General features: G+C 47.0%; 4 protein-coding genes across 4 annotated transcripts; 2 read left to right on the top strand and 2 right to left on the bottom strand.

The window, feature by feature from the left end:
- The first annotated feature begins 966 nt into the window (after positions 1 to 966).
- Positions 967 to 29004, top strand: TMOD1 (tropomodulin 1). The gene is made up of 10 exons (XM_075447274.1): positions 967 to 1074; positions 11819 to 11982; positions 13939 to 14095; positions 17123 to 17242; positions 20567 to 20656; positions 21156 to 21286; positions 22898 to 23005; positions 24575 to 24718; positions 25460 to 25604; positions 28098 to 29004. Exons 2-10 carry the CDS (start codon positions 11863 to 11865, stop codon positions 28160 to 28162), a joined length of 1080 nt encoding a protein of 359 aa, XP_075303389.1. The 5' UTR covers positions 967 to 1074; positions 11819 to 11862; the 3' UTR covers positions 28163 to 29004.
- Positions 28514 to 45961, bottom strand: TSTD2 (thiosulfate sulfurtransferase like domain containing 2). Its single transcript, XM_075447273.1, has 9 exons — positions 45815 to 45961; positions 45407 to 45720; positions 43817 to 43925; positions 40873 to 40998; positions 38239 to 38344; positions 36445 to 36563; positions 35639 to 35797; positions 34560 to 34698; positions 28514 to 33222 (listed from the first exon to the last, which is right to left on the bottom strand). Exons 1-9 carry the CDS (start codon positions 45911 to 45913, stop codon positions 32963 to 32965), a joined length of 1431 nt encoding a protein of 476 aa, XP_075303388.1. The 5' UTR covers positions 45914 to 45961; the 3' UTR covers positions 28514 to 32962.
- A 117-nt stretch (positions 45962 to 46078) lies between these two features.
- NCBP1 (nuclear cap binding protein subunit 1) lies at positions 46079 to 80104 on the top strand. The gene is made up of 23 exons (XM_075411108.1): positions 46079 to 46197; positions 46360 to 46445; positions 47166 to 47266; positions 48572 to 48728; positions 50668 to 50775; positions 51294 to 51415; positions 51902 to 51971; positions 53516 to 53731; positions 54757 to 54854; positions 56307 to 56370; positions 61722 to 61832; positions 63125 to 63189; positions 63944 to 64006; positions 65301 to 65375; positions 66469 to 66572; positions 67420 to 67542; positions 68767 to 68869; positions 70217 to 70310; positions 72819 to 72922; positions 73593 to 73707; positions 76153 to 76296; positions 76708 to 76821; positions 77687 to 80104. Exons 1-23 carry the CDS (start codon positions 46164 to 46166, stop codon positions 77798 to 77800), a joined length of 2385 nt encoding a protein of 794 aa, XP_075267223.1. The 5' UTR covers positions 46079 to 46163; the 3' UTR covers positions 77801 to 80104.
- A 983-nt stretch (positions 80105 to 81087) lies between these two features.
- XPA (XPA, DNA damage recognition and repair factor) lies at positions 81088 to 87751 on the bottom strand. Its single transcript, XM_075411240.1, has 6 exons — positions 87488 to 87751; positions 87034 to 87150; positions 84832 to 84937; positions 83097 to 83262; positions 82299 to 82416; positions 81088 to 81319 (listed from the first exon to the last, which is right to left on the bottom strand). Exons 1-6 carry the CDS (start codon positions 87663 to 87665, stop codon positions 81171 to 81173), a joined length of 834 nt encoding a protein of 277 aa, XP_075267355.1. The 5' UTR covers positions 87666 to 87751; the 3' UTR covers positions 81088 to 81170.
- Positions 87752 to 118486: the final 30735 nt, after the last annotated feature.

Below are 118486 nucleotides of genomic sequence, written 5' to 3'. Positions count from 1 at the left end.
GCCAGATGGGATAAAAATTAGGTGGTTCGTGTGTATTCAAGAGTGCAAAGCCAACGCAGGCTTGTAGGGAAGCTTGGTAGTGCCAGTGGATCCCTCCCTGAGCTGCTCACAGCTTCCATACCCTTGAGAAAAACAGCTGGTAGATACTACCTTCGGGGTTTCTCTGGTCCGGTACACATTAGGCTTCTTCAGCCTGAAGAAATTCGGGCATTTGGGGTAGTCCATGGATGAACTGGGTGGTTCCAAGTGCCCTTTTCACTCCTGCCAGCAGCTGGGGTGACGCCAGTGGCTTGGGCCATACTCAGTCCTGCTTGTCTCTGGAAGGCACATGCCGAATCCCATGCTCGGCAGGGTCCCCACCGCTGTCCTTCTTTGGGCCTAGCTGTGAGCAGCACGTCCACAGCTAACTGCAGATCCTTCTCCAGACACCATGGGACACAGAACCTCAGCGTCGGCCAGGTCGGGTCTATGACAAGCCATGGAAAGCAGGGTGGGTACCGTCTCATGGAGACTGGGGGCATTTCCAGATGACGGGCGTTGCTGGGCCTGGGAAGCGTGGGTCTGGAGAAGGGTTCCGATGGACCACCCTTCTCTGACACACCTGGGGCCCTCTCCTCGCTTGGCTGCTGGTGGCGGCCGCACAGCAGAGATAAGGAGGAGCTTAGGGCTGGTACTTTGCGGGAGATTTGTTAAAAAATATTCTAGGAGCGGTCCGCGGGGCTCCACGGCGACTCAGAGGTGAGGCAGGGGAGAGGATGCTTGGCAGCAGCGTGCTTAAAGCTGCTGCTCTTAAAGCTGTGGAGGCCGCGAGGCTGGCAGGCGGCTCTCCGTGCCGATGGCGGGCTTGGAGCTGCGCCCAGGAGGCGGCTGCCGCTGGGTGCGCGGGGCAGGCTGGCGGCGGGTGAGAGGACAGACGGAATCGGCAGGCGCGGCGGCACGGAAGGCGCAGCTGTTCCCGGCCGGGAGGGGCGGCGGGGCCGGGGCTGCGGGCCGGACCCCCGCCCCGCGCAGCGGTGGAGCCGGCGCGGGCGGGACGCGCCGCCCGAGCTCGGCTCGGCTCGGCTCGGCTGACGGGTAAGCGGCTGGCGGGTCCGGCCCGGCCCTTCTCCGGGCAGAATATCTCCCCGGCACCGGCTGGGCGGCCGCCTCCTCGCTGCCTCCCTCCCTCCGTGCATGTCTGCCGGGGGCCGTGCCCGGGTGCCGGGGCTGCCGGGGGCAGGCGCTGGGCTGGCGGACGGAGCGCCCACGCGTGTCCGCGGCGGGGGGGGGGGGGGTGTCTGGCCGTGCCGGTTCGCTGCGCTCTGTCGTGCTGGCGAGCGGTGGGGTGGGTCGGTGGAGAGCCGCGCTGCTTCTGCACGGGGAAGGTGGAAATCGGCGGGGGGGCAAGGGTCCCTCGGGTCCCCCCGGGGGTTGCTTCCCGTGGGCGCGCTGTCTCCGGGTTGGATCGGTCACTGCCCGTCTCAGAGATGACTTCCCTTCGCTCGGCTGGGCGCAGCTTCTGCCCCCCGCCCGCTCAGGTTGCCGTCCCGATGGGCTCGCCTGGCCACTGCTGTTTTTGGGGTGGGCCTGGAGGGTCTGCTGGGCAGAACCCCCTGCCTGGGCTGGCTGCCCTACCCCAAGCCAGCGACCCGCTCTCCGGTTGCTTTGCCTCTGTCCTTGGGTGTCGGGCCTTGGGCTGGGAAGGTGCTCAGCCGCGTGGCTGAGGTTATTTTTAAGTGCAGACAAAATCCCCTCCTCGTGTGTGACCCACCAGCTTGCACGGGAGTTAAGAACAAACTCCTCGTTTCTCATCAAGGAGACCAGATTCATGCCAAGAGGTGGCACCTTCCCTCAGACAAGCTGACAGAGCAGATGCTGGACAAGCTTTTAAGCTTGCAAGCCCTCCTTTGCGCCCTTCATCTTTTGTCCCTTTGGAAGGAGGAGCTGGGCTACAACATTGAAGCCAAGCGCTGTCTTGCTGGCACGGTGGTGCCCGGAGCCGAACACCTTTTGCAGCAGTTGAGGAGAGCCAGCACTGCTGCCTCGTGACCTGTTGCCCTCATGTGCATGCATTTGGGTCCTCCAGCAAGCACGCTGCATCGTCTGCTCACTGCTGCTCATTTCAAGGTCTCCGTTTGCCTTCTATCAGGGCTCTTTTTTTTTTTTTTACCCCCCACCTTCAGCAATGCTTTGTTTTCCAGCCTGACTCGTCTTGTTCTTTTCTCTGCACATTTCTCAGCTGTGATGGTCTGCTGGCTTTTCTCCAGGTAATACGTTAATGCACAATACTGAGCGTATGTTGCTGCCTCCTCTCCCGCTTGGTGTATTTGGGGAAGTCAAAGAGGTGTGGAGGCAGCCTGATCTGATTTCCTTGGCCCATGTTTTACTTTCATTCACCCAAAGGACAATTTAACTGATCTTTCCAAGTCATCCTGAATGACCCTTTTGTAAGAAGCATCCATCTTCTGTTGGTAGATCCGTAACTGCATCCCCCAGACCTATGTGCTACTGAATGCAGGGTTTGCAGATGAGTTGTTTTACTTTTCTGCTTGCTGCTCCACTGTTTTCCAGGCACATGCAGTGTTTGCAAAAGCCCAGCACCGCTCAAGGAAAGGAGGCTGGAGTCTGCTTTCTGATTTTTTCCCACTGTAGTTGACAGCCATTTGCAAATCATGAGCTTGGAGGATTCTGTCTTCACTTCTCTAGTCCAGGCGGGGACTTGTAGTCAAAACGTGTCTACTTTGTAAAATTACCAGACTCTTGGAAGAAACAGCAGACAAAAATTGTGTTCCATGGCTCCATGTTGCTAAATGGCCAAATGGATTTTGTCACAGGACCCCAGCACCGCTTGTAGTTCAGCGGTTCCCTAGTCCATCCTCAGCTCGCAGCAGATCTCCTCAGCCAGGGAGGCCGTGGCTTCGTATAGCCTGTGCCTAGAAACCACCTAAAGAAGGAGACCTCACCTCACTGGTGCCCTGTCTCAGAGCTGCATTGCCCTTCTGGGAGGTAGTTCTTCCTGTTCGTTCCTGGTGAATGAGGTAGCCTCTGATAGGTGTGTATCCTTGGTCAGACCAAAGTCTGTCCAGCCCAGGATGCTCTGGCTGGCAGCAACCAGTTGCAAAAGCCCTGGGAGAAGTATGGAGGCAAGGCTACAGTGATGCTTCCCAGAACTCTGCCCCGTTCCAGCACTGTGTGGTTTATTAGCTCTCCCAGCTAAAGATGGAATCTTCATTTCTTCAGGCCTTGGAGGAGCGTGTGAGGATCCCACCTGTGTTAAACGTCTCATTCAGATTCGGTACACAGCGTACACCATATGCTCATTGCTGCTGGAACAGTACTCATTCTGCTTCGTGTTCGTTAAGCATCAGCCTGCCTAGGGCTTATTAGCTGCACCTTGATGGAGCTTTTCACTTTGACTTCTTCCTTCAGCCGATCTAGTAGTGGGGTAGGATTGGGAACATACAGACTTAGGCGTGATGCTAACAGCTTGCTGTGCTTCACTCCAGGCAGTCTGGCGGGGCCTCTGTCGTGCAGGACATCGCCATTGCCTGTCGAAGGGTCCAAGGCACTGCTCGGTGCAAGACAGGAACCTTTCTGCTCCTCTGTTCACATGGCATCCATCCGGTTCAGCTGCTCCCTGGTACTGGAGTGTGCCAGGGGAGGCAGGAATCCATCTGAGGATGCAAGAAACCCAGGATCGCTTTTCAGAGGAGATTGTGCTGGCCGTCAGGTTTCCAAGTGGAAGGGTTCGAGTTACAGAGCAGGAGCTGAGTGCCCAGTGTCTCTAATGACTCAAGTGTGCCCACATGTTTTTCACAGAGATTAGTGATTAAGCAATTAAGTACATGCCAGGTGCATGAGAGAACCTCACCCCAAATAGAACACATAACTGTGTTTCCAAGTGTGTGCCTTAAAGATATGCAGAGGGGAGATACAGCTGGGATGATTTGTGTTCAGCCTTTGGCAAGAGTTTGACCCTGTTATATGTTGCCTGGTCACCAAGGCATCCAGGCCCTGATAAGAAAGACCAGTTGGTAGGAGCCTGTATTTAGCTGTGTGGCTCACAAGGTGCAGGAGTGCTGAGGAAGGGAAGGCCGGGAGATACAGGTGGTTTCTGAGTGTTGGGTTAGGAACTGGGTGAGCTGCACCTCCTGGCACTCAAGGAGAGAGGAAGGTCCAGGAGAGCGTGACTGGTGTGAGACTAACCTCAGCTGCAGTGGGCGAAGGGAGAGGTCAGTTTGGTCAAGGACAGGGAGCTTTCCCTAGTGTGTGCAAGACCTTGAACAACAAGCCGTTTGCTGTGCAGCTGTTAAGTGCATGGGTGGGAATGTCGGCTCCAGCACAAGGATCCCCATGGGAATGAAGCAGCATCATCGGTAAGTGTTGTCTATGGAGTATTGAACTTAGTTGCTGTAGGGTTCTGGGTGGTGAAGGTAACTCCAAATAGTGTTAAATGTAACATGTAAGTGTTACATGTAATGAGGCGATGAGTGTGTGCTGAGCTCTGCTTTCTGCAGATCTTCTCACTCTCTGGAGCATCCCATGTCTTGTCTCTGTCCACTCTTCTCATCCAAGGCAGGAGTGTGCTGGCACTGCCCAGCTCTGCTGTGGAAAGGCTAAGGGGTGAAGATGCACCTGATGGGCACTACTCGCTGAGCAGGGTCTGAGGACATCAGCTGCCTTGTGTGCTCTGTTTTATTGAGCCTTGTTCAAGGTGACGCTTGGCTACTCTTCAAGCTGCACGAGGGCTTCTCAGCGTGAGAAAGCAAGATACTGTAATGGTCTCCTGGAGACTGAAGGACTCACTCTTGTGCTGCAAAAGCAAGGGGCTTAGCCAGGGTGACCTTCAACCATGTCTGAGCTCGTGGTGGTTTGAACAGTTTGTTGCAGGCAAGGCAGCTGGACCCTCTTATGTTGAGCTGGAATTCAAGCTTGAATCACAGCACTGAGGACTTTGCTTCAGCTGGATAAATTGAGTGAGTGCAGAAAACGACAAATTTTTGTGAAGTGTAGGGGATCGGCTTGGAGCCCAGTTCCCCTCCTGTGTAATCTCCTGGTGTTCAGAGGAGGAACCTGGGCAGTTGGACAGACCTGTGCATTCTTCTGAGACCAAGTCACAGAAAGTTTAGATGGGAAGGAACTTCTGGAAGTTCCCAGTCCAGTGTCCTCCTCTGAGCACGCCTAGCCCCGGAGCTAGATCAGGTTGCCCACGGCCTCATCCAGTTAAGCATCGAATATCCAAGGATGGAGATCACACCGCCTCTCTGGTCCAGGGCTGCACCACTGTTGCGGCAAGGTGTTTTCCCCCGATGTCCAGTCAGAATTTCTCCTGTCTCAACTTGTTCCTGTTGCCCCTCGTCCTTCCCCTACGCACCTCTGAGGAAAGCCTGGTTGTGTCTTCTCTAGAAATCCTTTCCCTTTAGGCAGCAGATCACTGAATGTAGTTAGATACTGCTGCAGCCTTCTCCTCTCCAGGTGAAGAAGTCCGGTTTCCTCCGCTCCTCCTCGCATCTTTCTTATCCCAGCCTCCTGCCCATCCCGGTGGCCCTGCACTGGAGTCTCTTCAGCTTGTCAAGACCTGTCTTTTACTGGGCGGCATTGAACTGGATGCTGCATCCAGCTGCACCATCAGTGGTGCTAAGCAGAGGGGAACACACACCTCTGTGGACCTCCTGGCTAGGTGCTTTCTAGTGCAGCCTGGACTGCAAGTCCAGTCCAGAGTCTGTAGGAAGTCTGTTGTAGAGGCTTCAACAACTTGTACATTTGAGGTGGTGATGCAGAGCCCAAGCAGACCAACAGCACTTGACACTGCAGGCTGGGTCTGTGCTTATGGCTAGCTGGAAAGGTGCTTTCCTCTGTGGCTGAGAAGATGAGATGATCAGCCTAAAAAAGAATCTACAAAACACGTGCAGGAGACCATTCCCTTAAAAGGACTGGGTTTAGATATTTATCTTCCTTTCTTTTTTTCCCAGCCAAAGACGTGATGTTTAGCAAGAATAAAGTATGTTCATTTGAAAAGGGGCAAACATCTCACTGCCTGTACCGCGGGTATGGGGCACGTGGTCACCCGCAGGGTCACTGCTGGGCTCTGGTTGTGTCTGCTGGAGAAAGGATCGCTGGCTCCAGGTGTGACATGTGTACCTGTGCACTGGAAGGAGAGTGTTCCTGTAGCAGAACACCTGCATTTACTTCTCTCGTGAGCAGGGTAACTAGCGACAGCAGGCACCCAGCTGTTGAGACTTTGGATGTGTAAGGCTGTGTGATGACACTGGAGACAGTTCCAGCTCCTCCTGTGCTCTGCTCTGATTTCCTACTGGGTTTTGCAAGATTTGCATAGACTCACCTTTTTAGGTGTGGTCTCTGGAGGAGCTGGTGTGCATCTTTCCCTCTGTTGTTACGGGAGCTGGACGTAATTTGTTGATCCCTTCTTGAAACTCCTGGGAACTGGTGATGTTGGGGTGCTCAGTGACTCAAACAGCAGGGCGGCTGTGGAGTCAGGCTCTTGCACACCAGCACCCAGGTATGCTGGGATGCAAGCCAGGGTTTGCAAGCTGTCCCATGAGCTGTGGGACCAGCAGAGACTCACTTTTTGGTGGATCGATGTCCTTCATCGCTGCATCCCCGCTGTCTGCCCCAGCTCTACCACCTGTGACAGCTCCCCCTTCTCTAAGGCCTCCCTGAAAAAGTCCCAGTGCTCTCCTTCGTTCCCTGGCTGTCAGCTGAAGGAGATGCCTAGGCTTGCTCCACGTTACACCTGTGCTCATAGACCCTTTGCACACATGTGCAGCTTGACAAGAAATTAGGGTTTGAGTCCAGTGTGAGATTTCCTTGGAGTTAGCTAATGGCTTTAAGGTTTGTCAGAGGACTGAGAAGCCAGGTGAAAATACAGTCTTTATTTAGGAAATCAACCGAAGCTGATGTCCTCCTCTCATCTGCACAGCATGCACCTTGGATTTACAGCTGGGTGATTCATTGATGTCGAAGTGTATACACGGAAAGTACTTAACTTCTCTTAAGTTTATAGGAAACGGCCACTTGAGGTACGTATATTTTCTCAAACAAAGCCCTGATGCTTATCTGTAAAATTATGCTAAAAGTCAAAGAAAAGAAAAAAGAAATTGTAGCAACTTCAGAGGGGTTGGTTGACATTGGTTTGTTATTTTTATACTGTAAAAATAATAGCTCTGAACTTTGACTCAGGTTTATACTTAAGCTATGAAAAAAACTCATTAATCAAAACCCTGCATGAGTCAAATAGGAACTGTTCTCAAGCCAGGCTATCCCTCACAAGGTTAACTCTGGCCTCCGGTGCTTGCTTAAAAACAGCTTCAATCCTGAATAGCGTTCTGCCTTCAAACCTGGCAGTTCTCCATGAATCATCGATCTATGCTGGTGATGCTTGTTGGCCGCCTCCTTACCTCAGAAACCAAGCCTGAGGTCTACTTTCTTGTTCCAACGCACCGGAGGAGTTTCCTGCTAGATCTGAGGGTTGTCTGGAGCGGAGGGTTTCTCAGCCATGGCTCTCATCGGGGGGGCAGAGCACACAGAGCTCCCCTCCTCTGCCTGTCGCCGGCGATGTGGTGTGGCCGGTGACTTGGGATGCGCTAAGCCCTGCGGCATTCCTCAGCCTGCCACGGAGCACCAAAATTGGGGCTGGCTTGGGCTGGTAGCAGAATTTATCGCTGAAAAGCCCTGTGTCTTTGCTGAGGTTAGTTGCTCTTTCTCCCTGTGTGCGTACAAAAAGAAAAGGGCTTTCCGTAGCTTCGCGCTGCTGGCACGGCAGCGCATGTGGGGCGGTTGTGCGGCCGGAGGCTGGGCTTCCCAGCACCAGCCTGCGCAAGGGGCACGGCGGTACGCAGCACCCGGGGCACGTCGGTCCCTGCATTTTCTCTATGGCGTTCCTGTGCTTTCTTGGAATGTGTCTTGCTCGCTGCTGTTTCTGTCGCTTTACCCAGCTCTGCTTTTTCATTTGTTGTTTTTCCTGGGGTTGTCAGAACATTTGAGGGACGATCCTGCCGACCCTCCGACTCGGCAGTACCGGTGCTGCTCCGCAGCCTCCCCGCGCAGCCTGTTGCAGCCTGAGCCCACTGCTGCCCTGCTCCCGACCTCTGCTCGCCGACTGGAGGAGCATGAACACGTCCCCATGCCTGCTCCCCACCGTGCATGGGACACAGTGGTCCCATGCGGGCTACCTTCCCCGGGTCTCTGCTGGCTCCCTGCCCGAGGTTGATGCTGCTCTCCGGTCTTCGGTGCCTCAGAAAGGGCACGGTGCTGCGGAGCAGCCGTGCTGGCCCGGAGCAACAAAAGGAGGATTTCCAGTGTCGTATGGGATGCTTTTCATTTTCACTTGTTCTACAGCATCCATTTGTTTGTTCAGCAGTTTTCAGGAAGAAACTGTTCCCTCCTTCTCATGATCACAAATGCTGCCATTATGTTTTGTTTTCCTGTGTTCACGGTGGGAACAGTCTTCTCTGTAGATGACCTAAGGTGTATGTTTATCTCCCCTCCAATTTAATTTTTCTCCTTGAACCTTTTTATTTGCCTTCATGCATACCAGATTGTCTGCTCTTCAGACTTACCAGGTGCGAGTGTTTGGCTGTCTTCTGATGTGTCTGATGAATACTTTGGACAGTGAGAACCAATATATTGCTGTCTTGGCAGTCAATATGAATTTCAATTTTTTGAGGACTTAATGTTGTAAATTGTGTTGTTCCTGTGCAGCTTCTCTGTATTACGTATATATTTTGTTGTGATGCTTCCTTCACTGATTGAATGAAAAGTGTATTGGTAGATTTAGAGAAAAATAGCAAGAAATTAAGACTGCCATCTTGGGAAGGCACTGAGAGTAGATTTGATATAGCAGATTTTTGATGAATTAGGGATAACTCTTTCCTGAGTGTCCAGAAGCATGTGGATGTAAAATGTGAACATAATACTGCATTGTATTGGAGGATCTTGTTATTTTTTTTAGATTGAGGGGGGAGGGGGGAACCCTGTGTTAAGCCATGCTTGAACCGTCACAGAGGTCTGGGAGAGCTATTTGTGGAGGTGGGTGTTGCAGCATGTTGTAAGAAGTATGCTTAGGCAGCGTTTACCTGCTCTCTTACTTTTGGCCGTACAAAGCCCTCTTGCCATTTACGGCAGACGGGCTGATTGCTTTTTCTCCCAGCCGTTCATTAGCGCGATAGGGTAGGAGAGGCCTGGGCGGTGGAGATAAGGGCGAGCCAGCGAGCGTGCCGGTGGCGGAGGCTGTGCTGGAGGACGTGCCGCTGAGCCAGCGCAGCCCGTTCGGTGGGACAGGGAGCTCCCGGCGCAGTCTCCATCGGCGCCGCCCGGCCGCACCGGTGAGGCTGTGAGGCCACCATCCCCTCCCGGCAGCTCAGCCTGGGGTACGTAGCGAACAAAGCTCTCCCTGCGGGGATTTCAGCTGTGTTTCAGCAGGCTTGGCGCCTCTCCCCAGCCCTTGAGGCCTTTGCTGTGTGCAGCCCCGGCTTCGGATCTCCGCAAGCTGCTCTGGGACCTGGAGCGCTTTCCAGAAGCGCTGCCTGTGCATGCTGACGTCCGAGGTCCCTCCTGCCTTCGGCCGCTCAGTGCTGATGGTCTCCGTCCTTCCGGCCGCGGGCGACAAGGTCAGCCCCGCGGAGCCTACGCTCTGATCCCAGCGAGCCCCCGCTCTCAGACCACCCCGACTGCTCGAGGGGCTGCAGCTGACGCGGGGAGCAGTCGGCCCCACGTAGCCAAGGCGGAGATCGCATGGTAGGTGTGGGTATTTTAAGCTGTTAAAGGGGATTTAGTGGGTTATGCTCCGCCTGCTCTTAGCTCCAGCTTGTTCTGCAGCAGAGCAGTCAAAAATAAAAGTTGAATATGAAATATAGACTAGTTACAGTTGATGCCCTTCAATCTAAAGTCGCAGCAGCAGAGCACATCTCCAGATCTGGGACCAGGCTGCTTTTCTATCATCTCCCGCATCAGAGTCATAACAATTTCTGTAGCGTCAAGTGTTTGTTCATGGGCAATTGCGGTAAAGGCTCTGCTTTTCCACCCTTCGACCAGAAGGGCAGCCTTGCTGGGGCTGTGCCGCTGGACGTGTCTCCTGGCCTGGCCGGTGCACGGTTGTGTGGCTGCCGCTTGCCGGTCTTGCGGCTTAGGGTGCCTCGCGTGACTGCTGCCGAAGTGCTGGGGTCCCCGCTGCCTCACTCGGCCAAGCCCGCTGAGCCCGGTGGCCGTGCGTACTCCTCCACCCTCCCGCCACCGTCAGCCCCCGCCAGTTGACTTGTCGCCTGATGAAACGCTGGTTTTCACCCTCTCAGCCCCTGCGGTGGGAGCCTGGGGGGCTGCTGCTCCTGTCTGCCGGCGCTCCACCTCCCGAGTGCCGACTGGCAGGAATGCGAGCGATGCAGGAGTTGCCATCGCGCCAGCGGGAAACTGAACGTTTGACCAGATGACGGCTCTAAATTTAAGGGCTTGCTCTCGACCTGTGTGTGTGATAATGTGCCCTTCTGTGACCAAGATAAAGATAATTTTCCTATCTGGAACAGCAGCTGCGTTGTAAGTCGTATAAAGGCACTTCTCCGCTAATGAAGAGCGATCATAAGAGCACGATCTGCTCTAAGAGAATGATCAAAGCTGGAGAGATGTGACTCTGGGTAGGGCTCTGATGCACCACAGAAGCTGGAAAGAGGCCATTTATAGAAACTCAAAAGATGTTTGGCTCCTTGAAAAATGCACAGGCCTCGCTGTTATTTTAATGTAAATACCACTTGGGAGAACAGCAAAACTTTTTTGAAACTGCGGGAAAAGTCACTTTAAATTTTCTGGAGTTCAAATTCTCTGCAAAAATTGAGCCAAAAAAGTATAAATGCACAGACAGTGCTATGGAACAGAAGAAATCTTTCAGCAGAAAAGCAGAGCTGGATACACTCTTGTGTGTTGTGGTGAGTGTATTTTTAACCCACCTGCATATTTTAGAGAAGATGACCTTCGCAGAAGGTCTGCTACAGTCTTTTAGAGCTGGCAGAGGTCCAGTTATGTGCATGTGATTGTGTATGGCATTTTATATTAGCAGACATAGGACAAACCCCTGGGTCAGCAAGGATTATCCGGATAGGTCGTTTAGTACGTTCCTCCCACTTCTCCTCTTGAAGGGTTGCTTCAGACGTGCAGTAACGCTCCGCTCGGCTTCTTAGCTTGCAGCAGTGCAAACACGTGTTATCTCAGGGAAGATGGGTCACTAAACAGCACGTTTAACTGGCAGCCTCCTGAACACGAGTGGATAATGCTTCCTGATCTCCTTGTGGCTTTAAAACACGGGAAGGAGTGCTGTGCACTGTAGCCTCGTGGAGGTTTGCAGGGCTCAGAGGTACTCGGGGATGTTACAAATCTGTTTTCCCACCTGGTGACAATGTCATCCAGGGTGCTGTGTGCAGGGAGGTGTTACTGAGGGCTTCTAAGGGCATGAGGGCTACTGACTTCATGATTTGTGATTTATTGTCCTTCAAGCAAATAAAAGCCTAGGGCACTGTGTTAGCATCTATCATTGCTTGGAGAAAGACATATCTAGCAGCCATGGTCCTGTAGAAAGCACTTCATCAGTGCTGCCCTGCCAGTCTGTGATGCGGCAATGTGCTGCTGGAGCTGTGCTGCTCTCATGACCATGGGCCATTACTTGCATGTAGGATATGGACAGGGCGGGCCCTGAGCAATCTGACCGGGCTTTGAAGTCAGCCATGCTTTAAGCATAAATCTTCTACAACTCTGTGGTATTCGGCATTCCCAAACCAGCCGGGCTGCAGTGTCGTGTTTCATGCGTTCAGTGTTATGCTTCTTGTCTTCATTTCAGGTCCTGTTTCGGCGTAAAAGTGAGAGTCTCAAGGCTCCTCTAAGATGTCTTACAGAAAGGAGCTAGAAAAATACCGAGACCTGGATGAAGACAAGATTCTTGGAGCTCTGACAGAGGAGGAGCTGAGGAAGTTAGAGAATGAACTGGAAGAGCTGGATCCCGATGTAAGTAATTTTTACATGAGATTTGCTAGGTGGTAAATCTCAGCAGTAGGGGGGGAATGGGCTGCGCTAGTAACCTGTGTTTAAGTGGGAACCTTTGCAGAGCCTGTACTCAGTGCAAGGATGGAAGAGACTGTCTGCAGGTGAGCAGAAACAGTTTTGCCATCACAGGCATGGGCTACACGTATGAGTTTGTGTCTATGATACTCCCCTGCCCTTGCCCTGGCGTGCACGCTCCAGTGTGATGAACACTGTAATTTGCAGGACTGATGTGAGCCAGAGCTGGTGCAGGGCATTAAACCTGCGGAAACTGGATCTCTGCTTCTCATCAGGCCACCTTGAAGGGGATGTTTTGGGTTTTGTGCGTTGTTTGGGGTTTTTTTCATAGGAAACTTCATACAGTCTGTATTTTCCTCCCTTTAGTCAGAAATCCAAATCCCATAGTTTTGAAAAATGGGACAATTGCTTTTCAGCAACCTCCCAACAACAGTAGGAGCTACGCATATGCAAACACTGGGCCTGCTGGTGCCAAGCAGTGAAAGCTTTTTGGAGGCAGCATTGTCCTGTGGCCCTAGCAGGGGATGTGCAGAGCCAACTGGCAGGCCTCAGGGTTACGGCAACTTTAGGTGATGAGTCTGGGCACTGCCAAGTGAGAAATTGTTCCTGCAACATCCAGTTAGTGTTTCTGGGGGAAATGATGGGCAGCGTAGATTGCATCATCAGTATTTTTAATTACAACACAAGAAAATGACTAAGAGGTGGCAGGCTAGCTCCCAGGATTAAGCCTGTGGGCTGATGGGTTGGTTACAGCTGCCTCGGAAGATGCGGAGTCAGGCAGCATTCCGTGAAAGATGCAGAAAGGTAAAATAATGGCGAACATCTGTCAGTGCAGCTGTAGCCTGAGTACAGGGGTCAGAGCATGAAGATTGCATGGTCACCTCTCACAGCATGAAGCCTGAGGAAGCAAACTGTTTCCTGTGCCTTCCTGCTTGTGCATTAGCACAGTTCTCCTCTGTTGCCCTCCAAGGCTGCCTGAGTCTAATTGCTTCCTATTAGCCATTTTCCTTCACAGGCTTTTCACTGACACAGATTTAGATTGTAATGGACTGCTTTTATTGGGCGGGCACAGAAAAATCAGCGTGTTGTTCGAAATCACCTTGGAAGTCTTAAAAAGTAAATGTTGGCTTCTATCCAGCAAAGCTTTAAAGAACATGCTTAGTATCAAATCTGGGAATAGTCTTACTTACTGCATTAAGGCTGTTCTATATTTAAATATAAGCAGGTGCTTACGTGCCATATGTGTCAGGCACAAAGCAACTTCCCATGGTGGCTAATGTGACTGAACAACCAGGAGGAAGTTAGAAAAAGGGCTGAGGATTGCAGGGGGGTTGTTCTACAACGGAGCGATCTTCTCTGCAAGACCCTGCCTGTACTTTTGTGATGGATGGTGAAAGGCAGAAGAGACCACCGCGGCTCTCTGGTCTGCTCTATGAAGGACCATGAGATTTTCCTGAAAAGATTCTGGATGGGACACGTAGGGCATATGGGTATTTGGACAGACACACACAGGGAGGTCAGTTGAGTGTAGCAGCTTGGTTCTGGCGCTGGAACTGTTGCAGAGAGGCATCAGAAGTGGTGAGGGTGTGGGAAGAGGCCAGGAGGGGCAGGAGATGACCACAGAGAAAGGGCGGGAGCTGCTGTTGTAGAGAAACACCCACTTGGCAGCATGGAGATCTTACAGTGGAGCCAGCATTTGAAATTGGAGGGGGAAAGGAGCACCACATGTCTCAGATGATGTGGGAATCAGTGGGGTTGGGTGAAGATAACCTTTGACACAAGGAAGAGCAAATTGTTCAGCAACGTGGAAGAAAGACAGTGCAATGAGGGAAGTGGAGAGTGTTTGATGGATGGTGATGGAGGCCTGCAGAGATAACCCATATTTCTCTCCTCCGTGCCTAGAACGCACTGTTGCCGGCAGGGCTCAGGCAGCGGGATCAGACACAAAAGCCACCAACTGGCCCGTTCAAAAGGGAGGAACTCATGGCCCACCTAGAAAAGCAGGCGAAGGACATTAAAGACAGAGAAGACTTGGTTCCTTTCACGGGTGAAAAGAGAGGTATGGTCATTCTTTGTACCACACTGAGTGCATCACGATGAAGGCGTATTGGGTGCGCAGCAGAAGGGTTGCTAAGCACGACTTCATTTGGACACCATTGGGGTGGTGGATCTGCTCTCTGCTGTCTACTCCAGCCCAGGCTGGCTGATAAACTGGGGAGTGCCCAAGAGCTCCATGTGCTTGCTGATTTGGGTACCACCTGGAAAGTGTGGACAGAGGCTGCACCATCCAGCTGTACCAATGTGCAGCCTCTTTCCATCCCCATCACGCTGCAGCTGTATCAAGCTCTGGGGAAGACAGCATTTTCTGTCCTCTCTTGTTCCTCCTCTGCCCTGCCCTGCTGTGAGCTCTGCAGGCTGCACTCTGTCTTCCACTTCCATGTGGCCTTTCACGCTCCATCCCTAGACTCTGAACTTCATCATGGTACGGAGAAACTCCACAGCTCCCCTCTGCTGTGATGATCCCAATAGTTCCCATCTAATCTTCATCATCTCCTGACAACCCCAGCCCCGTTTCCCAGTCTTCTGAAGCATGCATGTTTCTGTCTTCCTGCACTGTACCCTGTGGCAGCTGCTAAACCCCTGCTCTGCATGGCCTGTGAGCAAGGAGCTTGCTGTGCCTCTTCTTTTTCCTCTCCTTCTGACATTTTTTCCTGTTCTCCTGGGACATGTCCTCTTATCCAGAGGACTTTCCTGCTCCCATTAGCACTCTGAGTAGCATCTGACGTGGGACATGGTCTGGTCAGTCCTTGCCTCTGGGTTCCAGAAGCTTCTCAGTAGCTTTTTTATGCTGTTGTGTCTCCCTCTGTACCATGGTCCCCCTGCAGCAGTGGTTCTGGTTGTACGCTGTTCACACTACTTGTTGCCCCACCGCAAAAAAGAAGCACATGAAAACGTGGGCATGTGAGCATGTTTCCCAACAGAGATCTTTCTCAGAGCTGCCTCCTTATGGATCCATGAGCCTCTCTGAGAAAGAGCTTGTGTTAAATCTGTCTATTTAATAAAACTTGAGGTGGTATTTTTAGAAAAAAAGAGTTCTCCCTGAAAGAAGTAAATAAAAAGAGTAAACTGAGTGCTATTGTGAAGAGCTATTTAGCAGCTTCAGACATACCCCAGCCCAGCGTTGGCTACCTGCCTGGCTAGCCCAGCGGGTAGTAGCAGTGCTCTGCAGGAGACAGAGGTATTTGGGGCATTTTGAGTTGTCAGCTTCTGGTCTGAGCTAATCATATTTCAGTTTGATGCGATCTCAAACACATTAAGCCTATTTTTCACTTGTAACACGCTGCTGAGTGAAGGCTCTACTTACATTGACTGTGAGCCAGAGATGGTAAATTACATATTCGCAGTTGTGGCAGAGCTGGAAATAGATCACCATGTTCGCAGTTCGAAGGGTGATTTACTGGTTTGCCATGGGAGGTGCTCTCCCTGGCCGTGCTGCTGGACAGGGTAGGAGTTGGTGTGTGCGTACATGCTGTATTATGATATCTAATGTTGTGTTTGCATGCACCATTTAATTTGAAGTTCAGACTTGTCATAAGGCATGACCAAGATGCTCATCTTTCTAAAATTAAAACTCGGAAGTTTTGACGACACTGAGATGTCAAAACGAGTTACTGTGTGACGGCAGAATTAAGTTTGCCCTGTTTTTCGTCTTCCCTGCTGAACTGACCAGGTGGGGTGTACAGATTGCCGAGCTGTGTGTCCGGTGGGACAACGGTTCCGGGTCTCCGCACCCAGCCGGCGCTGCGGGGGCCAGCCCTTCCCAGACACTTTGCTGTGGGGTGCCCAAAAGATGCCTGGCTCTGCGGGCGCACGTGATGCTCTGCCTATTTTTGCGAGAGCAGCTGTGTCCCAGGAGGCAGATTCCTGCCCTCTTCGTCAGGGCGGCAGGAGATGGGCCGTTCTGCAAAACACTGTTTATAGCAGGCTCTGTTTTGTACAGGGGGAGCCCAAAGCGCAGTTGCTTCTTCCTTGAGACTAAATTTAGCCCCTTCTGTTTCTGCACATCCCTGAGCAGCAGGATCTTTGTTTCTCCCCTTTGGTGCCACTGACTCTGGTTTCAGAGGGAGAACAAAAATAGTTCTGGCAGGCATGCCAGGTCAAGAGCTTTGCACTTGCTATCTCTCTGCAGTGATACTGCACTGTTTCAGGGGAGGGGACTGCTCTGAAATGCTCTGGGATCCCTCCTTGTCCTCCTCCCATCCCGCAGCAGCACTGGCTTTGCCCAACAGACTGGGAAAAGGCCACAAGCGAGCAGCTGAGATGGCGGCTTTGCATTTCCAGCTGTACCTGTCACTTTCCACCTCTGACTTGTAGGGAAAAGGCCTGTTTGCTGCCCCAGGAGACAGAGCACGGGGGTCTCTGTCTGGCATGCCCTGTGTAACTCTCCCACCCTGTCCCACGGTCCTCTGCAGCGACGCTGAGCCAGATCAGCTGCGCCACGCCTGTGCCTCCTTGCATCCCGTCCGCTCACTGGACAGCCGGCTGCTATCCCTGCCTGCTGCCAGCCCCCCTCCACCACCTCCTTCCCACCCTCCTTTGACTGCTGTGCCATCTGCCCTGCCACTGTGCCTTTGGAGCGAGTGGCAGGAGCTGTCTCAGTGGCAGGACCGATCCCGCACAGCGATGGAGCCGGCCTGCTGGCCACTTTGGGTCCATGCGAGTGCTGGAAAATCTCCATCCCTTTTACGCAGCCTTCAAAGAAGGGAAGTCCTGCAGGGTCCGGCTGTGCGTGGCTTTCTGAGCGCTGTGCATTGAACAGTCATCGTCCTGTACAAACGTGTTACTGGAAGAGTCCAGCTCCACAGTTGGAGGTGTCTGGCAGGTGCCTCCTGGCTCACATTGCAGCAGTACCCAGACCGAGCTAATGGGAAGGGATTCAGTGTCTCCTCTGATTTTTCTCTATGTCCTTGTGCCCCGTCTGTCCTTCCCACCATGCACATCTCACCCCACGGAAAGGCGTCTGCGCGGCTAGTTGTGAAACAGGTGCCATAGCTATACTGAGAGTGACCTCACTTTGGATTTATAGGAAAAGCTTGGATCCCCAAGCAGAAGCCAATGGATCCTGTTTTGGAAAGTGTGACTCTGGAGCCGGAACTGGAGGAAGCCCTTGCTAACGCCTCTGATGCGGAGCTCTGTGACATTGCTGGTAATATAGTTTCACGTGAATTGGGAGTTCAAGCTGTTTAACTGCTAGTTTTTTGTTTGTTCTTTTGTGGGAAATGAGCTGTTGAGCTTTTTGCTGTTTTGTCTGAATGCTGTCAGGTTTGACGGGATTTATTTCTTTTTAAGAGGTGTATATTTACGGTTACTCTCAGCCCATGTGATTTAATCAGGAGCGTGGACCAAAGCTGAGGAGGGAGCAGAAGGATTTATCAAGGGAACAGAGCATGCGGTTTGAGCTCTTCTCCTGTCTCTGGCACTGAATTTTGCAAATTGCAGCCTGTCACCTTCAGGAGGACAGCTTTCTTCAAGCCACACCTCTAGCAAACAATCAAGCAGGCCCAGTAAGAATGTGGATTTCTTATGCAACTTATTAAAGGAGCTGTCAGGTTAGAGCAGTCTTTCAACAGATACTCAGAGCTGCTGTTTAAGAGGTTTTCCAACCCATTTTAAAGCTGCAGATTTCTTGCGGTTTGTGCAGTCAGTTGGTTTTGTGAGTGTCAGCTCAAGGGTGAGGGAATCCAGCATTAAAAGGTTGGTCTACTTCACGACGACTGAGAAGCAGGTTCGAACGCATCGCGAGCTGGAGAGGGGAACAGAGCAATTGCAGGTGCTGTTCGTGCCCAACAGCGCGCTCTTTGCTGGGCTAAACCAGCCCCGTGCAAGCCAAGAAGGACAGGCATGGTCCCTGTCTGGGAGGTTTACACCTCCATGCTAGGTGAGCTCAGGCAGTGTCCCATTGCTGCTTTTCAGGCAGCGTTGTCTGAGTGGAGGCAACGCCCTGCAAGCCTCATTGCTCTGCCACTTTAGAGATGGCAGTATTGGTATCTTGCTGAAGCCAGTAGTGTGGACTTAGCTTTGTGACTGGTGTAGGATATGTCTTGGCCAAAGGAGCATATTGAAAACCCTCTTGGTGCTTTACCAAGCTCACACGTTCCCTGTTGATCTAGCAGCTGATGAATATTTCAGTGCTACTGGCTGCTTCTTGCAGTTCTGTCTCCTTCAGACTTGCATACTCCCTAGCGTATCCTGCTTGCCAGAAGGCTGTAAGATAGCCTGTAGAACAACCACACCAACTAGACATCTTCTACATAATAATGTCATATTCTGGCTTAGAAATGTTTCTGCATTAAGGCTTCCAACATGTGTGCCCTGGCCAAGCATTGCATCTCTGGGTTTTGATTTTTTACTGTACTCCTGGAGTCCTGTAAAGATTTATCCTATAAAATCTGCCTTTCTAAGCTCCAGATCTCTGCAGCAATTATTTTCACAGACAAAGGCTGTTTGGGGCAGCTTGCTCTGCAGTTGTTGGGAGAATACACTTGAATTGGCAGCAGGAGAACTGATGTGATACAAGCTGTGCTGAAATCTCAATATTGACAGTGACAGCATTGCTTTTCCAAGGTTTCTAAGGCTGTGAAACATCTCCTGCCTGCTGAGCAGGGCTCGCTGTCAGCCATGGTGTGTCTGATCCTTCCTTGGCAAGGCCAGTAGGATAGCTCTTGTGGGTGGCTTGCAGCAAGTCCTGGAAGGGCTCCCGTGCCTTTGGTCAGCTGGGGGAAGCACAATTCCTTGATTCTGCTTGAGTTCCGTGGGATAATATACAGTAAGCACCAGACTTAAAAACAGCAGGTCCTGCTTGTCTACCAGCACAAACTCTAGCCCCAAGAAACCCCACGTGGTTGTAACAGCAGACCCTTCCCTCTGTCTGCAGTCCAGATACTCACTGGCCAGGCTGGTAGAGGGATTTCATTGTCACAGTGGCATGTGTTTTGGGTGTATGTTTGTCCCCAAAATGCTGAGCCTGCAAATTACTTTTGGAGCTGTGTTGCACTCCTGAAAATTTCAGCTGTGAGTACATGGCAGAGAAAACGACCTGCTAAAACACAAACAAGCGAACTCAAAGTGCCCAGCCTCACTCAGACTTTCAGACAGAGACTGCCTAGCTCTGTGAAGTCCAGCTGGCGATGTGCTGGGTGGGCGTGGGGGCAAGTGAACGGTGGTGGTCATTGATATTGTTTGCTGCAAGCTGTCCTGCCTGTGCAACCCAGACCTGGAGTCATGGTGCACTGTCACCATAACAGATGCCATTCATGTGATGGACCTCTGGGGAAGCCTTCTCCTGCAACTCTCTTGGCCAGGCCACTGAGCAAATGGTGACGGACTGGTGCCAACCAATCGTAAGAGGAGCAGCTCATGGGAAAGCAAAGTGCCTTTGCGGTGGCATGCTTGAATTTTAGGGAGAGATTTGTCGTTTGTTTATTTTTAACCACTGTGCCCATCTGGAGGTCAAGATTTGTTCAAATGTGCTTGCTTATAGCAAGTATTCACATGTCTGCATTTTTCTTTAGAAAGTTATTATTTAAAAAAAAAGTTGATTAGAAAACCACATTATTTTCAAACACGAACTTTCTGTGAGTAGCAGGGTTATTTTTATAAACAGAATCTTTGCCCAAATATTTCTAAGCCATTGGTTTCCCACTGCTCATTTGCAGCTGGCAAGAATGTCAGCAGATTCCCCTGGGCACATTTCAATGTGCATTTGCATATTGATTTTGCAGTCATAAGCCTGAGATACACAAATTGGTAAGAAGTTTGGCTTTTAGGCTCTTACAGTCTTTGAATCTTGTTCATACCATCAGTTTGTGCATTTCAACTGAGCCAGCAGAGCTTTAGCTTCTCACAGTGTCAACTGCCAAGCGTGCAAAGATCATTTCAAAGCACACCACCACCACCACCCCAGCTTGTTGTTGAGTGCAATCAATCATGGTGTACGTTGCCACGCTTCGGATGACAGTCGCCTCATATGTTGCTGCCTGAGGGGCAGGTTTGGTTCTACAGGGGGCACAGCTCATCTCAAAAAGTGGGCTGTTGTGGTCTGTGGCACATGACGAGGTGAGCAAGAGCGATAAGGATGTGCAGGCACCTACTGGACTGGAGCCCTCAGATTAAATCCTACCAATGGGGTTTTTTTGTGTTTTATTGTCTTCCCCTCACTATTTTTGCATGATGCTGAATCAAGTCGGCTTCTGGGAAGCCTTGGCTGTTTGTTTGTTGTCCACAAGATGATGTTACACTTCTCCTATGAATCATGCTACATTGGAATAAACAAGGGAGCACATTTGAGCCCTGTTGTGTATTTATGACAGCTGGGCTGCTTGGTCGCACCTTTGTATGCCATTCCATGCTTGCACAGGGAAAGGTAGTGTGCTACGGACTCCCATCCCGGGCAGCATGGCATGTATGCATCTTTTCCTGGCTTTGGAGCCTGCAATAACTCAAGTCGTGTTCTCCTTTTCTTTTTCTGTAGCCATCCTTGGCATGCACACCTTGATGAGTAACCAGCAGTACTATGAGGCACTGGGGAGCACCACCATCGTGAACAAGGAAGGGCTCAACAGTAAGTGATTTTGGAGTGTTAGCAGGCTGCAGCATTTGGCTCTGAAGTTGCTGGCAGAGACAAGGTGGGAATTATTTTTAGGCTGAAGGTTGGAGCCGTGAATGTCAGAGCAGCCTGTGGTTGCTTGAGCTCTCTCTGGTGCATCCTTGCCCGGTATGAGCCAGCATGGTCTCAGCCGCTGCCCTGGCACCGTCCGGGAGCTGGCACAGCCCGGGCAACAGCCGCACGCAGGCAGTGTGCCCTCCATCACCCGGGTTTGGACACTGGGAGCGCGCAGCAGCAGGCACCAGCTGCCCTGTGCTGGCTGGCAGCATTTCTGGATGGATGTGAGCATAGGTGGAGCTGATGAGTGCTTGTTCAGTCTCTCATCCTGTGTCTCTTTGTGAGGTTACGTGTCACTCTTCCAGCACTGCTTCTGGAAGAGGAGAAACACACCCAGAGAGAACGTGCTGGTGCTCAGGGTGCTGTTGGTTTGCCATGTCTTGCTTTTCACTTGCAGGTGTGATTAAGCCCACACAGTACAAACCAGTTCCTGATGAGGAACCGAACTCGACGGATGTGGAGGAAACTCTGAAACGAATACAAAGCAATGATCCTGACCTTGAGGAAGTCAACCTTAACAACATTATGGTATTTGCTCCTTTCTACTCTCATCTCTTAGTAACAGGACCAAGCATTTGATACACAGAAGGCAGGGACCGAGTCTGTTTTGCTTACAGAGTAATACCATAACACTGCGTGTAGCCAGACAAGAAATACCAGTGCTTCCCATCTCTGTTTTGGGCAACAGGGGTTGTTACCTGCTGGAACTGGAACAACAGTGTGGGGTTGGTAGCAGGACGACTACTGCAGATGCCTGGAAGAGCGGAGCTGTGTTGAAAGTGGTTTGGGAGACCCATCTCCAGCCTGTCTGGTTAAAGGCATTCTAGGTTGCTGTAATAGTCAGGCACATTTGGTGGAGGGGCTGTTTATGTACAATAAAATGGTGGTAGGAAAAAGGCTTCATAATCCTGACACTTGTCATGAAAATATGAAGAAACGTCCCTTCTTGCAGGTAGCCCTGTCCATCTCCCACCCATCCTTTCTGTGGAACTCCTTTACTGCTTGTAGAAAACAAACTGGGGCACAGCACCACTTCTTATGTTGCCTCTGGGACACATACACATACTGAAAAATACAGTTTCCTTCTGTCCTCCCTGACTCCAGGACCCCCATCCCATGGTGTCTGTTGAATGATGACATATTCAAATAGCAAGGACGTGATTAATTGCACATGCATATTAAAAACACTTGTGCCATGCCACCTGCACCTTTCTTTAACGAAAAGATTTTTACTTTCACATATTTGATTCTGGCTAGTGACTCTGAACGTCCCTTGAGGACACCAGGTGGAGGATCTGGCAGGCATGGACTTCTTTTGTGTGTTGGACTCACGACTTTGGGACACGATTTGGAGAACTGGGGAGTGGTGGTGAAGATGGTAAGCTGCCGGGCTCTGTGTTATGGCTCTGCAGATGGCTTTGACTGTAGATGATTCCACATGGTGGGACTCAAATGGTTTGTCAAGAAGTCCCAGCTGAGGATAGCACTTAAAATTTTAGACAGGTGAAAAACTGTGCATCTGAAAAGGGTATCTGAAGTGCTTGATAAGTGAAAAAAACTCATTTTGTAGGAACTCGGAATAAGCAGAATGGATTTATTTTCTAGGCTGAGACTTAGCATGGCAAGTGTTAGCCTGAAAGATGTATAAAGCAGTCAGAGGTGTCTGTGGTCTGTACTACAAGGAGATCATTTCAGGTCTTTCTGGATCAGGCCCTGTAGGTGGAAATTTCCCTGAACATGACGTGAATGTTGTTCAGTGCTGTCATTTGTATTCAAAAGCTCAGGAGCAGTGCTTTGTACGCTCATGGATTCTAGTTAGATACATCCCCACAACACCTGCATTCGTATGTAGCTGAGTTTCTGGGCAATTAAATTAAGCAGCAGACACCCTGTAGCTTCAAATCAAGGCAGTGAGCAATCAGCAGAGTGGGAAGCAGGATGAAGACGTTGCCGTGCTCCTTAGGCCATGCTGATTATAGTGAGAGAACGTGTAAAAACATTTATTGACATCTTCCAAAATTACTTCAGTGCATTTGGTGATTTGGTCTTCATAAGAAATTTAAAGTACCATTTAAATGTATTGCATGTTCCTTCATATGGATGATGGCCTAACAAAGATTTTCTGCATTTCTTTTCAAGAATATTCCCATACCAACTCTAAAAGCTTTTGCGGAAGCGCTGAAAAATAACACCTATGTGAAGAAGTTCAGTATAGTTGGGACACGGAGCAATGATCCTGTTGCTTTTGTAAGTACTGTCGGCTCATTGTCATAAGGTTGTGACAGGAGCTGTTTCTGGGCGAGGTATTTTCGGTGTTACTGACGGCCTTTGTACCTTACAGTGCATTTGGCACGTTCTGCACCTCTGGCGTTCCGTGCAGGTGCTTCAGTTTCAGCAGCGCTAGTGAAAGCCAGCAACACACAGGCTTCGGTTCCTTCGCTTCACAGAATCACAGAATAGTAGGGGTTGGAAGGGACCTCTGTGGGTCATCTAGTCCAACCCCCCTGCCGAAGCAGGGTCACCTACAGCAGGCTGCACAGGATCTTGTCCAGGTGGGTCTTGAATATCTCCAGAGAAGGAGACTCCACAACCTCCCTGGGCAGCCTGTTCCAGTGCTCTGCCTCCCTCAGAGGGAAGAAGTTCTTCCTCATGTTCAGACGGAACTTCCTGTGCCTCAGTTTGTGCCCATTGCCCCTTGTCCTGTGGCTGGGCACCACTGAAAAGAGCTTGGCCCCATCCTCCTGACACCCACCCTTCAGATATTTGTAGGCATTTCTAAGGTCCCCTCTCAGCCTTCTCTTCTTCAGGCTGAACAAGCCCAGTTCCCTCAACCTCTCCTCGTAGGGGAGATGCTCCAGTCCCCTCACCATCCTCGTAGCCCTCCGCTGGACTCTCTCCAGTAGCTGTTAATCCCATTCAGTCTTGTATTCGTCCTCAAAGGAGAAGTAGACAAGACCTGACTTCCTAGTGGCATTTTGTAAAAATGTTTTGTCTCTCTCAATTTATCCTACATCAGGGCCACCCCATTTGTTTCTGTTGGTACAAAGCCCTTCGCTGCTGTGTGCGTACCCGTCCCTCCCCTTGCACAGATCTGCTGTCTTTCACGTGTTCCTCTGTGCAGACCTGTGCATTCTTATGCGTGGCCTCTGTGAGTGACCAAGGGTCTTTCTGGCTGCTGCAAACAGTCTTCAATATCAGTGGGATGCAGAGAGGTGCTGAGCATTCTGCCCGGCTCTTGTGCTGCCTTCCAGGCTGCATCCTTGCACACTCACTCCTCCGGCATCACTGCAGCCAATTTTTTGCTCTTCTTCACCCAGGCCATGCCTACCTACCTTTTGCCCTCGCATTATTTCATGCACTCTGGACTGAAGAAGCCTGTGCAGGCAGCATTGGTGCTGTTTGAGGGGCTGTGCACAGGGCTGGGGGAGCTGTGGAGCCAAGTGCTGCCCGAGTGGGTGCAGGTCAGCCCTGTCACTTGGGCATCACCTTCTGTTTGACAACGTAGATGGGTCCTGCCATGCAGCTTATGAAGTGAGATCATCAGATCAGGTCGGGGGGGTTGGGAGTGTGCCAGCCCACTTCTGGTGTTACTTGCCGAGGGAAGCAAAAGTGAATAATACCGTTGTGATGCTGCTTGGGAGGACACCTTGGATGTGGAGCATCCCTTGTTGTTCAAGACAGATGTTCCTCTCTGTGGCTGTGAAGCCAGCTGGCACACGGAATCCTCCCAGCGTGCTCTGGAGGCAAGGGGCATTGAACCCCTTCTGCTCCGGGGTGCTCTGCCCCTGCCTGGCTGACTGGCAGCTCTGCCCGCAGGCACTGGCAGAAATGCTGAAGGTCAACAACACGTTGAAGAGCCTGAACATGGAATCAAACTTCATTTCTGGGTCTGGCATCCTGGCTCTTGTTGAAGCGCTCCAGGGCAACACGTCGCTCATAGAGCTGCGCATTGACAACCAGGTAAAGTGTGCACAAGCAGGAGCTCTGGTCAAGGGAACGTGTCCTGGCTGCCGGAAATTGGGTGGCTGGGCAAGGGGGAGGGTGGCAGCCCACCACCACTGCCAGGTTGCTTTGAAGAAGCTTCAGCCCCTTGTTTCTGCAGCAGTTCCTGGGCAGTATCTGCTACTACCTGCAGTAATTAACAAAGGCTGTGGCACTGCAAGCAGCTTTCTGTGTTCCTGGTGCTGCCTGGAGAGTAGTGATGCACCTGTCCAGTATCACACCTTGCTCTGAGCTCTTGCAGGGAATTAAATAATGTCTATTTAGTAGAACTGAAAATTTTGATACAATGCAAGTGAAAGAGAAGTAGACGTCCACAGTGTGCAGTGGTACAGATGCCATGGGAAGTTTAGCTCCCCCAGAAACCCAGGGCATAGTAGTGAAGCAGCTGAGCTGTGGGGAGCTCAGGCACAGGTGACTGGGAGTTCAAAACTGTAGTTTCTGCAGACATCTCTTAGCTGCAAATCTGTCTGAGGAATAAAGTCTTGGGCAAGAGGACTTGTGCAAATGTCTGCTGCAGGGTTTGGATCCGCTTGGTTGTACCAGGAACAGGCCAGTGGTTCGTTTCACTGGGTCCTAGTCAGAAATGCCAAATGGACCAACAGGTCCAAAGAAGGAGGGAAAGGGTGGAGATGGCAGATCTAACTGCTCGCTCTGTATCACCTTCTGACCTGACCCAGCTTGTTTCTCTGTTTTCCAAAGAGCCAGCCCTTGGGCAACAAAGTAGAAATGGAGATCGCGGACATGTTGGAAAAAAACACCTCCCTGCTGAAGTTCGGGTACCATTTCACTCAGCAAGGTCCCCGGCTCCGTGCCTCCAATGCCATGATGAATAACAATGACTTAGGTGAGTCGGGCTGGATGAAAGCCAGGGAGCACGGGAAGGTCCTGTGAGCAAGTCCTGGTGGGAGAAGGGCAGAACTGCTCACCTGAAGGCTCCAGTGGATGTGCTTACATTAGAAACCACCTCTTAAGGGGCCTGATGATGCCGTGCCCCTTGAGGAGGAAAGCAGCCTTCGCTGGCTGGTTCCCTAATGCAGCTGCTGTCAGCCAGGCAATGGGTTGTGTTCCAAACCTGGAGCCAGTGGCCAGCTAAAACTTCCAGAAAAGGTGGCAGTTTTGGTAGTAATGGTGGGTCTTGCTGGGAAGGAGCGAGAGCTGCTAAAGTGTTTCGGTATGGTGCGTGATACAGCATATGGCATACGGCTTGTGAGCTGCCAGCACTTGTGATTACTGCCAACTGCTTGTCTTCCTCCAGCTTCATTCCTACTTTAACAAGGAGACGAAAAGTAGTAGAGTTGAACTTTGACAGCAGGGGGACTTGGCCCATTCCCTTCAGCAAAACAAACTGGAAATGTTTGTGGGGAGAGATGGGGAGCCACGTGGCTCTGAGTTATCTTTATGCGCTCAATGGAGTAATCAGAAGTGCCTGTGAACCAAAAGTGGGCAGGTCTGCCAGCCGCCATTTTAGCCGATGCAGGCGGCAGAGGCTTTCCTTTGCTTGGCTGCAGGCTGCTGCGGAGCACTGGGGATCAGTGCAGCAGAGCAGCACTGCATGCAGCCAGCACACTGGCCACGCCGCAGGCAGCGGCTCCTAGCTGCGCAGCCAGGGTGGCTGTGAACACCACAGGGCCAAACTCCTCAGCAGCAGCAGACAGCATCCGGGAGGAACAAGCAACGTCTTGCAGATTGCCCTTTTTGTACATTAGGAAGATCCCCTTGGGAGGTGGAGGTTTGCAAGACTCTGAGGGATGGAGGCAGCGCTTGCCCTGACCATGTGCCAGGCAGAGCCCAGTGCGAGCGGGAGGTTGGGCTGGAGGCTGCCAGGGACACCCCACCACCACCAGCACTGCTGGCTTCTGCCAGGCATATCCAGAAAGCAAGTGCTAACAGGCAGGGTCTGAGAAAAGGTCTAACGTATAAATTCCAGCTGTGAAGAAATGGTGGAAAACTGGAACCACAGACAGGTGTCTGCATATAGTTCACAACAGACAGGGTCTTCTGTCCCTTCATGAATCAGCTTCACATTTAAAAGCCACAGAAAACCAGCTTTAAGTAGCTGCCACATTCAGACAGATAAATATGTTGTATTTTAAAAATAAAAAAAAATTTAAAAAAACAGTCTAGCTTCAGCCAGTACCACACTCCTAAGGAAGCACAGCGATGCACAGAGGTATGTGCCAGTTCTTCAGTGACCATACAGAATACTCAGTATTATGGTCCACTGTGTATTTATTCTGCCTGCAGCTGCATTCCTGGTCACCAGAGAGCTGTACCAGGAAAGGCCTGCTATTTTCTGTCTTTTGGCACAGGGAAAGGGTCTTAATGACCATGCAGCATCTGGCATACAAAGTAATCAGCTGGAAGATTTACATCTACTGCTTTAATTGTTCCTGCTGTAAGGGGAGGAATTCACAACTTGCCTTTCACATAACAGCTGTGCATTTTGCCTCTCTGACCGTAAAGATCTGCATTTATGTCTGACTTGGTTCTTGTTTGCAGCTCGTATTCATCGGTCTGATGGTATCTGGCAATAGCGTCTCAGCTCCACACCTGGACCATGTATAAGTATAGAAAAACTTTCTTTTCCTCCCTGTCAGCAATAGCTCTCTGCTTGTGCTCCACTTCAGTGCTTTTCTCTACCATCACCTGATGCTACCAGAACTTAGTTTTGGTCCTATAGTTTCTTTTCTCCAAGATGCTCTATGTGAACCAGCTATGAAGGCTTTTACATTCATCCTCGTGAGCTAACTTCCCCATCCTCTTTATAACTTCTTTTAACCCGTTTTCCTCACACACATTTCTTGGTAAGTCGTGAGTGTAGTTGTCAGAGCTGTAAATCAACCTGAGGAGTAAATATGAGACTGCTTTGACCATGTTAACCGTGATCAGAGGACTGGAGGCAAAGGCTTAAGGTACAACATGAGATGGATTTTTTTTAACTTGAAATGGCAATTTAGAAAAATAAGCAGAAGAAAACATGTGGCACTGTGTCCTGCTGCCTCTATATCAGCCAGCATCAGGTGATGCTTTAGCCAAAGTCAGATTAAAAAGACAAGCTCTGTGAAATACAATTGACTGTAGAATAAGGGAGGGGAGGCTGAAAGTAGCTTCTGGCCTTAAAAATTCATAGGGACAGAAACCTCACCTTACCCTCCTTGATTTTAAACTGTGTAAGGCTGTGCCTGCTGCTTGAAGCAGGAATTCAGAAGCTGACGCTGTCCTGTTTCTTTCCTGGCAGAAAGCGTGTCTCTCGGCTCCTTTGCACAGCAGGTAGGCCAAGCCTGCCATCCACATCTTCCCGTTGCCACGACTGACTCCTCTTCCCTTTCTTTTTCAGTGAGGAAGAGAAGACTTGCAGAGTTGAATGGGCCTATTTTTCCCAAGTGCAGAACTGGAGTGTAGTTCTTGGCTACGGAGGTTGTTCCCGGTGATCTGTGCTACACTGTGGAAATCTACAGGCAATAAGTGCCTTGGCAGAGTATTTGTGGTGCCTCGGTTCTGTTTTATGCACTAAGAGTTTAAATTAACTAGTGGCTGTAGCTGAAGATTTTATCCAGTAGGACTGTTGATGTTTTCTGTAGAGCTGGAAACTGCTCAAGCCGATTTTATGCAATCTCAGTTTAGAGTACATCCCAGTGTAAAAGTGACTCTTAATTAACCTGGGACCTAATTTTTATATAAACTTCCTGCACGGTGTTTCATACAGTTAGGATGTAGTATGCATGAGTGAAAGATACAACTGTTCCACACAAATTATAGAAGTATTAAAAAAATACTTTATTTTTTTTTTCAAATTGATCTCAAGTAACTACAGAGGAGCAACTAGTTAAACAAGCACTTCTACTACCTGGAAACATGGCTAATTTCAAGAATTGTGAATTAAAATTTTTTACTAACGTTTGCCGAGTCAGTTAGCTGGAGATGCTGTTTCAAATGCATCCCTGTGTTTCTTAGAAAAAACTGATCCCCACCTCTTGATTAAATGGTACTTAAGGCCACTGATTATAAAACAGTCTCAAAATTGAGCAGTTTAGGATGGGTTAATATCCTTCTATCCTATGCATGTCTGAAGAAAACCGTCACCTTTAGAGATGCGATGCAATTCCTCACCCCATGGAGATGGCCAAACTAATCAGCAAACCACAGCCCTCTCTTCCAATCCCCACTCCCTTCAGTTTCCTATGTTAAAAGCATGTGTCCAGATTTTCACTGGAAACAAGTCAAGTTCTCTCTTTGCTGTTCTACCTAGATGACCGTGTCCATTAATTAAATTTTGTTCTGCTAGGGATTGTTTCTTTTACTGCCGTCCCTAACGTCTGCATAAGTGCAACAATAAATGTTGTGCCCTAGAAAAGCTGTTATGTGAAATACCCCAACCCTGGGCTTACACTGCATAGTCTGACAGGTTGTTGTCAGACAGTCTACCCCCCATCACCTAGCCTGGGAGGAGTTCCCAAGGACTTGTGTAGCCCCCAGGCATGCGGTGGGCTGGACTCAGCACTATCCCATCCGAAACGCCCACTATTAACGTGCATGGGAGCCTGCTTGGTAGCAAGAGTCTTCTGGCAGAAGCGTTGCCATACTGAAGCCTTATTCTTGGTCTGATGACAACATGTCCTAGAAAATGTTCTCACTTGCTAGAAATCTGTCTGTACACATCTGTTAAAAGTGAAGTTTTGCAGCCTTTTACACATATACCTGCGAAAGTCCCACAGATTTCTTCATAGAATCATAGAGTCATAGAATGGTTTGGGTTGGAAGGGACCTTAAAGACCATCTGGTTCCAACGCCCCTGCCATGAGCAGGGACATCTTCCACTGGACCAGGTTGCTCAGAGCTCCATCCAACCTGGCCTTGAACTTCTTCAGAGCTTGTGCACAAATACCACACACAATTTAGCTCTGACCAATGAAGCAGTGAAACACTATACTTTCAGCAATGTGGGAAACACATTTGTTGCTTTTCAGATATTAATAAATCCGCCAGTGGTGTCAAATGAAATGGTTCACTATAGCTTCTCCCCGCCCCCCCCACAAGTTCCATATCAGAAAATGAAAAGGATACAGAAGAAAAATAGCTGAAAACTTATTTTTAAAAAATCAACTCCCCCCCCCAAAAAAAAGGCAGACCAGCCTCTTTCTTCCATATGCACTGTGACGAATTCAAAACGGTCAACTAAATCATTGAACCAGAGCCACACAGTTTCAGCTGAGCCACCCACTCAGATTTGCATGGTACAGGCTCAGCTCTTCCGCTGGCTGCAGAAGAACATAAAAGCATCTTGTCCTGGGAAACCCTGATGGTGCAAAGAAACCCAGACAGGCCAGGATGCATCTGCACAGCAAGGAGCACTACCATGGATACTAGAACAGTATTTTTTCCTGAATGAAAAAAAACCCAGCCCTTACAAAAAAAAAAACAAACAAACAAAAAAACCAAAAACAAGAACCTTCTCCTGTTTCACTGCACCAGCATCTAAATCAACGATGCAGCCCAACCCTACGTTAAGCTGTCAGGATCCCTCCCGGTTCCTCAGCTGATCCTTGTAGAGCTGCTTTGCTGAAAGATGCATGTGAAAGCTGTGCAGCAGAGACAGGCTGTGCTGAGTCAGCAGGCTTTGTGGTGAAAGGCATCACACTCTGCAGTGATGGAGCTACAAAATGGTGGCATTTAGGAACAAATGGATCACTCTTTGTCCCAACAGCTCTCTAGGAAAAGGGGGAAAAGTCATCTGCTTACTGCAGCATCTGACTGTGACAGGCAACCCTGCTTAGCTCTCACTTCTTTGGGAGCTAATGTGCCTTCTCTCAGGCATTACCACTGAGGTGCCTGGATCCCATCACACAGCACTTCACACGGTAAGTAAGTCCTTATTTGTATTAACCTGACAAAATTAATCCAGAAGCCAGGATACAGAAGCTGCTCATGGGCTAACTTGCAAGAGGGAGGCTAAGGATGTCTCTTGCCCCCCGTGGCTTTATGGGTCCCCATCTGTGCATTTCAAACCCTTCTCCCTTGCCTTGGTGCGGGAAGGACCAGAAGAGGCCCCATGGCTCCCCTCTGCCTTTGAGGTAGACTCTTCAGCTGCCTGGAGCTCTCAGGAGAATTGTACCTTGTAGCCAGGTCTACCACGTGGCAGACAGCTAGCTAGATTTCAGCATTTACCTCTGCAGAATTAAGCACCTTCGACATAACATATGAAGCGTATTTGTGCAGTACTTTAAAGATCACAATGGAAGCACTAAAGGTTATTTATCATCCCAGGAGTTTCAGAAGTTTACATATAAAATATAGCTGTTGCCATTCAGTATTGACAAGCGACACAGAAACAGCCTTCCAAATAGATTACAGTGCTCCAGACTTGCTGACGGAATTATAAAATTGTGTTATTTTAGCCTAACACTTGAAGAAAAGGTAAGAGTATAATATGCAAGTTGCAGCACTCCCATCAGTGCTCGAAACCAGGCCTGCAAGTAGAGCTTGCATGTTTTTCCTCAAATATTCCAGTCCTCAAAAGCACGGAGGTTAATTGCCCAGCAAATCTTGGGAGTCAAGATGCCAGGGGACTGTGGGTCCTGCTTAGACTTCTGCTGAAGATGTCTACTGAGGGAAATTTCCAATTTCTTCTCCAGTACGAACTGTGCACAGATTTACTATTAAATACCATCCTAGAAAGATTCCCAAATGAGACATTCTTAAGTTTCAAAGTTTGCTTCATAAAAGGAACAGTCATAAAGACAGTTGCTGAACCATTGATTTCATGGTAGCAATACTGGAAGTCAGAAGAAATGCTTGCCATGGCTTTAATGGAACCAATGCCCTTGTTGTTAAGTTGCTAGTCAACCCAACAATGAGGCCTTGCTGGATTCATAGGGGGAGAAAGTTACAATCTGTATGAAAATAACATTGCCCTAACTGTCATTAAGCAACTGCAGAAACCTGAGTAAACTTTTAAAAGTAGTTGCCAGTAAAAAAACCCCACAAACCAGTAAGTGATTTTGATTTCCTAATGACTAACTATTCAGTACCAAGAATGACAGTAACTTTCAAAGACATTTTTCAGTCAAGACACATCTTCTACACTATTAATAAAACCTTCCTGTACATTCTGCAGCATCAGGCACACAAAGCAGCAGGCGGAGAAGTATTCTGAGCTCATATGCTGCGGGTCCCTTAAAACTCAAAAGACAATTTCTCCACTAACAGGAGATGGAAATCACGTAAACATTGCACAGCTTTTGAAAAACTCAACCCATGTTTACAAAGCACAAATGCTCCCCAAATCTTGAATTATTTAACTTGGATAAAGGATCTTGCAATCTCCTTATAGCTGTTGCTGACATTTATGCACACGTGTCAGCATCACTTCCAGTACCACAATGCTGGTATTTTGACAGTCTCTGTGCTCCCCTCTCAGTGTGTCTCTGTTTCAACATGCTTCAAGCTGTTGTTTTTTTCTAGTGCAAGCACAGCTGAGCCCTGGATATTCCATGTACTGACAAGTGGATGGAAACCACAGTTGGCGGGGAGACAGAGCACTCGCGTGAGGATGACTTTTGCTGTTTGTCCTACACATCACACACAAGTATGGCTGAGCAGACAGTACCTGTCGGCTTTTGCTCCAGTTACAAGAGGGGTCCTTACGCTGCCTTCAGCCAGTTTTACACGGAAGTCAAGTCAGTGACTTCAGGCAACTGCCCCTTGCTTCTCACTGGTGTAAGGCAAGAGACGCAGGCAGACAGCTCTAATGTGGTCACATACCCACACCCAGCTGATACCTCTGCTGTGTTCACACCCTAGCACTAGCTACTGAAGCAAATGCCATGATCATGGAGAGGTCGGACAGATCCATCTCCATGCAGGAGAATGGAATTGTTCTTATGCCCCTTCAGTCCCTTTTGAATTGTGAGCAGCTGTGTCCTGCTGCACATACTCTGCTCCAAAATCCCCATGGTAGAGGCCATGCTACAAGACTGTACCCCAGGGAGAGGAATCCCATAGTGATGGCCTGGGCACTCTGGTAATTTACAGTCAAGTAATGGATGGTTTTCAGGACATACTCCAGGCTTAAAAGCAGCGTATGAACAAGACTTTCTGAGCCAACATATCTTCACGATTTCCAAACCTAAGTGAATAACAGATAGGCATCTGGTTATAGAAGCCCTTCGCATTAGCGTGTGTCAGATTAGCTAAGGAAGCAGCCTAATCTTTTCCTGCATCCAGCGTCCTTCGCGAGATGTGCTCAGTAGGTACCCTTGCCCGTCTCCTTGTACATTCACATTCCTCCTTAAGTGCCTGTCCTGAAGCCCTTGAAGTCACCTTGAGCTCTTTCTCTTGACAAACAGGACAGCAAGCTGTAAGACCTTTGTTGCGACAACTCGGACATGTCAGGACAAGCTGTCGGCAGTGCTGGCTGGAACAAAGTTTATACTGGTCCCACAGTATCCCACAGTATCTGCATGCTGGAGGGAGGAGGAAAAGAAAAAGTTAATATCCACATTGCCCCATTTGTCCCCCTTGCAGAGGGTTCTTTGTGGCACCAGGGGTCTGCAGTGTCATTAAGTGGCTATCTATTGTCTTTCAGGTTTTGAATTCCTGCTTTAGCTTCATCTTCCAGAACCTAGTTCATTTTTAAACTTATAATTTTCATGTAAGGAACTTAGGACAGCTGTCTCTCAGGAAAAGGAAAAAGTGTTCACTAGTGCTTCCTCTAGTTCCAATTAGACAGATTTAAAGATTCTTGCTGCCAAGAGAAGAAGAAAGATATGCTGGTGGTAATTAAGCCACTAGGCAGGAATGTTGCCTGCTGAGGAAGGGGGTGCCACAGGACTTCCTTCCACCTAAAAGCAATGGCTTGTGCAGATGGGGTGTCATTTGCAGTCCTAGTAGAGTCCTTCCGCAACATCAGACTGGTTTTAACCCTTCAACTGAAAGCTACAGCCCAGTTTAACTGTACCATCAAGAAGGTGCCTACCCCAACACTTCGTCTTGAAACTTCTGTAGGGATGGCTGTGATGTATCCAGAGTGTGTTCTGTTTCTACACCAAGCCAGGCACCTTCAGGATGTATATAGTAATTGCAGAGCAGGAATGGGAGGTTATGCTAAAAAAGTTACCCACTCAGAGAAAAACCAGCACAGCTTCCTAAAAAGGCTAGACACAAATTCCATCTCTTTGTACCTGGCAACTGAGAAGAAGAAAACAGGTATTTCATTTGTAACATCTGAAGAGCGACCCCAGCTAGAAGACCAGGCAATATTCTTAACGACTTCAACTAGAGGTCACCAAATTCTACAGGCTACAGAAATTTTTAAAACGTGAAAATAAAAAAGTTCTGTAGAGCTTAGTGCCACCACTCTCCCAGTGCCCGCCAGTCCACGCTGATGTTCTGTGAGATTACGGGAGCAGAGAACAGCTGACAGCAGGAGAACTATTTAACGCTTCGGTCATTCGGCCAGCCACAGTCTGATCAGCACTGTGGGCAACAAGGGGGTAACGACAGCAGTAGTGCTTGACATACATCTCCATAGCTGCAGATGGCAGGTGTTCTACAGGGAATGCTTCCTTTTACTGTCCCAGTTTTAGGGAACACTTGTTCAGAGACACCCTTTTCTCTCATTTGTGTTTTATGTGTTCAAGCCATGGAGCCGACAATCATCATGAAAAGTGATGGCACTAAAAGATCAAAGCAAGTATGAGGAAAATTACACAGACCAGTCTAGCTGCCCCTAACCTGCACAGCTCCGTGGAAACAATAGCAATAGCTTCCCAGCCTTTGCACTTACGTTATCTAGTCCTACCTGAGATGATATCTTCATTGGAACAAATGGTGTAACGATCATCAAACACAAACAGCTTGCCCCTGTAGAATCCATCTGGAAACTCTTCCAGGTACTTGTGAATTCCACCTTTTAGCTGGTAAACCTCTCTGCACACTGCCTGTTTAAAGCACATTAGCAGAAAAGCTGAAGGAGACGGCAGCAGTGGTGGTGTGCCAGAGTTCCCAAAGCAAATGTTGTAAACACCAAGGGTCAACGAAAAGCAGCGGCTTCTCACTCACCTCCTGCACCCACACTCTAGACAGGGCCACTAGGGATTACTGGGCAGCTCCACAATGCTGGCTTGCTGACACGAACCCAAACGTGCATTTAATCTTACAGTTAAAAAAAGGCTGCTAACCTCCTCAGCTGAGGGAGGTTTGCTGCATCACCAATCAAATGCTTTTGAACCTCTGTGAACTACTGCTTATTCTGCTTTTATGTAGTCAGCTGTTACAGGTGCAGAATACCTCAGGGTTCACATTGGTGCAGCAGAGAAAAAAACTGGGGTTTAAATCTCTGGAGAACATGTATGTGTGCTGTTCCCTTGCTCCTTGAGAGAAGGATCCAGGAGAAGAGTGGGATGGAAAGCACAGTTAGAACAATGCAGTGTGGTGGATTTAATTCCGTAACACCGGGAAAGCACTGACTGGCTGATTATCACCGCTCTGAGATGCTCAGTCTGTGCAGTAATGACCACTGAGCATAACCCAAACACAGCTTGTGGAAACACTACAGAATGCTTTTAGGCCCTCCTAAAACACTGCTGCAATGGGCAGGGCAGACTTACAAATACCACTTCTCAGCAAATGGGTTATATAATTATTTTCACAGAGCAATCGCTGCTGTGACACTAGTCCATGCAGATCATCCTGAGCTGCATTAAACTACCCACATCCTTGACAGACAGCAGTAGGCAAGCGGGAGTCAGAGACATTTATCTCCCCACCTGCTCATTGAGCAGTTTGTGCTCAGTAAGAATTTACCAGCAAAAGAAAAGACAGCTGCTCCTAAAGTAGACTCAACTCCCGGACACTTGCGCTCTCAGAAAGACATCTCACCTTGCTCCGTAGGTAAGCAGACCCTCTTTCACAACGAATCCCTCCCGTGCAGTACATCAGGACACGCTTGTCTTTAAACAGCTCCAGGTTTTCATCTACATAGCTGGGAAAATAGCTGAACTTCCTGATATCTGGAGCCAGACAGCCCCGGAAATGTCCCTGCAATAGCAACAGATGGCCATGCAACTGGTTACCAGCAGTTATACATGGTAAGGTCTGTGCTTCGAACTCGAGGAAGTAACCAACCTTTGGGCCAGAACACTCAGCTCACTGCAGCTGCTTTAGGCAGTTCCTCTGCTGCATTTATGCACCAAAATATCTGTTAAAATCTGTAAGAGGATTCTGGAGACAGCATGTCTCACCATCCAAACATAACAGAGGGAGCTGAGCAGAACAGAACTGTCAGAGAGAGGATGAGCCACAACAACAGAGCAGGAGGGCTGGTGAGTGTGACAGTAGGATGCCCCTATTCTTTTTGACATATGGGACAAGGCAAAAACACTGGAAAACATCCTTACAAATTATGATATTTTACTTCAAACTATATGGTACTCACTGTATGGACCACTTTGTCTACTTTCTGCCCCAAGCTGTATAAGCACTTAGCCAGGTATGCTCCATGCTGAGTTGCTGAGCAGGTCCTCTGCTGCCTGTGTCTAATGTTCATTACTAAACTGAACTTTGTACATATTAGAGTGATCTGGAATACAGAATCTCTTCTTCCAGTAAGGTTACACCCTCACAATGCAAAATGCTTCCCCCCAGCACCTGTAACACACTGCAAGAAGCAGACAAACAACACTTACTATTTTACTTTCATAGAAGTTCCTACAGTCCAGCAAGATGGTATCGCTTTGTCCTTCACTGGCCTGAGATAAATACTGTTCCACTTCTCTATGAAATTCCTGAGGGGATAAATGGATTCCTTCAAAAAATAATAAAAAAAAAAAAAAACACAAAACCAGAAACAGAAAAAAAGGAAAAGGAAAGAAAGAAATAACAGAAATAAGTGAGAAGCAGAACTACAAAACAGTATTACATATGATCTCACTGATCCACATTCTCCTCACATTTCCAGACAAAAATTTTCTGTGATAGTTCACAGACTTTTCATCCCAACTCAACCAGCCTAGTTTATCCATGTTTGGCTTCCTATTGGCAAATGAAAAAAAACACAACACTGCTGTTCCACATGACAGAAGCAGCAGCCAACAGGCACCTGTCTCTATGATCTTTGTTATGTCCCCCTGGCAATTCTCACAGTTGTAAAAGAAAGAGTGAAAAATGTTTCCCTCTCCTTTGCTCATCTTTCATTACATTTGGAGGTGCAAGAAGCGTACAGAAATGCATTTTTTTCAATTAATCTCTTCTCTGTTGATAAAAATGGAAAAAAAAAAACCCATAAGCAACTATTACTTTCAGTACAACTTCAACTTACATGGAGTTGCTCAGCTTCAGGCTGCTCAGGACTTAGGACTCCTGGCCTACTGAAAACTAAAAAACCTTACCTTGTTAAAAAATAACCCTACAAGCAACCTGCCAAAGTAATAGGAACCATCTCCATAAAATGCTGTAAAATAGGAGGAAAAAGGAAAAAAAAAAAAGGAAAGAAATATCCAAACATACATCCCACAAACTGTCAAAAATATGGGGAAAAAAATAATGCTCTGTCAAAAACCACAGAAAGATGCTGCAGAAATTTACCACCACCAAACCCTCTAGGTGGAAAAAAAAAGCCCAAAACTGTTCTGTTCGTTGCTATTTTCTGTGCTCCTGGTTACCACCTACATAAATGTCCTTATAGCGGATGCACAGCCAGCAGCATCTTATCAGGCATAACCCATACTAAGCAGATACAGGCAGCAGAAAACAAATGCAGCCTGTGTTCAGGGACTGGCATGAACCTGATGCAGAACTTGGCTCTGCTTTAGTGTGAAAGGCAGAAGCATGGCCATTAATTTCAACACAAGTAAAGCCAAGTCAGCAGTCTCTAACACAGCAACTCAGCTGTAAGCTTCTGTGGGATTCTACCATTTTCTAAAAAAGGCTCTCAGTATCCACAGCACCACAATCCACTGGATCCACAAAGAAAACTCCATGGAAACCTCCTTCTATACAGCTTGGTTTTACTGCAAGCTAACCACAAGGAGAGAGCATTGGACCTCTTTATATGGTATCATTTCTGAGCAGTCTCAAGAGCCTACAGAACATTTAGAACAAATATGAATATATTCAGGCACTGAAATGTCTTTCCTAACCATTCCTAGCCGATGACTTACTCCCTGACTAAAGCACAAGGTTATGTCCCTACCCCAAAACAAGGTAAATGCTTGATGTAATTTGAATCACTACTGTTTCCCACAAAATAGGAAGTTAATTCTACAGCTTTCTGAGGCAGCTAAACACTTAGCAGACCAAAACCTGGGCCAGCAAATTCCCTGCACCAGTACTTTCTGACTACCAGTAAGAAATAAATTTCTGCATCTACTTCTCCTGTGTCCAGGCCACTGTGCAGAAGGAAATATTTTTGATAAAGGTACTTTGTTCTTCACTTACCACTCACTTGGGTGAGAGGCTTTTTTTTCATGAAATCAACTTACCAGTTTCTTTATAAGACACTATCTTTGGATCAATGCCCATAGGTACAATTTCTTTGAATACTCCAACTCGAAGGTCTGGGAAACAGTGAGCTCCTCCTGCACTGCTCTAGGAAATTAAACACAAAAACAATCCACCAAAATTTGCCAGGTGTTAAGATCAAAATTATCCATTCACTTTAACTTCTACAACTCATTAGAGTATAAAAGTGTCTTGGTGGCTGAGGGAAAGACAAGTTCCTCTGCTGCATTTATGAATCAAAATATCTGTTAAAATCTGTAAGAGGATTCTGGAGACAGCATGTCTCACCATCCAAACATAACAGAGGGAGCTGAGCAGAACAGAACTGTCAGAGAGAGGATGAGCCACAACAACAGAGCAGGAGGGCTGGTGAGTGTGACAGTAGGATGCCCCTACTGCTGAAATCAGCACGCTAAATCCTAAGGTTGAGGCAGCGGACCCTACCGTGACCTGGCAGATGGGTGTCTTGGGCCCAGTGACTACTCTGCAGCTGAGACAGGTGCCATTTGGCATCAGATGCGGAATCACTGAGGAGGGGGAAGGAGAACAGATCTTGGTCAGAAGCAATGTCACTAGCACCTGTCACGAGACAGTCAAGGTCCCTACAGAGCGTGCTGACCCTGAGAGGAATATTAAATAATCTCCTCACGTAACGGATCACATTGACACATCTGGGCCCTGCAGTTCTCCTCAGACCCTCTGGCCCCCGACACAAGCACAGCCAGGCCTCTGGTCATGATGTGTGTGATGGGAACTGCAGTGGTCCAGGGGCGTGAAAGACACATACGGGATGTCAATCAGGCTCAGGACAACAGTGGCGTCTGACACCCCCCGCCGTCCCAAACTCAAGTGCAGGACTCCCCCTTTGGAGGTCTTGGCAAGCCCTTTTTGGCTGGCACCCCTACTGCAGGCGACAAGATGTGAGGATTTCTGCGGGGCTGTGCCTCACACATAGCTTAGGCACTATCCAGCACACAAACACTCCAACAAAAGTGCAGTGGTGTGCAGCACTGCCCCAGCTATCACGGAAATCAGTCTGCAGCAACTGCAGTGGCCACTGAATATTTCCATAGTCGCAAGCTCAATTTTCGCTCCTCTATGCCCACGTCCTCATGGCACAGGGACCTGAAACCCCCACTTACTTGGGGTATACAGCATGCAGAGGAACACTGAGACACAAAATACCATCATGTATTAACGCATGAGTGTCAATGACCAGAAAGATCATGCAGGGTTGGAGGTTTTGCCAAGGTCAAGGTAAAATTCCATCCCTGTTTTGTTTTTGCATCTACACATGATTGTAACTAACAGGTCACATTTAACTTGGAAATTCAGCCAAGCACTACAGACAGTTAAAAAGCTAAGACTGAATCAGCACTGCAGCTTTACATGGGATTTGAGTTTTACAAGTTTCACTATCTCTCTTTGATCTAGTTATTTACGGAAAACAAAATAGTACTGCCTGCAAATAAAATTGTGTGGAAAAGAAAAATGCTAATAAAAGCAGCAGCTTTCCTTCCTCACAGAGGAAGCAGTACCTACACTGCTGGGGCAGCAAAAGCCTACCAGAATGTCATACAGTGCCAGGCACAGCTGCCATCACCATCTGAAAACAGCAATCAGCACATATGCTCAGGCTGAACCAGCAGTTATCACCTCACTCTCCCTCCAGTCAGGCACTAACTGGAGCAGGAAGAAACCTCTTGACTCTCCTACGAGGAAAGGGGGAGGGAGCTGGGCTTGTTTAGCCTGAAAAAGAGAAGGCTGAGAGGGGACCGTATAAATACCTATAAATATATTAAGGGTGGGTGTCAGGAGGATGGGGCCAAACTCTTTTGAGTGGTGCCCAGCGACAGGACAAGGGGCAATGGGCACAAACTGAAGCACAGGAAGTTCCAGCTGAACATGAGGAAGAACTTCTTCCCTCTGAGGGTGACGGAGCCCTGAAACAGGCTGCCCAGGGAGGTTGTGGAGTCTCCTTCTCTGGAGATATTCAAGACCCACCTGGACGAGGTCCTGTGCAACCTGCTCTAGGTGACCCTACCTTGGCAGGGGGGGTTGGACCAGATGATCCACAGAGGGCCCTTCCAACCCCGAACATTCTGTGATTCTGTGACTTCACCTCTGCATTTTCTCTAGAAGACATCCAACTCATGGAACCGACAGTGCACCTCTATGGACACCAAAGCCTGCATGAACCTAAACCAGTAGGCTTCTAGGTGAGGATCTCACATCAGGGTGAAGAGGAGAGTGTAGGAATATTTTGCTTGGGTAAGTGTATGTTGTGATGGCCATCAAGTTGGACTAAATGCTTGTTGAACGATGGTTGGGCTAAAGCACACTCCTTCATTCACTTGTAAGTGGGGCTTTGCAGCTGCAGCCACAGCAGCCAAAGCTTGTAGCAACTGCTATCACTGCTCACGATAACCGCTACTGATGGCAAAAAACAACAGATACCTAAACAAAGTAAGGTTAGAAACCCTTGGCTTAGATCAGTGCTGGGAAAGCAGAACAGCTAGAGCAGAAGTAATACTATCAAGAAACAATGTGCTTATTTCTCAAAAATTAAACATCCTGCATTAACAATGTCTATGTAGAAATTATTTTTTCCATACCTTGAAATCCTCTTGACACAAAATGTCTTTGAACAGAGGCTGAGAAAGCATAACTTCAATGTAGAGATTGGTAGCTACTTTGCTTCCACCAACTGTCCCATTAATCCCTTCTGAAGCAACTCGTACCTAGAAGGCAAGAGGTGAAGCTGGGGCTAAGACTCAGTAACAGCAAAAACAGATCACAGTGAAATTAGCAAAACACGACTGGGTGATACGAGGCAGCACAGAAGTATGTCCAGAAAAGAGACTACTGAGGAGGGAAGGAAAATATGGTTATACTGAAGATGAACATAAAGAAGACAGTAAATGAAACAGGAATAAAACCCCAGTAATCACTTCTGAGCCATTTCAAAAGAAAGACATCAAGACAGTCAGAAAAGTTTGTGCAATTAACAGAGAAATGCTAACTGGGTAACAGGCAAATCCTGCAGTCAGCATTAAAATTCCCAGTGGAAGTCTGCCTCAGGAAGAACAATGGGACTTTGCCCAATGACTCACACAGCTAAAAGGAAAATGTAAATATGCATAATATTGCAGTAATATTAAATTTCAGTGTGAGTCATTTTATCTCCAGCACTGACAAATGAACAAAAACTCTGAAGTGGTGGGGGAAAAAAAAAAACACTGAATATAAGAGGCAAGGAGAAAAAAGCACTGGTTGAGAAGACAAATGCTGTACCTGTCCTGGAGATGAAAAGAAAAAAAAAAAAAAGAGAAAAATATCAACAACCAGACAGACAGACAAGATAGATGAGCAAAAAAAGAAGTGAATGCGTCAGGACATTTCACCGCCAGACCCATGCTGATGTCCAACGGGGAAGGTGCCCACCACTGGCAGAGAAAGAGAAGCTACTTAGGAAGACAAGTCAAACACAAAAATAGTCTCCCACTCTGAGCTGCTCTCTTGAAAAATCCTTCTGCCCACAGATAGCCTAGGAACATCAGCTTCGTGAGGCTAAAATTCACCTTTGCCCACAGCCTCAACAGGCCAGCTTAGATGGGCCAACTCACCTCCTTGGTCTAGTCTGCCAGCAAAGATAAGAACAAAGAGTATGTGCAGGAATGAGCACTGCTATCCCATGGTGTGGTCTCAGGTGTCAGTTGCTCTCGTCTCATTCCTGACAAGACAGTACGGATTACAGCTCAGTGTAGTGATTCTGACAGGAAGACCACTGCGCATTGAGGAGTTAAGTGACACACGTATGTACTGGGTTTTCGTGGCAAGGTTTTGGTAGTAGGAGGGGCTACAGGGGTGACTTCTGTGAGAAGCTGCCAGAAGCTTCCCCTGTGTCTGACAGAGCCAGAGCCAGCTGGCTCCAAGACGGAACCGCCGCTGGCCAAGGCTGAGCCCTTCAGTGGTGATGGCAGCACCTCCGGGCTAACATATCTCAGGGGAAAACCACTGCACAACAGTGGCTAGAAGAGAGGACTGAGAATACAAGAGAGAAACAACTCTGCAGACACGAAGGCCAGTGGAGTAGGAGGAGGTGCTCCAGTCGCTGGAGCAGAGATTCCCCTGCAGCCTGTGGAGCAGACTATGGTGAGGCAGGCTGTCCTGCTGCAGCCCATGGAGGTCCACAGTGGAGCAGGTATCCACCTGTAGCCCGTGGGAGGGACCTCACGCCGGAGCAGGTGGATGGCCAAAGGAGGCTGTGACCCCATAGGGAGCCCCGTGCTGGAGCAGGCTCCTGCCAGGACCTGCGGACTCATGGAGAGACGAGCTCGTGCTGGAGCAGGTTTGCTGGCAGGCCTTGTGACCCCATGGGGGACCCACGCTGGAGCAGCCTGTTCCTGAAGGACTGCACCTCGTGGGAGGGACCCACGCTGGGGCAGTTTGTGAAGAGCTGCAGCCCGTGGGAAGGACCACACTGGAGAAGTTTGTGAAGAACTGTCGCCCGTGAGAGGGACCTCACGCTGGAGCAGGGGCAGTGTGAGAAGGAAGGAGCGGTAGAGACAATGTGTGATGAACTGACCGCAACCCCCATTCCCCATCCCCCTGTGCCACGCAGGGGGAGGAGGGAGAGAAACGGGAGTGAAGTTAAGCTTGGGAAGAAGGGAGGGGTGGGGGGAAGGTGTTTCTAAGATTTATTTCTCATTATACTACTCCGATTTAATTGGTGACAAATTAAACTAATTTCTCCAAGTTGAGTCTGTTTTGCCCATGATGGTAACTGTTGAGTGATCTCCCCCTGTCCTTATCTCGACCTACGAGCCTTTTGTTGTATTTTTTTCTGCCCTGTCCAGCTGAGGAGGGGGAGTGATAGCGCAGCTTTGGCGGGCACCTGCATCCAGCCAGGCTAAACAATGACAACACAGCAGCTAACCAGAGCGAGCCCAGACCCACGCTGCACGGCACTGCACCTCCAGCTTGGCCTTCAGGCTGTGTGGTGCTGCACGTATCCTTTAGCCGCAGGACAAACCCAGACCAACAACCCTAACAGAGATGGCTGCACGCAGCTCCCTGTTGATATCAGTGACTATGCTACCTGCGTGACCTTGCCTTTATCTAAAAGTGCATCAGGAAGTGCTCATGTGAATATCCTTTCTGTTTGACAGTAGGAGTCACGAAAAGACTTGTTTTCCTGTAAAAAAAAAAAACTGTAACAGTTCGCATCATGGAAATGGGGCAACCCTTGCAAGGACAGGGTCTGCACAGTGTGTGTGCTGTGCATGGATCAGAGGCTCGCGTAACACCGTGCAACCTAGAGTTCTCAGCATCAAAAGAGATAAGGTTATCTGTACTATTTTCTATTTCTCTGTAGCGTTATCTCTTAAGTAGCATGTTAAATGATACTTTACAGAGTTCGAGTGCCTTTCTTAATGGACTGATAACAGACTAGCACCTTCTGGTGCAAAACACTTTGTTCTCCACATGCCCCTCTGTCCTGCACTAAGCAAAGCAGCTGCTTTTTTTTAAGAATACAACCACTGCTTAAAACCTTACCTTGCCAGTGAGATGCAGATGCTGGCACAGAGCCTTTTGCCAAGCACAGAGCTTCTCTGGATCCTTCACCTCACAGTAACAGTAATACAGAAGTACTTCTCCCACCTTGCTGTCCACAGCACGGCAAAGATAAACAAATAGGAAAAGGATGTTAGGGTTGAAAGCACGCAAATGTACTGTCAGCAGTAAGCATTCAAAAAGGAGACCATTTTCGTCTGGCAGATGTGAGGAAAATAACAAAACAACAAACAAACTTTGGAGGGATTAGCGCTGCTGAGTTTGATTTATTTCAAAGAGAAAGAATATGAATTAAAAAGAGCTCCCCCATTCCTAGTTCTCAGGACTGGTTACAAAATGAGCGCGTCTGTGCCGCATGGGACACCTCTGCCAGCGGCCTACAGCGTGCTCTACTCACGTGCGCTCTAGTCACGTTTCTCTCAACACACAGGACACAAGAATTGGTGCTTTCTGTGCACACAAGTGCCACGAGCCATTAAAGGCTTAATTTGACAAACCTGAACTTGAAAATTCAAGTGCTTGAGCTACGTAAATTTAAGAAGCAAAATTTTCAGTGAGACTGTGTGCACCAGCATTCCAAGCAGTGCAAGCCTAGCTCTCTCGCAGTCAGATGCATTTTAGCCAAACTACTTACAACTGATGAGCCCTTAAGGTACCTGAAGAAGGAGAGAAATGGGACTTGCGCAAAGCGTACCCTGCTGTTCTGCTCTTTCATGTTACAGTCCTTCCTTGGTTACAGATCTAAGCCCCCAAGTAACACCTGCATAGGTCTGCTTTGACAATGCGGGTTGATACAGCTCTGACAGTTCAACCCTCCCAAGTTCCCACCTCTACCATCAAAAAAGATGCAGCATATTTACTTATCAGCCCAGCAGTAGTTTGCATGTTTTGCACAGGTACCAGGAGTTGTGAAAGGGATTCGAACAAACTGAGTGACTCCTGGCGGCCACTGATGGCTGTTGGTCTAAAGAGGTACCTCAGGAAGGTGCCCAAAGCATCTGCATATCTAAAGGACTATCAGGGAAGGCTCTTTCCATGCCTTAAAGCATCACCTGACTGACCTTCACAAAAATAAAAGTACTGGCAGCGGATCAGGCCAGGCGTTTCCTATGAAGAAAGGCTGAGGGAGCTGGGCTTGTTCAGCCTGAAGAAGAGAAGGCTGAGAGGGGACCTTAGAAATGCCTACAAATATCTCAAGGGTGGGTGTCAGGAGGATGGGGCCAGACTCTTTTCAGCGGTGCCCAGCAACAGGACAAGGGGCAATGGGCACAAATTGAAGCTTAGGAAGTTCCTTCTGAACATGAGGAAGAACTTCTTTATTCTGAGGGTGACAGAGCACTGGAACAGGCTGCCCAGGGAGGTTGTGGGGTCTCCTTCTCTGGAGATGTTCAAGACCCGCCTGGACAAGGTCCTGTGCAGCCTGCTGTAGGTGACCCTGCTTCGGCAGGGGGGTTGGACTAGATGATCCACAGAGGACCCTTCCAACCCTGAACATTCTGTGATTCTGTGAGCCGCCCAGCACCCCACTCCTGGCCCGTACTGGACCTCCAGAGCGCTGAGGGCCTTCCCTACCTTGTCAGATCATCGCAGCTGAGGTGGCTGGTGTCCGGCAGAACGCAGCAGATCTCGGGGTTGCTGCGAGCGTGCCCGCCGGCCGCTCCGGCGGGAGCCGAGCCCCCCGACGCGCTCCCTTCGGCGGCGGCCCGCCTCTCCGCCGGGCCCGCCCGCTGCCCGACGTCTCCGCCGTGCTGCAGGGCCACATGCCGGTGAATGCCGGAGAGCTCCTCGAAGGCCTGCCGGCAGCACCGCCACCGCACGCCGTCGCCGCCGCCGGCACACCGGGCCGCGGCCGGCACCTCCCTCGCCTTGACGAAGAGGGAAAAGGCCTGAAACGCAACACGGGAGACAGACGTTAACGGGGCTCCCCCGCAGGCCGCCCCCCCCCCCCCCGCCCCGGGGACAGGCCCGGCACCGACCCACCTTCCTCCGGGCGAAGGCGCGTTGCTTCCTGCCGGCGGCCGCCTCGGCGCTGACCCGCGGCGAGCCCGGGCCAGGCGGCGGCGCCTCTCCCGGGACCATCCCCGCCTCAGGCGGCCGGGCCGGGCCGGGCCCCCTCACCCGGGAACCTCCCACTTTCCACGCCGCGCCGGAAGTCCTCCGGGCCGACGAGCGCGTCGTGGGGCGGCGAGCAGAGTGGCTCCTCGCTGCACGCCCTCTGCCCCGGAAGCAGAGGCGCGGCGGACCGGAAGCGGGAGGGGGAAGGAGCGCGCTTCCTTCTGGCCCGCGCGAGGCGTCCCGGCTCCTCGCCGACTCCTTCCCGCTGCCCGCCATGTCGCGACGGCGACACAGCGACGACAGCGACGGTGAGCGCCGCGGCCGGCCCCCGGGCCCCATCCCCCTCCGCGCTCCGCCGGGGTGGCGGGGGCGGTGCGGGTCGGGTCGGGCCCTGCGGCCGCAGGAGCGGGGCGGGGCGGGCGGGCCGGGGGCTCTCTGGCGGTAACGGTGTGCTCGGTGTGTCGGCACAGGGCAGCCGCACAAGAGGCGGAGGACGTCCGAGCCGTCGGAGATCGAGGAGAGGCTCGAGTCGCTCATCTGCAGGGTGGGAGAGAAGGTAGGCGGCCGACGGGGGCGGGAAAGTTACAGTTTTGGGTGGTTTTACCCCATTTCTGTGTGTTGTGTGCCTGTAGTCACAGCCCGAAAACAGGTGGGTTTTTTTGGTAAGACGGCGGGAGAGTTGTCAGCTTTTGCAAAACCGTGTGATAAGGCGGGCAGCTGCATAAACAGTCGTGTTTTATCTTCCGAGCAGCGATAAAACAACAGTTATCGCCTCGCGTCTGGGGCTGTTGGTGTCGGTTCCAGTTGGCCAAGGACGCGGAGGAGTTCACTCGGCCTCCCCGTCGCGCAGGCTGCAAGTCCTGGCAGGATTTCAGGCTAACAGAAAGGGCCATCAATGGAGAAGGACAAAAACGATGTTGTGCTGGAACGCGAGTTCTGGGAGTGTTTTGTTTTGGGTTGTATCAGGAGCATAGCGCTCTGTCACCTTGCCGAGGTGTCCCCAAGGCAGTGCTGGGTGCTGCATCCCAGGGGAGCACTGGAGTTGCTTGCAGAGGAGGTGGGTGATCAGGCGCAGCTCCTGCAAGAAGCAGCTGCTCCTTCTTCCAGGCAAGTGAGAGCGGCTCTTTACTGCTAACGGAACTGAATCGTTGCTCTGAAAAAGGAGGTGACATAAAAGGATGCTCTCGCCCAACTTTGTAGCCTTGCTTGTCAGTCAGGGGCTCATTCATATTGCCTGTCTGATGATGGAACTTTTAAAATTTTTTTCTTATTTTAGAGCAATTCCTCTTTGGAGAGCAACTTGGAGGGCCTAGCTGGTGTTTTGGAAGCCGATCTACCAAACTACAAAAGCAAGATACTAAGAATACTATGTACTGTGTACGTATGCGGGAGACCTGGGAATATGGGAGGTGTTTTCTTCTCTGTGCATGAGTTGAAGGTCATTTAAATGCCAAGAATGGCTTTAGTTCCTGAGTGCTGTTATAGCGTGGAGTTTGTTTTACTACGAACAGGAGAAATAGAGGAATAAGCTTATTACGTACAAGGCATAATTCACTGAAAGTGCCTCTTTACTTTGACTTGAAATGTGTTCAAAGGCTCGAAGCAGAAAGAAGAAGCCGCAGAGCTGCTCTTCAGTAGCAATGAGAACGTAGTGATGCTGGGCAATATCCTGTTTCCCAAAGAAATTCTTGAAAGCACCAGATCTGTTGGCTGCTGGCACTTACTTAGCCGGACTATCTGTGCTGTTTTCTGGTTGCCTGTTCTTCTCTGGCAATGAGATGTTTGTGTCTTTGTAAGCCCATTCTCTAGAGGAGGGGAGCTGGGAACACGAAGAGCTGAAAGCAGGCTCTCCAGTGGCTGACAGCTCTCTTTCCTCTCCCGAGCAAAGTGTGAGAGCAGAGGTGCCCTGTGTCGGGGTCACCGAGCAGAGTCCAAGGGAGGGGTTGCACAGGGTCTGCAGTAGGAGGTAAGGGGAGTATGAAGGAGGATGTGGTGGAGAGGGAGAATGTTCCAGCCCTAGATAATGCTATGATGTCGCAGATACTTTAAATCAGTTTTGTAGCAATGTTTGTTAATATAAGGCAAACAGTACATTTTTCTCCTATAGCAGTAAGATGCTTTTGAAAGTACAAGGTTACCTTACAAGCATACAAATATGATTGAGAGAAATTAATTCTTTGCAGTAGGACCTGGCCTTTGCTATGCTGTGCTTAAAAGTTGCTTTGACTTGAGAGACTTGGAATCAAAATTAGTAGTGCAAAATGTGTATGCCTCTTGTGTAATCTTACTGATGCTGTGTGATAAAATTATTTCTAAATTGTGAACTTAAAGCAGCTTCTTACATCCTTGCATAAATTCTGTCACATTATTTGGCCAAGCCTCTAGAATTAGATATAAATTATATATGATTTATTAGACTCGGCAATTACATATAAATAAAAAGCAAATACCTTAAATGTACTTGAAAGTGGCATCTGTCTTTCTAAATGACTGTAGTTAAAAAAAAAATTGTCTGTAATACATTAACCATGGGACAGAACTGTAAGATCATGCTAGTACTTTTTTCTTATTTCCTCATGAGACAAATTTAACTTACAATAAGCGGATTCTAGGATGCTATGTGGTTGCCAATTGGTACGTGATGAGTAAATGACTAACTCCGTATTTCTTTTTCTGTGTTAGTGCACGTCTGTTACCAGAAAAGCTTACTGTTTACACGACGCTAGTTGGGTTGCTGAATGCCAGGAACTACAATTTTGGTGGGGAATTTGTAGAAGCCATGATTCGTCAGCTTAAAGAATGTCTGAAAGTCAATATGTATAATGAAGCTGTGCATTTAGTAAGTGGGGTTTTGTTTGTTTGGTTTATGTTTTTCCTCGTCCTTTTTCTGTCCTCCTTCCTTTGCCTTTTTGTTCTGTAAGAGCTGGGCCTTTCAGCATGTTTTACAGTCTCTTCTGGCATCAATGTGCAGCACACTGTAGATGTACCAAGGGGAAATGTGTGTTACGTAGGAAGTACTTCTTTCCTCATGGGAGAGAAATCATATTACAGTTGCAAAATTGACTTACAACTGTGTATTTTCTCAGTGACAAATTAATTTGCAGTAAACATAGGTGTGTGTGTCCCACCTGTCTACAGTCAAATGTAAAAGATAGATAAATGACCTGTGCTTTTATTGTGTTCAAATGTGTATGATGTTGTGGCTTCCATGGAGGAAAAAAAAAAAAGAAAATAAAATGAACAGTCTCATTCTTAAAAGCTATATTTGATGGCTTTTATCAGGGCTGTGTTTTCATTATGCTAATGAGGGATGAAGACCAAGCAGGCAGTTTTAAGTGTTGTCTGTCTTTGAAATCATTTGCTCAGCTCTTGCTGCCTATAGATTTTGTCTGCAAAAACGTATTAGGACTTCAGTGGTGTCTGATTTAGAAGCCCAGTGCCAAGCCTCCCAGCTTCTTTCAAAGCCCACTGCTGAAAATCAGGATTCTGGTATTTCAGTGTGTTTTGTCAAGAGACTGTTGTTCAACTATAGGACACTTTTGCTAATAAAATCCTCATTAGAACTCTGAATGTGCTGTCCCTTGTCTTCAGGTTCACCTTCTATGGTCGTGGTTGTATACAAATGACTTGTGAGGGTAACACCAAAGGGAGTGGCAATCTTTCCTCAGCTTTGTCAAAGACTTTTTCAAAGATTTTCAGCAGTGAATATCTGGAAAGTAGGAGTTTGATGCTTTTCTCAGTTGTGTTGCTCTTTGAGTACTGAACTGTCTGCTGAGCCCAAGTTGCTTTTCCAAGACTTCTTCCCGATGATCTGCCTTCAGATCAAAATACCTGTGTTGTTTTTTTGGATGACTTTTTGTGAATGTGCGCTTAAGAGAAAAGGAGCCTTTAAGAACAAGTATGCAAGACTTTAATTGCTAGAATTTCAACCTGTGTTGTCTGCAAAGGTTATGGTGATACTGGGAGAGCTTGGGTCCTACTAGGGCCTAGTTGAAGTCTGAAGGCAAGGTACAAATTAGAGGAGAGACGGGGAAAAAGAAGGAGGAGGGACACAGCACTGTCCCAAATGTTTTCTACTTAAACTGTCATTTCTGTCAGTTTGAAACTAGAGTGCAGCCAAATCAAGGATATATTCCTTCTGTGGAGATTTTTTCGCTTTCCAGGCAAATAAGGCCATTTGATTCCCAGCACTCCATCAGTTTGTCATGTTTCTGAAGCCTGAAAATGCTAGCAGTTTCTATATAGGCTTTCTCTGTGTAACTAGCTGTATTTATGAAAAAATAAGTACAGAAGTTAATCATGTATAAAGGCAACAGATTCAGAACTGCTGTTTTCCTGGTGCACATCTGGACTCATGCAGCAATGGAACAATCCATCTTGAGCTTTTTAGAAGCTTTTTCCTTCTACTTCTGTAATTTTAGTGATCTGATACCATTTACCACAAGGGGTTTTTTTTCTGTAGTATCAGTTTGCGTGTGTTTGAATGCATACTGGTGTTCCCCACCCTTCCTTAATTAGAAATACCCTTGCAATTTTGTTTCAGTGAAACAGACTACAGACATTATAATCAATGATATATTAGACAGCACTGATGGTACTTGTTTTCCAGGGTTGAAAGGTGGGTCTGTACAGTGTGCAGATTTTCTGCCTTCGTAGCACTGAATGAATATTGTACTTTTATTGGCTGATTCTTTTAGTTGTTTAAGTAATGTTTATTTGTTCTTGTGCAGTCAGTTTAAAAAGTATTAATTTAAAAAAATTTTTTTTGTCTTTTTTAGGTTCGTTTTCTGTCTGATCTTGTGAATTGTCATGTAATAGCTGCACCTTCAATGGTTGCTATGTTTGAGAACTTTGTGAGTGTGACACAGGAGGAAGACGTGCCCCAAGTAAGCAAAAGATCTGTAGGCTCCTCTTGTGCTGCTTTCACAATTTTTCTGCATGTGTGCTTAGCACAGGGAAGTTTTAGAGATAGCAAACTAAATGGACTGTCGTGTGTAGTTCCCTTAGCATGAGTAAAATGAGCCTGTGGCAGTTAGAAAATACACGCATACAGTAAGAAGGTATGGTCCTCTGTAGTGAGGTGGCTGAAGTCAATTCATTTTACTTTACTTTGGCAGCTGCACAGGGCTTGTCTTTCTGCTGTATCGATAACCTGCAGAAGGACTGTGAAAGTGGTACCATGTTTTAAGTCTAGTTTTCGTGATTCAAGTTAAAAATGACACATAACAAGCAAGAATGTATTGTTTTTCATGGCTTGCCAATCCAGTCTTTAACTGCTGGTCTTTACACCCTCCCAAAATAATAGTTTTGGTAATGTTTTAATTGAAATTAAAACACGATGTATACACTAAATCTTTTGGAGCCTACTTGTATGCTTAGATTTTGGTACATTTCTTTCTTATAGGTACGATGTGACTGGTATATGTTTGCATTTCTGTCATCTTTGCCTTGGGTTGGAAAGGAGTTATATGAGAAAAAGGATGCTGAAATGGATCGTCTCTTGTCTCAGACAGAAAGCTATTTGAAGTATGTTGTAATCCATTAAAAACACTCTTACTGGTATCTATTCAAGTATGGATTAATAGCTTTGATTATTGCTCACATGAAAGTATACTAGTGTCTTAGGTCTAAACCATTCTGTGGGGAAGAAACCTTGAAAATAGAGTAGGTGGAGAGATGTTTTAATTTGCAAAGTTTTATTGTCCTGTCTAGTTCTAGGGTACGTTGAAGGTCTTGTTCCTCTCGCTGCAGCCGCTGCAATTGCAAGCGTGCTGTGAATACTGGTAGGTTGTTGTGTTGGTGCTCTGCAATGTGGCTGCTTTCTGTCTAGGTTCTTCGAGTTAATGTCAAGATATGATAATGGAGATATTTTAAGTAACCACAAGTCTTCTTTTTGCGTACTGTAGACTTCATCAGCTGAAGTGATCAAATACTAGTACACTCACAATAAGAAAAAAGTTGCTGCCCTAAAATAGCCTTTTAAAGATCACATTTTCTTTCCTGTGTAAACAGGCGCCGCCAGAAGATTCATGTACCCATGCTACAAGTTTGGACTGCTGATAAACCACATCCACAAGAAGAGGTGAGTGGACTCTACACTGCATTCTTTCTGAAAGTTTGGAAAACAGTTTTTTGTTGAGGTATTCTTTTATGGTGAAATTTAAAAGCACCTCTGGAAGTATTAATGCTTCGAATTATCTTCTGTTTGCCATTAATTCTAACAGGTTGTAAATGGGGAATTCTGTTCTAGCTCTTGGGCCTAAATATAAGAGTGGGTAGGAGAGTGTTTTGTTGTTTGCTGACAGGCCTCTGAGGAAGTGTTACAAAGTGAGGAATCATTGTAAATTGTAGTGTTTGCTTTGGTATTGCAGGTACAGGGCCTTTGTGAGAAGCAGTTAAAAGGACCTTTGTGAGAAGCAGAATGTAATTCCTTACTTATCTCTTAATGTTCTCCCTCTGCAAGAAGGAAAGCCCTTTGTAGTGGCTTTGCTTTCTCAGCTCTAGGAAGTGCTAAACGAATATGTAGAAAATGTGTGCAGTAGCTACTGAGCCATCTTTCACAATTAAGCCAAAAATACTGGAGGGGAGAGGTGGCATCTGGCTAGTCTGGAGTGGGATTTGCCTTTCCAGATATTCTTGGGGGTTTTTCTTTCCCCCGAGTTTGAGGACAAACTTAGTTGGAGAGCGAGATCTAAATTGATCTTTTGGGAAGTTTTCGAACCTGGCCCTCTTACATTTTGTTCACTGTTCTGATTAAATCACAGTCTTAACAAATGTCTTTTTAATCATAATTTGGAGAGATAGGCTGTCTGATTAAGATTAATTTGTCACTGTGAGTATTCTGCCTGCCCAATATCTGAATTTCCTTTAGTTCAATAGAAGGAGAGATTAGCAGAGTGTGTTTGAGACCCTGCATTACCCAGGGTATTGCAGACATGACTGTTCACTTCAGGTGCTAGTTGTTAGTAGTTTTGTTCCCATCTTGTAGTGAGATAGTTTCAGTAAATGCAAAGCACTTCCATGTAAAGACAGTTGTGTTCTGTAAGGCCGCAGGCCTCTAGAGTGCTTGGACTGCTTTTAGCAAGAGAGTAATTAAACAAAGCAAGACTAGTGCCAGTTGCATAGGTGTCTGTACCATCTCTCACGGCAGAAGTATTTAATATTTGATAATATTGTGTATGTTTTGAATATGCAGTAGCTGGTAGTTTTGATTGCTCTGGGAACAGCACGGCAGTCCTATGGAAAGTCTTTGCAATTTTAGTGTTGATGTTGTGTCTGTTTTAATACCACTAATGAGCAGTGACTGCAGTAATGTTCACTGCTGTTGTTTTGCTGGCAGATTCAAAGGATGGCTGTCATACTTGGACTCCTGGGCTGCCTGTTGGTGTTTAAAAACCTACCAGCATTTAAATTTTACTTGACACAGTGTTGTGTGGAACTGGGAGCAGCTCTGGCATTCAGACTTCTTACATTATTTCTCAGTTTAGTGAATCAGCGGTTTAAGAAACTATTTGTCTTTTTCTGAATGAAATGCAAATTTAGGAAATATGTTTCTGATAGTTCAGGGAGCTGCCAGCTTTGCTATGAGAGTCAGCACATCTAATGTTTCTCACGTTATTCCTGCAGTATTTAGACTGCCTTTGGTCTCAGATTCAGAAGTTGAAAAAAGACCGTTGGCAAGAACGACACATTCTGAGGCCCTACTTGGCTTTTGACAGCATTCTTTGTGAAGCGCTGCAACACAATCTGCCTCCGTTCACTCCTCCACCTCACACCGAAGATTCGGTGTACCCGATGCCAAGGGTTATTTTTAGGATGTTTGACTACACAGATGACCCTGAGGTAAGTGGTTGCTGTGGGGGACGGTGAGCGGATTTCACAGTTAGGTTCCTGGGGCAGTATTGGTCAAAATGTGATGTCCCCTCTCACAGGATAACAAGTGGTTTGAAGATCAGCAGCAGTTCTGCTTTGGTTCTTCTGCAGAAGTGAACTAAGTGACCAAGTTACTGTACAAAGCAAGTCTGTGAGGAGCAGAATTCAGGGAGTGAGATGTTGTGATGCTTTCATTTAGAATGACAATGTTGACAGAGTTCTATCATGATTCTACTAAAACTACAATCACGGAGTTAGACTTTCCTTCGCTGAAGTTGGTCACTGGAGTCTTTTTCCAGGCTAGGTATTGTAATGTTTAAAGACTGTTGTTTACTCATCTGTTAAAATTTGTTGATGCATGTTATGGAACAAAAGAGTGTTTAATCTGGATGGTTGAAAGATCCATCTATCTCAGCAGTCTGCCTCCAGCGTTGGTGAACAGCAGATATATAGAGATAAGTGTATAGGAGTAAGAAAGGAATACATACTGCTTTCCTCAAGTGCTTTTATACCTCACTTTGCTTTATGTCTGCTGCCTTTTACCTTCATTTATTGGCCTCTGGTTTTTGCAGTGAATGAGACCATGACTGTATTCTTACTACTCTATCCTGGCCATTCCTAGCTTTATTTCTTTGTCATATTCCATCTCAGCTGTGGTTTTTTTTTCCAGGCTGCACAGTGGTAGCCTGCCTGATGGCTCCACAGGGCAAAGGAAGAAGTGGATGCTCCATGAACTTAAAATCGTGTTCTCTAATATTGTTCCCATTTCTTTTTTTAACAATATTAGTATTCATTTCGTTTTAAGCGTTAATCGGAGTTTTGTGTGGAACTGTGTCGCACTCACTTCTCAGTCCTGAAGGATACAGGGCAGCTGAGACCTCACTGTGTTAGGTGAAAGTTGAACTGTTTTTTCCACCTGTAAATATAATGTGTTGCTACCTGTAGTACCGTTGATGAGCAGTGATCTCTCATGAGTCTTAATTCTTTCTCACCAGGGCCCTGTCATGCCTGGCAGCCACTCTGTTGAACGATTTGTAATAGAAGAGAACCTTCACTGCATCATCAAATCCCACTGGAAAGAGAGAAAGACTTGGTAGGAAGAGCTTAGCACTATGGAGCCCTGGTGCTTTTTATACGCTACCATGGCTTCAGTGCCATCAAGGATATGCAGAGTCCTGCACTGGTTAGACAAGAGCTCAAGATCAAACGCTTCCTAGAGCGTTCGATGAAACGTGGTTTACTAGTTTTAACTATAGTAAAATTGTTGCCTGGAATACTGAGGGTCTGTAATATCCAGATAATGGAGAATCTGTATGATCCAGGGAGACAGTGGCTCCTTGGGAAGGGAATTCCTTGATAATATGGGATATGCTGCAAAAGAAATGCAGACATGCCTTATGCTTCATGTGAGCACTGTGGCGAGTGTGGTTGTGTTATGGTTGCTGGAATTTTGAAGCAGCTGTTTTGCTGGGGCGCAGTGAGCCTGGAGCTGGTTCATCTGCAGCTGACTGCGCAGTGGTGTTTGTGAACACAAGTCTGCTTCCTACTCGTCCTGGTTGCATTCTTCTCTTTGGGATTATGTGGCAGAGATAATTGAGCTCGCCCTGGGGAGTCGTTGCAGGGCCAGCAGATTTCCTTAGTTTGAATTCAGCTGTGCCAGAAAGCAGTCAGGGCACTTTTATAGAGTCATAGAGTAGTATTGTAGAATGGTAAGGGTTGGAAGGGACCTTAAAGATCATCTGGTTCCAACCCCCCTGCCATGAGCAGGGACATTTCTGCCTGAGCTATACCTGATGTGGGTGGTTGATAACCGAAATGGTTTGCCAGAGGTAGTTCGCTGTGTCATGCTTCCAAATGAAAACCACCAGACAGTGTATAGTATGCAAAAAATAGGCAGAAACAATGTTTTTGGTGATGGCATGTAATAAAGTTTTTTGGTTGTAGCTGTTTCATTCAGTAGAAACAAGGAATATAGGGTTGCTGTAGTTACTGGGATAGTCTTTGTTAATTCTCAGAGGAAGGTAAAAGGCTAGAGGGAGATACAAGATTTGCCAGTGAGGCAGAAATAAGGCAGTAGCAGTTGTTTGCTTTGTAATGTTAGGTGATAATGACCTGATTAGAAGATGAAGCATTTGAAGCCTGAGACTTTGTTATATAAGCCATTAGCTTAATTGTGCTTTCAAGTTGTTCTGAACATCTGTTGTTTGAGGGTTTTTATTTTGTATATGCATGCCAGAATTACAGATCACTGCAGCTATTTATGCAAAATTATTTTGCATAGCAGTATAGTGTTCAGGTGGTGTAACTACATAGAGATAAAATACGTCAGAACAAATCATAGTTTAGGTGATGCTGGTGTGGTTTTGTGCTGTTTCTTTTTAAGTGTTCTATGGATTGATGGGCAGACTTTTGAAGAATTGTTGATTTGTTCCTGCTGCTTTTCTGTGAACTTTTGCCCAGAACTAAGCATTTTCTGTAACTTTGTAACGTAATCTTGGAATCACTTTCACTGTGTTCTGAACTAAATGTATCTGTGGTTTTGCAGTGCTGCACAGCTGTTGAGCTATCCAGGAAATAACAAGATCCCCTTGAACTACCACATAGTAGAGGTATGGATTTTATAGATAACCTCTGTAGTAGCTCCATCATTTCACAAGTGGCATGTCCCAGTTAGTTCTATGATAGGTCCACTAAATTACAGTTTGATTTAGAAGTCTACCAGAACCTCGTTGAATTCAACCAATGGCTTTTAAATGAGCAGATTATATACAGATGAGTGGTGTTTTTATGCTTTTTTGTTGTCATTTTAACTCTGTGCATGGGAGCTTTGGTCAAGTACCAAGATTTCTTAGTGCGCTAGTCATCCAGGTTGTGGCATTTCTCAAACTCTTAAAGTTATATGTGATGCTTCTAATCTGTCACGCTGTCTGAGAGATGGCTATGTTTGAGTTGCTTTTAGTTTAAAAACAATGAATTAAAATGTAAGAGGAAATAGACACAAAGTGAAATAGGAGAAACTCCATTTAAACATATTAAAAATATTTTTCTTACTGTGAAGGTGATTAAACACTGAAAGGGTTTGCCCAGAGGAGTTATGGAGTGTCTGCCCTTAGAGAAGTTCAGAACCTAACAGGACACAGTCCTGAGCAACTTGCTTTAGGTGACCCTGCCTTATGCAGGGAGCTTTTGCCTAGACGATTTCCAGCTGGACTCAACAGTTCTGTGTGATTTTATGTTTGGATAGAATCATAGAATCATAGAAAGTTTTGGGTCAGAAGGGACCCCTAGAGGTCATCTAGTCCAACCGCGCTGCAGCAAGCAGGGACACCACTACCTAGATCAGGTTGCTCAGAGCCCTGTCCAACCTGGTCTTGAATGTTTTCAGGGATGGGGCCTCCACTACCCCTCTGGGTAACCCGTTCCAGTGTTTCACCACCCTCATTGTAAAGAACTTCTTCCTTATATCCAGCCTAAACCTATCCTGTTTTAGTTTAAAACCATTACCCCTTGTCCTGTCACTGCTGTCTCTACTGAAAAGATTGTCCCCATCTTTCCTGTAGGCTCCCTTTAAGTACTGAAAGGCTGCAATCAGGTCTCCCCGCAGCCTTCTCTTGTCCAGGCTGAACAACGCCAACTCTCAGCCTGTCCTCATAGGAGAGGTGCTCCAGCCCTCGGATCATTTTTGTAGCCCTCCTTTGGACCCGCTCCAACAGTTCCATGTCCTTCTTGTGCTGAGGGCTCCAGAGCTGAACGTAGTACTCCAGGTGAGGTCTCACCAGAGCAGAGTAGAGGGGCAGAATCACCTCTCTGGACCTGCTGGCCATGCTTCTCTTGATGCAGCCCAGGACACGGTTGGCCCTCTGGGCTGCCAGCGCACATTGCCGGCTCATGTCCAGCCTTTCGTCTATCAGTACCCCCAAGTCCGTCTCAGCAGAGCCGCTCTCGATCCTTTCATCCCCCAGCCTGTATTGATAGCGGGGATTACCCCGACCCAGGTGTAGGACCTTGCACTTGGCCGTGTTGAACCTCGTGAGGTTCACACAGGCCCACCTCTCCAGCTTGTCCAGGTCCCTCTGGATGGCATCCCGTCCTTCTGGTGTATCAACCGTACCACTCAGCTTGATGTCTTCTGCAAACTTGCTGAGGGTGCACTCAATGTCGCTGTCCATGTCATTGACACCGGTCCCAGTATGGACCCCTGAGGGACTCCACTCGTCACTGGTCTCCATCCGGACATTGAGCCGTTGACCACTACCCTTTGGTTGCTACCATCCAACCAATTCCTTATCCACTGACCGGTCCACCCATCAAATCCATGGCTCTCCAATTTAGAGAGAAGGATGTTGTGGGGGGCCGCATCAAAGGGTTTACAAAAATCCAGATAGATGACTTCTATTGGTTTTCCCTTGTCAACCCTTGTTGTTACACCATCATAGAAAGCCACTAGGTTGGTGAGGCAGGACTTGCCCTTGGTGAAGCCATGCTGGGTGTCTCGAATCACCTCCCTGGCTTTCATGTGCCTTAGCATATCTTCTAGGAGGATCTGTCCCATGATATTCCCAGGCACAGAGGTGAGGCTGACAGGTCGGTAGTTCCCAGGGTCTTCCTTTCTACCCTTTTTGAAAAGGAGCACAATGTTTCCTTTTTCCAGTCACTGGGGACTTCCCCTGACTGCCATGACTTTTCAAATATCATGGAGAGTGGCTTGGCAACTACGTCAGCCAGTTCCCTCAGGACTCTGGGATGCATCTCATCAGATCCCATGGAATTCTGTACGTTTAGGTTCCTCAGGAGGTCCTGAGCCTGGTCTTCAGTTACAGCTGGAGGGATTTTACCCTCCTGGTCTCCTTCATGCCATCCATCGACTTGGGAGGGGTGAGGAGAGAGGTTGCCAGTGAAGACTGAGGCAAAAAAGTTGTTGAGTACCTCAGCTTTCTCCTCCTCTGCTGTTACCAGTTTGCCAGTCTCGCTCATGAGCGGGAGTATGCTTTCTTTGACCATCTTTTTCCAGCTGACATACCTGTAGAAGCCCTTCTTGTTATTTTTCACATCCCTTGCCAAGTTCAGCTCCAGCTGTGCCTTGGCCTTCCTGACCTCATCCCTACATAACGGGGCAGCTTCCGTATACTCTTCCCAGGAAGCCAGTCCCTGCTTCCACTGCCTGTGCAGTTCCCTCTTCTTCCTTAGTTTGACCAGCATCTCTTGCCTCAGCCTTGCTGGTCTCTTCCCTTCTCTGCCCGACTTCTTACGCTTGGGGATCAAGAGCTCTTGCGCTCTGTGGAATACATCCTTAAAGACCTGCCAGCTCTGTTCTGTTCCCCTGTCCCTGAGGACCGTTTCCCAGGGAGTCCTTTGACTATCTATCTCCTTGAAGAGCTGGAAATTTGCCCTCCTAAAATTTAGGGTCCTGACTATGCTCTTTGTTATTCCCATTTCCCTCAGTAGCATTAGTTCCACCAGCGCGTGGTCACTGCAGCCCAGGCTGCCTCTGATCTTGACATCCCCAACGAACTCGCTTGCATTGGTGACCACCAGGTCTAGTATTGCATCCCCTCAGGTAGGGGTGCTTATTACCTGGCTTAAGAAGTTGTCCTCAATGCATTCTAGGAACCTGCTGGATTGCCTGCAGGTTGCTGTGTTGCTTTTCCAGCAGATGTCGGGGTAGTTGAAGTCCCCCAGTAGGATGAGAGCCTAATAGGTTCTAAAGGGTTTTGTTCTAATAGCCCTGAAAAGAACTTGCAGTGAAATAGTGGTGTTTCCTCCAGAGCATCCTCCATATTAGAGAACTTTAACAGTAATGTGTATCAGAAGAGCAGCTTAGGTTTTCTTCTGCTGCCTCTGTTCAAGGGTCTTTTTTCAAGATACAGAACTGTATAAAACTTCATTCATTGCCATCAAAAGTTGAAAGGGATCAAGAGATTTCAGTAATAATGGCAACCTGTCATGTGAAGGCTTTATGAAGAGGTAACTGTAAGTAGGAGTTTCAGAGCTAATTATGACAAGAAATAATCTTACGTGGAAGATTAATCTTAATAAAAGTGGGATTGAGAATTCCTCTTGGCAGCAAAATGCCAAATATTCTGAATGCTAAGTAATGTAAAGTTACATTATTTTTGGTCAGCTTGTTCTTTTTGTATTCTGAATTCAGAACAGAAGAATCATAAAATTAACAAAAATTTTCTGCCTTAAAATCGGAATATCTTCGGTGGTCTTATCTTTCATATCTTCAGGTGCTGTATATGGCTGTGTGCTTTATGCTCAGCTGTACATTAGTGCCAACAAATAGTTACTGCAATTCCCAATGAAATAAGTTGCCTAAACGCCTTGGAAACTCTTTTATTCAGAAACTTGTAGGATGTGAAAATAGCAGAGGTTTGCGTAGATGAAATTACTGGAAAGACATGCAAGGTTGATGTACAAATTCTTTGATTATTACTGTAATAATTTAATTTTTCTTGCAATTTTGAATTAGAGTATTAACTTCATTACTTGTCTGTAACTGCCTACTTTTAGTGACGCTCCAGCATTTTTAAGGCTTAGCATGCTTTTTTCAGGCTTCTGTTCATGCTTCTTACTACTGCTCCCTTGTAAGGTCTCTCTTAACAGTCAAGTTGGTGATATGTTGCTTTCAACAACCGCTTAACACTTTAATCTGTGAAATTTCACTATTTTTTCCGTAAGTCTCAGAACTGTAGAGATAATGTGGTCTGACAAAGGAAAGTGTTATTTAAGGTTCAGAACATAAGAGTTAGGCAGAAGCAGTGTAGCCTGAAAGTGGTTGTCAGTACCATCCCACAAGGATGCCTACTTTTGAGGTCCCTGAGGCTCCACATCATAGTTTGTCAAGCCGAGCACAGAATGCTCCATGATACCTGAAACCTATGCAAAACACTGAAACATAGCACCTTTGTCTCAGGAGCTTCTTGCAGTCACGTATGTGGACATTTCTGGTATCTGTGAACAGAGAATGTCTGGGCAATGTCATTGGGTTGTTGCCCTGTTGTGCTCCTACAGCTTTTGGTACAACTTACGCTGGACAGAGTTGGGACATTCACATCATCAGTGTCCTGATCTTTCTTGAGTCCTTGTTGTTTTCACAAAGTATGGTATGCCAGCTTGAAACACTTAGTCTGAATGTTTGATAATGAACGTGTGATGAATATCACAAATACAGTTTTATGCAGTATCTCAAATAGATAATGACTGCTTATCCAGCTGTTATTTCCTGTCTTGAGAAAAGGAGCAGTTTTCTACCTAACAGGGTCCCCCTGCCTTTTTGCCCTATCTATCTTATAAGTATGTCCAACAACTCCTTACAGTCTCTTCATGCTTTTAAGTCCTTTGTTCGAATAACAAGTTCATGATTGTTTTCAGTTTTCTTAGAAGGATCTGGTACCAAGGAGTGCTGAGTATATATTTTTGTTGCATGAAATACTGGCTGTAATTTTCAGTTGAAAGTCATGGCTTTATTTGTGTAAGGTTTTGTATAGGAGAGAAGACAACACAATGGAAAAAATGTTGATGTAATTTTAATGCAAATAGTCTTTCACACTAAATTCTTAGACTTCATTACTATGTTTAATGTTTATATTTATTATTTAACAGGATCAGATGATTTGTGCTCTTCTCAGGTCATGTGGTAGCACTGCAGTAGGTCATACTATAACTGTGTCCATTTTTACAGTCACATGGTGTATGTGCTAGACATAACAGATGTGTAATGCTGGTGTGTTAGTGTGAAATGATGAGGGCAGTTAGTGGACTATATTAGTGCAGGGTACCATTACCACTACTGTTGTAAGTTTCTCTCTCTTTTTCCCAGAAAACACATTTGACAGAATAATATGGGCCTTATTGGGCATGTAATGGTTTAAGATTGGTGGCCCGCTATTGCGAAGCTGAGGGTTGTGCAGGCCATGTTGGACTGTGCTCTGATTCTGTGCCTTCCTCTCCTACACAGGTAATATTTGCTGAATTGTTTCAACTTCCATCTCCACCGCACATTGAAGTCATGTACACAACACTTCTGATTGAACTGTGCAAACTTCAGCCTGGCTCTTTACCACAAGTTGTATCCTTTTTGCACTTCTGGAGAGCATTTATAAAATGCACTCTTCATTTTTTTTGTTCTGTGGATGCTGGGATAGCAATAAATACTGGCAGTATTAATATTTTACAGCAGCTGCATGAAACTTTGCCTGTAACACTCACCTGAAAGTACAGCACAGCCCAGTTAGCACAGATCTGGATTTACCAAGTGGGCAAGACTCTGGTTTTCTGGACAGTGTTCTGATGCTTCATGTTCTGGTGCTTTGTCTGACCTTCCCAAGAGGTGCTGTCTTAGTAACGGGATAAAATACAATAGTCCTCTGTGTCATTGCAGCCTCTTAAGGTTTGCACAGTGTGTGGCATGGTCACAGACACATTAAAGGCTGAAAAGGAAAGGAAGTGACAGACAATCTTTGGTTCTAACAGCTGTGTGAGTGCAGCTACTCTTTTTTTATTATTGCTTTTATTTTTATTAGTAGGAAGTGTAGCAGATGATTTGAAGGAACTTGCCTGAGTTCCCACTCAGTACTCCCACTAGGAGCATTGAAAAGGTCAATAATCATCTGTCAGCTCAGACCAGGTTGGCTAAATGCTGAGGAAGGATATCCAGCTAATTCTGGATATTACATTGCTCCTGCTTTGCTGCCATTTTAGATCGTGTTAGATCATCATTTTAGATCAAGGTACAGACTCTGAGAATGGAGGATGGCTAACAGATGTCTGTCTGCTGGTAATTTCATGCCCAAATTTTCATTCTACTTGATGACACCACTCACTGTTTGCAAATCACGTAATCTCAATGATCAGAGCTATTTCTAGAACTGGGCAGACATCCATGCAGATAACTTTTAATGTTAATAGGGACACCATAAGAACGATGAAGCCCTTGTTGGATAAGGTCAGTGTAGACATACTTTCTGAAGCCTTCAGTCATGATCAAAGATTGTTTGTGGATAAGCATTGGCAGCAGCCCATGAAACCAGACTGGTGAGATTGCAGAAGTACTCAATGAGGAGGCTGGTGTCTGTTCATATCAGTGCAGGTTTGCTTGTTGTATGATGTGAATTCTGGCTTTTATGGAAGAACCCAACAGTCTCATTGCAATAATGGAAGAAAAACAGACTGGGACTGGAGGGCAGAACTCACTATATGTTTCATTTTTTCCACTGTGCACTTACTGTGATATACCTGGTTTTGGAGTAGACCCAGGGAGTTTTCAGTACAAAAAGTTGATGACTTTCCATTCAAAAACTGAAAGGAAAAACATCTGACTTATCTAGTGCTTTTCTGTTAACCTTAATTAGAAACTTTCAGCTTGCACAAGCCACAGAAATGCTCTACATGCGTTTGGATACAATGAATACAACATGTGTGGACAGGTAAATGTGTTTCGGAGACGATGGAAAACATTCCTCAATATCCAATGTACAGGAAAAATTAAGAGACTGTGGAAAGAGTAGTCAGAAGTCCTTGTTAGAACTTCTTGGTGCTATTCAAAATGTTTTTTGGGCTCTGGCTTTGAGCAATCTGAAGAGAAGGTAGATGACTGACGGCTCGCCTCTTCTTCCCAGAAGCACTGCCCCGGAGGTCACAAATCTAGCTGTCTGTACAGGACACTTATGTTTGGTGACAAATTTTCTGTGTTCAAAGCTGTTCATAGTTGCATAGTACTGTGTTATCTAGTACTATGCCTGCTCCCTAGTGGTCTAGGAGGCGAGCTGGAAGCGGAATTAATGGTGTATGTGCCACCCAGAGCAGCAGAGTGGTGGTGATTTTGCCCTTTGAGTGAAGTCTGCATCGTGTAGGAGAGCTGTTAATTACTCATGAAAAATGAGAAAGTTGCATATTCACAGTAAGTTTACATTTTAATTGTTAGTTTAGTAGGTCATCTCTTCATATGAAACAACAGAACGTGACAGGCTGGCTCATTGTCCATAAAAGCTTCTTTATGACTCTCTGCACTCAGTCTTTTGTATCTGTCAACATAAATGCCTGTTGAACGCTGTAATGGCATTACATTGTAAGAGTTTAGGCTTGCTTTTGAAAAGTAGAATGTATTTATAAGAAAATCTCACCTGAAAGTTTTCCTGCGCTTCTGGCATTTAATGGAGCTTTCTTTTTCTTTTAATAAAGATTTATTAACTGGTTTTCTCACCACTTGAGCAACTTTCAGTTCCGTTGGAGCTGGGAAGATTGGTAAGTTTCGCTTCTTTTGATTCAAACCTGATATTGTAAAAACCTTAAAATTTCAAACTTACCCAGAAAACGTCACAGCATAGTGGCCCTCTTAATTCCTTTCTCCCATCTCTTCAGAGATCTTAATCTGTTCACCACCACTCAGTAGCAGATTATCTTTATAATCTCTTTAGTCACTGTATTGTCCCTGGTGAAATTTGTGTTAAATCGCAAGCCAGTGTAAGCGTTCCCTAAACAGGGGAAGTAGGAACGTGATTTCTTTAATTTGTTCTGCACCCTCTGTCAGTTGCCAGCAATTTTGTCAAAATGACTTCTCAGTTTACTTTTAATGGTTTGTCCTGACTCTTCGTAACCTGTATTCATTCTGTAATCTTGCCCTTTGTCCTACTCTAAACCGTTCATTATAACCTCTATCCTTGAGACCTTGTGATTGGTTTCCCTCCTGTCAAATCCTAGCGCCTGAGGTTTAGAGCTGGCCCTGCCATCCATTCTTACTATGCCAAATCTTGAACTCACATCTCTAGCAGGAGCTCACTGGACTCCATCAATGTCTAACTGCAGGTTCCCCTGAACTTCCCATTCCAGGCACCCGTGTAGCAAGAGAGGTCACCTCAGAGTTAAGTCCTTCCTACAGTAACTTCCATAGCCTGCAACCATACATGCTTTCCAAAACTGATCTGCCCAAGTGCCCTTGTGGAGAGGGGTGCAGCCCTTCTTGTCATACGTTTTTGTGGCTCAAATTTCTTGTGTTGTCCTTACATGGAGTTAAGTGCTTGCTGGCTATCCTAGTATACATCCAGGTTGATTTTTCTTTGCCTGGATGTTCCTTGATGGCACTACTTCTGTGGGTTTCTCTCACAAGCTGCCATTTTTCACAAATCTCACAAGTGACTGTGTTTGAGACTGTTCTTTGTCTGAAATGTGTTTGAAAACAGCCAGAAGTTCAAAAATTCCTGTGAGGGAGGAACAGACTATGAAATCACACAAGGTTCCTTTCTTAAGGAAAGGGAAAACCTGCTAACCGTAAGCACAAATTATTTTTAATCTGATGGGGGAAGGGAAGCTGCTTGAAAATATATCACCCAGAGATGAGATTCCGAGAATGGTAATGGCCAATAAGGAAATAGTGATAAACTTACCTCATTGTCTTAAAATTGCCTGCACTGTAAAACTAGGTGTCAAGCACTCCAGTTGTACTTAGACCAGGATTGCCTTGTATCTATTATTCCGAGCCAAGAAGGGACTAAAGCACAAATTCTTTTCCTAAAAGCTATTGCATTCTGTCCTTTGATAGGTCAGACTGTCTTACTCAGGACCTTGAAAAGCCCAAACCCAAATTTGTGAGAGAAGTTTTGGAAAAATGTATGCGGTAAGTAAGATCTTTTGATAGTTGCATTCAAAGCAAAGTTTGATCTTTGCTTCTGGATACTGTCAGATTGCTTTTAACTTGACTGTTGTCTTATGCATGTCTGTTCATAGAATTCAGTTTCAGTTAAGAGATGAGTATGTTGTTTGTATGATTTTAATCTGGTTTATGTGCTGTAGGACACTTAAGACACTACTTTAGAGAAAGGGAGAAACAGGTGGAGCAGATGGTAGGGAGCTATCTATCCCAGGTATGCACACCTGTAATTACAAAAAGACATGCTTTACCATAGGCACGGCAATAAATAGAATTTTGCCAATATTCCTGGAAAGTATTCAGCATTCAGAGAAACAGGGGGAACTGATCATTAGTTATGCTAAAAACTGAGAATCTGATCTTGATTCTTCTAGGTGCCTCTGATGTTCATTGACCTTAAAACAAACAGACCACCAACACTCCAAACAAACAACTGAAAACCCCAAACCCAACAACAAGAGTACACAATCAGGGCTGGACTTAAAAGTGTTGAAATAGAGGGATACAGGAGAGGGAAAGAGCAAAGTGTTCAAAAAGCCTATGTTATTCAGCATCCCACGTGAAAACATTCATCTGGTTTGGGGTGAATTCAGTGTGAAAGTATTGTGGTGCAAAACTAATGCAATTTTTCTGTGGCACTCTTCCATTTCACTGAAAATGGGTAGCAAAATTAAGCTTTTGTGGAAGAGAAATAAACTGGAAAGTAAAATGAAAACATCAAGTGTAATATCTTTTTTTTCCTGCATTGAATACCAACTTCTTACTAGTTTTCTGCAGCACATCTTAGGCTTTTGCATGAAACATTCTACCAGGCAGACTAATTAGTTGTATGAGAAGGAAACTCTAGCATCAAGCAGTTCAAATAGAAAGCATCTACTAGTAGATTTTGTTTACTTACCTCATACTACCCAGCAGAAACTACCATGCTGTTGTATAAACATCCTGATTTTTGTTCTGTGTACGTTAAATACAGGAAAACCATTAGAAAGCAGTCACGTTAGAATTAGCCCTGGTGTTATTCCCATTTTAATTCTACTGCTGTGAAACTTGTTACTTCCAGACTCTCCTACCATCAGCGAATAATAGACATTGTTCCTGCAAGTTTTTCCGTCCTCAGTCCTGCTAATCCAGTGTGCATTTACAAATATGGAGATGAAAGTAACAGTAAGTATTAAAGTTACTGATGGGTGAAGTTGAAGAAAGTAGTATTTGAGAGCAAGGGAGCACACTAGATTGATTTTAATATCAGTTGTCTTTGTAAAGAGGAATACGGCTGAAATAAATACGCATGATTTTCATATGGGTAAATAATGCTTCATGTGAGCAATTAATGTATATGAAGTCTGGATCTCTGTAATGCAGTCCTCTTTGTTACTTCATGAAGAAAAGAAAATACAGATAGATAAAGTTACTCTAGCTAAGGTGGTTGTGGTGTTGTGTGGCATTGTTTGCCAGAAGTCTAAAATTGGAAAATTCATCCATTTCCCCTGTTTGGACACAATACTATGCAAAAGTCAGCATATGAAGTGATAATGTGGGTTTATTTTTTGAACTTCGTGAAACCGCAGAAGATTTAACCAGTAAACTTGGTTTAATGAAGCATAGGCAGGCAGTAGATGATGTGAAGATTGAGGCAGAGATAGCTTATTTTTCCTTGTATTACTCAGTGTAAAGGCAATCCTAAGCATGAAAGTGTTATCATCAAATATACAGTGAGGAAAAACAATAAAGTATTGTATTTTTAGGAAACTGGTGGAAGTGAAGTAGAGCTTTAAACAGGAGAGCGATTACCTGATCTCAGCTCTAAAGGTTCTACTGAAGGTTTTTAATTTAACGTGAAGACCAGAAAACACATTGAGCGGTTTTGTGGAACAGTGATGTGGACAATGATGTTGGCAACAGCTAGTTTTAGGTGTAGCTGTGAAGGGTACTGGTTTCTCTGAGAGGCAAACTGAGGTGAAAAATACTTCCTTGCCTTCTACATGTTTTTGACCTCTTTGCTTTTGTTTAGGGTCTCTTCCTGGATATACTGTGGCACTCTGTTTAACGATTGCAATTAAAAATAAGGCCAGTAATGATGAAATCTTCAGCATTTTAAAAGATGTGCCTAATCCAAACCAGGATGATGATGATGGTAAGATATATGCTATTAGGCTTTGATGGGCTGTAATATCTTTCGTGCGTAGACTTATCTGCCTTCCTTTTGAGCTATGGGTGTGTGGTTAACAGAACTGTATGCTTTTCCTTCTACTAGTTGGTTTCAGTTTATTGGTAAATAGAAATAATACACCATTGTTAGGGTTTGTTGTAAACATCTTGCATGCAGAGGCAGGCCTGTTTTTCTTAACAGAGGTAACCTCGGGCTTGAAATGTGTTTTCTTGTCGTCATTGACAGAGGTAGCGTGAAGGAATTTAACAATTCCTTTGACTTAGCAACAAAGTGCAGTTTATGCTGTTATCCTCACCCCAGAGATTCAGTGCATGTGCCCTGTCTGAGAGCTTCCCTCCCCTCAGTGCAGTCCCAGATAGCCAGCATGCTGGCTGTAGTCTTCCATAGATACGAACTCACATTTGGACTCACTTGCATTCTTTTTAGCTTCACAGCCACAGACAGCATTGATTCCTGAAGCCGGTGTGTTTTAGGGGTTGAGAAGGAGCGCAAGACAGAGAATTGAGAAGTGATCTTGTCAGTGGAGACAGCTTCAATATTTCTGTAATACTCACAAGTGTTGTGTTATGCAAGCAGAGCGCAGCAATAGTCTGTTTTTTGCCCTGGGATCTACTGTCATGTTTCCTGATGTGCTTTAGGCATCACACACTGATGAGTTCTCTCCATCCTGCCAGTCTTCAGCTGCAGGTCGCTGCAGCTACTGGAGGGGACTTGGCACCATTCACCCCTAGTACCCGTATTTGCTATGCATGCCTGCCAGACTCTTCTCCCACATCATAAATAGCCAACCGCTGTACCCTAGTCATCCTTACCTTCCCTCTTCTTGTCCGCTCTCCCTTCTCTATGGTCTGCCAGGCCTTCAGCTTGATGCATAACTGCAGTTTCTTTTGCTGTCTCTCTCTGCTGCTGTCCATCGGTGCTCTTACATGTTGGTAGGGTCACTGTCTCTGATAGGTTCTTAACTGACCTGGTATTCTTTCTGCACATTTCTCCCATGGCAAAATGGGAGCCTGAAGATCTGCACATTTTGGAAAGTCTTTACTAGCTCCCTGCTCAGCCTTGGAAAACCCTGTTGATGAAACCTTTTTTGTGAAATGAGTTAAAACCATAAGTTAACTCTACAGTTTTATGAGTAGCTTACGTGCTCTACTTGAAGTACTTACAGTTTCAACTGTACATAACTTGCAGATGAAGGATTTACCTTCAACCCTCTGAAAATAGAAGTCTTTGTTCAGACTCTGCTCCATCTAGCTGCAAAGTCTTTCAGCCACTCCTTCAGCGCCCTGGCAAAGTAAGTGTAATATGTGCATTATTTTGGGGCTTATGGAACTGTTTAATGCTGACAGTGAAATGCATGATAAAAGAACCGGACTGCAAGCTTCTGCAGTGTTTTAGGGGCTCCACAATGCAATGTGATAAGGACAACTAATGACACTGCTTGCTGAAGGAAAGGTGGTGTAAATGCTACGTTATATGTGTGAATGGAATTAACAGAGATGTGTATATTACAGCCATGTGATGTAAATCAAACAAATGAAACAGGTTTGGAACAGTACTCCATTTTATAATTACTAATTTGCTGACTGTAGTGAGGAACAAGGATTTCTCCTTACATTTGAATGACTGGGTAGCTCCCACCGCAATGTCTTGCACTATGAATATGACTCTACAACAGTTACGTCTGTATAAAAAAATGCAGAAAGAAAACACGAAACTTCAAAGCGGTCTGCTGTAAACGTCTTTTATCTATCAAAGCAGAGTAAAATCCATTCTAAAATACTTTTGAGTGCATCCCTTAAAGATATGCTTTAACTTTCAAAGAATTTACTGTACCTTTTTTAGCAAAATGAGATAAAATAGCTACTTTTTAATCCTGTGTGCTTTGGAGTTGCTTTTAAGTATTCTTGATACATGAAAGGTAGTCACATGCATCTTAATGAGTTATTTTTCTATCTGTTCTTAAAGATATGTAAAGTTCTTACAAAAACTTGCACCTGGGAGCTTTATAGAGGCAATATTGATAAGAAACTGTAGGTAGTAACCTGCAATCGGTAGTACAAGAGGCAGGGTGATAATGAATACTTAGAGTCACACTGTTTTCACTGCTGCACACCAACAGTGGCAGCCACGAGATCAAAAAGAGGCTCTTATGCTGTATAGTTAAATTACAATAAGCTAGGTTGTGAATGCTGCGTAGCAGTCAGCGCAACTCTGCTAAAATAAGAGGCTTCCAGGAGCATTTCCTTCAAAAAGAGACAAATTGGATAAGTGTCTAAAGTTGTGGAAACACATGTCAAAAGGAAAGTCTGCGGCTCAAAAGGCAGCAAATTTTGCTCCAGCTGTGTATAGACAAGCACATGAAGCACAAAAGTGCCTCCTACTTTTAAGAGTATGAGAAATGTAGCTCAGCTTCAGGGAGTAGGTTCACCACTAAGATTTAAGTTGCTTTTAGGAGCTGTCATGTCTTTGTAGCCTGTTTTAGCTCAGGATGGTTATATTTTCCAGGGAATAGTTGTTCAAGAATTGCTGCAGATAGTCACAAAATTGTCTTTTGGCCAGTCTAACCCACTTGCCTTATATCTGCTGCTCTTCTGACCTGATTCCAACCCCTCCACTGACTACTTACATCTATTAAAAGGTTTCATGAAGTTTTCAAGACGCTTGCTGAAAGCGATGAGGGGAAGCTCCATGTTCTGAGGGTTGTATATGAGGTTTGGAAAAACCATCCACAGGTAAGAGGTTGCGATGTCAAGTATCTGTGAGTTTCTTCTCACAGAGGAAATTTTTAATAAAAAGCATTGCAGTTTGCTCTACATCCTTTAAAAATAACTTGTCTATTATCATCTTACTTGAAGGAAAGTTCTAATTGCATTTACTGTTGTTACTAGTGCCTAAAATGAAGGCTGGACATAAAATAACATCGGTGAGGCCACTTCTTCCTCAGAGTTTGTTGTGGGGGGGCAAAGGCTGTCATTCTGACTTGGATTCATACTGTACTGTTTGTCAGACGAAAAGAATAACGTTTGCTAAAATCATCTTTCTGTTCAAAATTGGAGAGCAGTGTAGATTTCTAAATTGAAAAAAGATGTAGATCTTGTATCAAAACATTCTTATAAATGTGGAAACCTGGGGTATTTTAGGGCTTTTTTATTTTATCAGTTGCAAGTGAAAGCCATAGAGTTACTCCACAAAGCTCATGTTGGAGTCGCTGTTGTGCATGCGCAGAGTGAGCAGAGCTGCAGTCAATGGCTGTTCGGAACATATCAGTCTCATAGTGTCATGATTATGTTCGTTCTTGAGTCAGAGGAAATAACCCCTTAAAAGACCTATGAAAAATGTCTTGGTTGTTTAAGCTGTTCAGTTTCTTCTCAGCAGTTGTTTTCTCCCTCAGCTGTCATTCTTCTATAAATAGAAATTGATAAGGAGCTCAAGCTGAATTTTCTTGCATTCATTATTTCACCTGTTCCTTACTGGTGTGTTTGTGTTGCACTTCATTGTGCTTGAAAGTGGACTGTACCTCACAGCTGCATAGGCCAGACTTTTGGACACGATGCCACTGAGAACCAGGGGTAATCGTTGCATCTGCTACTGGACCTGTGGTCCATTCCCAAGGGGAAAAGCTGCGCACCTAAAAGATACCAATGCAAGATGTCACCTCTCTCCTACGTACAGTAAAAACATAGAAAAAAACAGAATTTTTTTTTACATATTAAACTTTCTACTTAAATTACTGACCCTGAAAATGTGATGATTACAGTCTGACCTACTTTTTACTGCCATTTAACTGGATCAGAAGAAGTTGCATTACTGCAATCTAGTATCTGTCTCCTCTTCCTCTTCATTCATTTGTGTTGCAACATGACCAAACTGAGATGGAGGTTTCAAACCCAGACTAAACAGTTTGTGAATAAATCAAGATCGCTTTTAAAAATAACAAGTACAAAAGTTATGAAGGTCTGCTGTTCTGCTTGATCATGGAACTTAAATTTTCCTCTCTTGCATTTAGTGCAGTTCAATCTTTTGCTTCTGGTCAAGGACTTTATTTTTTGAGTCCACAGCCTCCCTGGCACACATAAGAAATGGTGCCTGGACAGCAGGACGCTTGTCCAGAGTCTGTTTTCATTCTGCTTGCCGTACTCCCATGTCTGATTTGGTTCAGGCAGTCAGTGATACTCGCAAGGCATATAGTGTTAAGGAGCAATCTGTGCTGCAGACAGTGATGTAGCAATAGGAGTCAGTAGTCCCTGGACCTGTAAGTAAGGTCACGGTGGTGACTTCGTAGAGAGAAACTTTAACATTGAGATGAAATGTTTTCCGAAAATCCTAGGTCAGTGTTTCTTGGACGATCAGGCTGAGTAGTCAGAAATTCTTCCTGGCGATACAGGAGGACAAATCGAGCATAGGATGCTATCCTGGGACTTGAAAGTTGAGTGCTGAGTCTTCTGTATGATTCATTCAGTTATTTTAATTTTCCTTCCTTAAAAGGAGCATTGTTACACTTCCTTATTTGACAATGGGTGGTTGTAAGGATAAATACAGTGCAGGCTGTGGTTCTTAGATACTGTGGCATTCAAGCACGTGAGTAACTAAGATAAGCCTTTTTTCTGAACAGCTTGCAACTGCTTTAGTCAGTAACTCCTCTCTGCAGTTGCCTGCTGGATTGCTTCTAACCCTTCCCAAGAATCGTGGCAGTGCCTGTAGCAAGTAAGCGCCTCCATTGACTGCACAGCGCTGGCTCTGCCATGAAGTGAATAGGTCCTGTAGAGGAGAGCTTACTGTCATGTTTGAAGACTGTTGCAGTTCACAGAGAGTAGACTGACAGTAGCTCCTTGGTTATGGTGATCTGACTGGTGTATACGCTCTGGTTTGTACTTCAGTGTCAGATACTAGGACTTGTGTCTCTAAGGCCTCACTTCCAACTATGATACTTGTATTTTTTTGCTTTTGTGTGGAAGTATGTATGTTAATGAAGAGTGATACATCACTTTCACAAGAAGTAGAAAAGGTCGTTAAGCAAAATCAGAATGCTCTATGTAATCGATATAGATCCCCTAATTTGAGCAGTTTTAGGGTGGAGTACCCAGCTTCCTAAAGTATTTGAAATTACCCAGTAATATCACTAACGTACAGTTACATCAAACCATCTCTGGTTTTGTCTGAGGCTGGAATATTTTACACAGACTGTGTGTACAAGTGCTTTTCTTACTTTGAACGACTATCATGTATTTCACAAAATATAGATGATTGCTGTGCTTGTGGACAAGATGATTCGGACACAAATTGTTGACTGTGCTGCAGTAGCAAACTGGATCTTCTCTTCAGAGCTTGCACATGATTTTACTAGGTAACAAGAATTTGTCTTCGGTTATTACTTATCTCTGAATTACTATTTTAAGTGGACAGAACATAGTTTAATCTATGAAAGCTGAGTAGTGGAAGAAAAAGGTACAATTAAGCTTTTCCTCCTTCTAAAAAATACATACTTTAGCATTTTGCTTTCTGAGTTGGGGTATGAATGTTTACATGACAGTGCAAGAATGTTGCTAGTATGTTATTTTGCCAGTAGTCTCCAAGCCTGCCAAAGTGGAGCAACGCTGGAACTATTGTAGACAAAGTCTGTTGCTGTGTGTTATATAGCTGCTAGCTTCGTGTGGTCCTGGTCTTTCGTTGAGGTGTGTAACTTGTACCACCATTGATGCATTGCTTATAGAGAACTGGAGGCTTGTTTGGTCTGAGAAGTCGATTTGATGTTGGTAGTCTTGCAGTATGTGTATAAGATACAGTGCTGGTTTGCAAGTGTTCTGCAAAAAATAGGGAAGAAATCATTGTTAAGCTTTTTTAGATTACAGGTGTATTTTCTCATATGCCGAGTGTTTGCTCACTGTAGTAGATGTCTTAGATGATACTAAGTTTTTTAAATTCCCCCAGATACATTTTTCTGTAAGAAACTACATTTAATTTTCTATCTTGGAGTAGTGTGTAATGTAGTGTTTTGAGCTTTGTGTCTTTTCTAGGTTTTATATCTGGGAGATCTTACATTCCACAATTCGTAAGATGAATAAGCATGTTCTGAAGATTCACAAAGAACTGGAGGAGACAAAGGCAAGATTGGCCAGGCAGCACAAGAGAGTAAGTAAATTGTTTGTAATTTTTAATTATTTTAAGCGAAGTTGTACAAACGTGCATGCAGTTAGACTGGCATACAGTTGGTTCGGGGAAGGACTGAATAAATATGTTTATCAGGAAGCATGTCTACAGACATCTGGTCATCTGTAGCACTAAGACATCAAAAACTGGATGCATGTTCTCAGTCCACCTTTCTAATGGTAGCTATAACCTAAGAATTCAGTAAAATCTGTAAGGGAATTCATGTGTATTTGCTCTGTTCAAGCTCTCTCTTACAAGTCGCTCTTCCAATATGAGCATGTCTTCCACTTGGCCTTCCACTCTGGATTCCAATTACCTTATTAGGTAACAATAAGAACAGTTATAAATTATTTACAGTAATTTCTGTTAAAGAGTACTCCTGTGGCTTCTATGCAGAAGTGCACGGAAACAGCTATTTGCTATTGAAAAGTTGGCTGTTACTGTTCTTCTGATGGATGCTGCTGGATTCTGACACTGGCATCTGTCACTTCTTTCTTCCAGCTGATTTTTCTGAATACCTTTGTGTGATCTGGGTTACTGTATACAACAAACTGATGAGCAAGGAGCTGCTGTTGTGTTCTGTTGTCCCAAGTGGGACAGTAAAATGGGGTGAGAGAGTGTCTTCTGTGGCAGCTGCAAAAGACGAGGAAGGAAACTTGGCTGAATGCTATACTTAGTCGTGATAGAATGAAGTCAGTTTATAGACATGTTGAGAATTGCAGAGAGTGAGAGAGAATTTCCGTCTTTGTATGTGGTCTGTGAGTATGGTTACCTGCATAAAACCCTTAGCTAGCTCCAAAACTGTGGACGAAGTTAATGTCGGAATTTGGCACATGGCACGGACGCTGCTGATGGTTTCTTAAGAAACCTGTAGAAGTCAGTAATTCTTCTAGAAGTTTCTGTTGAGAGATCACTAGCAGCTCAGTTTGCCAGTGTCAGTTCATCCCAGCCACTTCATCTTGTTTCCTTCACTCGCAGCAGCAGCCATCCTAGTTGCTTGCATCCTCAGTCTACATTGATCAGCAGTTAATAAACGCCCATGATTACTGGAGATGTAGATGCAGTCATTAATCCTACTGTAAGGCAAAGAGCTTCTCTGGGATCTCTAAACAAATACACCAGTGTTTTCGTTTCTGTGCTTGTCTCTTGCTGTGTTACTACTGAGTAGCTTAAATGAATATTGTGCCAGGAAGAAACATTTGTATGCAACAGCGAGTAGTTCTGCAGGCTGTTGCTCTGCTGCATGGCCGTTCCTTTTAGAGGAAGTAAGCCATCAAGTTTTGATGTCCACAGCGTGAAGTGGATTGCTGTACTACGGAACAAGTCCAAGGCTTACATGCTTTCTCTTAGGTCCTATTGGTCCTTTAGTGTTTTGAGTTCGGGAAAGCTCTGTAGATGGGGGGAAAAGCAAGTTCCTATAGAGAGAATAAAATTAAATTCTCACTTGCTCTGATAAGTCGTTTTTATTTTTTATGCTGATTCAGAGCTGTAACTATCTTCTGATCGTGAGTTTTGTTTGCTATGCACAGTAGGTGAGTTAACACATGGCCCTGTATTTGTCACAAGTTGCACATGCTCCTTTTACAAATATTTGAAGTTTTGAGCTGTGAATTTGTGGGTATTTTTGCACAGAAACAATCCTATGAGACTGAAACCATAATCAATCAGATTCTTTCTTTCCTCCCATATCCGTTGTAGTCTTGTCTAAGACGACGTCGTTACCTGAACTCCCAAGTCTGGTACTTATGGGTATTTTGTGGTTTTTGTTGTGTTGGTTTGGTTTTGAAGCAGTGAGAACATGCTGTGTTCCTAGTTAGTAGTTTGGTTTCTATGCTGACCCTGTCTAGACTGAGAAGCATCCCTTTTGATCATGAATATAGAGAGTCCCCCTTTATCACCACGGGCTACAGTCTCTAGTCTTCCTTTTGTGCTAACCAGCCGGATTCATCTGAGTTCTTGCACAAAAAAGCTTTATTTTTTGGAGCCTTGAGATTTCAGAACTGTTCATTGAATGAATTGCCTGCCCTGCTGCAGTGGACCCAATTTAAAAAATCTATGCTGGAATTTTTTTTAAAAAGCTGTTCGTTATCTGATAATGATAAAGTCACAAGGGGTATTACCTTTTGTTGTGTTTCCACTAAACTAAGACTAGTAAATCTTTAAGCTTGCTTTGGTTTCTCAGAAACCTTTTTTTAAAATTTTTTTTCCAGGGCTTTCCCATATTGGCAGTTTTCCTTCCAGATTTCTTTCCTGAATCATACTGGGAGTAAAAGTCGTGCATAATACAATACTTACAAGCTATAGAGCAGCTTCCGTTGCTGCTCTTCGCTTGCACTGCCAGCCTTTTCACATGTGGAACTGGAGAGCATTAACAGTATCCACAGGTAGCCAGGTTGCTAGTTAGCCTCGTGGTGTTGTCATTTACAGCGAGACAGTGACGATGATGATGATGACGACGACCGAAGCAGTGATCGGGAAGATGGACCGCTAGAAGAGCAGATAGAGCGCTTGCAGGAGAAAGTAGAGTCAGCCCAGAGCGAGCAAAAGAATCTCTTCCTTGTTATATTCCAGGTAATGGTGGGCAAAGTCCTTTCTCACTTTCAGGTTTTAAAGTTACTGGATTTATAAACTTTCAGTGTCACTTGTATCTCAGGTGTCTTCTCGGAATAAGAACGTGGGAGGGGGCTGATGAGTTTACTATGGGTTAAAGTCAATGCAGATCACCCCCTGCAAAGACTGCTTCTGAGCAGGTTCTGTGCAGTTACAAGTTCTCAGGGGCAGAGGAGTTCTGTGGGCATACAGTTTCCTGAACAACAGGAAAGTAATTGGATTTTATTTGCTTACTAAATTTGGTGTTTGCCAAGCAAAATAATTACTCTCACATTGCTGTTCAAAGCTTCTGTCCCTCAGATCCCTTACCTGAGGTTAGGATCCTGCTTTCACTTGAGGAGACTGACCAACTGTATTTTCCCTCTCCTGCAGCGTTTCATTATGTTGTTAACTGAGCACTTGGTGCGCTGCGAGACCGGTGGAATTGACGTGTTTACACCCTGGTACAAGAGCTGTATAGAGAGATTGCAGCAGATCTTCCTGCAGGTGAGTCTGGCTGCTGTGGGCAGAGGGGCCGGGTGGCTGCAGGGCCCAGCGCCTGGTGGCAGCAGCAGTAGGTGGCAGCAGCAGCAGCAGGTCTGCTCCGGAGACTGGCCTGGGGCTGGGGCTGGCCACGGCTCTGCCACGGGCTGCTGGAGCGGTGGTCCTCTATGAGCTCCAACGCTGTGAGCGTATTGCGGAAAGAGACCGAGGTGGGGTTGTGAATTGCACTGAGCTCCTTTTCACTGGGTGTTTATAGTAAGGGCAAAGCTGTGAGCGAACAAGAGTACCAAAACATGTCTTGTTAAACAAGCGGATTAAAACATTGCAGGATTCCTTTTAAGAAGATGCATAAATACCTATTAAAAATAATTTTCAAATTCTTGGCTCTGTATTAAATCAGGTAACATGCACAGGTGGCTGGATGAAAGTGATAGTGTAGAAAATTATCCCTGTGTGAGCAAAAGATATTGAAGAATGGGAGTGGTGGTATAATTCTGCCCCGGGCTGAGTACACTTCCCTGATGGTAGATGTGGTTTTGGAGGAAGGCAAATATCTTCATTCTCCTAGGATATCTCTGGAGTCACATGGTATCCTGCACACAATTCAGGGTCTGGGAGTGAAGAGCTGTAGGGAGCACAGTGCTTCTCAAGACAGGATTTCAGCACGTGCTTTTTTCTTGCAGTCGGTGGTTGCTCTGCATTACGCTTTTCTTGTCTGTGGCTACCGTGTTGTGGAAGTGAGAGGTGCTTAACAATTTTGCTGAAAACATTTGACCTGTGGTTCTTACATGTCTTGACTTCTCTGCCTGTTCTTATATAAAGATAAATGTAAACAGTAACAGTTTGTGTTTTGTTTTTTATCTGCCAGCATCACCAGATCATCCAACAGTACATGGTGACCCTAGAGAACCTCCTGTTTACAGCTGAACTGGACCACCACATACTGGCTGTGTTTCAGCAGTTCTGTGCTCTGCAGGCCTGAGGATTATTCACGAGAAGAGTCTCGTCTGCAGGACTTTAAACGAATATTTTTTTTTTTTTAATGGGAAAACTTGACATGGGGATGGAAGAAATTTTTGACTAAAACTGGCTTTCATGTGCTCGTATATAAAACAGTACAGTACTCTAACCAACAGCAAACTGTAAGCATCGTAAGCCTTACAAGATAAAACTGATAGGGGATAGACATGTAAAGTATGGATTCTTTTTGTTGTCTTTTAATGTGGTTTGACGCTTGACTTCATGATAGTATTTTTGTTTTTCCTGTTGTTTATATAAAAATCAGGCAAAAAAAAAACCTAACAAAAAAATAAATCCACCAAACAATAGAATTTGTTACCTCTGCCTGGCCCTTAAATCAAAGGAATTGTGAGAATGAGAAACAGCTTGTAGTGTTTCTGCGAGTGTGGCAGGGAATGCACCTTCTTGGTGAGCATCGTGGTAAGTTCTCTAGCATGGCACAGGAAAAGGGTCTTTAACTTTGGGCATGTGAAACACTTGAGTTAAGCTTTCAAAGTAGTTTAGAACATATGGATTTGTTTATTACTAAGCCAGCTAGATTTTCACAGTTTGAAAGAACATGGTTGTAATACAATTTAAATATGTTTTTTAAAACGTATTGTTTAGTGTCTTATTACAGTAGCTATAAACAATCGGTAGAGGAACTTCATCGACAACTTCTGAAAAATGCAGTCCTTTGCCGCATGGTCGAAGAATCATGAACTGCTCCTGGCAGCAGTCTTCGCTGGTGGATAGGGACAGCAAGCAGGAGCTGGAGCACAACAAGCTGTCAACTTCCGTACCAGGAGCCTTACCTGGGCGCTGGGATCTCCAGCCCCAGACGCCCCGGGAGAGGGCAGGGCCGTGCTCAGCTTGTTCCTGTGTCTCAGCCTGTAGCTAGCTGGGCTGCCAAGCCTGGGCTGGGCTGGACCTGCAGCCCTGCAGGGGTGCCGGAAACCTTTTGGGTGGTGACGGCAGATGAACAAAGTGCCCTCACCTTGCCTGGCTTAGTAATGACTGCTTTGCGGTGGCTGCATCTGCTGCCCTTCCCTCGCTTTAAAATGCAACGACAGCACGTGTCTTCAGAAAGCATTTTAGTGCTAAATTAAGTGATATCTCACAGGAGACTTAGAATGGGGAAACACAACATGAAAATAGAGTAGCCTTAGTTTTGAGTTATGCAAATAACATTACCTACGTAAACGCCAAACCAGAGTGGTCGGTATTACGGTAAGCAGCGAAAGACACTGCCTTAGGTGCTCAGGTCTGTCAGAGTGCAGTGTACTTCCAAGCTGTTCATGATGTCTTCATTTTGCAGATGAATGTTTAGAGAATTTCATACCCAGTGCTATTCAGTTTAAACTTAGAAAGTGATGAGCTTTGAGTAATTTTGTTCTGTGCACATTATTTTTTCAAGTATTATACCTAGTAATGCATTTCATCCGTACATTGACCAGTTGACCTCCTGACCAAGAGAGGGGGGTAAAAAATGGGACTTTGTACTTTGAATGTTGACCTAAGTTTGCGTGTGGCCTGTAGCAATCTGATATACCCTCATAGACTTAGATCTGTTACTTCAGCTTTCCCTGCTTACCCCTTCTGATTTGACTGATCCCTCTGTTCTTTCAGGGTATACTGTTAAGTGTTGCAGATCTGCTTTATGCAAGGGTTTTGTCAGTCGCGCACAGACTGCTGCTTCAGATCTTTCTCTGTTAATGTTCTTGAGTAATCAAATAGTTGTTTGGGTTTTTTTTAAAGAAACGTTTAATACTGTAGAGGTTTTAATTGGGGTTTAATAGTTTTTTTTCACTGGCTATCAGAGTTCTGATATTAACTAATGGTGGGGATCTTGACTATAAATGTGACTTCTGTAGAGCTGATAATGCAGTTAAAACTAGCAAACCTGTAACTTCCTCTGAGCCTTGACAAATACGGGTGCTGGGGATCCAGTTGGAAATGCCTGAGAGTAATCCTACAATTTAAAACCAAATAGCAACGTCTTTCAAAACTGATTTGAATTCCGTGGTGAGCATTGGCTTTGATGATGTTTCTCGAGTCTGTTGGACACCTTCCCTTCTTTGTAGGTCGAGTGGTGTACACCAGACTTGGCTGGGGAACCGGTTGGATCTGTAGGAAAGAGTACGAGACGCTTGCGTAGCGATACCAGCAGCTAACTGGAGAAACTGGGAACTGCTGAAGCGTGAGGTGGCGGGTTGCGTAAAGATGCTGTAGAAATGTGGCATGGTTGGACAAAATGCACAAAGACAAAAATAAATGAAGGTGAATCAGGTTGCTCCTGGGAGTGTGTTTGTCGTAGCTGTCGTGGGGGGCAAAGCAGTGCTGGCGGGGTGCGGCGCGGTTGGGTTTGGGGCAGTTTGCTCTCCGCTGCGTGCGGCCGGGAGCGGGCCCTGGCCACTGCCGCTCTCTGGGCCGGGCCGGGGGGCAGCTGCTGTCCTGGGGAGCTGTTCTGGGAGCGGGAGGACGACCTCCGAGAGCGCTGCCTTGAGCAGCCCACCCCAGCGCTGCGTCCCTGGGCCAGGCAGGGCCCGCTCCTGTGCGCTGGGCGGGAAGGCAGGTGATGGGGGCCGCGGCAGAGCCTGGAGGAGCGCAGGCCTGTCAGGGGAGCCGCATCGCCCTCCCGGACACACCGCAGCAGGACAGGAGAAGTCTCCAGAGGATCCACCGGGACCTGCCCCATTTACCAGGGCCTGCCTTCGCTTCAGCCATTTCCACAAGCATGAGGGAGGATCTGAGCGCTGCTGAAAGCAAACACTGAAGAGAGATCTGCCTTGGAATGCTGTTTCCTCACACCCCCCCCCAGCCCCCCCGGTGACAGGTCTTTGTCACAAATTTGTAAATGAAAAGGGTAAAGGTGCAGTGTGAAAATCGCCTCGGTCCCCGGTCCAAAGCAAGCGCGGGGGAGGACGCGCTGAGGGCCTCCCCCCACGACAGACGGCTCCCTCTGATGGGGCCGAGCCTGCAGCCCCAAGCAGGAGAACCTGCCCGGCAGCGTGGTCTCCAACGCCGGAGAGACCGCCGTCAGCTGGCAGCCCTCTGCCCGCCCGTGGCCAGCACCAGTAACCGGGAACCACGCGCTGCTTGGGACAAAGCATGGAGCCTGCCTCTAATGAAAGCAGACAAGCAAGTTCACCTTAATTTCATCAGCATATGAATTAAAAAAAAAATATCCATCTTAAAAGCCAAAGCTTGTTGTTCAGTACAGAGCCTCTTACAACTGAGGAACATAATTCTTCACGGAACTGGGCAACAGCTTGCTCATAATTAGCATTTATTTGACTTTAATACAAAATAGAATTAAAAAGCTAGTGAAATTAAAAAAAAAAAGATTAAGACTACATCTTCTCATAAGTTAATTCATGGCCACACACAGTACATGTCTTTTTATACGTATCTTCATCAATATTTTCTTCTGGTCCATACTCGTGTTCATGGATCCTAGCTTCTTTCTTCCATAAACTACTCCTCACGGCACGGCGGAGTTCTGATGAGACATACAACAGAATTTTAAAATCCTAATAAATCTTACGTAATGGTTAATAAAGCTCCAGCCAACCACCCTTCCGAGGACTACCGTCTGACTGTTCCCCGTCCTCCTTAAATTCTGAGAATCTGCTGCTGCAAGAACAAGCTTTGGCTCGCCCTGCAATCATCACCTCGTTTGCATAACTTAAAGGGTGAAGAGCTACACCGATGGGAGCAGATTTCCCGTCTGGACCAAGAACGTGTCGCCCATCGCCTTTTCACAGGAAGCCATACAAAGGTATCCAGCGGGGGTGGGTGGAATGCGGGAGGAAAAGTTTTTTGTAAAGCGCCTCATTGTTTTACATGACCAAGGGAGAGCACTTCTCATTCAGGTCACAGCAGGCCTCCCAGATGACTTGGCATTCTTCTGAGCTTTGTGCCCGACAACGCGCGCTGCTTCTGCAGCAGCCGCAGCGAAGTCGGCGGGGCCGCCGCCGAGCCCCGGACACCAGCCCTGCCCGGGCGCTTTCCGGACGTTCTGCCCATTGAGTCCTCGCCCAAAGAACAGGGGCAAAAGGCCGTTTCTGCCCTCACGTACAGCTACCCCACCTCAAGGCACGTGTGTAACGGAGTATAACCCACTGCCACAAAAATCCCTGTTCGCCACACGTCAGGAAAAGCAACAGAACAATCTATGGCACACTCTGCCTCATACCGAGAAATTCTGCCACCGCCATCATGAACCATCACAACTGACCTCTGTCCATCACTAGGACAACAGAGTGATTCAGGTTGGAAGGGACCTCAGATGGCCAGTCCAGCCCTCTGCCCAAAATAGCTAGCTGTGAGGTCAGGCCAGGCTGCTCCAGGCCTACCCACGCAGCTCTTGGAAACCTCCATTTTGCCAAACGGAAGATACTCTGAACACTTTAATCAGATGCAGAAGCAAATTGAAACAGAACCATACTTTACTGCAGGTAGTCAGTGTAACCCTTTACCTTTAACCTTCTTATCAAACTTCTTCTGTTTCATCTTCTCTCTGCTGTTGCGGCGGAGCTCCTTTGCTTCTTGCAATGATTCTTCGCTACCCCACACTTCCAGAGAACGCTTGATTACCTACGGGATGGACATAAATGTGTTTCTTTTTCCCCTGAATTGATAAACGTAAACTATTCTAACTCACAGATTTAGTTTCTTCCCCACACATACCCAAGCCAACCGTATCTTGCCTCTGCCTCCCGTCTGTCTCTGCTCCTGCCCCACAAACGTGGCACTCCTCCCACAGTCAGGGGCAACACTGATTTTTACTATCATCAGCTAGATGTAACTTACTCAGGAAGAGTCAAACCCAGCTCTAATTTTGCGCATATTCCACTAAAGCTGCAGCTTTCCTATAGAAGCAGCAAATAAGAAGTGAGAAGAGCCCTGGAAAACCCGCTTGGCTCGCCTGCTGCCTCCACGGGCAGAGCTGCCGATGCCAGGCCACAGCTACACAGGGCCACGCACTGCAGCCGCCCCGCACGTGCCGGAGCACCACTGGAAGGCCACGCACTTCACGACCCGCAGCTGTGCGCACCACTGCGGCCGTGGTCCATGAACATCTCTAAAATGCTCTCGAACAGACACGTCCATGAATTCGGACCAAGGCTCTTTACAGAAAACTTACACAAGCTATGCCGTAATATACTTAGCTTTGACAAAATAACTCCGAAATCAGAAGCAAAGTGACACCATTTTGGTTACCAAAGTCGTACGGAGGTAAAAAGAGGTCTGAAGTACGCCAACAGTTTCTATACCTGTAGTTTTAAATAAAGTTTCATGTCACCCCATCGTGAATTATGAGGGTTTTTCTTCACAATGAATCTGAGCACTGGTTCCCTCTTGTCTAAGTCACAGTCTTTAAGCAGATACTCTTCTTTTGCTTCTGTCCTCGTTATAAGCTTATGTTTATCTTCAGCATCTCTGGAAGATGTAAAACAACGATGAGAAAGCTATGCCTGAAAACCATGTTATTAACATCTAAGTAAGTCCCCACCACTTCTAACATTCCTGAAATACAGGCAGCCCTCCTCCTCTCAGTTTCTAATGTATGCAAGCAACCCTGCACGATTCCAAGAACTTAGCTGAACTCCAGGACAGGTTTACTGAAATTAAGTTTAAAAATTCTTCCATTTGAGCAAGCATAGGCCAAGAAGCCTGTTTTTCTAGAAGGGCTTTTCTTCTCCGATCTTACAAAAGGGAGTAACTGAAACTCAAAAGGAGTATGAATCATTTTAGGTATTCACCTAACCCAGATGCAATCCGAGAGGACAAAAGTACAAGCCTGACACGTGGTCAAGAGAGAAAGAATGTGTAACGTGAGACTGGTCAGATCACCTGAGAATACACACACTCCATATGCTTCTAGATCCCAGGAGCAGATTAGCAACACAGAGCCCCTGCTGCTAAACGCGAGGCAGTAGGCAGAGGAACCGTAAAATAAAGACCTTAAAAGAGCCTAGCCTTTACCAGACAGATAACGAAAGACTGCGTAAGCACAGCAGCATTTATGAGTTAATGGAAAGAACTGCGTTTACGCAATCCTGACTGAAGTATAACTTGAATTGCTTGAGCCGGAACAACGTGCCAAACACCAACGGTCACCACGGAAGTACCGCTGTAAACGCAGCCTCGCTAGAATTCAAAGTTCACGGGAACAGCTCACGCACCGAGAAATCTCTTAACGTTCAGCTATAAGAGCTGCTCCGTCCGAAGGAAAGCCGCTCCTCGGGCTGCGAGCCCTCTCCTTAGCGCCCTTCCTCCACCCCTCACCTTCAGGAGACAGGACTTTGTCCCAGAGCCCGCAGAGGGCCTGCACCATGCGCACACCCCGACCGCTCCCTGCAGCCGGCTCTGGGAGCAAACTCCGAGCTGCAACTGCAACCTCCCCCCTCCCCCGTTCACCCTGCACTCCACACCCTCACGGGGTGCTCGGCTGCACTGCCCTGGTTATCTCGGTGGCTTTTGGAGCGCGCTCTGCACCGCAGGTAAGGCCGCCGCGCTGCTTACACCGCGGGTCACCCGCTGACCCCGCAAGCTCCCGCCCTTTGGCCGCCGTGCTCCTGCTGACCGCAGCGCGATGGGCACCCGGGTAAGCGGCGGGACAGCCGACACCCCGACCCGCGGCCTGCGCCCCGCCAGCTGCCGAGCAGCTCCGCCTGCGCCAGGCACGGCTCCCAGGCTGCGGCGCGCACCGGGCGCTCCGAGGCACCCCACTCTCTGCTCCTGCCCGGCTCCCATACACACATCTCTGCTCATGCCCCCTTTCCCAGGCCAGGCTCACGGAACAGCGTTCCCATTCTTCACCTCCAACACGGAAAGGAGAGAGATTACCACTCAACTTCCCTTTCCTTTTTCCAGTAAGCATTAAGTTACAGAAAAACGGCTTTGCTGACTGTCTTTTTAATTGAACAGCACGACTGTAATTAACTAAATTATAGCCAGCAATCTTTACATAAAACGAATCTTCCCTCTCCTGGTTATTCGTAATACCTGCAGTTATCACATGTTGCCCAATCAAAGTGCTGCATAAGGTAGGAATCCATGAATTCTCTCCCACAGTCTCCACAGATGAGATAGTCAAATTCTAGTACGGGCGCTAGTGGAGAGAAATTGGTTTTTTAAATCAACTAGTAAGTTAAGAACAAGAATCTCGAATTGGTTATTAGAGGCAATTTTACTAAAATTTACATTATATTTCTTATAACATTTGTTACAGACTAGTTCCGCTCCTCCATCGAAGTTTTCCAAAAAGATACAGTACAAATTCAAACCCGTCACCACACAATCCCATCTCTGCCAGCGTAACGCCGTTCTCGCTGGAAGGTTTACCACATCAAGTATTGGAATTCAACATACAAACGCACACATTTGTTTCGACTTAGCCATTGTTAAAAAAAAAAAAAAAAAAAATCCCCGTGTTTCCCCACAAAACGCTCCGCGTCCCCTCCTGCAGCCTCCTCCGCGGCGTGGCTGAGCAGCCATGGAGGCGGAGCAGGAGGAAGCGGAGAAGGGGGACGCGGTGGCTCGAGCAGGAAGCAGCACAGGAGCTGCACTGGCATGGCAGTCCTCTCAGCTCAGCTCCCGTCGCTTCCCCAGCTCGGCCACGCCTGCCCCTCCCTACGGGAGGTCGGTGGAGGCCCGGGGCGGCTGGCAAGGCTCCCGCGTCCATTCCGGCTGGCAGCAGCGGAGGTGGATGGCCAGAGAGCTGCTAGGAGTGGAATGGGGATGGAGCTCCACTACAATCCTCTCCCCAAGCCCTCTCAGCACTGCTCCAAGCCCAGACTCATCCCGGTGTCGGCCATCACTTCTGGCCGCGTCCTCGCCGAGTCGATCACCTCCAGCGTCATCGCCATCTGCTTTACGTTCCATGCGACACCAAGAAACACTGATTCATGCAACCGCAGCTACAAGGAACATTCCTTTAAGGGTAACATTGTGATTCTAGCAGAAAATTAACATTTTTTGTATAGTTTCACGAGCCGAAAGCGAGGTGATGCCGCAGAGCATTAACAATACCTGAAAGAGAAGATTAACGCCCCACATACAGCACCATACATTTTTAATCGCGATCGCATTTATAGCAGGTTGGATCTCGCAAAGGCGACATTTTATGCCCATTCAGTCCCACTAGAGACAGCCAGATGCTCAGCACTTCAGGTAGTCACGCTCTTACATCACATTTCATCATTTAAGGCAGTACCACCGAGCGCAAGGGCAATTTATTAAGACAATGACATTACGAATTACACAACAAAAATACCCCCAGCGCACAGGCACCCCAGACCGACTCAGTTTTTTCCACAGAAGCAGGGCTGCCGGCCGTTTTACGCCCCTCACGAAGCCCGGCGGCGATCCCTAACAAAGGGACGCGCCGCACCGACCGCCCCGCCGCCGGCCCGCGGCGGAACAAAGCCAGACAAAGACAGCCCTGGGGAGGAAAGCGGGGCTATTCCGCGGCCCCCCGCTTCCCCGTCCGCTTTTCGGAGGAAGAACATCGTCAGCCAATTATGTCGAGACCCTCCGCCCCACGATCAGCGACGCGGAGCCGGCGCGGTTTGTCGCGACAGAAGCTGGCGCTGCGGCAGCGCTCCGCTCTCGGCACGAACGGCACCAACCTCGCAGTCCCCGAAGCCGGCGGAGCCGCGCGGACTCGGCGCCGATTTCGGCCCGAAAATCCGAATTCCCCGAAGGAAGCGGTGGAAATGGCGGCGGTCGGGGCAAGGGAAGGGCGGCTGCGCCCAGGGCGCCGGCTGCGCCCCGCTTCCGCGGCTCGGAATCCCTCCTGGTTAATCACCGCGTGCCCGCCGGCCGCGCCAGCGCCGAGGGGATCGAAGGCGCCAGAAATGGAGCGCGTCCAGCCAGCGGCGGCGCGAGGAAGGGGGGGGAGGGGCAGGGGGAGGCGGGGTGGGGGAAGGGCGGAAGAAAAGGGAGGAAAGGAGAAAAAAAAGCCCGGGAAAAAAAAAAAAAAAAAAAGGCGCCCAACCCGCCCCGCCGGCTCGGCGCGGGCCCGGCTCGCGGCCGCCCCCGCGCCTTCCTGCCCGCCCCCGCCGCCATTTCCACGCACGCGGCACCGCCTCCTTCCCGCGCCGCTCCCTCCGCGCGCGCGCGGGCGTTTTGGGCCATTTTTATCGGTTTTTTTCTTTGAGAGCGGGGGGAGCGGTTGTGGGGGGGTTGGTTTTTTTGTTTCTTTACCGGGGAGGTGCAGGATTTTCTCGGCGGCGCCGGGCTCTTCCTCCTCCTCTTCCTCCTCCAGCAAGAAGCCCCCTCCCGTGTCGACGACCTTGGGGGGGGGCCGCGCCCGCGCGACGCCTGCACGAGACAAAACGAGGCTCCGCGTTAGCGCAGCGGCGCGAGCCGCCGCCGGCAGGGGGCGCGCGCGCGCGCCCTCGCTCTCCCCCGCCGCGCCAGGCGGGGGGCCGCGGCGCGCGCGCGCGCTCGAGGCGCCCTCCCCCCCCCCTCCCCCCCACGTGGGGGGGGGGGGGCCCTCGCGCGCCGCGGCGGCTGCTTCCCCCTCCCCCTCCCCCCCCCGCCGCCTCGCGCCCAGCGGCGGAGCGCCGCAGCCACCCCCACCCCCCCCCGCGAAAGGAAAAAAAGGGCGCGGGGAGCCGTCCGGACAGGCCGGGGCCATCCGCCGCCGCCATCCGACCTGCGGCAGGGTAGGGCCGGGCCGCCAGCCGCGCCTGCCGCAGTGCCAGCGCCCGCTGCCGGTTCCGCTCGATCTTCGCTAGCGCTGCCGCCGAGAGGGGCGGCCGCTCGCCCGCCGCCTTCTCCCCCTCCTCCTCCTCTTCCTCCTCCTTCTTCTTCGCCGGGGCCGCGCCCGCCATGGCGGCGGAGACGCGGAGCCCCGCAGATCCCCCCCGCTCCGGCAGCGGCGACTCGCCCTTCCCCTCGCCGAGCCGCCGCCGCACTGCGCCTGCGCACTGAGGGAGGCGGGGGAGGGGGCGAAAGGGGCGAGGCCCCCCGCGCAGGCGCGCAGCCGCCGCCTCGCCTCCCCGCACCGCCACGGCCGGCCCCGCCCCGCCGCCGCGCGGGCGCTGCCGGGAAGCGTGGGGGAAGGGGGGGTGGGGGGGCGCCGGGCCTGGCGGGACGGGGGCCGCGGCCCGCGTGGCGCCCGGCCGGGGGGTGCGGCGGGCACGGCCAGGGCGGGTACGGGGGTCCTGCCGCGGCAGGGCCGGGCCCGGGGAAATCTCGGTCCGGCGGGGCGGGGGGAGGGGAGGGTGGGGGAGGGGAGCCGATGACCCTGCGATTTCCGCGCTGGGCCGCGTGTGCCGTTTCGAGCGCTTTCTGCACCAACCCCCGCTTCAGGCTTCAGCAACCCAGTTTGAAAAAAAAAACAAAAAAAAAAGACAAAACCCCACCCCCACCCCCCGCCGCGCCGCACCGCACCGCACCGAGCTCCTTACCGGCGCCACCCAGCAAATGCCCCTTTTGTCCCCGCAGCCGCCCGGCCGGGCCCCGCCGCCTGACGGCGCAACATGGAGGCGGCAACGCCCGCCGGGCGGGAGCCCCGGGGCCTGCGGCGGGGCCTCTCCTCCCGCCCGGAGCCTGCCAACGGCTCCCGCCGCCCCCGACCCCCCGCACAAGGGCAGCTTGCCGGCGCCGTGGCCGGTCGGCGCCCGGGGTGACGCGGGCCGTGCTGGGCGGGGGGACCCGCAGCTCCCCGACCCAGATCCCCCTCCGCCACCTTGGCTCGGCCGCGCGTCACCCAGCGCCGGAGAGCGCGGGGAGAAGAAACGCGGCCCGTCGCCTCCCGTACCGACGAGTGAATGGCTTTGTCATGCAAATGCGGCGCTAAGCCACTTTCACATAAAGCCAGATTAATGCCGGGCGGCCGGCGAGGCCCGCTCGCCCGTTAGGCCGCGCCGGCCCTGCCCTTGAAAGGGACGCGGGCGAAGACGGCGGTACCGGCGTCCGCTGCCGGCCTCCACGCCCGGGCGGCGTGACCTTACGGCACAGAAAGAAGCCTTCCTCCCCCCGAAAGCTCTCCCCTCCCCCCCCCCCCCCCCACGAAACGACATCGGTTTCCCTGCCGGCCCTTCCCCGCTGCCCGCAGAACGAGTCCCCAGCGCCCCTCCGTCCGTTCCGCGCCCACCCACCCTCGGTCGTTACCTGCGCAAACCGCGCTTCTGCTGCCTCGGAAAACGTTTTATTTCTTTTCGGCCTCTCGTCCGTGCTCGGTGCTGCCTTTAAACAGCAGCCAGCAGAGTGTGCTGCGAACGCTGCGGAAAGAACGCCCCGCTGCTGGGAATTTTTTTACACATCGATGTGTATATTTAAACGCGGACGGAGACATTTTGAGTGGTTCGAGTATTTGCATGGGGTGGTAGGCAGCTCCTCCCGTCAATTAAAATGCTGCTCTTGTCACAGATCACAGGGCCTCTCCCTTAAAAATTAATAACCAAGTCACAGCCCCGCTTCCAGCAAGATTGCTTTTCGGTGCTTGTACAAAGTTGGAAAAGTGCCACGGTGAACATGTCCAAATACCTTTCTCAGTCAAAGAGAAGGCTCTATAGCACAAGCTATTTAACAGAGGAAAATATAAACCGTACTCCTGGCCCACAGGAAGCAGTTTATGAAATGGTACCCTGCGAGCACATGTTTCTGCACCCTCATTGCTCTCTCCCGGGGACTGACTGGCGGTGGGCTTACAAGGAGGTGAATAAATACGTTACGAGTCAGCATAAAATAAAAGTAGTTTGAAGAGAAATGTTTACTAGATGACTTGGAAACAGAATCGTTTGCTTGAAAAGCAAACACGTGTGTGTTTGGATTCCTTTTGTATGCTGGTGTCATTGTTTCCTCCCTCCTTCCGCAGAAGCAGAAATTTAGGGACAAGCGGACTTTCGAGTTGTGTTTGGAGGTTAACAAACAATTCTGTATCCTTCACAAAGCAAAATCGCGTTAAAGTGAAGTTGAGTTTGGGACCCTGTGTAAGGGTTTTAAGGGCAGAAGGACATTGTTATTTTGCAACCAAATTGGAACTGGGATTAAAGGGAAATCAGAAGATACAAACAAAAGCAAATTCAGGGGCGAGGCACTCAGACAAAATTGGCCGTGGGCCGCAATGATCCACGCAATGCAGCTAGTGCTTTAGTAAGTGCAACTGTTTCAGAAACACACACTAGCGTTTTGTTTCTTTTTGTCGGGGTGGGTCTGGCCAGGCAATCACAGCAGAATATTCTCCCCAGCTCTGCGTCCTACCGGAATTAATCAAATAGAGTGCTTCTAATTTTCATGGTCAGAAGCGGGTAATAAAACTAAGAGCTATGCATTAGCAAGGGTTACAAACTATCTCCTATGCACTCCTCTGGTCATGCAATAATACTCATGTCCAGTGTTAAACACACGTGGCTTAATGGGTGCACACGAGTTAATAATCATAATGGTATCTGTGTTTTAGATAGTTCTTCAGGTTCTGTATGCCAAGTAATATCAAGTATTACTTGGCTGCTGGTAGCCACGTATTAAAAAGTAGCTGTCATTAATTGGCAAGTGTAGGCATGCATTGTTTCATAGCCACAGAGAACAGCACCAGTGAGTCGCTGAGTGCAGGGAGGCAGCTAAGCAGTGCTTGACGACTCATTGCTGCCTCGGAGGAAAGGGTGAGCAGCAAGATGAGAGCGTTTGCTGACTATGCAAAACTTTTTTAAGTTAGCAGGGGTGAGGGTCATCTGCAAAGAACTGTGGGTGACTAGGCAGTAAAAAAGTAGATCAAATACAGAGCAGATAAATGCAAGATGGTGCGGAAATCAAGTCCTGACTTTACATAAACGATAGCAATGTCTGAATTGGTTGCTGCCACTCAGGAGTGAGACTAATGAGTATGTATGGCCTGCATAAACACCAGCCTGGTGTTTGAAAAAGCAAGGCAGCTTTCAAGGAAAGGGACAGAGGACAAAGCAGGGGACATCTTTATGGCACTCCGCAAGCCTGTGGTGAGCTTGCACCATAAGCACTGTGGCCGGTTGTGTTTCCTGCTTCTCAGGAAGGAAATGCTGGGACTGGAAGAGGATAACAGGGGCGCTCAGCTGTCTGGCTTCGTGTCCCTTGAAAGGAACAACTGAGCAGGCTCAGAGTTTTCAGTCAAAAGACATTACTTAGGGAGGATATGCCTGAGGCCTGTCACATCCTAAGTCACTTGGAGAGTGTGGATGGCAATTGGCTTTTTGCGTACAAACCATCAATTCTGTCATACTGTCAGCCAGGCTGTAACAAACAAGAGGAGATGGTTCTTCTCGCAGTGACATGGGAATGACACACTGACTGTCACACTGGGTAGACCGTGTTTCTCTGGGGCGCGGGGCAGCTTGGCCAAGTATTTGGAAGAGGGCTGTGTGGAGAGTTAGTGACCCAACACCCCCCAAGCTCAGGAAACCCCCAGAGCTGAAAGCAGTCGGAGGCTGTAGGAGTGTTGCGGAGGAGGTACCGTAAATTTGCCTTGTTTTTCTTCTTCCTTTGAAGTTCACCTGCGGCCTATGGTGGAAACAGGATGTTGGACTGAACGGGTTCTTCGTCCGAGGCAGTACGCCTCTTCCTCTGTATTCATGGAGAACCATGCTGTACCCATACTTCAACACCCAGAGCCACGTAATAGGAAGTAAACTTCTGATGAGGTCTTTCAAATCAGATTCAATGCTCAGCTACACCAGGAGTTACTTACAGAGCCTCTGCTGTGCTTTATAGTTCCGTTCTGCCTCATGACATACTTCTTTCTCTGTGTCCACAAAGTCTTAATAGCAATCTGCATACAGCTGCATTGTGGTTGCACACCTACAACCAAACTGTCTTTTTGTCCTTCCTCGGTGAAAATACTCGTTCCATGTGAGACAGATCTAACAAACTCTTACTTTTCTATGGGTTTGTGTTTTGAAGGGAATGGCTGTGGAGAAAAATCTATTTAGCGCTCTCTCCACTCTCCCTCTCCCTCCTCCTCTGTTTGATGGTTCAGATGGCAGCATCAATTTTAGCCAACATTTGAATTCTATAGCCAGCAACTGACCAGCCAATACGCATGGGCTGTTGGCTGCTGCCTCGCAGCATGACTAAGGCATTGGATTTTGTCCAATGACTTGAGATGCTTTTATGGGAGAGAACATTCTAGTTGCATCGTTAGGGATGTAAGGCAAAAAATACCATGCCCTTTGCAATTATATTTCCATCAGGTTTTTAGATACACCCATTTCTTATGTTACCATAACTAACTAACTAACTAACTAAATAAATAAATGGGGAAGTATTGCTGGCTTCTTGGTGAAAAAGAAGCTTAGACCTATGAAAAACAAAGGGAACTTGTTAAAACCGGAGAGTGCACCTGCTTGGATTTGTACGTTCTCCTTCTGAACTCACCTATGCCATAGCTCACAGATCAGAGATACGCAGTGAATCATCCTGTTGGGCAGAATGGGACATGCAGAGTAAATTAAGTTTGTCAACTCTCTGTGAGACTTTCTCATTTGCTCACTACCTGTAGGAGGGGATTTCGTAGTAATGTGACCTGCCTTCATGCCCCATTTGTCATCTCCCAACTGATGTATATAATCTTGGTTGAACAGACAGATAATGCAGGAAACACACAAAGTGTTGAATGCTTGAGCAACAGATCTGAAAAGGTAGGCAAGAATTGAACTGCAAATGTTCAAAGACAAAAATTGGCATTCTTCCCTGACAGGAGATCTTAATGCAAGTTTGTTATTATTTTCTCGTTACAGAAGATGACAGAATGTGAAATTACAATGTAAATCTCTTTTATTTGGTAGCATTGTACATGACTTTTCTGTTTTATTACTTTTACTGAATAGGACTTTAATATGTTTGCTTTTAATATCAATAGAAAACACTGGTTTCACATCTGTGAACATGAAAATGTCAAGGCATGATGAAAGAATGCTGCTTTTTACTGTTTCGGAGATTGCCACAAAGCTGACTACACACTTTTGTTGTTGATTTGCAATCCAAAAAGAGAAATCCTCTTTCACTATTTTACCAGGAAAATCATCTTTCTCTTCCATACACGTGAAGAATGGGAAACTGTGGCAGAACAGCAAACATGTTCAGTAACTGCAGCATAGCAGCCCTTGACAATTTGATATCTTCAATAGAAAGAACAAAAATATCGTAGGAAAGTAGAAAACTGCATTTTTTTCTGAAGCTAAGGTATTGGGAGGTTTTTCTGTCCCCACCATCAGCTGGTAGAGGAGATGCTATGGAAATGGGTTTGAAGACCTGTCTCAACTGTCATGAAGTCAAACTCTTTGGGTGTTGGGTTTTTTTTCCAAATGTACACATGACAATGTTCCCTTGTCATGTGTAGGGATATTCATATATCATGTAAAAGGTATACGCATACTGGCAGATTTTTTTCCCTCTTTCAGTATTCCTGTCTGGCCAGTTATTTGATCCATGCAAGAACCTTTCCTGTAGCAACTTAGAAATGTTGAGAAACTTTGCCTAATGCTTTGGTCACTTTTTCTTTCTGCTAAGAGGATCTTGGGCATTTCTGAGACAGAAAGTCAGTACATCATCTATTATGCTAATCTCCGAGACATGAGATCTAGCTCTATCGATGGTGAAAGGCTGAGCATTCTGGAGAAAGTGTAAAATTCTGGTTCTCCTCAAGTATTTAAGGAGATTGAGGATGTAAGTATTTAAAAAGAAGTATCATTCAATGTATTATACCTTTTCTTTTTAAAGCCATACCACAAAGGGATTCTTTTGACGATTGCTTCCAAGTCAGCCTGACTTGTTCCTGTGTGCAGAGTAGCTGGAACAGAAAACCGTAAAACATCTGACAAAGTCTGCTGTAGCAAGAAAATCATGTTCCATTTACCAGGATTTAAGCAAGATGTGTCTCTTCCTGTACTTGCAAATCTCTGCAAAGCATTTTGGTGCCGTTGACCATAGGTTTGATTGGTTCTCTCTCCAGAATTTTGTTCCTAATGTTAGCCACAAACTTGTGATGAGAAGTTCATCTCACAGTGCTAGCCACATGAACCTCCAGGCCCCTATCCTGCTCTTTAGCACAGATGCCACCAGAAACCACAGCCAGTTCAGTGTGTTGAAGTACGGGAGGAGGATATGGAATTGATCTTAGTGGCTGGACCACGCATTTTAGGTTCACAGCAGCCTATCTGTGAGAGAAATACAGAGCCAATTTATGGCTTAAGACTCCTGGGAATGCAGGACCAGCGGGAGAAACTTCTGAGGGACTATGCCATCCACAACATTTGAATGTTGAACATAATCTGAGTGTATCCTCTCAGCATGACCAGAAAACAGTTTCTGATCAGGGTCTTCACTTGCTACCTGAATTCCTTCAGTTAGTTGACTTTGTTGTCTTAGCTTTGTTTTCTTTTTTTCTAAGGGGAAAACGTGGCCTTGCTTGGCCAGAAAGAGTAGCAGTGACCATAGCAATTTAACACACAACAATAATTGATTTCTCTCTTGGAACAGGGAAAAATGGTTTCGAAAGGTTTTAATACTCCTGAAATGTTCATGAGTGAAGGAAAAATTAAAAGCATTCCTGATGCTCCTAATTCCTTTCTTAAGTGTTTGAGACATATACTACATTCCTATGTTACATCCCCTTCATCCAAATGTCCCTGGTTAACCTGTTCAAATCAAACCCTTGCATAGCAGCAGCAAGGTAAAGCCAGATCCTCACGTTTATTTTTTAGATTGGTTTGCACTCTTTCAGAATTGGTTTTCTTTGTAGTATCGGTATGCTGGGCTTTGCCATTTGCTGGAAGCCTTTTTCTGAAGAACATGGTATGTCCAGTTATTGCCTGGATCTTGAAAAGTAATTTCTGAAGAAAAAGAAAAAAGAGGATAAAAAGGGTTTTTTCTCTTCCTGACCAGATTTGGGATCCAGTTAGTGATCTAGTGACACAGCACTTTTGTTGCAGGACACTGCACTCCCTTGGTTTTCGCTCAGCCCGATTTTTTATTACAGCAGAGGTCAAAGGCTCCCCGTTTTCAGCATCCTCTTTGAATTTAGAGGCAATAAAATGGTTCTCCACTGAGTGAAAGCATCCTCACCTGTGTCTGGCATCGGGCTGCTCCCTGCCACACACAGCCGCCAGCCGTCACAGCTGATGCTCGGCCGGTGTGGTCCCACGCCGCAAGGGACGCGTTACTCTCGTGTGAGCCGGGATCTGGTCTGTCTCTCTAGGGCATGTCAGCACGGTCAGTGCTAAACTCAACCAGCCCAGATTTTGATCTGTCAAAAGTTTGGATCTTCTTCAAGTTGCATTTTTTCACTGCTTGTTTCTCCAGTTTTGGGGTTTTTCTGTGGAGTTTTCCCCCCCTCCGGACATTTGCAGGAAGTTCTGAATGTTGCACATTTTCCTAGGTTATGTTTGAGGGGGGTTTTTTTGTTTCTTTGTTTCTTTTTTTTTTCTTTGGCTTTGTTTTTTGGAAGCAGAGTTGCTGAAGTCCCAGGAACACCCTATGGATTCATTAACTTTTACCCTGGTGTCTACCAAAGCTTGAAAGTGCCTGTACAAATCACCTCAAACACCCATGGATTTGGACTGTTTATCTGCACTAGCCACTCCCTCTCTTCTCTGAGCAATGTAATTTCTCATGGTACATTCAGAAGCACTGGAATGCTTCATCCCAATTTCTTTATTTGCTGAGTCTGTGCCTCCTGTTGTCCATAGGAATGGTCCTGTGGAACGTTTTAGTGCTGTGACATACAACCTCAGTTTCTGCCTTAGTACCTTGATAATTTAAATACTTTCCTTTTTTTTTTTCTTTCATCGTTTCATTAGTTCACTTGATACTGTGAACTTTGCTTTCTTGCTACTTCTTATCTTTTCCAAAGTGATCACTCAGAATTACACACTGCAGCAAACTTCTACACAACATAAAACTATCCTAACTTCGGCAGAATCCTGGTTGCAAAGTTCCTCACACAGGACATCAATTCTCTTGACTCATATGTTTACATGGCAAATCCCAGAGGACCCACCCAGTAAGCAGTATGCTTTCGTGGTAGCAGATAACAAGAACTTTACTTACTACTTAATCATGCAATATAAGTGTGATTAAGTAGTAAGTAATCAAATGAAGTAGTAAGTAATTAAATGAAGACCAGTGTGATACTAATATGATACAGCGAATTCTTGTGCTGTGGTACATGTCTGGGAGGTGTGTTCGGAAGTTCAATGCAGACAAAGCACACTTGCTGGCTGCTTGGCATTCAAGCTATTCTTCCTTGTCTTTTGCTTCTGGGAAGGCTCAGTCCATCTGTCCCTTACCTTCAACATTTTCTGACGCTGTAAATCCTGCTTCGTCTAACTAAAGCTAACTTGACTGAAGCTGCTGGTCAGCTACTCACACATTCCAACGCAGTACTTATGTTCTGATTCTGGTTTTATATTTAATGATTATCAGATACTAATTTCTATATTATGGTAAGTTCTATACTTAGGCATCTTTAAAAGGTTATGACTAAATGGGAAGTCTACATGTTCCGTGATTGCTTCAGAGAACTGCAATGGATCTGTAAAGACCAGTAAATCATGACTCCCTTTTACAGTAGCCACAGTGCTTTGTTCTCAACAGATCATCTTTATACAGCTGTACATTAATTCCATTCTCTGTTATAGTTTCTACTAAGGTCTCTGGTACGGAGACCAAACTTACTGCTCTGTCATTTTTTTGCATCCTTCCTTAGGATTTACTTCACAATTTTGAAAACTGCAAATAAAAGAATTATTTTGTCCTAGCCTACAGAAAGTGTTAAAATATTTTTATTAAATGCATAGCAGTTTTGGTGAATAAACAAGATCGAACCTTGCAGTTGTGTCTGTTGGACTGATATTGCATGAATAACATAATGTGCACCTTTTAATAAACTTTCTGGGTACGCTGTTTGCATGAGAAAGCAAACACACTAACGGCTTACTTTAAAAAGTTTAACTAATATCTGTGACAATGACCGCTAGAGGGTACTCTTACTACTGCTCCATGAATGCCGTTGGACTCTGACCCGCTGAGCTAATGGGACAACTGATTTTAACACTATAAAAATGTAAGTGAATTCGTAATAAGTGGAATCTTTCTAAGTTATTTGAAATGAGCCATAATGCTTGGATGTATAATCCCCACCGAAATACACTTTTCTTTAACTTGCCACTAAGCCAGACAGGATCTTCAGTTATACAGTTTCACTTTAATGCATTGTTTTTTAACATTAACACAGCTGTAAGAATAGCAAGAATTTTCGTTTAATTTAATTACAAGTCTCATGCCTACAAAGTGCATATTAAAATGTTTCACATTTGATACAAAAGTCAATAGCTCTTTTCCAAAAATAAAAAGAATTTCAGTGTTTGGTACTGCGAGCACTGTGGTCAAGTTTTTGCACTGAACAACTTTCTGCAAAAGGACTTGATTTTGCTTTCCATCTTGTTAGTGATTTATTCAGTGAAGCTGGGCACATAACTTGGTGCTCTGTTTTCAAAGACACCTCGTTTTCCGTGACCCAGAATTTATCATTTTTGGTGAATTTTATGCCTCTGTTTCCCTGTGAGTAAAATGAGAGTGTATCCATCTTTATTTTAAAATGCCACTTACGTTCCGAACAGAGAATGGATGCAATGTTCGAGCAGAATTTCCCACTTGGCTGCCAGCTGGTGAAGGACGTGTGTTAAACATGATTCAGCAGACAGGTAAGCCACTTGTGGAACCTGGTTTCAAATGCGATGATCGGACTGGTGTATTTGCACACACATCACTGATCTTTTGTGCTGGTCTGTGCTGACACCATAACAACTTCCAAGCGGACCACCCACCCTGCAGTGCAGGAATGCTTTTAACACAATTGACAGACCTTTGGGTTGTTTCCTTTTTTTTTTTTTTTTTTGTAAATCCTGTTCCTCTGAATCTGTCGTTAGTAGAACAATAGATGCCAATAATGGTAGCACCGTTCAGTTTGCTGCGTGTTCGTGCTGCTGACAAAAGAGCATCGAGACTAGAGGAGGGAATTTTGCCTCTGTAGAAGCTGAAGCTGAAGAGATTTATTCCCGCTGTAAGTCACACTGTGCGGTTTTGAATAAGCAGCCAGCTTCTGGTTGATTCTTTCTTTCTTTTTCCCTGAAACTGAAAGGAGGCAGCCCTGACAGGCACAGAAACTGAGCAGAAAGCTGCTGTACTGCCGAATCGACCCGAAGCGCAGCTCCGTCGCCCTGGAGCCAAAATCCAGGGGCTTGTCTGGAGGTGAGGGCTGCCAGCCGGCATGGCGGCACAGGCTCCCTCCCGTCCCTGCATGGGGCCTCCAGCCATGCGGAGCTGCTTACAGATGACCCTGCTGACCTGACATAACTCCGAAACGTGCACTCACTGAAATCGGTACTTTTTGTCCATTTCAGTTCTAGTTTGTCAAAGTGTATTTCCTAGACTTTCCTATTAATGATTAAAAATACAAGTATTTAGGGCAGACACTTAAGAAAAGCGCATCCCTTCTGAGCACTCCCCAGGGCAAACAGTGGTATATCCTCTGCATTTGATGTGGCTTTCAGTCAGTATAAAAGTCATGTGCAAGTCGCTGGCACATGTTACAGTGTCCTCCAGCCCACGGTGGTATCTCTCCAGTGAGCTCTGTTGGGAGTGTCTGGCACCACCAGTGAAGACAGCTGCTAGCAAGATGGTACAAGATCACACGCAGGATTCAGAGCACAGTTGTAGTAAAAATACATCTGGACACCTATCAGAAGCAAGGAACAAATTGGTTAAACTGAGTCTGCTCTGGTCGTGCTCCTGCTGGCTCACAGGATCTTAAAGCACTGGGAATCCTTACATTAAAATCATCTTCTGTAGAAAGTGGCTCCCTGGTGAATTGCCATACATCATTCTTCCCCCTTCGTACACTAGCTCCGTTGACTAGCAGTGTGCAGTCCAGCTAGGGAGAAGAAGAGGAGAACCACTTAGGATGAGCTAAGTAAGTGTAGCCTTTCTTAAATTTTGGAGACCTCAGTATCTGGGGAGTGGCTCTAGAACGAGGATTCCTGAGCAAGTTCCCTTTTTCCCACGCAGAAATTTTGTTCAGGCCAAAAGCCAGAATCTGGGCTGTTTTTCCAGTATTTGTGAGCAAAGAGCAGCGCTGTGTAATGCAGCAATAAGTATCTCCGAATGCACAGTCAATATCCAGACATCTGAATGGCAATCTGGACACGTGTGCAGACCTATTTTTTCTGTGTATTAACCACTGAATCCAAAATGACCCGAAAGCTTCAAAACCTCAGTCCATGATTTCTGTGGTCGACCTGCTTGTGCTCAACCAGTCCTGGGTGTTCTGGGCACACCCGTAATACCATCCTCTGTGAGCGCTCAGTAAATAGAGCGTGCATACTTGGTGCGCACTATGGAACAGCTGCACAACACATATGCACTGAGACGTCATCTGGTAGAAATATGGGAGCCTTATACGAAAGTGTTAGTGATTATTATGTCATTATCCCAGCTGAGAGTCTGATTTGGGATGGAAAATCCTATGTCAAATTTCTGCTTGAGGCATTTTGGCTCCAGCCACGATGTGTAAAGAATCATTCACAAGATAACAACATTTGACCACCATTGTAAGACTGTGGTCTACACATTGCTGAGTCAGTTTCTATTACTTCTGGGCCCTCCAGCTGCACAGAAAGAGCAAGTGATTTGAGTTCCTTCGTTGCAAAAGAGACAAGGCAAATGTACATTAGGGTTTGTCTGCTTGAATAGTTAGATCTGGCCCATCTCAGTGAATTCAGTGCTAAACAGTTGTGAATTTGCTCAGTAAACACCTGAGATGTACCAGAAACTGGATAAATAAGTGAGATAAAAAAGGACATGATTTGAATTGCTTTCATGCCTATCTTTTCAGTCAGTAAACAAGCACATGGATAGCGTCTCCAGATTCTACAAAGCTCTGTCAGATGTGTGTTCTGCTTCCTCTGTTAGTGACAGAAGATGCTATTCAGGTCTTGTCAGTGTTGCAGTAATTTACGCTTCCTTTCCCTTCCACCAGGAAGAGCAAATTACAGACAGACGGGAGAGAGAAAGAGAAAAATAATATTGTTGTTATTACTGAGAGGGTAGAGGAGCTTTTCATGAAGGGATTCAGCTAAGGCTGCAGATCTGAGCTGCCATGTGCGTACCATACCTCTTTTGTTAGCTCCAACAAGTGTCTCTGAGCGATGGTTTTGCTCACCTCTTGCAACCTTGCAAAAATCCAGGCTTCTCATGTAAGCTGGTCCTTTAAACTGTCTGTGACTTCAACTGGGATCCATGGGGGACTGCTACAGATGATTTGGACTTCATGTCTCGGGAAGGGCTGCATCACAGGAGCTTCCCATTTATCTCCCTTATGGGTAAAATAAACCACTTGCCAGTGTCCACCTGGTCCCACGTGGGATATTTTCTATCTGCACAGCAGCTCCTTGGGGCAATGGAGCTGGTGCTGTAGAGCCTGGCGTAACTGGCTTTACGGGTCTCTGAGCTTGGGTGGAGCTGGTAGGTGATACTTCTGTTTAAAGAGTAATTAGAAACAGAAGAGATTGCTTCTGTTTTCTTTAAAACCTTCAAGTATTCCCCAGAGGGCACCATGTAAAGGCTGCTACATGCAAGATCCTAAGGATGACTCTTGACGGTTTCCTACCCTTACCATGGACAAGGTAATACCTGTGAGATTTGTGGGAATCGCTATTACAGATAATCCTTCAATGAAATAGTCAGAAAAGTGGCTGAAGGTGCTTCAGCATGAGTGCCAGGTACAGCTCCTCCCTTAGGCAAACTCTTTCCAGCACTGCAGGGCAGGCAGCAGTGCAGCGGCACTGTGTGAGTCAGAAAGCCGCCGGCTCAGCACCAAACCACCCAAGGAGTCTGTGGGTTGCTATCTCAATCGTACATGGAGGATGCTGTTCCTCTGTCAAAAACACTTTTGTGTCTGATTAAACATGGATGAACAGTCTTGGCTTGCAAGGCTGGTCACACCAGATGGGGTATGGTTCCCAGAATCTGACAAAGATTTATGTCAGAAGGCATCTCTGGAAGTTTCCAACCCAACTCTGCGTGCCTAGCAGGGCTCACCACAATGCTAGGGCAGGTAGCTCAGGCCCTCATCCAGTTGAGTGCTCAATATCTTCAATGACAAGAGATTCCACCACCTCTCTGGTGCCTGTCCCAGGGCTGCATTGCTTTCACGGGAAAGAGTTCTCTCCTCACATCCAACCCCTCTTGCAGCTTGTGCCCTGGGGCCTTCTGCCCTGTCACTGGGCACTCTTAAGTCTGGCTGTCTTCTCTGTAATGTGCTCCAGGCAGTGGGAGGCAGTAACGAGCATCCCACTCAGCTGTCTCCTTTCCACACTGAGCAAACTTTCCTTCACACAAGTCATTGACTATGTTTTGCAGAATGGCTTCAGCTGAGACCATCTCTTTCACACAGTCAAGAACACATTACTCTCCAGTTGGGAGCTGGCAGCAGGCAGCATGAAGGCATGGCATACTTTCTTTAGATGGCATAAGGCAACATGCTGACTGCAAGTCACTGTGGCCTGTTTTTAATGACGATAGTGATGATTTAATGACATGTGGGGATGAGACAGGGCCACGGGGAGGTGTAATTCTCTATGAATGGTTCACCATTGTTGGCTGCCCCAAGCAAGGGCCTCGTGCTCCTCCTTACTCAGCATCTCAGTTTGGCCCTGTTTGCTGGGTCAGGGTATGTTCCTCCTGACCACAGCAATATTTGCTTTGATGGCTTTTCTTTTCTCCCGTTACTTTGTCCATCCACTTCTGTGAGTTTCTCTTACAGGTTTTTGAGCCAGGCCAAACTGCTGGATCTACAATAACTAACAGTAATGGGTCACACAGCTGGATTGTTTATGGTAAGAAGAAATACCTCCTCGGACTGGATGTGAAGCTGCCATCTTCTAGTTTCATTTGTTGCCTCTGTTCTTGTACCGAGAGACATGAGTAGTTATTGCCTATTGACCTTCTCCTTGCCCCTCACCACTGATGGGATCTACTTTCAGTCTGGTCATCTCTCTTCTAGACCAATGTGTCTTGACATAATTGGCCGATGAAGAAACTCTTCCTTACTTCTCATCATCCTCCCAATGTCTTTATGTCCTTTTCCAGTTCTTCCATTTCCTTTCTGAGCCAGGGAGATACAGGTTAAATATTACTCCAGTGGCACTGTAAGAGGCAGTTGCTGGTTGTTTATCTGATGTTTTCTGTGGTTGTCTGAAGGCTTCTCAGTGATGCAGGCAAAAATTGTGACCTCGACAAGATCTTCCCAGCATCACTGTCACTTTCTCCTTTGTCCAGGCCCCGATCCTTTAGGTGTCTTCAGTAAATGTCCCAATGGTGGTGTAACCATTTCCATGTTGCCTAATGTACTGCCTGCTGCAATGCATTTGAAAACAGAGGCAGTGCCTTCCCCTGCCCTTAGGATGAGAACTGTATTCTTATGACCACACTTTTGAAGAAAAACTGCTCCTTTCATTTCATTCCTCTCTTTTCTTTCCTGTCTACAATGGTCAAAAAGCACTGTTTCAAGGTGGCATCTGAAAACTCACTTTCACTCATCTGCCACTGGGAGGTTAATGCAGATTGTACCATGACTGTCCCACAGATGTATTCTGGAGATGTTTTCCATATTTGTTGCAGGGTTCAGTTTCAGAATCCAGACAAATCCTGCATGTGGAAATGGCTTCATCAGGTCCAGGTGTTGAGATGAGACAGGGCATTTCAGTGGGGGCCTTTAAGGCACAGGCACCCACAGGAGTTATTCTACAATGGGACTAGGAAGACTGCAAAAGTAAAAGAGATCCTTCAGAGATGATGTGACCCATGAAATGAGGCTGCTGGAGAGACATCTAGCAGCTGATAAGAGTTCTTGCAGTGACTTGCAGTGGACCCTGGAGGCCCCACAGCAGGTAACACTGGAGCCATTCCCTCTGCCAGCAGTTTCATGTGTGAGGGTCACAGCAGAATCCTCAAGCCCTGAAAGCAATTCAAGTCAAGCTAATACCACAGTTATTAAAGCAGCTGAACCCACCGGTTTTACTATGAGAAACCAGCTTCTCAGACATGCCTGGAAGAAATGCAGCTAGTTTATTTTCTGAGTTGCCTTCTGCAGAGGAAACAGCAGTGTGTGCATGCATGCGTGTGTTTGGGGAGAGGAGTGTTAAAGTCAGCTGAGGCTGAAAAGCACTCAGGATTCTAGATGGGGGAAGGCTGACAGGATTTTCTATCTGCTTTCAGCATTTTTTAAATATCTGTAAACACACAGGTCTGGATTTGGCCTAGAAGTCAGCCCCCAGTTTTGCTGGCAGAGCCCAGATCTTAGAAGCTTAGTGCACAGGGCTTGTGGCAGCCGGAGCGAGAGCTGCTCTTTGTGCAGATGTGGCTGTCCTAAAGTAAGCAGCAGACACTCAGGGGGGCAGCAGAAGAACACATGAAGCAGCAGGCTGTAATTTTCTACTAGGAGTGATATGCTAGTGAGATGCCCTGTGCTTTTCACAGAATTATCCTCTCTTGCTGTTGGAATATTTTCTCCTTCAAAGTCATAAAATACAGCAGAAAAGCAAAAATGCTGCTTTAAGAATAGCCCAGAGAGCAGTAAAGAGCAGATTTTTGCAAACCATTTTTTCAAACCATCGTTTCTGGTCTCCTTGCCCACAAGGCATCCCCAGGGTTCAAGGTGCAACCATTATGGTGATGCTTTAGGTACATGTACATCAGTGGGCAACTCTGTAATGCCATGAGATCTGCATCACCTGTGATAAAAGACGACATCACATGTAGCTACTTTGGCCTTAAATTCCATGGCATCTGTCCTTCCCAACCACCAGTTCTGCTTCATGACCCAAATCTTCACCTAAATACCACCTCTGTGCTTTACCTGCCACGAAGTCCTGCAAGAGATCTTGTATGAATGAGAGCTTCTTTCTGTGGCTGCATGCCTGAGAAAGGGTTTTAACAAATGTAGAAGATGGACAGAGGTTTTGTGGTCCCCTGTTATTCCTTGCAGCAAATGCAGGCCCACTGGAGGAATCAGGTTGTTTTCTGTTCAGGGAGTCACTGGAGAACCTGCTTTCAAAGTCCTTGTGGGATACAGCTGCTTCTCCTGGCAGCAAGTATAACGCATACCATGGGAGGAGATGCCGGGGTAGGTAGCATCCAGACTCCCAGGGGTGTGGGAGAGCTGGTTGGTGAAGTGAGATATCATTAATGCAACCGCTGCATTTGTGTGGATATCTGTCTGACCATGTGTTGTAACAGCTGTGCCAGCTTTTTTCAGTCTGTGTACAGCTCTGATGAGTGAGATGGGCAGGAAGATGCACTGGCCGTGGCAAACCAAGGTATGTCTGCACTGGTCAGTGAAACAAGACCTGGGTGCTGGCCTGAGCACACTGCCACCATCACTTCTGTTCAGTGCTCCTCACCGTCCTTGATGCTGCTTTGGCTCAGACACTCCCAAGCAATGCTGAGGCCTGGGAGCACTCCCCATCTGCAGCCTGGATGTGGCCATCTGGTGCGGTGGAGGGGAAAGGGGATGTAACCATGCAGACATGGGTAGAGCTGCGCCGGTTAGCCTCCAAGATGTGGAATGGTCCTGGATCCTTTGGGAAGCTCCTGTAACCATCCTCACCTGCATCCCTTTGAAGTCAGGCCAAGTTCAAGCACACCTAAGGTCCCAGTCGCGCAAGTGTCCCACCAGAATACCCACCCTCCTGGCCCTTGGGCACAATTTTTCCTTCACCCTTCATTCCGCTGACCAAAGCCACCCCCAAGTTCCCGAGCAGAAACACTGGCAAAGCAGACAGTATGAGTATCTACACATATTTAGGTGACATGTCGCTTGGAGGGGTGCCCTGCAGTCAGCATGAGGAGCTAGGATGCCCTAGTGAGGCCCCATCTGGAGTACTCTGTCCAGTTCTGGGCTTCCCAGTTCAAGAAAGATGAGGAGCTACTGGAGAGAGTCCAGTGGAGGGCTACGAGGATGATGAGGGGACTGGAGCATCTCTCCTAACGAGGAAAGGCTGAGGGAGCTGGGCTTGTTCAGCCTGGAGAAGGCTGAGAGAGGACCTTATAAATGCGTATAAGTATCTTAAGGGTGGGAGCATCAGGAGGATGGGGCCAAACTCTTTTCAGTGGTGCCCAGCGACAGGACAAGGGGCAGCGGGCACAAATTGAAGCAGAGGAAGTTCCGTCTGAACATGAGGAAGAACTTCTTCCCTCTGAGGGTGATGGAGCCCTGGAACAGGCTGCCCAGGGAGGTTGTGGGGTGTCCTTCTCTGGAGATATTCAAGACCCGCCTGGACAAGGTCCTGTGCAGCCTGCTGTTGGTGACCCTGCTTTGGCAGGGGGTTGGACTAGATGACCCACAGAGGTCCCTTCCCACCCCTACCGTTCTGTGATTCTGTGATTCTGTGACACGTTCCTGCCAGGGCTGTGAGGAACAGACGTACACTGATGTGCGATAACACAGAAACAGCACAGCCTGCTGTGGTGCATCCTCCGGGGATATCCCCTGGAGCTGGCTGGGTGCCTCTCTGCCTGCTACCTCCCAACCTGCCGTGTACCACAGTGGGTGCACCCGCCAAAGGGAAAGGAGTCTGGAGCCTCCATGCCCTTGCCCAGGTAAGGACAGCTTTGGTGCCTTCTGTAGACCTAAGAGTTGCCACACAAACGACCCAGCTCCTCTGCCATATGCCTCAGCTCTTTGGAATATGTGGGAAAATTAAGGATAAGTTAACAATAGTTACAGGCTTCTCTCCATTTCCAGTCCTGCTGGGGGGCCCCAACAACCCCTTGAACAGCAGGAACGGCACTGTGCAGCACTGGGCCAGGGCAGGTTTTGGCTGGCTGCTCAGGCAGGCAGAGATGCTTTTCAGCTGCGCCCAGCAAAGAGAACAGAGCTGGAAACCAAAGAGCGAGGGAGCTTGGGCCAGCAAGGGAGAAGAAGGGCCAAGGAGGATATTTATTTCTTTGATATTCTGCTCTTTGCTCCTGGTGAGAAAAACGTTCATGAGAGTCCTTCTGCTGCGCTGGTACAGCCGGGTCTTCGTCACCACGTCCGTGAAGGAGAAGCAGACAGTTCTCAACCTGTCTGCTGCTGTGGGCATGGTTTGTACTTGCTTCATTTCTGCCTGTCTCGTTGCTTCACGGTTCATTTGGCTGAACTCTTCATACAAAATAACGTGCTAGAAGAGCTCTGTGCTGGGAACGTTGTGGGAAGGCACTCGCTGTCCAAAGAAGGGATGGGCAAAGGGACTCTGCTTTCAGCATCCATACGACTGCCTACCAAGCAATTGCGCTTGTTTGCTTGGTCAACCCACCTAAAATAATAATAATGTTTCAAGTCAAAAAGAAACACACCTACGAAACCAAACATTTCTGGGTAGTGGCTGTGCCCCCAAGCCTCCCACAGCGCCGTCCCACCAGCTTGTTCCAACTCCTTGCTTTGTGCTAAACAGGGAAGAGTGAGACTAGCACGTGCCTGATGTTTTAGTTGAAAAAACTTCTGTTACAAATGAGTGGAAGAGGTATTTCCCTTCCAGACCTTGGTTTTCGGTCCCCTTCCAGTGGTGCTGTTAAGTGGGTTAACAAGCTTCACAAGCTGAAGGATGGGTTGCGCCAATTCAAACCATTGCAAAATCCACACCCAAGTGTGATAAAAATAATGGAAAAACATAGATTAGAAAAGGAACACATGGAGGCCCCTGGTCCAAACCCTGGCTCGAAGCAGGGCTCACCAAAGCTAGGCCAGGTTCCTTGGGCCCTTGTCCTGTCAAGTCTGGAATATTTCCCAGGACAGAGGTCCCACCACCTCTTATCTGGCCCTTGTCTGCACCACTTATGGGAAGGAATTTTGTCCTTATATCCAACCAGAATTTCCCCTGTTGCAGCCCATGCCTGTGGTCTCTCACCATTTCCTCGTGCACCTCAGGGAAGTGTCTATGTCTTTTGTCTTGCTCAAGTAGGCAATGGCTGACTTTAAATAGATCCCACTGCAGCCTTGTCTTCTTCAGGCTGAACAAGCCCAGGTCCCTCCACTTCTTCCCATAATGTCCTGCACTCCCATCCCTGGGACACCTCTGTGATCCTGTTTTTGAAGTCTTCAGTTTATCCACATCCCTCCTGTCTTGGGAAATCCAAAACTTGTCTCAGAACTCCAGATGTGCTGAGCAGAGGGGCACAGTCACTCTCCGCAAGGTTTGGGTACGCTTCATGCTAGCCAGTTTTCAAGACGCGTGCTCAAGTCATCTTCTGTTGCTGGGTTTAGAAGCTGTGCAGAAAGGAGCGTGACAGCGTATCTTCACAGTGTACACCTTCTGCTGCTGGAAATGGTCTAGATGACTTCGGGCAGTGGAGTATGCTTGTGTACAGCAGCACGAGACTGGCTCAGCGCTCTCATTATTTGCTGTATGCATTTTGGGAGTCCCGTAAAAACCTCTAGCTGCGCAGGGCTACATTGCTTGCCCAATTCGTATATACCATCCTACTCATACCTGAACTAATGCTGTTTCTAGAAATCTTCTGTGGAAGTACAATATGCCTGATACACTTCCGCTGTCCCCATGCTTGCAAACATTCCTTAAAGGCTTTGTATTATTTTATGTTTACATCATTCCACTCCATGTTCTTGCAGTTTCTGACTGGCATTTATTTACAGAACGGAGTGCAAGAGTACTTTTGACAAAGCGCATGTAGTGACTGGTTTTGGAAAGATGGGGCAGGGCTCGCCTTACAGACATTTTCAGACTTAATTAGGAAAGGCTGTGGGGAAGAAATAGCTGCACCTACATTTTTCTGTTTCCCACTGCTTTTAGCTGCTGTAGTGTGGGATACGCTTTTTTTGTGTAGGCAGTCAAGTTTGACCAACTCTTTATAGGCACAACGGTACAGCACGCTGGAGGCTGCTCCCAGCTTTCAGCTGTGCTGGTGTTCCTCGGAGGAATACAACTTGCGGCTGCGGAGCGCCCCAAGCAGTTGTGTAGTCAATCCTCTGTCAAAGCAACCCATGCCGCACCAGTGTCAGGGAACTTCTTCACGGTGAAGGTTTTACACGGACATAGCTGCCTCTTTAACCTATGTCTAGGAGACAGGGTCTTTCTGCTTCACTATGTTGTGACAAATGGGTTGTTGGAAGAGGTTAAAACAGCCTTTGAACAGGGGTCTTGCCCTCTCATACATCTTTCTGTTCGTCTGCTCCTGTTTCTGCAGCAGTACCAGGCAAGGAAGAGACAAGGTTCCAGAACATTCATCTGTCTCTGAGCAGTGAGGTGTTGTTACCATGGGGAGAAATGGAAAAGAACAAAAAGGATCAAGTCTCTTGTACAGCCTTCCTGCTCCTCTCCATCTACCAGAAAGATATTTTAAATGCAAAAAATTATTTATTTTCCAACAGAAATAGCTAAAAGGTTTGACTCATCGCTTGCGATCCTCTGAAACCAGAAGCTTCTCCTGTAAGCTGGTGGCTGACTAAATCCTATACACTGCAAAGCAAGTTTGCATTTCCCCAGAGGTCATTGGAAGTGATCTTGCTGAGCTCTCCAGTAGTAAAGTTGATGTATATTTCCTTGCATCCAAGGTTTTTTCCAGGATTGCACAAAACAGGAGGAGTTTAGGAGCAGCTGTATTTCACCTTTTGGAAATGAATGACTTCTGCGTTATTTTCAAGCTTTTCAGTAGTCAGAATAGCAGATTACTCATCTGCTCTTGCTAAACAGATTTCAGGAATGGCTGAAATCCCAGGAGCACATGTGTTAAGAATATAGAACAAGTCAATTCTTCTGCTTCCTTGTGCTTTGACAGTGCGCTGTATTTCTGAATGGCTTAAAACTGCCAGGAACAGATCAGATAACCAGAGGACAGTCATGTCAAGATATGCTTGTGTGTTTGAGGTAGTTCATTTCTATATAGGCAGGCTTCAGAAATAAGCAACAAAGGCATTCAGGGTGAACTACAGATCTATGCAACTTCTCAGCAGAGTGGCCACTTACACACAGTGTAATTGCTTGTAGTTAAATTGGATGTGTGTGTCTTCACTTTGTAATGTAATACATACACAGCCATATCTGATTGTGGCATTATGCCCAGTATTGCCTTCTACAAGGTATTAACAAATTGAAAGGCAAGGTGTTGTCTTATAATAGTGAATTTTTAATGAATAATGAAAGTTAAATTCCTTTTCCCCCAAACCTTTGGGTTCAAGTGTCACATATTTTCCCTACCACCATGAGCACTATTGTTCTAGTTGAAAGCTGAGATCCTCATGTAATCCTATGTCTATGGAAGCAGGGGTTTTTAGAAAAGTGTGGAGCCATGTAAGACTTTGAGAAATCCAGCAGAGCTTGTGGCAGAAGCCCCCACCCACGTGCAGGCTGCCACAATGCTGCAGCACATTTTGGTGGTTAGGTGCTCAAATGAACTGAGCCCCACTGAGAGTCACTCAACTCATGAGAGGTGCGCCAGCACATAAGGAGACATGTGAGATGACATCACGTGCAAGTGATCCTGCCTGCAGTCAGGCTCAGGCTGTAACCATCAGGGCCATCCCTGTCTTTCCCCAGCTGCAGAAATCCTCTTGGGCAGGGAATGGAAACGCATTGCTGGTGACCCTGTGCACAAAGTTCTCAGGTGTTCAGCAGGCAAGGGGCTGACCTGCAACCCTGATCTCCTACTGAGAAAGGCAAAGGTGAAAGTGAGAGGGGAGTCATGAACTGTTCTTTGACACTTCTTGCTCTGAGCTTTGCATTTTGGATTCTGCACATCAAGGAAAACCTTGCAGCTGTTTGAATGGGACTTCCCACATCATCGTCAAAAACCCATAAGGCTTTATCCCAGAGATGATACTTGCTACAGGGTCAAGAAATTTCTTTTCTCGTGCCTTTCTGCCATAGCGGTCTGGTGATAATCTTCTAATCATATTATTAGATGGACCTCAGTAGAGCCTTATGGGCTCTTCAGGATATGAAGATTACTTCTCAACCCAGGAACACGCCTCTGTCTCTGGGGTAGGCATTTGTGTCTAGCAACATTGCAGGCATGTTCTAAGAAAATATTCACCATGCTTTTCATATCAAATTTTGCCTGGAGACAGAGAGGAAGGTAGTGCTTGGCTCATGCCTGTAACTCTTCAACAATCACTAGGTCTTTGTGACTTTTTTGTCTCAGCTTAAATTCGTTGTTCTGAAAGTGCTCACATCTACGTGCCTGAGAGATATATAGGCAGGCAAAAGCTAAGCTCCATCTGTTTGGTTACAACCATTTAGCTCCTGGAGTTGCTCACCTGGCTCTTTGGCATCGTGATCGCAAAATTCAGGGAGGACTGAATCCCCTGGTGCTTGAGATCCTCAGAGTGTGTGTGTGCACCCAAAACAACCTTTCCAGAAGTGCTGTGCCTCAAAGCTACTGCTTATTTTAAGCAATAGTCCACGATACACCAAAGCAAAACATTTCTCTGGCAGAAAATGCATGGAGCAGTAAAACTTCTGGGCTTGCAAATCATATTAGCATACTGTCCTGAAGACTGCTCAAGGGAAAACACCATTTCAGCCCAAATTTTGGAGTTTACATGAAGAATGGGTTTAGTTACTCCAAGCTATTTTTTTTAAAAATACATATCTAACTTCAATATCTGTTGTTTTATGCATCTCTAACTTAATAGGAGAAGTGGGTTATAGGTACACCAGAAAGGTACTGACACTTTTTCCATCAGTGTAAATCCTATTACAGAGTAAGATGGGCTACCCGCTGTTCTGGACTCACCAGGAGTGCAAAGCAAATTTTAAGTGCCTGCCTAAGTAATCCTCTCTATGCTGATAATTTGATTGATATGTTCTGGGCTGTTTTGTTTATGAGACCTATATAGTATCACAAATACAAAAGACTGTCAGAGGGAGTTGTAAAATTGCCCTGGAATTACAGTCCTTCAAAATTTTAATAGTTAATGTGACTGCTATTGCTTTGGAAATGGTTTGGGCATGATAAAGCTTTATCTGCATATTTTAAGTGCATATAAAAGGTAGAATCTGGATGAGGGGAAAAGGGTGCAGCTCCCTTGCTTTCGGCTTAGGGTGTCCAGGACATGACAGGGCACGTCCTGCTATTTTCTGTTCTGATAGATGTGAACCTGAAACCCAAGCCTTCAAAACACAGGGGAGGGGAGAGGAATGCTGCCAAAGATAAGCAAAAGAGATATTTCCACTACAACAATTAAACCTGTTGAATGTGGCATGCTCAATGTACCCCCAAAAGTTATCATAGCCCAAGTGCAGAATCTGGCTGGGGTCTGGACTCCTCTGTGATCTCTGGCCACTTTTGCATGAATCACTTCCCTGAGAGCAGCTCACACACAAGAGGATCACTAAGGCCAGCAAGCTCTGCTTTTATATCTTCTGCTTTCGAGTGCCCAGGACAGGATTCCTTGCTTCCAGTCATCAGGTATGTTGGAGAGCCCACATCTCAGCTGTAGCCAGCAGAAGCTGCAGCCCACCTGTCTGCGAGGGGCCAATAATTGAAAGACACATCATGTCTCTTCTTGGGTGGAGGAGCTTATTGGATGGCTCTCTCTTCGGGGGAGCTTGTTAGCCCTGGGCTGCCACCTCCTCTCTCCCCTTTCCACTCCTCTCTCTGCTCATTGTGCCCCGTGTCCTGTCCACCAGCAGTGCCAAGTTCTGCTGTGGCTGCTGGACACAAGCAGGGCAGTTCAGTGCTCTCCTCTGCACAGGGATGAGCTTGGGGCCTAGAAGAGAGAAACAATCAAACCTTAGTCCTGCGGCAATTCAAGGGATGCTGACTGGTTCCTGGAAGATGGGGATATCTGCTTTGCAGCCAAGGGCTGTCTGCATTCGTAGCTGTAGCTCTCTCCAGGTGAAGGAGTTGGGTTCCCTGATGTTCCTGAAGGACTGAGTAGTAGTGGGTCTGGTGGGATTTTCTTCTCCTTCCCGCTGGCCACCAGACCACAGCCACAGCTTTCAGATGTTGAGACTGCTTTTCATCAGCAGTACAGTTATCATCTGGAGATTCAACATCACAGTCATTCCATGCAAGCTCCACCTTAAATCAGCCTGAAAGTTGAAGTTAGGGCAGGATATGGCAGCTCCTTGCTGCGCTGGGTATTTTTCTGCATGCACATGATACCATAGGTTTCAGGGTGGAGTCTGAAATGTGGCTTCTGACCAGTAAAGCCTTTGTACCCTGCTGTTTCAGATCTCCTAAATAAGTATTCAACAGAGAGGTCTTTTGGTTTAGCAGGGATAAGATGCTCAAGGTCTGTGTCCCACAGCCGACCCTTAAATTTACACCTCTGGGATCTGAACTAGTAGAGCTCAAATCTGTGACCCCAAAAACATGATACAAATTTTTTGTACACCTGTGGGTTTGTCTGGGGAGGAACACAAGTCAGGCAGGCCCATCCTCATGGCAGGTGCAAGGTTCCTGCCCTAGGCTTTTCACTGAAATGTTTTGCACTGTGATAGCATATACACTTAATTGATTTGGTAGTACAAAGGACTCCATTTGAAATATGTGCCTGAGCACTCCAGAAAGGCACCTTTTTTCTTATGCCCTGTACTTGACAGTAAGTAAATGATCCAAACAAATCCAAGTCCTGCCACTCCAGACAGTGGAAGAAGCAGAGATCCAAAGCTGACTCCTTACTAAAATTACTTTTTTCTGACATCAGTTGCAGGAAATCTCCCAGCAGCTGTCGCTCTCCAATGGATTTGAAATCTATTGTACCCGTGCAGTAACTGAGCCAATTGTTTCATTCTATTAGTCTGTGAACACTTTTTCAAAATTAAAATGTGCTTCTTTTCTTAGCTGTGAGAATGGTACGACAATACTGTATCTACAGTTACATAATCCAGAAAGTTCCCACAGGCAAGAGCTTGTATTTGTTGTTTAGTTTGCAGTAGAGTCATTCTAGGTATGATTAAACAAGTTTGCCTTTTAAAATAGATGAAATCCACAGCCTTTAGCTACTTGCAGCGATTCCTAGCTATTCACGTATCTCACACAGTGCTAACAGCTAGTTAATGAAATAAAGGCAACAGAAGTGAGAAACTGATAGAAAAAGCCCAGTTAAAGGATCCCTCCAGGAGGAAGGTGGTGCTGGGTCTTCTCAGGATCTTCTGTGAAGGATTCTCTGAAATGCTGACTGAGAGGGTCCCCCACCCAGGAAGCACTGGTCTGAATTCGATGATGACCTACAGAAAGAACCAGGTACAGAAGTAACCTCTTCGCTTAACTTTATTGCACTGTAAGAACAATTCTGGGTATATTTCCTGTAAAGTAAAATCAAAGTTTTCATATATCTCACTTCGGCAGGGGGGTTGGACTAGATGACCCACAGAGGTCCCTTCCAACCCTGAACATTCTGTGATTCTGTGTGATTCTGTGATTCTGTGATTTCTCGGTTCAGATCTAATAACTTAGGTGTTCACTAGCTGTATGAGCTACTCATGGCTTTGTCACTATAATGATTTTCCCTAATAAAACAGCAAAGCACTGAAACCTAAGCTTTTAGAGAAACGTGCAGAGAAGCAGTGTCTAAATCTCCCACCTAATACTTCATCATGGCCAAAGAAACTTTGAAATGCATGGAGGTATGGGGTCAATCTGAGAAAGATGAGTCACTTGTTGTTCTGAAACTCTATGTTGGGCAGTGATGCACTGCAAGTGACCTGGGAGTTTGAGCATGTTGGTTTTCATACCAGATCTGCAACTAACCCAAGCAAACAGTAATCGTGCGTTTGTCTGCGTGTGTGCGAGTTCCACACCTGTAGTAATCTGAAAGGAAGCATCATCTGCTCCCCACTGCAGCAGCCAGATGCTGCCGGCTATGCGATGCCCGAGGGATTAGTGTCCTGCTATTCATTTGGGCCTTTCTGGAGTGACAGGTAGAGTCACGCTTTGGCTGCAGAGCTTTGGCAGGCATACTCTAGCTATTACTCACTGTACAGCTTTGTCAGGACGTCAGATTAAAGCACACCCAACCTACAGATAAAGCCAGGTTTCTTTGCTGCGTGTAACTCATTCTAGTAGCTCACTTTTCGTCCCAAGATAATAAAAGCATTAATGCTCCTTTTCTCTAATTAGTGAAACTATGTTTACAAGGCTCTGTCAGTCCATTTCCTTCATGCTATCTCTTTTATTGTCTGGTCAACAATACATGAACTTTCTAACTGTAGCGGTTATAAAAGAAAGATTTCCCTGCTAGTTTTCACATACAACAAAACCTTTTGGCTGGTGCCAGTATGAAATGATGAGTGGGTGTTCTTGGTTACAATAACAGGGTGTTCAGAATAGCTGGCACAATACTGACATACCGATTCCCAGGTTGGGCCAACACCAAAGCATCACACTGATAAAAAAAGAAAAGTTTCTGTCTGCAAATGATGGTGTTTCGGAAGGGAAATCTTCTTGCAATAGTTATTTGGGAGTTTTCGAGCATTACTTTTGTGGTTGAACTGATGAAATTACGGATTTCACAAGTGAACTGCAAAGTGGGTGGAAAACTGGATGGACCATCAGGTGCAACGATAGCGGTCCATCAGTCAAAGTGTAGCTGGCAGGCAGTTACAAGTGCCATTTCTCAGGGTTCAATACCAGGCCAATATTTTTTAACATCTTTATCAACAACCTAGAACAGATGATGTAGGGCACTGAGCATGGTACCACCCCAGGGGAGCAGCTAGAGGTGAATGCAGCCCTTCCGAGGGACCTCAGTGGGCTGCAGAAATGGGCTGCCAGGAACTTCCTGGAGCAGAGCCTGGGCAAATGCTGCGTCCTGCCCCGGTCTGGGAGGGGGCCAGCAGTGGTGCAGGATGAGACCCATGGTCTGGGGAGCATCTCTGCGGTCCTGGTGGGCAGCAACGGACATGGGCATCAGCGAGGGGCCCTGTGGCCTTGGCGGCTGACTAGGGCCTGGATGGTTCCTGCAAGCCAGTGGAGGGAAGGGCTTCTACACCACTACATGGCACCCACCAGAGAGCATCCACAATTAAGTCCAATTTTGGGACATCTAGTCCAAGAGAAGTTTCGAGAAAACAGAGATGAAACTTCCCCACAAGCACAGTGCAGGCCTGGGACAGGGCCTGAGATGTGGTGGGATCTCCATCCTTCGAGATGATCCAATGTAGCTTTGTGGTGAGCCCTGCTTGAAGCAGGTGGTTGGACTAGGGACCTCCAGAGATGCCTTCCAATCTGAATTTTTCTGAGCTCCTTTTATTACATTTCGTAGAACTCTTGTAGCAGGACTAAAGTTGAGATGGAGAATTTGTTTTGACTGAATGCAGCTTCTTATGCCGTGTCCAGGAGGCCTGTGCCAAGATTAAGTGGTGACTTACTAACAAGAGACCATATGCTCTGACAATAGGAGGATGGCCACAAGGTCCCAGAACACACCTGTGCCCTTCCTCTTTCCGATACCTCAAGAAACCCAAACCAAGGAGAAACAATGCCGAAGTAAGCAGAGTTACGAGGCAAAATTATAACCCCATGGTAACCCCTGGATCCTAAAGAGGACACAAGACCTGCCCAAAAAACAGCTTACCATTGTCAATGAAGAGGGGCCCAGGAGGCTCAATGAGAATTTGATAACTGGTGTCCCTCGTCCACTGTGTCACCCCAAGTGATCCTGGCCAGACTGCTTGGGTACATACCTCTCCGTGCCTGTGAACACATAGGTGTGAGAGGGTAGGGGAAATCTGTGAATCAGTAAAAGTGAGTGAACCCAACTTTGCTTAAAATTAAAGTGACTTTCCTTCCCCATAAGAGCTGAGGCACATCATCAGGTTGCAGAGGTGCTGAGAAGACCCACTCCTAAGAAATCGCAAAACGCTGAATCCTTGGTAAATGTGAACTAGGGATTCCTGTGGGTGCCTCGACATGATTTGATAATACAGAGATCAACAGGATGTCAAGGATGTAAAACTTCATTTCTAGCACTTCTCTAACCTGCGAGAAGTGAAATAAAACTGAAAACACACACTTCAAATAGACCTGAAGACACTCAAAAGTGGCAGTTTGGGTTTGGCAAATGAACTTTCTTCCTACCAGGAACACATGGATAATTGCCTGCCTATTTGAATCATTCTCCTACATAGCTACACAATGTTGAAGAAAACGCTATATCAGAGCAGCACCTGAGAAGGAATGGATGGAAAGCATGCATGCCCCTCTGGCAGATGCTGTTGCAGGCTGAATAATCCCATTGGGCTGCTGACTTCTGTTTAGCTCTTCAATTAAGGGCAAGTCCTACACTTGGTACTCATGTGAGTAAGCCCCAGGGTCACGTAAATAATCCTCAGGATTACTCAGAAATTAATTTTTAGGACATGATTAAGACATGACTGGGAGCTGCAGGCTTTGTGTGCAGAATCACAGAAACATTCAGCTGGGGAGGCAGATCTGGAGATCTTCGCTCCAGCCTGCCTCTCCAAGCTCAACTGACTTCAAAGTGGGGTTAGGTTGGTCAAGGCCTTGTCCAGCTAAGTTCTGAACATGTTGAACAGTGGAGATTCCACGACCTCTCTTAGCCCTGTCCTAGGGCTGCACCACTCTCATGGGAAGGAGTTTCTCTCCTCACATGCAACCAGAATTTCCATGCTGCAATGTGTCCCTTTTGTCCCTTACGAAAAGAGACAAAACAAGATGTTTTAAGACAAGACATCCCTGTGCACTTCTGAGAGAAGGTTGGTAAGCGCCTGTGACGCAGTGGACATCTGCAGTTAGGTCATCCCTGACATGTCTCTTCTCCGGGCTTATGAAGCGTGGTTCGCTCCATCTCTCCTCAGAACATCATCAGGTGCTTCTGATGATATTTTAATGCTCACATGGTTGTACCACTCTGTCGGTACCGACTAGAGTTGTTCCCTGTGATGACGCCATAGCATGTGTCCTCTCCCATGTGAGGCTGAAAGAGGGCACAAGGTGAGCCCGCATGGGAAAGAGGTGCTGTTTGCCATGCAGGGCATTAGGCAGCGGGAGCGTGGGGGGTGCACGACCTCGTGGTCAGCCAGCGGTGGCTCTCTGGACTCTGGCTGGGTTAGAAGACGCTTAGAGGCAGGATTTCTTCCCGGGACTTGGGCATCAGCTTTGGCTGAGAGCCTGGGCTCTTTCCATGACAGTACTGAACAAATGTGTAAATAATGCGTGCTACATTTCTTAGTTACATATGTCCTGCTCTCTCTTTTATTAGTTTGGCTTTTTCGCTTTTTTCTTTACTTTCTTTTTCCTGAAAAGATGGTCTTTTTTTAATGAGCATTGACTACCAGGGTAATGATGCTCTGGCTCCAAGTACTGCTCAGCCACACAGAAACCTGTCTGGCTGAGGCAAATGGCTATTTGCTTGCAGTACCACCATGTATCTGGGGCTTTCCAATATAGGTACAAGCTCCAGGGAACAACTATTGAGCAATGCTGCAAAATCTGTTGGCCAGATCTCTCCCAAGGGCTACTCCAGCCATGCCAACAGCACAGTCGTTGTGTCAGGTATGAATTCGCAATACCATTTGAGCAAAACTACGCAGGGGCTTTCTCTGTGACTCTCTGAAATAGGTTAATGTCACTTGTTGTCTGAGGGTTGAAATATACCAAATCGTTAAGAGAGAAAAAAGTTTGGTATCAGTCTTTGAAATGTCACTGGAACTGTTGTCTGTTCGTGAAGCTTCTTTATGCTCATCACAGTGCATTCACTGCTCATAGGTTCACTAGCTGGGGTATGGACGGTTTTAACCTTCGGCGCTGATTTCAGCTCTCGCACTCAGTATTGTAGTTTAACTAAGCTCACCACACTGTGGCTGCGTGCTTCACCCAGCACGCTGCAAAGTTATTTACTCCTGCTGAACCCTGCATCTTTCTGCCTATTTGTTATGCTCACAGGATTGTGACCAGAGCTCTGCACAACATTGTGGGCTCTTGCTTCTTCCCATCAAGCTATGACAGGACCAGTCTAGGCTGCAGGGGAAAAGGTTTGCACTTCACAGCCGCCTTTGCAACTTCCAGCCTAACCCGGTGGCCTCTCGGAGAGATGCAGCTGAAGTTTGAAGGCCTTAAGTACCTGCTTCTGCAGACAGAGCAGCCCGCAGTCTGATCTTGGGTTAAAAGTAGCTTTGTGCAGATGTCAGCTGTGCTTTGTGTAAAAGGACAAGCCTGAAGCAGGGTGTAAAAGTAAGGTGAATTACGTGTTAAAAAAAATACACCGGCATTTCTGATATCTACGTGCAGTGCTGAGGAGCATGCAGGTGTTGCTGATTAACCTTGAGTTTACAGGAATCCCACAGATATGCGTGTCAGAAACCCGGGGCTAGCATGGCTGAACCCCCTGGATTGCTCCAGCGTTCGTTCCTCAGCTGTACTTGTTTAGGCAAACCAGGCGAAAAGTACCTGATTTAGTCTGAAGAGGGAAGCTGGAGTCCAAGGTAAACATGTATGGGCAGTACTTCTGAGTAGCTCGACTTTCAAGTTTCCTGAAAGCAGTCATGCCCACGGAGTAGGTAATGAGAAAGAATTTGTTTGCTGAAGGATCTCTGTGGCTCTGTTCTTCTTTTCCAGGTGGGGGCATTCAGACAATTGATGAATGAAGTGTTTTCTGTCTGGGACAGTAAATATTTAACTGGAAAGTTTAGAAAGATCCATGCTTCTGAGT

Source organism: Opisthocomus hoazin, chromosome Z (assembly GCF_030867145.1).
Source record: "Opisthocomus hoazin isolate bOpiHoa1 chromosome Z, bOpiHoa1.hap1, whole genome shotgun sequence".
NCBI classification, from domain to species: Eukaryota; Metazoa; Chordata; class Aves; order Opisthocomiformes; family Opisthocomidae; genus Opisthocomus; species Opisthocomus hoazin.
This window is presented reverse-complemented; position numbering and strand designations above follow the sequence as displayed.

What these genes read in the sequence shown, in the direction of transcription:
- TSTD2 (XM_075447273.1), bottom strand. Translation starts at nt 45,913, where the DNA reads ATGGTCCCGGGAGAGGCGCCGCCGCCTGGCCCGGGCTCGCCGCGGGTC. An exon ending in AGCTGCGATGATCTGACAAG is followed by an intron (nt 43,926 to 45,406) that starts GTAGGGAAGGCC and finishes TGCTGTGGACAG; the next exon opens with CAAGGTGGGAGAAGTACTTC. An exon ending in AGTGTCTTATAAAGAAACTG is followed by an intron (nt 36,564 to 38,238) that starts GTAAGTTGATTT and finishes TATTTTTTGAAG; the next exon opens with GAATCCATTTATCCCCTCAG.
- NCBP1 (XM_075411108.1), top strand. Translation starts at nt 46,164, where the DNA reads ATGTCGCGACGGCGACACAGCGACGACAGCGACG. An exon ending in ACACAGCGACGACAGCGACG is followed by an intron (nt 46,198 to 46,359) that starts GTGAGCGCCGCG and finishes GTGTCGGCACAG; the next exon opens with GGCAGCCGCACAAGAGGCGG. An exon ending in CGTTGGAGCTGGGAAGATTG is followed by an intron (nt 64,007 to 65,300) that starts GTAAGTTTCGCT and finishes GTCCTTTGATAG; the next exon opens with GTCAGACTGTCTTACTCAGG.
- XPA (XM_075411240.1), bottom strand. Translation starts at nt 87,665, where the DNA reads ATGGCGGGCGCGGCCCCGGCGAAGAAGAAGGAGGAGGAAGAGGAGGAG. An exon ending in GAAAATCCTGCACCTCCCCG is followed by an intron (nt 84,938 to 87,033) that starts GTAAAGAAACAA and finishes TCTCTCCACTAG; the next exon opens with CGCCCGTACTAGAATTTGAC. An exon ending in AACTTTATTTAAAACTACAG is followed by an intron (nt 82,417 to 83,096) that starts GTATAGAAACTG and finishes TCCATCCCGTAG; the next exon opens with GTAATCAAGCGTTCTCTGGA.
- TMOD1 (XM_075447274.1), top strand. Translation starts at nt 11,863, where the DNA reads ATGTCTTACAGAAAGGAGCTAGAAAAATACCGAGACCTGGATGAAGAC. An exon ending in GCAATGATCCTGTTGCTTTT is followed by an intron (nt 23,006 to 24,574) that starts GTAAGTACTGTC and finishes CTCTGCCCGCAG; the next exon opens with GCACTGGCAGAAATGCTGAA. An exon ending in GATGAATAACAATGACTTAG is followed by an intron (nt 25,605 to 28,097) that starts GTGAGTCGGGCT and finishes TTTCTTTTTCAG; the next exon opens with TGAGGAAGAGAAGACTTGCA.